Source organism: Macaca nemestrina, chromosome 10 (assembly GCF_043159975.1).
Source record: "Macaca nemestrina isolate mMacNem1 chromosome 10, mMacNem.hap1, whole genome shotgun sequence".
Lineage (NCBI taxonomy): Eukaryota > Metazoa > Chordata > Mammalia > Primates > Cercopithecidae > Macaca > Macaca nemestrina.
In genome coordinates this window covers 79589171-79731868 of record NC_092134.1, presented here as the reverse complement: position 1 = coordinate 79731868, position 142698 = coordinate 79589171, and the positions used below count along the sequence as shown (strand labels likewise).

The following is a 142698-nucleotide window of genomic DNA, read 5'->3' as shown; positions in this document are numbered from 1 at the left end:
TAAGTATCTGCCTCTCTGTGGTCCCGTAGCATGCTGTGCATACCTCTAATGTAGCATTTATCTTGTTTCCTTGTATCTGGTAATTTATGTCAACTACAAGCTCTCTGAGGGTGGGGTTTTTGACTATTCTATCTCCATTCCCTGGCACCTGACCCACACAGAGCACTGTGTAAGTATCCTGAATTAATAGAAACATCTCTATCCCCAGCCTGACCAATATGGTGAAACCCTGTCTCTACTAAAAATACAAAAATTAGCCGGGGATGGTGGCACGTGCCTGTAATCCCAGCTACTCAGGAGGCTGAGGCAGCAGCATCACTCGAACCTGGGAGGCGGAGGTTGCAGTGGGCTGAGATCGTGCCACTGCACTCCAGGCTTGGCGACAGAGCAAGACTGTTTAAAAAAAAGAAGAAACACCTCTATCCCAACTGACATCACATTTTGTTCTTTCAAGCAACATATGGCACTTCATTTAATGGTATTGGTAATGTTTATTTGAAGCTGGTTGGTGAGCTCAATGATGTTCATTTTATTATTCATTACATGTATTATTTTGTATGTATAAAACATTTCATTAAAATAATTTAAAGATTATTTTTGGAGGACTGGTCCTATGTTCCAGTCTCTATACTAGATTTTAGGAACACAGTGATGGATAAGCACAGAATCTGCCCTCAAGCTGCTTACAGTTTAGGGAGAAGAAAAAGTTGTAAACACACGTAGCATCTTTTTATAAAGTGCTCTATGTGGTATGTCCAAGGATAACTGTAAGGCTTCATGCAGGTGGTATCCTTTGAGCTAGGAAGAAAGTAGTGCATGTTTTTGTGGAATGGTTCTGTTATACTGGAGTACAGGGTTCCTTAGGGTAGATGGGAAATGGAAGGGCAAGTTGGGACCAGATAGTGAAGACCCTGACTGGCACACTAAGCAATCTACATTGCTCGTTCCTGTAGGTAACAGGCGGTCATTGAGGTTCAGTAAGTGGGGAGTGGTATGTTTGGATTCATTCTTTCACCACCAAATACTGACACGAGTTCCTATTTGCTACTTGGCTGACATCTCCTTTCACATTAGAGTCTCAAGCCCATTCAGGTCTATCAGCTTCTGCATGGATGCTGGGGAGCAGGGAGGAAAGGGATGATCCATTATAGAAGAGATAAGAAGAAAGGCTTGAGTTGCCAAATACCACTCAGTGAATAGGAGAGAGAACTAGAATTGGAATCCGGCTGCCCCTGGGTTTCCTCTGGCCCATGCAGTCAATTACCCTTCCTTGAGCTCCCTCTGTGTCGGGGGCCATGCTTTGGATACTGGAATAGGCAAATCATGCGTAAGGAAGAGAAATGGTGCCACAAAAGTGTGAAATTGCAGTCTGAAATTGGAGATTGCACCCCAGAAAGACACACAAAGGGTAGAGAAAGAAGCAGCTAGAAACTCTAGATATCCATGTTGAGGAGCCTGGTGGGGGACTGGGGGGCTTCATGGAGGAGGGGAGTATGAAGCAGATTCGGGACAGTGAAGCAGAACAGGGCTGGAGAGAAAGGAAGGTGAGAAGGACCCATGTGAAGTTTTGGAGGTGGGAAAGAACAAAACCTATACCACAGTCCTCTTAAGTGCTTTGTCTGACAGCGTCTGTTATCAGTGGCCTTGTGCAGCTAGCCATGTGGCTCCTGTGGGTATATGTGTGGCTTGGCAAGGGCTGTGGCATGGGAGCAGAGGCCTGGGTCCCTGTTTGTCTACTTTTCTCCTTTTTGGCACAAGGCAGCCATCCTTTGGAAGCCAGGAGGTGCGGGTCCCAGATTCTTCTCGCCCCAACCTCCCCCAGAAAATAAATCACACATGATTTCATTAAATGCACCTCCTGCTGGGGATGTTGGCTCATAATTCCTCTCTGATTAACCCCCACTACCCCGGCAAGTTTATAGGCCAAGAGAGGGAGGGGGACAGGGGGAAGGTAAAAGGAGGGATGGGGGGAATCCCACGCGGGTGATGGATGCCTCTGTCAGCCCAGCTCGTATTTATTAATAGTCTTAATACGGGAAGCAATAAAGGAAGAGAGGGATTCTATTAATTAAATCATTGTTATAATTAACTTTCATTAAAGGAGGATCAATAAAGAGGGGTTGAGATGGAGAGAGGAGAGATCCATTATCTCTAATTTCCTTGGAAGGGATTCAGGGAACGAAATGGGGTTGCTAGGAGACAGAGACGTGAGGGAAGAAGGAAGGATGTAAGATGTCATCCAGGTGGGGCTGGAAAGGGGGTGGACAGGAGCATTTCAGGTGAATGGAGACAGGGAATGGTGGGGGTGGTCCACACAGGGCCCCTGAAGGGAGTGGAGGGCAGCTGAGAAGGGAGCTATTGGGTTGGAGGATAAGGGGGTTGTAGGCATGTGCTTGTGCAGGGCATTGCTGAGAGCCGTGGTGAATGTGCAGGTCCTTAACAAATGCTTTACGATGCTGTGTATGTGTCTGTCTAGCCTGTGAAGCTGGTTAAGTGGATGAATGTGTTTTTGTGACTGTTGAGTCAGAGTGTGCACACAGGTATGAGGGGATGGCAACAGAGAAAGCAACAGAAACAGAAACAGGAGGAATATAAAATCGCCTTTAGAGGTATAAGGCTTAGGGCATTTTTTACTAAGTACTCAAAGGTGTATACTCTTGACAGGAATAAAGCCTGTCCTTTGGCATAAGGTACAGTGATGGCTGCTATGAAAGGTGAAGGTCTGGGCAGTGGAAAACTTGTCCCACTTTTCCACAGCACCCACCCACCCTGGGGCTAAACCCTAAGCAGAACTGACATGGACCCATCAGTTTGCTCCCTCCCCAACTGCCGTATTATCCAAGCCAGACTCCCACTTGAGACAACCCACTGGTGGCCGGCATGACAGGAGAGTAACTGCCCAGCATCCCCTGCCATGAGTAGGGATGCGTCCCCTCTTTCCCTCTTCCCTCCACCAGGGTCCAAGAGCCGGAGGTTTGGGCTCTGTGCTCCAGTCACACCTCATGGTAAGAACACATTTTGTGACAACAGTCATACATATCATATAAATATATTTGTTCAAACTACAAAGGGATGGATATCAGGGGGAAGCTTTTATTGCTATGGGGGGACCTGGAGAGGGAGAGGGGGCTGGGAAATGGGGATACCTGGGACCACTTGTTCCCCCCATCCCTCACAGAAGGCACAAATACATTATTTCTTTCCATGTGAGGAGATGCGAGGACAGGATACAGAATACAGGAATCCTCAAAAATACAAAAAACCCTCCAAACTGAATACCTACGGTTATGGAAAAGGCCAGGGTGGGGCGCAGAAGGCAATGGGGGAACAGAAAGAGGAACCAACGAAGCTGAGAACCAAAAGGGACCTGAGAAGCCGTGATGTCCATGCTGCTGCCTCTATGCAGGCCCCAGAGAAAACTCAGGTAAACAAACAGAAACCCCAAATTAGAGAGGGTAGGGTGCCCCAGGAATTGGCTTTGGGGCATCAGACAAGGGAGTGTGAGTGTGAGTATGTGTGTGCAGTGGCTGTGTGAGTATCAGAAGCAACCAGGGCTAGGAGTGGACGATTCTATTCCCACAGGGGAAGGCCTCCTCCATCCCGGTTCCTCCAAAACCACTTTCAGGGGGTAAATTCAGCCACTGCTTCCGAACAGGACCCCTCCCTGGGACAAAAGAGCCAGGTAGGAGAGGATGAACTGAGAAATCTTGGGATGAAAATAGGGCACACAGAAGTGGTTCTTAGGGAACAGAATATCATGGAGCCCAGTGTGATAGAAAATGGGCATGAGGCCTAAGTGTATGCATGTGTGTGAGTGTGTGTGTGCATGAGTGTGTATTTGTGCATGTACGAGGGAGTAAGATCACTCAAAGGTGAAGGGGTCCTGGGTGCTGAAAAAGAAGTGTCCATCCATGTGGTCCTCCAGGGCATCCTTGTCACTCTCAGCAGGAAAGCGCTCCTTACAGATAGGACACTCCTTCCATGTGGGGGTGGCAGGGCCCCCAGTGCTGGTTTCTGACAGGGGACCCACTGTAAAGCCACTAAGAGAGACAGAGGGGAAAGGGAGAGGGTCGGCGTGCTCTGTTCCCTTCTTGACTTGCAGACTTCAGGGAGCAGGACCCATGTGCCTGGGTTCCCAGGTTATCCTGTGCCAAATGCAGCATCCTGGCCTCTCCCACAGGGTCTTTCTCCCCACAACCCTGGAAGCCTTATTTTTCCAGTTCCCCATGTCCTCTCTTCTTTAGTCTCTGCTGGTCTCTGCAGTGCAGAGCCCATCCCCCAACCTCCTGCTCTCCTCCCTCCATCTCCGTCTGCTGCCTAATGAGGCTGAAAATGAGTCTGACATCGTCCTTCATCTTCCTGCTCCAGCCGGGAAGGATGACAGCATCACCCCCTCCCTGCCCTGAGCCCATCTCACATCCAGGCAAAACTGGGACTAGATGATCAAATCTCTCTTCCCTGTGCCTGCCCCTTGACCCTGGGAATAAAAGGGAAGGCAGAAGGGGACAATCTGATACCGAAACCCCTACCCCTGTAGGTTCCCTTCCCTAAGGGTCACCCAGGGAAGTGAGGGAAGAGGGAAAGCATTTCAGGTGTAGCCAGATGGATGCTGGATCCCAGTCTTCTCTCTGCTCCCATCCCTGGGGGCCGTGGTCACCTCCCTTCCTCCCCGGAGGATCCTAGGTACCTACCTGGTGGTTGGGGAAGGGGTAGAGGCAGGAGAGAGGGGAAGCAGGGCAATTTGGGCTCTGCAGAAGATGGTGCTAGAACAACATAGAAGCCAGTTAAAGGCAGGACCTCTGAGTGCATTGATAAGATAGGGGGAGGGATTACTTGAAGGCATCTGGGATTTGGAGCAGTGAGTCATTTTTGTTGTTAACCATACCTGTATCTCCTTTTCTTGGCTGAGGCCAAGAAGGGAAGGGGTTGGCAGCAGGGCCTGGTGACTGTCCACACGGATGCCCTTTCCCTCTGACCTCCTACCACCTCCCTCCTGGCCTTGCTGGTTGAACTCACCTGGCCATGTCATAGAAGGCACTGCCCAGTTCAGGAAGCAGCAAGTTGGCCTCCTCACCCCCACTCTGCACAGCTGCCATCAGGACTGACTTCTCATCTTCAGCCTCCTGGATGCCGAAGAGATAGGGTTGGGCTTTGGAGTGGTGTCCCAAGATGGGGGAGCAGCACATTGGGGCAGTATGGGAAGAGCAGCCAAGGCTAGGATAGTGACCTGAGGGGCTTAGGAAGGGTGCAGCAGGAGAGGCGTTTCGAGGGGCTGGTGGGTAATAAAAGAATGAGTGCGGAGGAGAAGCAGTGAGGCTATTGGGCTGGTCTGGGTTTTGGGATGATATCTGTTGGTGTGGCCTTGAAGAGAGGCTGGGCCTGCCTCTTCTCTCCTGGGAAAAAGAGCCCTGTATGGCTAAGGTTCTTGCTCTAACTAACTGGGGGTGCGTGCCTGTGGTCCCAGCTACTCTTGAGAGACTGAGGTGGGAGGATTGCTTCAGCCCAGGAGGCAGAGGCTGCAGTGAGCCAAGATCATGCTGCACTCCAGGCTGGGACACTTGGGTTTGGCCCTACCCCTCCTTACTGCTTCTGTACAGGCTCCTCCACTGCTCACCGAGTCAGAGCTACTGTCCTCAGCTGGCCCAGAGAGGTGAGGAGAAATGGGAGCCGGCTGGCTGATGACAACGAGGGGAGAAGCCTCTCGGGGCCCAGCAGGAGAGGAGCCTGGGTCTCTATGCTCACAAAGGCCATAGGGCGGGAGCCTCATGTCTTCTGGAGACTCATCCTCCGAGTCTGTCAGAGCTGCCGGGCAGCCTGTAGGAGATGAAGCAGGCAGAGAAGAAGGATGTGTTGTGAGAAGGTTGGACCAGCTGTCTCCTCTGGATGAGGGGTATCATTAGACTAAACAGGGACCAGGGTCTGGGAAAGAAAAGGCAAAACACATAGAAGGCAGAGGCAGCTCCCAGCAAGGTTACATGGAGCCTTCCTCAACAGCGGAGGGTAGAGAGGGGAAGAGGTGTTGTAAGACTGGGGTTATACAGACTCAGTCCCGCAGTGGCCTCCTCATCCTCTGTGGCAGCATCCTCATTCCACTTCTCATCTGCCACCTTCTCCAGGCGGGCCTCCAGTTTTCTCATGTACTCTAGCAATTCCTGGAATTGGGAAGGAAAAAGGCAGGTGCTAGAGAACGTGAAGGTACCAACCTTGCTAGCCTGCAGAGCCATTCTCTGCACCCAAGAACTCTTAGCTCCTCAGGATTAGATGCCTTCAGCAAAGATTGCGGCGACTTCAGGCAGACACTCCCCGCAGCACCCCTGCCTCACCACTTACATCCCTCCCTTCTCCCAGAGATCATCCCCTGTCCTGCCAAGTCCGCTAATAAGAGAAGCCAGGGTATGGGCCCTCTTGGAGAGAACAGTTTCTAAGCCAAGAGATGACGGGAATTTACAAAGTTTCTAGCCCTCAATTCCTCACCTGTGGCATCCACAGGGCCTGGGTGCTCACCTGCTTCTCCTCTTGTAACTGCTCCTTTTCCTTCTGGAGCACACGCAGGGCTGACCGCAGCTCTGTCAGCTCCCGCTTACTTTCTGACAACTGTACCTGAGGGAAGAGGGCCCGATGGAATCTGGAGCCTAGAATGTACCCCCAAGAACCTGGGCTCTGGGACCAGGACCAACAATCTAGAATCAGGTCTCCCCATGTCTCTGCTTCCTTCCTGCTCTGACGCACACGGGGATTCCCAACACTCTTCTTCCATGAGTCCTGTGTCTTGGGCCCCAGAGACTCAGTTTTCTAAGTCTTAGTCTCTGCCTCTCGAGTGGGTCCTGGATGACTGCCTGTAGACTGGGGTGCAGAGGCCTTGGTCATACCAAGGAGCCACTCTATAATTCTCCTAAGTCACCTCTACTGGGCCCAGATGTGTGCCCTGAGAGCAGAAAAAAATGCATATATATATATTTTTTTTGAGACGGAGTCTCGCTCTGTCACCCAGGCTGGACTGCAGTGGCCGAATCTCAGCTCACTGCAAGCTCCGCCTCCCGGGTTTACGCCATTCTCCTGCCTCAGCCTCCCGAGTAGCTGGGACTACAGGCGCCCGCCACCTCGCCCGGCTAGTTTTTTGTATGTTTTAGTAGAGACGGGGTTTCACCATGTTAGCCAGGATGGTCTTGATCTCCTGACCTTGTGATCCGCCCGTCTCGGCCTCCCAAAGTGCTGGGGTTACAGGCTTCAGCCACCACGCCCGGCAAAAAATGCGCAAGTGAAATGCCACCCAACATGTAAGTGGACACCTAGTACTTTTGAGCCCATACCCAAGACAGAGAGAAGGGGTATGGACGCCTCAGGAGGCCACAGGACAGGACCCTTGGTGGCTGGGTGCCTTACCAGGCTAGAATCCTTTTCCCGGGCCAGCTCAGTCTTGAACACCTGGTTTTGGGTCCTCTCCTCCTGAACTGCCTTCTCCAGTCGAAGTATCTCTGCACTCAGCTTCAGGATCTTGTCCTTCTCTGCCTGGGAGATAGCCAAGAAGGAAAATGGGAGGGTAAGAGGGGAAGAAAAAGGAACGCCACTGTCATTAGCACTATCCCTTACTGTGTCCTTTCCTTTATTTAAAGCATCATTTTTAGAGCACTTTCCCCCTTTTGCCTTCATTTCCTATACCCTCTGAATGAAGGACAGGACATGAAGGCAGGTGCTGCTGGATCAGGAATGGGCATTGTGGCAGGGTCTGGGGCCTAGGACAGAAAATGTTTGTGTTCCAAGGAAGGTACTCTGGTGATCAGGATTGGGATACCCCGGTTAGGGATGGGTCATGCCTAGAAAGTAAAGTGTACCTCCCTCAAAGCCCCTCTCCACCCCTGAGTCCTCTAAGGTTCTCAACCCCTCTTCTCTCCTCCCAAAGGGTCTGACCACATGTAGGAGTCTCCACAGAGGTGGGGGCAGTGGCCATCAGATTGCCAGGTGCCCCCCCATCCCTCTACCTCCACACTCTGCAGCAGCCCTGCCCGCTCCTTGCTCCATTGGCATTTTTCTTCCTTCAAGTGCAAACCGAGCTCAGCCAGCCTGCCGTTAACTTCAGCCACTTCCAGGCGGCTGCGGTGTAGTTCGGCTATGGTGCGGTCCCTGGCTGTTGCTGCGCTGGCCAACTCCTCCCCAAGAAGGGTGGCTTTCTGCTGGCTTGAGGCTGCAAGCTCCTGGGCCCCTCGAAGCTGCTCCTTCAGGGGCTCCAGCTCAGCCTCAGGAGAAAGGAGGAGATGGAGATCAGAGTTCCCAGTGAACCGTTTGTCAGCCGGGGAGGTAACCACGCTCCCTCCACTCCACTGCATTAGGACTCGGGGTTGTGTTGTTTCGTCTTTAGCCATGTCTTTCCCCTTCTCTTTAGACACTTAGGCTTTTCTATAACTTGCCCTTGGAACTTTCCCTGTTTCCTGTTGCCAAGGGGCCTCACTCACCACCCGCTGCTGGGCCTGGCCTAGGGTGTCCTTCATCTGGGCCACCTTGTCTTTCAGTCTCTGGGCCTGAGCACTCTGCTCCTCTTGCCAGCTCTTGGCCTCCTGCAGGTCCAAATTTAAGCGACGGTTCTCCTGTTGTGCCACTTGGAGCTCAGCCTGATGGAAGCGGAAAGCAGGTAAGGAAAGGGGTATGTGTGTTGGGGTGGCTCGGGAGGTGAACCATTGTGATGAGAGTGGTCAAGGTTCCACTTCTCAGATTTAACACACACTCAAGCCTTCAACTATTGCCAGCCCTTCTTGGGTTCTCAGCTCAAAGGACTCAATCCTGCATATCCAGTCTCCAGCTCCCAAATTGAGGTATCCAGCATTATAGCCTCGGGTCTTCCATGTAGGCATTCCATGTACCATTTCTGCTACTCCATTCTTTCTCTTAAATCAAAACTCAGTCTTCATGCCCTACAGGCCCCTCAAACTCAACGGTCTACCTCCTACCCCATCCCAGTCTTTCCTACTCTTATTTCCGTCCATGGTAACAACTAGCTCCCACATTACTCAGGATGGAGTAACCTGGTGTCCTTTGTGCCATGCTTGGCTCTGTCCTCTCCCTAGCAGCCCACAGAAAAGCCTATTGCTTCTCCATCCTGGTCACAGCCATTTCCCCTCCTCTGTTACCACCACAACCACGTTATCTGACTCTGGTTATTCCTTGCTTGGACTACTGAATAACTTTATAACTAGCTCATTCTCCACAAGGCAATCAGATTATTCTTTTTTAGGTACAGTTCTGATTTTTTAAGTACAGTTATGTTCTTTTTTAGAGATAGGATCTGACTCTGTCGCCAAGACTGAAGTAGCATGGTCACAGCTCACTGCAGCCTCCAACTCCTGGGCTCAAGCAATTGTCTCAACTCAGCCTCCCAAGTAGCTGGGATTATAGGTGTGTGCCACCATGCCTGCCTAGTTTTTGTGATTTTTTTTTTTTTTTTTAGACGAGACAGGGTCTCACTATGTTGCCCAGGCTTGTCTTGAACTCCTGACTCGAGGGATCCGCCTGCCTTCGCCTCCAAAAATGTTGGGATTACAGGTGTGGGCCACTACACCTGGCCATAAGTACAGTTCATGTCACCCCTGCTTGAAAAATCATCAAAGCCTTTCACTGCTTGTGGAATAAAAATGAAGCTCAAGATCCTCCACAGTCTAACCGAGGCCTTATCTCAAACACTTCACCCACACATTCAACTGCCCTGAGTGTTCTGTCCTTTAAGCCTTTGCTCACGTCTTTCTCTGTTCCTAGAATATCCTCACTCTCATCTCTGTCTACTCAAATTCTACCTATTCTCACTGCTGAGCAAAGGGTTTTTAACGATCTTCCACACCAAACCCAGGGTACTGAAGAAGGGATTTAGGAGTTCTGCAGATATTTGATTTGAACGTCCTCTAAATTATTAACAATTATGTTAAAAAAAACAACACAAGGCCGGGCGCAGTGGCTCACGCCTGTAATCTCAGTGTGATTTGGGAGGCCAAGGCAGGCAGATCACCTGAGGTCAGAAGTTTGAGACCAGCCTGGCCAACATGGTGAAACCCCATCTCTACTAAAAATACAAAAAATTAGCCAGGCGTGGTGGCAGATGCCTGTAATCCCACTACTCAGGGGGCTGAGACAGAAGAATCGCTTGAACCTGGAAGGCAGAGGTTGCAGTGAGCCGAGATCGTGCCACTGCACTCCAGCCTTGGCAACAAGATGAAACTCTGTCTCAAAACAAAGAAACAAACAAACACGCATAAAATCACAAGTTAACACACTGGAGATCACCAATTGGCATGTGTTTCCAGGTTAATTCATTTTTGTGCAAAGCTCAGAATAGTTTCTATTGTATTTTCTATTGAATTGAAGAGTAAACTGAGTTGCAAGGTGGACAGTTTAAAAATTGTTATCATTTGCACCTACTTGTGACTCAAGGTGTTCTCAATACTGCACAACCAAAATAAAATACAGAAATATATTAGTTGCTGAGGCTGACAGAACAGTCATCCATAGCCTCTCATTTCAAAGTTTGGTATGCCTCAAAATTACCTAATTGCTTTCATTACCTTTTAAGTAAATGTTATACATTCAGATTTATGAAAATAAATTCATAGTAATAAAATATTGTTTTTGTTTATTCAGTGAGAGTCCACCCAAGATGAAAAACTTTATTGGTGGGAGGAGAGGAAAGGGTTCTGCTAAAAAGGTTTGAAAGTACTAGGCTACTACATGCCCTACACCCCATCCCTTTTTTTTTTTCTGAGACAGAATCTTGCTCTGTCACCCAGGCTGGAGTGCAGGGGTGCGATCACAGCTCACTGCAGGCTTGACCTCCCGGGCTCAAGCAATCCTTCCACTTCAGCTTCCTGAGTAGCTGGGACTACAGGTGCATGCCACCATGCCTGGCTAATTTTTAAAATTTTTTGTAGAGATAGGGTCTCACTATGTTGCCCAGGCTGGTTTTGAACTTCTGGGCTTGAACAATCTTCCCACCTCAGCCTCCCAAAGTGTTATGATCACAGGTGTGAGCCACCATGCCCAGCCATGGCCCTCCCCTGCTTTTTTTTTTTGAGACAGAGTCTCACTCTGTCACCCAGGCTGGAGTGCCATAGTGTGATCTAGGCTCACTGCAACTTCTGCCTCCCGGGTTCAAGTGATTCTCCTGCCTCAGCCTCCTGAGTAGCTGGGATTACAGGCACCTGACACACCTGGCTAATTTTTGTATTTTTAGTAGAGATGGGGTTTCACCATGTTGGCCAGGCTGGTCTTGAACTCCTGACCTCAGGTGATCCGCCTGCCTTGGCCTTCCAAAGTGCTGGAATTACAGGCGTGAGCCACTGTGCCTGGCCTCCACACCCCTTTTAAAAAGACTTTTCTTATGTCTCTAACAAGATGTGCACTCATACACCTCCCCGGAGCTCTACAATACTTTATTAGATTTCTCTTGAGGCCAGGTGCAGTGGCTCACACCTGTAATCCCAGCAATTTGGGAGGCTGAGGTGGGCGGAACACTTGAGGTCAAGAGTTCGAGACCAGTCTGCCTAACATGGTGAAACTCTGTCTCTACTAAAAATACAAAAGTTAGCTGGGCATGGTGGCATGCGCCAGTAATCCCAGCTGCTCAGGTAACTGAGACATGAGAGTTGCTTGAACCCAGGAGGCAGAGGTTGCACTGAGCTGAGATTGTACTCTTATATTCCACTTTTCCACTCTGACTAATCCTGATTTGGGTATATGTCTTATATTCCCTAGTGGAGTGCACACAATGTCAATGTCTTCTTTACATTTGTATTCCCTTTGGTGTCTGGCTCTCGAAAGGGAATCAAACACTGACTGGACAATGGAGAAAGCAAATCATCTCTGAGCCTCTTACCTCACTTTGCTCCTTGTCTGCTTGTACTTCTTTCAGTTGCCCAAGAAGCTTCTCCTGTTCCCGAGTCAGGGCCTTCACTGTGTCTCTAAGCCTGTGATTGGTGGGATGACATGTCAGACAATCTGCTCCACCCAGAGAAGGAATGGACTCAGGCCTCTGTCTTGTGCTCTGCTGCTGCTGCTCTAGGCCCAGAGCTCCATTTCACTCTGGGATGCATAAATCCCTAAGCCAGCTCCAGTTCTAAGCCCCAGGAAACCAAGATTCCAGGTTCTAGAGAAGAATTTAGAAACAAATAGTTTTTCTTATCTTTTTATGTAATATTTTAAGGAATGTTTTGCTGATGGCTCCCATTGTTTTCACTCAATCAAGAGACTAGAATCTAGTCTTTTTGAGATGAGGGCAGTCATTATTGATTGTAAACTTTTGATCTAGACCAGAAGTTGGCAGACTTTTTCTGTAAAGGGCCTGATAGTAAAGATTTTATGCTTTGCAGCCCATGTGGTCTCTGTGGCATCTACTCAACTCTGCCATTGTAGTGCAGGACCGTCCATTGACAATATGTAAATGAATGAGCATGATGTTTCAATAAAACTTGAACACAGATTTGAAGTTCATACAACTTTCACATGTTACAAAATATTCTTCTTTTAATTAGTTCTTAACCATTAAAAGATGTAAAAACCATTCTTACCTGTGCGTTATACAACAGGTGGCAGGCTAGATTTGGCTTGTGGGCCATAGTTGTTGACCCCTGGTCTAGACAGCCTCTAATCTTTTCCGGATGCTCAATCTGACCACTGCTTTCCTAACCTGTGACTTAGAATGCTGACATCTAATATTTCCCTAGGGTGAGACTAACATATCCTGAAGAAGCCTCTCAGATGAACTCACTTATTACTTTGGGCCTTGGATAGAATGCCTCTTTCTTTTAAACAGTTTTTTTTTTTTTTTTTTTTTTGGAGACGGAGTCTCGCTCTGTCGCCCAGGCTGGAGTGCAGTGGCTGGATCTCAGCTCACTGCAAGCTCCGCCTCCCGGGATTACGCCATTCTCCTGCCTCAGCCTCCCGAGTAGCTGGGACTACAGGCGCCCGCCACCTCGCCTGGCTAGTTTTTTTTTTTTTTTTTTTTTGTATTTTTTAGTAGAGGCGGGGTTTCACCGTGTTAGCCAGGATGGTCTCGATCTCCTGACCTCGTGATCCACCCATCTCAGCCTCCCAAAGTGCTGGGATTACAGGCTTGAGCCACCGCGCCCGGCCTTAAACAGTTTTTTAAAATATCCCATCTACCAGTACTAAATGGAATATAATTATGTCATTTAATGAAATAAGGAACTAGAGTATTTAAACCGGTGAAAATTTGAAGGGAGACATGGGAGGTGGTGGTCAATATTTATGCTACTTGGTAGAGGAAACAACTTTCTGGAAGCAGAAAGAAATTTATTTTATGTGGCTCCAGAGGTCTCGGGACCCCCTGCTAAGTTATAGGAGAGTAGAGTTTGGCTCAATACAAGAGATACAAAAATGACAGCTGTCAAATGTTAAAGAGGCTGCCTCCTGAGGGTGACCTCTTACATACCCTCATACATATCTTACATTCCCAATGCTAAGAGTCTATGATTTGTATCTTTTTTTCCAGAGGAGAGATTCCATAACATTCCTGGATCACCAGTTCTAATGTTTCTTAATAGTGAGAACACAGTCCAATCTTATCTTTCCTGCTGCCAAATCTGAAATCCATCCTCTCTTATCTTGCACTGACTTTCATCCATTCTCTTCTTCCAAATCCTCCACTCCTAGCTCTTGCTCAGCTTTTGCTGCACGATAAGTGGTAACTATGATTATTTCCAAAGCAAAGGAATACAGAATAGCGTGCGGAAAGATGGTAGAGAGCTCGGCAGAAAAGGGTATCCCCAGTAATTGGACTAGCATGAGTGAGGGTAGGAGGGAAAGAGAAAGCATGTGAGGCAGACAGCAGGTCTGCCCGCCTGAGAGAGGGGGCTGGAGCGTGGGGGTCATGGAAAGGAGAGGAAGTGACGGGGTCAGTGGACTCCCCTCACCTGTCGAGCTCCACTTCCTTCGTCAGCACTTTCTCACTGATGGTCTGAATGTCATCCTCCAGCTCCAGGATGCGTGCCACATGGTCTCCCTGTTGCCGGCTCAGGATGTCCCTCTCTTCTGTGATCTCCCCATGGGACCGGGAAATCCCCTGAAATTAAGTTTCCCCCAGAAGAAAAGGGAGGTTGGGATTCATCTCTCAAGTAGTGGAACAAAGGCTTAGGAAGAGCACACCAGGGTCTGACTGCTCCCACCTGGCTATCACATTGCCTTCCTTGAAAAAGAAACTGCTGGAACATTCCTTTACCTATCAACGTGGCCACCTCCACCTTACCTCAGCATTCCTATGTTCAAAGAACTGAGTCTCATTACAAGTTTGGAACACGTCTCTTGTCATATCAAGTTTAATCCCAACCATTACCCCTTAAACCTATTTTCTTGATGTCAGAACCATCATAAAAGCCCACTAACATCTCTCCTTCACTCTCTTCAGTGGGTTTAGATTTTGCACGCTGGATGAGCAGCCAGACCCTACCCCCTACCTGGCCCAGCTCCCACCTTATACTGTTCCATCAGCTCCGCGTGTTCCTGCCTGGCAGTTGCCAGAGCCCTCTCGAGCTCCTGCACTCGGCTCCTCAGCTCTGTCACCTGTCCCTCCAGCTGCAGCTTCAGCTGCATCAGGTCATTCCGTTCTTGCTGGCTCTCATCGAGCTGGTTCTACAGGCGGCAGAAGGAGAAGGGGAGTGTGCTGGTGGAGTACCCCTTCTAAGGTTCCATCCTTACCACACTCCAGGTGCATTCTGGGGTTGGGAAGTTATATAGCTTTGGGCTATAAAGAGGTGAGGAAGGGGATGCTAGGTGTGCTACCGAATCCTGTCCACCACCCAGTCAGATGCACCAGCTCACGGCACTCTGAATTGCCCATCCCTGTTACCTTTCCCCACCCTAGGCCTGGCCCTTTCCTCACCCAGCAATTGCAGGAATCCCTTGTGTGGCATGTCAATGAACACAAACACAAGGGATGGCTCCCTTAATTTTACCCTATCTGCTCTGGAGTTGGACAGACTTGGGTTCAAATCTTCAATGCAATTTTTACTAGCTATGTGATTTTTTTAAAGACAGGGTCTCACTATGTTGCCCAGGCTGGAGTGCAGTGGCTAGCCATAGGTGCAACCACAGCATACAGTACCTCAAACTCCTGGCCTCAAGCAATCCTTCCACCACAGTGTCTCCCCAGTAGCTGGGACTATAGGCACATGCCACTACACCCAGCTGGCTATGTGATTTTGAACAAGTTTCTTAACTTCTCTAAGTTAAGAAACATGTCCTCATCTGTAACATGATCCCTTAGTCTGAATTGTTGTAGGGTTCAAATGAGAATCATAATGGTGAAAACACAATAGAGAGTAGGAGCTCATCACACATCTTTCACTTATGTGAGATATAAACATCTTCCTAGGTGACAGAGCAAGGCTGTCTCAAAAAAAAAAAAAAAGAAAAGAAAAACAAACAAACAAACAAACAAACCCCAAACAGTATCATTTCAACGTGTAGTCAAAATAAAAATTATTGAAGTCTTTTACATTCTCTTTAAAAAATACTAAGTCTTCAAAATCTGGAGTATATTTTACTCTTATAGTACATCTCAGATTGGATTAATTGCATCTGAAGTGCTCAAGAGCCATATATAGTTAAGAGCCTTTAGTATCGGACAGTACAGATCTGGGGCCTTGCCTATCTGCTCTCACTCCCCACTCGTCCTGGAAGCAGGTCTTGTGCTCCCTTTTCTCTGAATGTTCCCTCGAGTAGCCTCCCTCCACCCTTTAGATCTTCCTCTAGGGCATAAGGCAGTATGTAGCGCATAGAGAAGGAAGGCTGCAAAAGTTCTTATGAAATCCTGAGTTACACTGGCCTGTGGGTGGTCTCCTTTCCTGCCTTACATGTTCATGTATGTCTATGTTAGACTGAGATTTTCCTGAAGGCAGGACCTTGTCTAACTTTCAGTGAGGTCTTTAGTTGAGGCCACAGATGAGGGGAGGGTAAGGTGGGAAGGGCCCTCTTGCAATGCTGTCTCCCACTCCCTTGCCTGAGAATAACTCTGTTGCTCTTTTCTCACCTGTAACACAGTTGCCTTGGGGACAACCAGCAGGATGTCAGAGCCCCCATCAGCCTCCTCCAGGGTCACCAGTTCATCCATGGGCCTTGGCTCTCGGAACTGGAAAGGGGGGCTCTGCCCACACACCCGGCCCTGGCGGTTCACATATCGGAACTGGTAGAGCTGAGCTCCTGGTTTGGGCAGGTAGCTGGCTGTGAGAAGAAGAATGGACCCAGGACCCCAAATGATCCACTGTCCTTGGCTCCAGCCCCTTGCTCAGTATTCCATATACTGTTTCTTCTCTTCTCCACCTCCCACAGGCCATTTCTTTTCCTAGGGTACTCTTCTCTCTCCTTTCTGCCTATCCCTCTCCTTCCTTTCTCACCACATAATGCTACCTTTCCATCTTCCTTACTCCCTGGTTTTTCCTTCTTTGGGTAGGACATGGGACTAGACGTCCTCTGATGTTCCTTCTGTTTCTAAGTCACTGATTCTGCAATAATCCCATGATTTTCTATCTGCTGAGCCCTGTTGGATATATTCTCATTATATTTATTTTCATTTATTTTTCCTTGTCCTTTGTGCCTAACTTTTAATGTTTCTGAGCCCACTACCTTCTTTCAAACTTCTACTCCCTTGGCTCCTCTCTCCCAATTTTCCGTCTTCCCTTGTACCTTGGAACTGGACACTGGTGTGAATGGGGGAACCATCAGTTGTACTTTCAGGCACGGAAGACCACACAAATGTGTGGTAATCTCGAACACAGGCAGCTTCTACCTGTGAAAGCCCAAGGTTGGAGAAAGGTATGGTCATGGAAATACCTTCTATGGATGGAAGAAAGGGCAGAGGGGTTGAATGAGAGGGGCAGGATGGAGCTACAGTGGCAACAATGACAAGAGAAAGGGAAAGTGGAGGGACACTAATGTGTCAGTAAAGAATAAGGTTAAGATGGAGAAAAGATGAGCTTTGATTACACAGGTGGCCTCTGTCATCTGTGACATGTTTCTTTCTTCTTCTCTATCAACCTGAGGTTGAGAATCCAAGAGCCCAATCATTCCCCTTATTCCAACCAACCCACAGCCCATAAACCTAAGCCAAAAGGGGTTCCAGAGATACCTTGAAGATGCCAATCCAGTCACTGGCACTGGGCATGGTGCCTGGGGGAAGGGTGTAGTGACATTCCACCTTGGTATTGGGGATGTAGGTCCGGGCTACATTCAGAAAGTTGACTCCACCACGGGATGGTGCTCGGCTTAGTGGTGATTCTTCCATCCTGGCCTTGAGATATCTGTCCTCCTATGAAAGAAAGGGTTGATATCCTAAAGTCTCTCCAGTCCACCTCCTTCCCCACACAGCTCCAGCAACACACACTCACAGCCCCTGCCACTACACCTGGAGATAAGCCATACCTGGTTTCCAGTCCTTGAGGGTTATGAACATTTTTGAGGTATCACTCTTAGTCTCTAGGATGTAGGTCTGGCCTTCCAAGTCAGTCCCCATCCTGTCTCACACTATACCCTCTCTGGCTTATAGACCCTTCTGAGGGTCCAGACTTCTCTAATTTTGCTCCCAAAAGGACACTGAGGGGAGACAGAGCGTGGGACACTGAGACTTGGTCGACAGCCTCCATTTCTCCATCCCATCTCCCACACATCCTGGCTCTTGAATTCAAAATCCAGCTGAGGTGTGGGGCCCTCTCATTGAGAGGTGTCCTTACCTACTCCTAAGCTTATTGACCCAGCTGTATCCAGGAATGAGTTATGACATCAGAAAGCAGCAACTAATCTCTGAAAGGAATGGTTGAGTTTTCAGAGCTAGAATACGGCTTGGGGTCGGGGGGAACTGACAGCCCAAATCCTTAGGCTCCTGAGCTCTCTTTTCATCTCTCTGAGCTGTCTACCCCCATGAATTCCAGGGAAGCAGAAAGCTTCTGCTGGCATCCAAGAGACAAAGGGAAGGGGAGGATATAAGGAAAGACAGGTTCTGTCCCTCGACTTATTATTCCAGGAAGTCAAGAATTCTGGAGGCGGCAACTTCAAGGGTGGAGTGAGGCGCTTAGCAGGAACGTGGTGGGGGTGGTGAGATGGAATGTGGGGGCCTGGAGCCAGGAAAGCCCCACCCCGGGGCAGGGAACAGACTAGAAAGTGGGAAGTAAGGGCCCCCAAGAAGTGGAAATGTATATTTAACGTTGAGGAAAGGGGAGATGAGTTAAAAAAGAACCCAACATTCTTCTCTCCAGACTGTGCCTGCAGCAGGACTAGAAACCTACTAGTTTCACTTTAGTATTTCTCTCCTCATTTTCTCTCTGCTCCCCTCAGCCTCGATCCTTCCATCTGTTTGTATTGGTATCTGGAGACACACTATAGGATGGGGTTGAGAGGAAGGGGTGTTCCAAGTTAGCTGGGGAGAGTTAATTGGAAAATATGAGGGTGGGGTGAGGACAGATAACAATAATAATGATCAAGAGAACTCCTCAGTCCAGGGCTGTGAGATGGCCCTCTTACTCATCACTCCTTTCCAGCCCACTAATCTGCTTCCTGTGTCACTCACAGCCGACATGTCCAACCAGCCATTGCCACTAGTCATACGCACGCCCCCAAACATCACAAACCCACACCAGGCTGAAGTCTAGGGGACAGAAGCTTTAAAAGAAAACAGAAACTCAGTGGATAAAGGTGAGCCAGCAACACAAAAAGGAGCAACTTCTGCCCCCAAAATAGGTAGAACAAAAGGTTTTTTTTTTTTTTTTTTTAATGTTCATCTCTCTGAAAAATTCCTGGTTGAAACTAGTCCATGTTTTCTCCAAATGTAATTCTTCCAGCTTTCTAAGGGTGGGGGTAAGTTGTCCCCAAAGATCTATACCTGGAGAATACTAAAATACACTCCAAAAAGAAAATCCGTAACAGCTGTAAATGTTCTTCATGTCCGAAAGAAAGTTCTGGGCACCTAAGATGTAGGTGTGTAGCCTGATTCAGATGTTCACATGGCGGGCGGAGAGCGGGTGTCCCGCCCCCTCCTCTGTTGGCTCTAGAGTTCCTTGACATTCTACTACTTGGAAGGTCCCCCTTCCTCCAGGGATTCAGCGTCGTAAAGGCCTTTGGATTTGCGTAGGGGAGAGAGGGAAGACGTGTGGGGGACACGTCTTGCCTGGGAGAGAATAAGCAGATTTCAGCTCCCCTAAAGGGATCAGCTTTATAGAGACGTACTGAGAAGAAGAAGAGGACGACGAGGGGGCGCCCCCTCTAATCAGGGTCCCCTTGAAACTAAGAACTCCCCAAACAGCGGGGGTGGCTTCTCCAGTAAGGAAAGTGTTAAAACCCAAACGCTCCTGCATCCCCCTTCGACAGTTCCCTTACGTTATCCTTCCCCAAACTGGAAAGTGGGGAAACTCTGCCCTCCCATAAAATCGCCCCCAATTAGGCCAAGTTTCTTACCCAACAGATGGATCAGCTGTTCCCCTCACCTTTCACCAACAACAAAAACAGCACTCCGACTTCTCGAGGGGAGGGAGAAGAGTGGGCGCGAGGACTTCTGGGTTTTGTGGTTCTTCCGCGCCCTTTCGCCGCCGCGCGCTCGGATCTAGGACTACATATCCTAGAAGGCTGCGCGCAAGGAGGGCGGGGAAGAGGGCGTCCGTGGCGGCGGCCTCACCGCGGCGTCCTGGGAGGCGTAGTTCTCACTCCTATGACAGAGAACGAGGGTGTGGCCATCAAAGGACTTCACGGCCCATGATCCCTTAGGAGGGGGCCGGCTGCATGAGGGGTGGCTGCTGGTTTGTAACGTGCGTTGTTGGGGGCTGGGGAGGATTTACGGCTCTAACGCCTTCTGTATAACGCTTTAACGGTGGGCAGAGCGGTTTCTGTTGCGTCCCCCTCATGTACTTTTCACACCCCCCTGTGAGATAGGCGTTAGCGTTATGCACACTTTATAGATGAAGAAACTCAAGTACTGTTAAGGAGCCAGTGTGAAGTGTCAAAGCTATGAAATGTAGAACTGCACTAGCCTTGGCTGACTCCACGTCATATGTTCTTGCCACTACACCACAGCTACCCACCATTTTGGGGATGGGAAACTGATAGCTGGGGTATAGCAGTTTCTTCTTTACTTCAACCTCAGGGACAGACCTTGTAAGAATGTTGTGTTCTGCACAGTTGACCATTTTCTTCCAACTTAAGGATTTCAGTGCTAAGGGGCCTGACAATACGCATCTGGACTGGGCTCCCCTAGAGTGGCTTCTGGGTCTAGGAAGAGGATAAAATTGCCTGAGGTGGTGGTAGGAGCAGTGGAATGAGAAGAATGAAATTGAAAAGGGAGCTTGGCATAATTCAGGACCTGTCGCAATTCACAAGCCACTTATAGGGGCCTGTTTGCCCAAGCCTTTTAAGTGGCTTAAATTAATTAGGATAACAATATATGTTGACGTTCCGGTTTTTATTTAGGAGAGGTGAAAGATTGACACATCTCCCACACCCCAAGTCACGTTACAGACTTGAGCATCCTACCCCCGTCTCGCCATTCTCCATCCCTCTAGTCGGAGGCATTCAGAATTACCTCTTTCTCTGGCTCTGCATTAAAGGATTACAGTCTTAAGGATTGATTTCCTCTTCCTAGGTGCCTGCTTTAATTCTCTACTGCACTAAGTTATGGAGCTTCTGCCTTTTCTAAGTTTTTTGGTAGTGTTTTGCTTTTACGACTGAATGCGGTGTCTGCCCTGAGTGTCTTTCATCTGAAGATCTCCAGGCACTTAACAATTAGTTACTGAGCTGCACAAACATTAAGGTGATGTGTCTGTGTCATTAGTCAGGATTTATGAGTTAGGGAACCAGTTTCTGGATGAGGAGGTAGCTCAAGGTCTGGAGTGGGTTAAGAGTGAGGTCTGTTCAAGGACCCAAGTCTCAAGTGTTCTAGGCTCTTGTCTTCCACCCAAAATAAGGGTCTGTAAGAAAACAGTCTCGGAGCTAAAAATGAGTGCTTATGATCTGTTCAAACTATGCTAAGAATTTTCCTATTTAATACAACAGGCTTATGTAATATGCCTTGTTTTTATCCCCATTTTACACATGATGAGATTGAGGCACAATTAATGACTTGCCTGGAGTCATCCAGCTAGTAAGTGGCAGAATCAGGATTTAAGCACAAGCAGTCACCATACTCCCAGTCCAGAAACTCTGGCATGTGATACTAACTCCCATTGTTCTAAGGAACAGTGCTGGTTCATTAACAGGAGACACATGTTCACTGAGCATTTATATGCTCAGTGCAAGGCACAAGGTAATGTGAAACAGATTAATTCAGATATGTGTGTCAGGTACTATGCTAGGTATTCAGTTAATTTTATTGAAATAATGAATAGAAAATATTCATTATTTTAAAATAATGAATGTAATTCATTATTTTAATTATAGTCATTACTTTCAAATATTCAAATATTTGAAGAATAGATTAAATTTGGATAGTTTGGCAAGATGGGGACTGGGGAGGGTAAGCTTCTTCTAGGCCAAAGCAAAGATTTGGAGGTGGGAATGGATAATGAGCCTAGAGTCACACAATAGCACATCAATTTCAACCTTTAGTTATTTATTTAGGCAAACTCAGATTATTGGTAATGTCTGCCTGAAATGTTGTATTGAGGATTCTGAGGAAAGAGTGCTGGGTAGCAATGTCTGCCATGTACTCCAGATGGAAAATGGCAGTTGTAGTGGATGGACTAATTGTTTGAAATTATTTCCTCTCTCATTCCTGCCCACTGCTATGTGACTTGCAGTATCTCCTGTAGAAGGAATAGATGTCTCATGTCATTGACTTTGGGCTTTGTCATGTTTCATGATTTGGCTGACGGGATGTGAACAGATGTGACTCATGCCATGTTTGAACACATGAGTTTCCACTTTCTTGTTCTTCTCTGCCACTAGAATGGGAATAATCCACAGGAGAGTTGCTCCTTCTGCCTGGGTCCGGGAATGAGAAGACCTGTGGAGCTGAGCTGCTGCTTGCCCACAACCTGCATATACATAAATCAGAAGCCAACATTGGTTGTTTTAAGTCCCTTAGATTTTGGGGTTGGTTGTGATTGCAGTAAAGCCGAATAAAAGCTACAGTTGGAGGCCAGGAATGGTGGCTCGCTCCTGTAATCCTAGCACATGAGGAGGCCAAGGCGGGCGGATCACTTGAGGTCAGGAGTTCAAGACCAGTCTGGCCAACTGGTGAACCCCCGTCTCTACTAAAAATACAAAAATTAGCCAGGTGTGGTGGCATGTGGCTATAATCCCAGCTACTTGGGAGGCTGAGGCACGCTTGAACCCAGGAGGCAGAGGTTGCAGTGAGCCGGGATGGTGCCACTGCACTCCCAACCTGGGGAACAGAGTGACACTCTGTCTCAAACAACAAAACAAAACAAAAACCAACAACAACAACAACAACAACAAAAGAAGCTACAGTTGGATAATTGGATAATGGAAGATAAAATTGGAAAGACAGACTTAAGCCAGAGTATAGAGAGTTTTGAATGTCAGGTGAGCCAGAGCCTGCTATGTGTTTATCAGAACCTATTTCTTTCTTTTTATTGGATACACAGCTGGACCACATTTTTAAGCTTCTCCTTTAATTAATGTGTTCCATTTTCAAGTCTGGCCCATAAAGCCCTCCAAAAAAGATCCTTCATTTTTTTTTTCCTGTCTAGCTTGATGAAGATGACCTTAGGCACAGCGACCCTGAAGGCCACATGTTAAAGATAGTGGAGCCACAGGATGGAAGGAAGCTGGTTCCCTGAATCATCACTTGGCAGAGAGCTGACCACTAATCAGGATCATGTGTTTTAGATTTCACTTGACCAATAAATCAATTTCTATTTTGTTATACTGCTAAAATGTGGGGTTTATTTTTATAGTAGCTACTGTTTTCCTAATCAATACATCATGTGCAGAGGTTTGGGCTTCACTCCCATCAGGAATGTGAAGTTAGTCACTGAAGATTTTTTGAAAAAGGGGAATAATACTGTGAAGACAGGTGGAAGTTACAGTTGTTGGGATCAAAGAGTATTTCTGAATGAGAGTGGGAGATTTGGGGACTGTATTTTTTTTTTTCCAGAATATAGTCTTAACTCTTGTCTGGGGAAGGGAGATGACTGCCATGATTGTCGAAGGGCTCCATAGAGCTGGGGGAGGAGTTGCTGAAAAATGAATCCATTTCCCTGAAATGTTAAGTCTTTCTCTTTTGTAAAAGTCCTAATTCTGGTATTGCCTCATCTAGCTCGGTGACCACCACATAATAAATGTTTAATGGAAGCTGGCCCTGGACTCTGGGAATGTTTTGAAGAGCTATCACTAGTTGAGTGCCTTCTATGTGAGAGGTGCTCTTTCATTCATCGAATCATCACAATAACTGTGCAAGGTGCTATCCAGATTTTACAGATGAAGAGACTGAGACTTTAAGAGTAATTTACTGCTGGGTGCGGTGGACCACGTCTGTAATCTCAGCATTTTGGGAGGCCAATGCCAGCAGATTGCTTGAGCCCAGGGGTTAGAGACCAGCCTGGGCAACATGGAAAAACCCTGTTTCTACGAAAAATACAAAAATTAGCCAGGTGTGGTGGTGCACACCTGTAGTCCCAGCTACTCGGGAGGCTGTGGTGGGAGAATCACCTGAGCCTGGGAAATCAAAGTTGCAGTGAGCCATTGAATGCACCAACTGTACTCTAGCCTGGGCAATGAGAATGTGATCGGTCTTAAAAAAAAAAAAAAAAGAAAAGCCTCTAAGAACAATCTTATTCTGAAACCTATACCTTTTCCAATATAACAAAATGCTTTCTGAGAAAATAATAATGGCCAGTGTTATTAATAGTACTGAGTGTCTGCCATGTACCAGGCACTCTGCTGGGTGCTTTACAAACACACAGAAGCAGCTCTATCAGACATTGTAGGCTGTTCCGAATGTTTCCAAACTGTGGACTCTATGGGAAGTAGGAAAAACATTGATGTAATTTTAGCGCAAAGTTTGATTCTTTGGGGCTTTTCTTTAAGGTCTCCGGCCCATTTTCTTTTGTCCTCTTAGTTCCTTGGTTGACCTAGGGCTGGGTGGAAGATTGGTTTAGAGTTCTTAACAATACTCAGGTCTGCAGCTCCTTCACTCTGCAGACCTATCGAGCCACTCTACTATCAAAGTGTTCAGATCATATTATTATTATGTAATTTTTATCAATGAAACAACCAAAGTTCAGAAAGATTGAATAACTTGACCAAAGCCACATAGCTAGTATGAGATTTATCTATTTATTTTTGAGACAGAGTCTTACTCTGTCACCCAGGCTGGAGTGCAGTGGCATGATTTTGGCTCACTGCAACCTCTGCCTCCAGGGTTCAAGCAATTCTTCTGCCTCAGCCTCCTGAGTAGCTGGGATTACAGATGCCTGCTACCACATCCAGCTAACTTTTGTATTTTTAGTGGTGACGGAGTTTCACTGTGTTGGCCAGGCTGGTCTCGAACTCCTGACTTCAGGTGATCCGCCTGCGTTGGCCTCCCAAAAAGCTGGGATTACAGGCATGAACCACCATGCCCGGCCCCTAGTATGATATTTAAATCAAGAATTCCAGGCCGGGCGCGGTGGCTCAAGCCTGTAATCCCAGCACTTTGGGAGGCCGAGACAGGCGGATCACGAGGTCAGGAGTTCGAGACCATCCTGGCTAACACGGTGAAACCCCGTCTCTACTAAAAAATACAAAAAACTAGCCGGGCGAGGTGGCGGGCGCCTGTAGTCCCGGCTACTCGGGAGGCTGAGGCAGGAGAATGGCGTAAAAACCCGGGAGGCGGAGCTTGCAGTGAGCTGAGATCCGGCCACTGCACTCCAGCCTGGGCGACACAGCGAGACTCCGTCTCAAAAAAAAAAAAAAAAAAAAAAAAGAATTCCTGACTCCAGAGTGCTCTCCTGTGCCCTCTGCATCCATCACAGTCCAAATTCGACAGTGTTACAAGTCTGGTTTGTTGCCATTTTGGCCTCATTACCTTGATTCGTGTATTAGAGTAGATATAACAGCTGCAACAGACAACCCCCAGATCTCAGTGTCTTAACATGATAAGAATTTATGTATCACATAAGTCCAATGTGGATATTTGTGGTCAGGTGACTCAAGAATCCAGATCTGTTCATGCTGTGAATCTGCCTTCCGAAATATGTGGTTTCAGGTTGCCCAGGTGTCACCGCCAGCAGATGGGGAAGAGCGAGCATGTGGAGAAGGCACACACTCTAAACTTTCACAGCTTGGAAGTAACACATTACTGCCACTTCTATCTTATTGGTGAGAACCAGTCATATGGCCTCATATAATAGGGGTTGGAGACAGAATCTAGTCATGTGCCCATTGCATGCTTTATCAACATGGGTTGAATCAACATTCTAGAATCATTAGAGTTGTTCTGGGAGAAGAGATACCTCTGACAAGAAGACTTTTGATTCTGATCTGACCACATGCTCATACCTCTATTCGTCTCACATTTATTCCACTGAAATTTATAGAGCACCAACTTTGTGAACCACACATAAGCAAAGATCCGCTGCTGAAGAAAGACTGGAATTCAGCCAACCAAAATGTTGGCGGGGCATCAGGCCACAGGCTGATTGGTCATGAATGTGGCCGATTTCCGTCAAGATAGTGTTATTCATATGGTTATAGGGTTTCTTTATTTTTATTATTCTATTGATAAAATGTTTGAAAATTTTTACCCTGTCACAAAATGAATAGCTGTGTGTTGTAGTCACAATTTAAGTAGCTGATTTCATGTACTTTGCAATTCTATCAGCTTTCTGACAGTTTCAAAATAGTTCTCTCTGGGAAACTGTGTGGCTTGGCCTGTTCCCTATGCTTCTCTGGCCTCCCCAGTGCTATGGGAATCGGGGGAAGTGGGGAGGTTAACCGTGGAGCCTGAGAACGCAACAAGGAGGCAGCTCAGTTATCTTGCTAAGACCTGTATCTCATCTGCCAGAGAGAATGCAGCAATAAACACAGAGATATTTAGGAAGTAGCATGCAGGATGTGGGCAATGAAGGAAACAGGACATTTTGACTTTTGAAGTAATGATTTTGATGTCTGTAGACATGTGATGCTAAAAAAGTTAAACTTTTAGCTTAAAAAAATCACTTAAGGGGGTCAGGTGTGGTGGCTCATGCCTGTAACTCCAGGACTTTGGGAGGCTGAAGCGGGAGGATTGCTTGAGCTCAGGAGTTCAAGACCAGCCTGGACAACATGGCAAAACCTCGTCTCTACAAAAAATACAAAAATTAGCTGAGCATGGTGGCGTATGCCTGTGGTCCCAGCTACTTGGGGGCTGAGGTGGGAGGATGACTTGAGTCCGGGAGGTCGAGGCTGCAGTGATCTGTGTTTGCATCACTGTACTCCAGCCTGGGTAACAAAGTGAGACCCTATCTCAAAAAAGAAAAAAAAGTCCCTAAGTCATTTAATACATGCAACAGGCTCCCATGTCTCATTCTAACTTGAAGGAAGGGTCATGGCTGATCCCAGACTACTGGCTTGGGCATCTGAGTGGATGTAGTCCTTCCCTGAGAGGGGGTGTTGGCAGAAGGAGTAGGTTTGTTTGTTTATTTATTTATTTATTTATGAGATAAAATCTCACTCTGTCACAAGCCTGGAGTGCAGTGATCTCAGCTCACTGTAACCTCACTGTAACAATTGCTCAGGTTCAAGCAATTCTCCTGCCTCCGTCTCCCTCAGTAGCTGGTATTACAAGTGTTCGCCACCACGCACAGCTAGTTTTTTTTTTGTTGTTGTTATTTTTAGTAGAGACAGGGTTTCACCATGTTGACCAGTCTGGTTTCAAACTTCTGACCTCAAATGATCCACCTGCCTCAGCCTCCCAAAGTGCTGGCATTACAGGTGTAAGCCACTGCACCCCGCCAGGAGCAGGTTTGGGGTGGGCGTGGGTAAGGTTGGCATGGGGGAGGTTGTTCTCCTTCTGGACAAAGAGGATTTGAGGTACATCTGAGTCTGCAGAAAGCCATTCCTTATATTGTGGAGCTCAACCTTCCTGGCCATCTTTGTGTAGTTCCAAACTTGCTCTTAAGGGATAAGATGGAAGATAGTTTAGAAACCTAAGTGCTGGGAAAAACGGTCCAGCTAATCATATAGACTGTGTGTGTGCGTGTGTGTGTGTGTGTGTGTATGTATTAGTACCACGTACCAAGAGGAGAAGGTTCGGGATTGCAAAGGCAATAGATATTCATCTGCATTGTACATAACATTTGTATATTAATTAGCTGACATAAAAATGCATGGAGACCTCCCAAGTCTCAGCCCCTCTCCTAATAGAGGAATCATTCTTATCATTGTTTCTGATTGTACCTCCAGAATCTCTAGTTTTCCTGTTGGTGAGGTTGGGCTAGTTATTCTTGAAAATAACTGGTTGTCCTCTCTCTTGTTTGTGGTGACTTCCTTTGTGCCTGGGTCAGAGTTGTAGGGGTGGGAGCAGCTGTTGAGGGGCCAGAGATTGACTTAGTCTGGTCTCAGGGAATGTCCTCATCTGAATCTATCTGAGTCCCTCTTTCTGTCTCTCTCCACTCACAGATTGTGTGGCATTTTGGAAGGTGGAGTGCCTGGGCACCTAGCCCACCACTTCCCGCCCCAATCTGGCCTTGGGCACAAGCCACATGGTGCTGGCCATCAGCCTGGCCTCTTGCCCATCTATTACAGCTTCAGCTGCCAGGCTGGCACAGGTGCCACAAGAACTAGGCCCTGCCCTTCCCCAGTGCTGTGCCTGCAGCCTAAGCAGGAGAGTCAGATGGGGAGAGCACACTCTGGAGTGGGAGGCCAAATCCAACATCCCTTGATGGTGGAAGGGAGGTGTCTGTGCCTTAAGGAGTACTGCTGAGGTACTATAGTCGTGGAAGAAGACCAGCAGCTTAACATGTGTATGGGCAGGGGACAGTGTTGGGAGGAGACAGGAGCGGTTGCTGTGGTGTGAAGGAAGACTCCCCACTAGGTCCTAGGAGATGTTTCCTCTCCTCCTTCCATGTCTATGACTATACAAAGCTTGAGAGACTTGTGTATGCTTCATACTTGTGGGCTTATTCCCAGGTGGGAGTGTGGACAGGGATTCCAGTACTGTGGGGAGGGACCTGTAGCTATGCCCAGGTAGCACTGAGGTGGGTCTGGAGTGAATACTGTATCTCAGGACAGATGACTCTGTCCCACGTGACAGTGTCATCCGTGAGACTGCCGATGGGGCACAATATAGACGTACATGCACTGGCTAAGGCATGGGACCTTTCACCCCTTGATATGGGACATATGAATCTGCTATATGGGGCACCATATACTTGGACCCACCCTGGTTGTAGAAGACATGAACCCTCATTTCTGCTGACAGTGGCCAGCTCTGGGAGTAGAGTGGATCTATGTATGGGCAGTGAGGGATGGGGTGAATGCTGTCAATGCTGTCTTTGTGAATGGTGTGTCCGTGGGGAGTGCTGGTCATGCCTTGCCTTTACACCCATGTGAATGGCATGTTCAAATATGTGAATACCGCGGAGAGATGTTGGGTGGTGAGGGGGTGGGAAGCCTGAAAAAGATGGAGAATTTATGAGCTGCTTTTGTCGGGAGACAGTCGTAATGAAGAAAATTCAATTTTCTGCAGCTCGGAGAGTCAATATGTGAAATGTCGGAGAAGCTGTGGAGTGACAGCAGAATGGCAAAGTCAATGGGACGTGTGTGGGAGGGAAGCCGTCTATCTGTGTCTGCAGTGAGGCCGCCTCCTCTCTGTACCCTTGAACTGCGGCTGAGGGACAGGATGGCACCAGATACCTAAGTTCCTGGAACTTCCCCTCTCTCCCTTCCTCTTCCACCTAACAGACCATTTTCCCTTGGCTGTTTCTTGTAGGAAGAAAGGCTGTCCTTTGTTAGGTCCAATTCTACCCTAGCAATGGCCTCATCAGGAAGTCCTTCTTGTAGTCTAACCAGCACACCCTCTTGTTGCAGTTACTAATTCCATAGTGGCTGTTTACAGCCTAAAGTAATTTGTAGGGGAATTCTAACTTTTCACGCCCACTCTCCCCTCAGCTACTCCATGGCTGGCCTCCTGTTTCCCAGCATTTCAACTTTTCCCCACTCAGTCTTCACATCCTCCCTTCCAGCCTCCTGTTCCCAGAGGCAGGAGTGTAGGGGGAGGTGGGAGGAGGGAAGTGGGGATTCCTCTGTAAGCCACAGTGTCACCAGGAGCCGTGATTAGCCGAGCTGCTAGCTGTGTAATTGGCGTGTGCCCGCGTCCCGGGGGTCTGGTATGTTAACAGCGGGTCCCTGTGGTGAGTAACGAGATGGTGCCTATGGCTGGTTGCACACGCTAATTAATTAGTGCTCCTCTGGTGTTGAGGAATGAGGAGGAGCTGGGAGAGTGTGGTGAGGGTGTCTCAAAGCCTGAGAGGCCAGCTCTGCAGAGCCCAGAGGTCACCTGAAGTCCTGTTGGAATGGCAGCATTCAAGCTGCAGTCTAGGATTAGGGGTGAGAGTGAAGGTCAGAGATCTAGGGGCTCTGGCCGAAGACAGGGTGTGTGTGGGGTACAGCCTCTGGCTTATGGGTGTCCTGTGTCCTGGGCTGGGCTGGTTGGAGGGGAGGACACCCCCGACTCCCATGCAGCTTTGGGAGGTCTCCAGGCCCAGGGCCTGTCTCACAGCATCCTTTCCCCAGGTGGCCCATAGAGGAAGGGAGTGGAAGGGGAAGGAGGCATGTCAGATGTCTCCAGCCTCATTTCCGTCCCCTCTGCCTGCCCTCTCCTCACTAAGGCCAGCTTCTCAGTCAGCCATTGCATACTCATCACATGCTCACTGCCTGGACAGAGCTCCAAAGGGCTTTGGGGCCCCTCTCACCTTAGTAATCACTGCTTTCCCCTTGCTGCCCATGCAGGCACCCAGGCTCCTTAGCCGCTGGGTTAACTTTGGGGTCCAGAAGCCTATTCTGAAACCGGGGGTCTGGAACCCAAATATTTGGGGAAAATACCGTGGAAAGCCTGAAGAAGTGGCGGTAGGGAAGAAGGTTGGGAGAGAACCCCACAGCCTCCCAGTACAGTACGGTCACTTACAGCAGCAAGAAGGCTGAAGGTGAGAGGGGAAGGAAGAACTCCCAGTGAGCAAACAGGCTCTACCTCGTGTTTTCTGAGGCAGAAAACCTACGCCTGATGTCGAGAGGGGTCAGGATGAAAAGGGACCCCATGCAGGAGATCCCCTCCGTCTGAGTTTTGGGATTCAGCGAGGTGCGGCGGGGGAAGGGGAGACAAAATAGAGAAAACAGGCAGCAAATGAGATGAGACTGCGGCGGGGAATCTTTGGCTTCCATGTGGAGGCGCGAGTCCCGTTCCCGCACACGGTAATTGCTAAATTACCCGCCATCTGCTCGGCTCTCAGACATAAATTACCTGCGAGGAGGAAAGACGCAGAGGCGGCGCTCTTTCCTTCCTCTCCCCCAGACCCGCGCAAGGCGCTGAGGGGGTCCTCCCTCCGGCGAAGAGGGAGGGACGGCCTGAAGGAACAGTGTGCACTTGCCTCAGTCCTCCCCTGAGGGACAGTGGCCTAGGGTGACCGAGAAACCTGGCACTCCCAAGGTCCCCGGGCTGCCGGGGAGGACCCTTAGGCTTTGGGGCTGGGCCGAGCCGCGCGCCGGGCGGGGCCTCCCCGGCAGCTCAGGGGAGGCGGGGCTCTTCGTGGTGGGCGGGGCTTTCCTCAGGTGGGACCCATCGCCTGGGCAGGTTTCCCCGGCCACCCTCTTCCTTCTCCCCCACTTCCTGGCTCCCACCACTCTGCTTGTGGGGAGGTGTCTCCAGCTCTGGTTCACTCTGTCTGGGATCTTTCAGTATCCCAGAAAGAAGAGAGGAGGGCAGGCAGAGGGCAGGAGGAGAGAGAAAAGGGGCACACCTCCTTCCTTTCATTCTGCTCTGAACTTTGTCCCTCCCCCGCTAGATTCTGAAGGGTGGGCGAGGTGTGAAAGCGGATGTAGGAGAGATGACCTGAAATGGGGCAAAGTGTAGGGTGCGGCCGATTGGAGCGAGGGAGGGAATGGGAAAGCTATGCCCACTGCCAGGCAGGGTTGTCTGGGGAGACGAGCAGGCAGCCTGCGTAGGGTGGAAAGTGGTCAGGCTGGGGAAGTGAGCAGAGTGGGAGGTGGGCAGGAAGAGAGGGTCGAAGGGATGGAGGCGGGGCAGGATGGGGAGGTGGGAGAACCAGGATGGAGACTCAGAAACCGGCAGGTACTGAGTCGTCTGGGTGATGAGCTAGAGGAGGATCAGAGTCGGAGAGAGGGGAAACAGCAAGACGTTGAGCAGCAGTTCAGGCCCTGGAAGGAATGCAGGAAGCAAAGGCTGTGGCAGGGAAGGCAAGGGTGTTGGTGGGACCCTGCAGCGTCCCAGGAAGGTGAGGGTGAGAGCCCCAAGCCACTTCTTGCTCTGAGGCCGAGGCCTGACTCCGGAGGGGAGCCGAGGAGGCCACCTGTGCAGCAGGGATGGGCGCCAGCCCTCCTCCCCCAACCCCAGGCACCTGCAGGGGTGTGCCCAAGAGGGTGGGAGACCGGCTAAGCCGAGTCCCAGCTCTGAGCGCAGGAACTAGTGGGGGTTCTTGGGAGCGATTGTTTAGTATTCATGGGGCGACGCAATCTCTCCCACATCTGCTTAGCACAGCAAGTCCTGTCATATAACTGTCTCCCGCACTGTCTGTCCATAAAGAATGTCTCGGAATTGGTGTAATTCAGAGAAATTAATGACGACTTTCCGCGGGACGGCTCCCTGGGGGATGATTAACACTTCATCGTCCATCTGATGCGCGGGGCCCAGCGCTCCATCGCGAACATTTGGGCCGTGGCCAGCCGCATTAAAGGTTATTACGGAAAACGCGACCTGCAAACGGGCGAGAGGCATGATGGACCAGGGGGGGGGGGGGGCCGAGGGCGAGGGCGGGGGCGGGGGAGTCAGATCCGAGCTGCCCAAGTCCGAGATTAAGTTTCCCGAAGTGTGCGCACCTGTGGGGTCCAAGGCTGAAGGAGACTGGGTTTCTGCTTCAGTGATGGCAGGATAGGGAGGGTGTTGGGGAGCCGCTCTCCCCTGACCTCCACCTCAGGGGCTAGGGAAGGGAATGGGGACCCTTTTCATGGCTGGGCACATTGCTGTTGGAGGTTTTCCCTGCCTTTATTATAATCCTCACAGCATTACTGGGTGAGTTTTATTCACCTCACCTTACAGGTGATGAAACTGAGGCTCAGAGAGGTTTTGTAATGTTCCCACAGTAACACAGCTTGTTGAGACAGGGCAGGATTTGAACTCAGATCCTTGTCTCATGAGCTCTTGCTCTTTCCACTACACTAGAAGGTCTCATGCTTTTATGTGTCTACCTCAGCTTCCTGCACATAGGTGGCAGGTATTTAAAAACATTTGTAGCATGAACGAATGAGTTATCTTTGCAGGCTCCATTTCCATGATCTGGACCAGAGGTCCAGAGATCTGGAGGCAGGGAAGAGGATATGGTAAAGAAGTTCCAGTTTGGGCTAAGAAACTCAAAATAGGTTTCCTGTGGGTTTACATGCATTCTGCTGGACATTCTAAATCTCTGGAATCTAGAAGCCTGGGCTTTTGATCCTTAGTCAGCAGAAAGGAATAGAGGAGGATGCACGCATGAGTGTGGACAAGTGTTTGATGAGTATGTGTAAGTTTGCATGTGATGTGTGTCTGCATATGTGGGTGAGTTTATGAATGTATGTTGCATGTATGTGAGAGTGTATGGGATGTGGGTGTGTGTGCATATATCTGTATTTTGAGGGTATGTGTGTGCATGTATGATGCATGTATGAGCATGCACCTGTGTGTCTGCATGTGTGCAGGCGAATGTGTGCATATGTGTATATGTGCATGTGGTGTGCCTTGGGGAGCTGGAAGACTCAAGTGAAGATGTCTTTGATTTATGCAAATCTCTAGCAGGTTCCAGGATGTGGTATGTGGTGATGCTGAGGTGGGAGGCCAGCAGAAGGCCGTTTCTATTTGGTTGGGGAGCCTGAGCAGTGGGTGCTTTTGCCCTTCCAGGCACAGGGGGATAGCATCAGGGCTGGGGTCTGAGATGGAGACTAGGATCTGAGGCCTTCACTCAGGGTTTGAATTGGAAGTGCTCAGAGGCTCTGGTCTCACCTGGGAGGGTGATGAAGAGGTGGGGCCAGGATGGGAGGGTGCCTAGACTGTAGAGAATTCAGGCCTACTCGCTTCTCTCCCCTGCCACCCACTCCACAGGTTTTGGCCATTAGCTTCTAACCAGCCTGCAATTCCTAACTCTAGATTCACCCCACTCCACTTCAGGGTGGTAGAATTATCAGAAGTCTTTTTTTTTTTTTTTTTTTTTTTAAGACAGAGTCTTGCTCTGTTGCCCAGGCTGGAGTGCAGCAGTGCTATCTCTGCTCACTGCAAGCTCCGCCTCCCGGGTTCAAGTAATTCTTCTGCCTCAGCCTCCCAAATAGCTGGGACTACAGGCGCCTGCCACCATGCCCGGCTAATTTTTTGTATTTTTAGCAGAGGTGGGGTTTCACTGTGTTAGCCAGGATGTTCCCGATCTCCTGACCTCATGATCCACCTGCCTTGGCCTCCCAAAGTGCTGGGATTACAGGCGTGAGCCACCGTGGCTGACCCCCAGAAGTCTTTATGTGCAACCTTCTAACTAGGAGGACTATAACCACAGTCAAAACTTCTCTCTGTGTCATTGGCACTATTCAGAGGTCCAAAACAGTTTCCCGGTCTCTTGGAGGCCACTGGTATGTATTCTTTCTTTCTTTCTCTCTGTCTGTCTGTCTCTCTCTTTTTTTGACACAGAGTCTTGCTCTGTTGCCCAGGCTGGAGTGCAGTGGCACCATCTTGGCTTACTGCAACCTCCACCTCCCGGGTTCAAGCGATTCTCCTGCCTCAGCCTCCTGAGTAGCTAGGATTACAGGCACATGCCACTATGCCTGGCTAATTTTTGTATTTCTAGTAGAGATGGGGTTTCACCATGTTGTTCAGGCTAGTCGGTCTCAAACTCCTGATCTCATAATCCGCCTGCCTCGGCATCCCAAAGTGCTGGGATTACAGGTGTGAGCCACCGTGCCTGGCCAGCCACTAGTATATATTCTTACTGCATTTCACACAAGCTGAGGTTTTCAGGCCACTTGTGCTAGGAAGTTCTTCCTTGAGTCTAACTTCAGATCCTCTTGTCATGTTTGATGCCCAATAGGCCAGGGTAATTTCATGAAAATAGGGTGTTGCACCTCCATTCCCCCACCACAGCAATGGAGTAATTTCTTCTGGATGGAGGAGTGTGTCTGGAGTATACGGACACCGAGAGAAGGAGGACTAAAGCCTGGCAGTTCACAGATGAGTCAGACCATTATTTGGGAGGAGGGCAGTCATCAACAGGACAGTCTCAGAAAAGGGAGGTCAGAGAGCATCAGTATCAGCCTGTACAGACAGCAGCCAGAGTCCTCAGAGATGGGAAGACTTACCCAGTGTCCCCTGCTATGCAGTGGTTGCTTCTGAAAAACCCAGGCCCCTGATTCCTGGTCTAGGAGTCCTTCTTGTGCCCTATTTGGAGGATCCTACATTTTGTTCCTATTCTCCTGGCTATATGGGGGTGGGGGAGAGGGAGGAATATTCAGCTGGGCCCGGGTGCTGCCCAGCCATGCCAGCTGGGTCTTGAGGCCTCATTGCCTCACATGCACCATGTCTGTTCCTTCAACTCCCCATTCTCCCACTGCAGGGTGGCGTGGTCTCTAAGCTCCACCTGAGCAGCCATCCAGAGATTTAGTTGTCCCCTGACCCCAAACAATTTCATACATATAGTCTGTCTTCAGCCTGAACTATCTTCTGTCTCCTTTTTCCAGACCAGCCTCTCAGCATTTTACAAGATTGCCCCATACTGTCCTCCTCTAGGAAGCCCTCCTTGACTGATCCTCCTGGTTCGGGATCCCAGACGTTTCCTTTAGAAACCACTGCCAAGGTGCTTGCAGGCCTCTTCCTATTCTCTTTCCTGGTCCCCACATACTGGCACCTCCCTGTGAGCAGGGCTGTTTTTTCTTCTCTCTAGGGATCTGCCTTCTTTCTTCTTTCCTGTCTCCCAGGACCCTCTTCCCGCACCAGGAGAATCAGTACTGCAGGGGAGACTGACTGAACCCTTCCCTGTTTAACGTTTTCTGGGAATAGCAGGGATAACGGAGTCCCACCGGGTCTCATGGTCTCATACTGATGAGGAAGAGGTGGTGCCGACCCTTTCCCTGACTGGATCTTGGTGGCTTACTCTGGTGTAGGCTCCCTGCATCCCAGCTCCTGGTACTCCTTCTGCTCTGGTTGCCTCTGGGCAAGTTAACAGCTCTGGGCTGCTGTGCTGGAGCCCCTGGGGTGCTGGGTGTGGTGCGGGCAGTGGCAGGCAGCCACTGTGATTCTCAGCTTGGGCTTCTCACCACACCTGACTGCCTGCTCCCCCACTGAAGCCCTCCAGGTTTGTGTTTCTCTGGTTTCCCTTGCACCTTCCCTTTCCTTCTCCCACCCAGTCCTCACCCAGCCCATTTATCCGAAGAGCTGGAGTTCTTCCAGAAAGTTTCTCCTTTCCTGGGTCCCTCGGGGTTGGCAGATCCCAGGTGGGGAAGGGGTGAATGGAGACTGGGTGGAGGCCAGGGTCCTGGCTCTAGTGAGGCACCAGGTCTAGCTCTGGATCAATCGATGCTTTGGCCGCCACCTTGTGGCAGATACGGAGAACTGCAGGGTTGGGGTCCCAGCGCTGAGAGTGAGACCTTCCGGAAAGGGAGATGATGGCAGGGGTGTACATTATGAGGGTAGCAAACTTCAGATTTCCAAATTGACATTGGGGTCTCCTAATTCCTGACTGACATGGAAGTAGAAACCTGCCAAGTATCAAGGACACTTAGGGATGGAGACAGAGAATTAAAACTCTGTCCTTCAGTCTCAAACCTATTGTTTTAATCCTCCTTCCCTAAAACAAAAACAAAAACCCTAACAGGGCAACAGGATGAAACTCCTAACAGTTTCATCCTGAAACTGAAGCAGGAGGATCTGAGGTCTGATCTGCAGAAGTTCCAGTAAGTCCCAAAGTGTATTTGGATGCTACTGCCTGTGACTGTTGCACGGCTTTTTCACAGCTGCTCTCCACCCCCAGTCAGTGAGTCTCCCACCTTCTCCAGCCTCATTAATCCCATCATGCTCAGTTCATTGGTCCTATTCAGAAAATCCCAGGTTCCTTAGCCTTTCTACCCTATCCTGGGTTGTGCCTATGACCAAGATGCTGATCTGGGAAGTCCCTTCTCTGGTCTAACTTCAATCCTTCCTATAGCACTGGAAATGGAGAGAACCACCATACAGCTATCTGAGCTGCAGATGGGAAGCTGGGACCCTAAAAAGGTGGGGAAGATGAGGAAGGTTCTGAGGGAGGGCAGCTCTGCCTCAGTTTCTCCTGCCATTTTCCTCTCCCCTGCCCCCTTGCATCCTTGGAGATGAAGGGGATGCGACAGAGTGGCCCACCTCACTGGAGAATTCTCTCCACTTGGACTCCAGGATTCACAGGTACTGGGGGAAAGGAGAACTTCTGAGTTCCAACCATGAACCTTGTTATTCTCCTCTGTAGAGTGGGTACTGTGGAGAGTGAAGGGGGTATTTGTCTCTATCAGGCATTCTGGTCTCACTTACAGTCCCTCTGAAGCCTTATTCTTTCTTTCCACTTAAATCCCAGGCTCTCAGAAGCTCTTATAATGATTCTTGGAGTTCCTATATCACTCCCCCTCAGTCCAGCTCCCTTCTCTGGTGAGCCAAGGGTCACCGAATCCTCCCTGCCATTCTCTCTCAGCTTCCCCTGGCACTTCTTGGAGATCTTGGCCAGGAGCCCCGGTTCTGCAGGCCCTGGTGCCCTCCCTCTGAGGTGCCATTCCTCCCCTGCCTCATTTGCTGCTGCTGACCTTACTGAGTTAAATTAAAAAGCAATGTTCTGTGTGCGGCTCCAGCCCCGTGGAGCTTGACTCTGGGAAGACGAAGACAATTACTGGCCCCTCCATCTCCCTCTCGTCTGGCTGCCTTATAATTTTTCCCCCCGCTGCCTGGTATGCAACATTTATGTTTTTAATAACACCAGAATGGTTTTGACCTTGGGAATTCATAGCAGAATGGGCACTGTGAGAGGCCCCAACGTGATTGGCGTTTGTCTCAGTCCTTTGCAGGGAGGAGGCTCTAGTGCCTCCTGGATTCTGGGGAAGGTATGTAGGGGCTGCACCCCACGGAGTTTAAGAAGAAATCTCAAAAACCAGAGTGGACAAGGACATGGGGAGGGGAAACAGAGGGGGAGGCTGTTGTCTTTTTAGGTTTCCCTTGGAGGATCAAAGTTAGAATAAAATGTTTGAGAGGTTGGGATGTTTTTCTCCTCTTGTTTTATAGGAGGAATCCTAGATTGGGGATGGCATGGAATACGTGTGTGTGGGGGCGACAATGGGGAAGGGGTGGTGTGTGATGCAAGTGTATACACACACTCAGGCTGTCTACAAGCTTGCACATATACCCGACACAACTGGATCCATTTCTCCTCATTTACTCTCAGCTTCTGTAGCTCTTTAGCTTTAAGGAGAGTAGATAGTGAGGACTAGCCAGAGGACTGATGTCAGACTCTAAGTAGAACTTACCAGCTGAGAGTAAAGGGGGCAGGGACAGAGTCCTCTTCTGACTTGTAGACAGATTTTCTTCCCAATCCCTCCTACCTTTCTTCTTTTCTCTTTTCTGTGCCCACCTCCCTGGGTGGCTCAGCTTTTGAGATGAAAGGAGAACCAGTGGCAGCAAGAAGAATCTGGGGGAGGCATAGGTTGGTCAGCAGAGGGACAGGAGAGGCAAGAAGCAGTGACAGGACCAGGTGAGGGATACCCGGGAAGAGAGAGCTGAAGATCATGTGCAGGTCCTCTTCTCCAGGTGTAAAGGGCTGTGGTAGGATGGACCAAGGTTAGAACTGGGAAAGGACTTCTGTGTCTACAGCTTCGAGGAGTTTCTGAAACTACAGTGAAAAGCCCAAATTATAAATGAAGAGAAGCTTCTTTTGCAGTTCAGAAAGTAGGAAGAGAAGGGACAGAGGGTCATGTACCTGAGGATGAAGGGTGTACAGCCAGGTAGCGACAGCACACATGTGTGTTCTGGGTTAACAGTCTTGTATGCACCAGTTCCATATGTAAACATACAGAACACAGTAGCTTTGACATTGATTGTTTAAGCCAGGGGTTTGAGATGCTGTCTGGTTGTGGCCTGTAGGGTATGGTGTTTTTCAGGAGCTGCAGCTGACACAACGGGATGACCCCTGCGCTGAGAACCAAGAAGTCATGGGTTCTAGTTCTGGCCCCAGTTATCATCTGGGACCCCAGGGAATGTCACAGAGGACCGTGGGTGTTATCTGCTATACCATGAAGGAAAAGCCACAGGGTCCTTCTGTGCCAGCAGCCCCAGTGCTAGAACGAGAAATGGAAGGGAGGCGAAGGAGGGCGATGGCATTTCAGGGACTAGAGAGCTTGAGATGGGATGCAAGGATTCCTGAATTCAGAAATTCATAGGTTCTTGCTCGAGCTAAAGACGTCCCCAGCCTAGGGCAGCCCAGCCTGGCCTTGCCTGGATTCCAGACAGCATCCAGGGCCGATGTCTGGATCTGTAGGGAGCACTGTTCTCTGCCGCCCTCCTGTGGCCGCTGAGCCCTTCGCAGGTCGCTGCTGAGAAGATTCCGCTCCTCCGCACAGCCGCGTTCCTCGCCCCCTGGTGGAAATTGCGTATATTACAAGAAGCGATTTCGGGTTTCTAGCCACAGCTTTCCCTCAACCGTTTCCTTAGTTTTGGAGGCATTCACAACCTCTTCAAAGCTGGGAAGGTCTTCCAGAGATTTAACATTCTATACCTTTGCCTGAAGTTTGTTTTAAGTTCTGGTTTTGGAAAGTGGATAGTGGAGACAAGGGGCTGAGATTGAACAGAGGGCAATTTCTCTTCTTCCTCTTTGGGTTTCATCCTACAACCCTGTAGTCCTAGGGTCTCTCAGAGTTTTAAAATCAGTGTCTGGTGACATTCCTGGAGAAAATGGATCTGGAGCAGACCAGGCATCGTGCGTCTGGGCTTCTTGGCAGTTGCACCTGAGCGCAGTCGGTCAGTGTCGGCAGGGAGATGGATTGGCAGGAGCCAGGAGGCAGGAGGCAGGAGGCAGGGATGATGGAGGGAGATGGCATATTTGACAGATGCTGACAGGGCTCGTTATTTGCTAGCCCTGGAATCCCCTCCCACCCACCAGGCTGCCCTTGGCCCTCCCCTCCCTGAACTCAATGCTCATTAGTGATTGCCTGTCTTTGGGGGAGAAACCCAGTGGGCCAAGCTGCATGGGGGTGAAGGGAGGGAGAGGAAGAGCAAGGGGCAGGGACACAAGGCAGATGCTGGAGGAGTCGTGGTTGGAATGACTGGGATTTGGAGCTGAGATCTGATGATCACTGGGGTGCTTGGAAGGTGTGGCTGGGGATATTGTCCAGGGGCCAGATACTGAACCGCTGGGGGTGGTGGGTCAGGAGGCATATTAAAAGGAATTGAGTTCCACTGATTTACACACTGATTTTGGAAGAACTGATAAAATTGGAGCTGACCATTCTACTGGGGACTTACTATGTACAGGGTAGGTCTACAGGTGCTATGAGGGGATGAAAGAGTCACGCCACCTATTTCCTGCTCCCCTTCCTGTGTTTTGAGACCTGCCACATCTCCTCCCTGCACTTGTTGCTCCCTGTGTGTCTGAGGGGTGCGAGGTGCTGCTGGGCTGGGGATGTGGAGACAACTCCCCTAAGCAGTTTGTGACCTTCCCACACCCCCTTCCAGTAAAGCTCCTCCAGTCGGCTTCTCACCTCTCCTCATTCCTTTTCTCTTAGAATGTACAAGACATGTAGATATCTGGGTGGGACAGGGGGCCCTTGGGTACCCTCCCAGAATTTCCAGTGGCTCCCAGTGGAGGAACTGGGTTGGGGGCAGGGGTAAGCCATACTATCCCAAGAGGCCAGGGGAGCAGGCAGGGAGGGGATCTCTATTTGGAGTGTGGAGAATGTTCGATGAGGAGGAGAATGCTGCAGTCGGAGCCCGCGCTGCATCCTAATCAGTGCTGCGGAGGCTGCGCCGCTGGCCGTCAATCTTTCCACACAAAGGGCCGCCCGCCCCCTTCCCTCTCCAAGCCCTCTGAGCCAGCCACCCCCTCTCCACCCCCATCACTGCAGGGCAGGAAAAGAGGCAGAGAAGGGGGGAGACGGACACACAGACAGGGACAGAACGATCCAGTAAATTCAAACCAAGATGGACAGAGTGGGACCCATGGGGCAGAGTGGGTCCCAGCACTCTGGAGATGAAGAGAGACAGACAGAGGGAACAGAGACACTGCCGAGTGGAAAGGGAAAGACAGAGGAGAGACAGACCTGGAGACAGGACAGAGCCAAGACAGAGCAGACAGAAAGATCGAAGACTCACACAGGGACAGAGCCACCCAGAAACTAGCCATAGCAGAGTCAGTCACACACACAGAGGCATGAGAAGGTCCCAGACCCAGGGAGAAACTGAAGGCCATGTACCCTGAGCCAAAGGCACACTGACCCAGGGCCAGGGCCAGGGCCAGGGCGGAGAATATACCAGAAGTGTATCAGTAGACTGAGAGAAGCAGAGAAGGGGAGGGAGAAGATGGGTTTCCAAGGAGAAAGGAAAGGAGAGTGGTGGTGGGGAGACATTAAGAAGGGTCAGGTAGAGGTTACAGGGGGTGAGATGGGGATTCTGGGTTGAGGGCTCTGCTGGCCTTCCAGGGCCTGGGACTCAGGTGGGAGGGGAGGCCCATACGTGTGTGCATGTGTGTGTGTGTGTGAGAGCAGGAACACAGCAATTCCAAGCTCTTCAAAATGCCAGAGTTGTCTGGTGCTGAACCAGACAGCCACACACCCTCCCTCTGCATGGACCGCTTGAAGCAGTTATGGTGAGGTGTGGAGGAGAGAACAGAAGACAGATGGAAGTTAGAGAAAGACTGAGAAAGAAAAAGAATGGCAGAGCCCCAGCAGAGATCAGAGGGAGAGAAAATGATGTTGAAAAAGGGAGTAGAGAAATTGGCAGAGGACAGTCAGAGAAAGACAGAGGTAGAGAAAGAAATATGAGGAGGCAAGAAGTGAGTGTGTGTGTGTGTCTGCGTATAAAAGACAGGGAGCAGAGGGTGCCTCTAACTGCAGGAGGGTGAGAGGGGCATGGAGAGAGAGGGGGCTGTTGAGAGAAAGGCAGACTAAGGGGAAATGGTGAGGGAAAGCAGGCAGGGCACCTATCTACCTGGAGATGCCGGGCTGGAATCAACCCAGCATCATGTTTACCTGATGAAACAACCCTGCAGTGAGCTGGGGAGGCAGTCAATGAGTTTTTCTTTCCATTTTTTCCTTTTCTTTTTTTCTTTTTTTTTTTTTAAGGTGACCTTGTCATTTTCTTTAAGTACAAAGAACCTTTTCCAATGCATGCTATCTCCTTTAACATAGCAGGTTTCAGCAGCTGCTGCAGGTGCCTGGGTCATTCCTGGCAATTTCTCTTTGGGGATTACCTTTACAGCCTGCAGTATAGCTCTGAGCATCTGCACCAGAGGCAAATTTGTGTCCTTTAGGGGTAGATCTAATTTTTGAAAACAGTCTAAGTGTTAGGAATCAAGGCTGGAGAATCAGGTGAGGACCCAGCTGGGGAGCCGTATTTCCAGTTAAAAAGAAGGTGAAAATGGGAAGACACAGAAGAGGGTGTGCCCTCATCCAAAGTGGCTCTGAAAGGCCATCCTGAAGGGGAACCTTGCAGCATATGACAAGGAGATCTTCTAGTGGCTCTTGAGGGCCAATTTCATTTTTCTGTCTGTTAAAACCGGGCAGTAATGCTCCCAGGAGTATTCGCAGCCTGGCACTGGAGGGATGAGGCCTGGCATCTGATGGAAATACTTGGGCACAGTGGTCCTGGCCTTGGGGATCTTACAGTCCTCCTCCCTGCCAACATTATGTTTATAGGTGCAAAGTTATCCCATTGACATTCACCACAGCAAAGATCAACAAGTGCAAATGATTAGAGCAAATTCGGAATCCAAGCCAGCTAGTTCATCAGGGAAGGCTGCTAGGAGTGGGGGAGTTAGAGGGGTATGCAAAGAGAAACCCAACAGGGCATGGAACAGATTAGGAGAAGAGCAGGAGTACCTCTGGCTGATGTTGCTGAGGCAGGTGAGCAAACCATAAATGAGGCTGGGGACAGCTTTGCTGGCCTGGAGCGAGGAGCTGGATTCAGGAACCAGCATGAAGGGGAATGGAAGGGGGCAGGTTTCGAAGCCAGGCTGGGTGATCTGAATTTGCTGAGAGAAACTGGGGCTGACTGGGGATGCACTAACGTGTCACGTAGAGTGTGTGTGTGTGTGTGTGTGTGTACTCACACTTGTCTGGATAGGTGCGTACTCAAGTTTGCATGTTTTTTTCTGTGTTGTGTGTGTACGGGTATGTAAATCCAGGTGGCTTTGTGCCATGTGGTTTTGTACCCCAGGCTCTCGTCTATCCATCTGTGTGACTGGCATGTAGCTATGCCTGAATGCGTTTGTTCATTTGTGTGTTTCCATGTGGTCATGTGCGAATGGTAACTCAGTTGCTTTTTGTGTATTTTATTTGGCTACGCGTGGCGAAGGGCAGCGTGTGTGTTTTGCGTGTGTGTGTGTGCGTGTGTATGCTCGTGTCTGCAGGAGGAGTGGGGCCGGCAGGGAGCCCTGGCTACCCAAGCATTGCCGTCTGTCTCTCTCCCTCCACTGCCTCCATCTGCCCTCGCTGAGGTCGTGACAAGGAGGCAAACAGCAAAACGGCAAACAGCTACGGCGGGAGAAACAAGAATATTGTAAGCCCCGCGCAGACTCCCCCTGCGGGGGAGAAAGGGACATGAACAGCCAAAGGGACGGACACACACACACACACTCACTCCTACACCCACAAACTCACTCACTCCTGCGCACACAGGCTGCTCCGCAGACACGCTTCACGGAGCACGTGCCCCCACGCGCAATACCCTCCTGGCTCACAGGCCTTCGCACACACAGGCCCCACCCCCCCCCCACACACACACTCGCTCCCGGCCTCCCTCCCGCCGCCCCTCCTCTGAGCCCTGCGGCCCGTCCTTCCACACCTCCCAACGCCTGCAGGCTCTGGGGGAGCTGGGGCTTGGGGCGCTCACTCGGACCCGGAGCCAATCGCCAGATACCTAATGGCTCCTTTGGCTGTGGAACGGGGTGTGCGTGGGTGTCCTCTCCTTCACTCCTTCCCCAGCCCCGTCGCCTCCCACCCCCTTCCGGCCCGCGGCAGTTTCCGAAATCGCCCGGCGGCCGAGAATTCATTAGCGGGGGGCGGATGTAAACGCAGCGCGGTGGAACGTTTTAATTAGGCCTGAACAATAAACAAGCTAAACGAGGCGCGCAAGGCTCCCTGGCGGGCCCTCAGCCTCCTCCGCGCGGCGCGGACTCATTACGGCTGCAGCCAATTTCATGCCAGCGCCGAGCACTGGCTGGGCCGGGAGTGGGGCTGGGGGTGGGGGTGCGCTTTGGGCCTTCAGCGTGCGGAGCGGGGGCGTCCCGGGGCGGGGGCGAGGGCAGCGGGCCGGTGCCCGCCCGCCCGGGGCTGCGGCGGCCGCATTTCTGCACCATCCACCTGCCTTTTTCAGTGTCCTTGAGATGACGCTCCCTCCCCACACCAGAGCGGCCCGCTGGAGCATCTAGCTTGCTTTTTAGGGTCTCTCTCCCGCCTCTTTTCCTCCCCCGCTCCCTCTCTTCTTGCGGCTGACTCCAGCTCCCCCTCGGTGCCCGTAACCCTCCTTTCCTTTTTTTGCCGCAGTTTTCGTCTCTGCCACAGGGTCTCTCCCTCCCCCGCTCCCCGTGGTTGTCAGACTTTCTCCTGGACTTTCTCCGCCCCGCGCCGCCCGCCCCGGATGCAGAGCGTGGTAGACTCTGCAGCCCAGCTCCTCGCTGCTTGCCGGCGCTGCCTACACCCCCCTCTTGGGTTCCCCTCCAAGGTCCCTTCTGCTCGCCCCGCTCTGCCCGCTGCCGCCGCTGCCTTCCAGGCCCCTCCCCGCCCTCTGTCTCTTTCTGCCTGGGTTCTTCCTTTGGGCCTTCTACCCTCGGGTTTCAGGTACGGCCCTGGGCATTGCTCCCGCACCCTACTAATTGGGGCTCTTCTGGACCGATCCAACCAGCGAAGTCGAGTTTGGCTCGTTTCCTTCTCTCCCTTTTTGCGAAGCTGCAGACACTGCTTGCTGGCCCTCAGGCTCTGTTAGGACTTACTGGTTCTAGGTGGCGGTGGGTCTGTGGCTAAGTTTGAATCCCAGACCTGGGCCTCACCATGTGAGTCTTAACCTGGGCTTGCTCAGTTGTAAAATGTGGGAAATAATTTTAGGTGCTTCATGTTGTGGGAATTAGCGCTGTGATAACGAATGTAACATGCTTGGCACATGGGACTTTGTCTATTGGCACTTCACTTCTGCCTTTCCTCAATCTGCTCCTCTCCCTAGCCTGGAGTTTTCTTAAAGTGTTTTGAGGAGAGAAAACCAAAATTACAGACTATAGGCCCCCACAAATTGAATATCAGAAATTGCAAATGGTTCAACCTAACAAATGCATTAGGCTCTGATTGCAAGAAGTGCTGTTGAGTGTGTACAAGAAGGGAGGGCCGGGACTGGACTGACCTGCAGAACAAAGGAAACCATGTGGACTGGCACACTGGACTGAGCAAATTAAAACCTACGGGACATGTCAACCTGCATTAGTCCTGCCTCGGCAGTATGGCTGCCCTCTTAGGGCTGCAGAGTCATGGGCCTGTGTCCTCTTGGGGGCTGCAGTGGATCTGAGAGTTCAGCTCCCCCAAGACTCCTGCACCAAGGCAGGAACTAGACTCCTAGAACCTCATGCCGTCATACTCCTCTCCCATCTATACATCACACACACACACACACACACACACACACACACACACACACACACACGTCCTTTGAGATTTTTAAAGGAAAATTGCGAAGTGTGGGCCTGGCATTCTGTCCCTGCTTTAGTTTCTTTCCCTAGTTCCCTCCTGACTCCTAAGAAGCAGAATCGGTGAGTCACACACCTTCCCCTGTTTGTGCTGCCCATTGTGTTGGGCACTGAGGGGAGATCCAGAGGGAGGAGCACAGATCCTGCCCTGCGGGAGCTCCTAGACTCATGGTAAGATGAGGCTGGTCGTCAAGACCAACCAAGAGGCATGGAGCTCTGGGCACACCCTCAACAAAGCCTTATGAGTTGAGTTGGTCAGGAGCAACTGGAACAAGCCCTGTGACCCTGGCATTGGGGAGACTGGGAATGACCAAATAAGAAAGGATGGAGGAAGATCTTAAAGAAGTCTAGGAGGGTCCCTAGAGGATAGGGAGAATGGTATTCATTTAGTTAGCAGGGAGCAGCAAAACTGAAAGGAGAGAACTAGCAAGTTAGAGCTCTCAGTGAAGTGCATTATCTTGGGGTAAGGAATGGCCAATGTGAACCTTGGAGGCAGATGGGGAAGGAATGCATGGGGGTGTGTGTGTATGTGTGTGTGTATGTGTATGTGTGTGTGTATGTGTGTGTGTGTGTGTTGGGGAATGTGTACTGAGGAGGCCCAGGGGTGGAGGATGCAGGGCTTGGGAGGGCAGGTTTGCTGGCCTGCAGCAGAGAGCCTGGGCTGATATCCTTGAAGACACCTGGGATAGGGTAGCAGTGGTGGTAGAGGTATAGGACAGCAACGTAAAATGTCCTACTGTTGTACCTCTACCGTGATCCTGGGCTGGGTAGGCGAGATGCTAGGAAGCCAGGCTGACTTCCTGGGCCCTGATACGTCCTCGTGGGGCGTGAAGATGAATGAGTCTGGATTTCATGGGCTAGTGAACCATGGCTAGGTGGAGACAGCTGCTCAGGCTATGAAATGTGGGGAAGAGGCCTCCAGAGGTCCCCAAACAGAAAGAGGGAGGAGATAGAGGTGGGAATGGGGATGGGTAATGGGAAGATGGAAGGCTTGAGACCTCTTTCCTAGCTATCTCCTTTACTCACTCCTTTCATGGATTGAATTATTCATTTTAAAGCTTAAAAAACCTTCAATAAATTATCTAGTCTAGACTTTCACCTTCAAAGCGTTCGATATTACTTCCCCATTTCGCAGATGAGGCCTACACAAGTTAACCAACTTGATCGAGATCTCCCGGGCAGAACAGGCTGAAAAGGGCAAGGTCTTTTGCCCTGGGTAGGGGAAGTGGGGGTTAATCTCTCCCTATGCAATCAGGCTCTACAATTGGCTGCTTCACAGGACAGAACCAGCAGGAGCTGGCATCAGAATGCAGCAACTTGATTCCTGGCTACTTAGCAGTTCTGTGACCTGAGGCAAGTTACTTAACCTCTCTGTGTCTTCATTTTATTATCTATAAAATGACAACACTAATACTTGCTCCTGTGGCTTGTTACTAAGAATAAAATGAGATTTTTGCAAAAAGAACTTTGTACAGTTGAATCTCAGTTTATTAGGCTTTAAAAATCATCCTTCTCTTTGATATCATCCCAGCTTATTCTCTTCATACCTGCTAGGGACATCAGCCTTCCTCCTCCCAACCCCTTTGCACTCTCTCCAGCCTCTCAACCTGGCATTTACTTCCCTCTGATCCTGCTCACATCCCAGAGAGCAGGACCCTGTCCTCTCCTGCCTTTGCACTCCTTCCCTCTCTCCAGGACTGGGTTCATAGGGTGTATCCAAACAATGGACACGAGGTGCAGAGAGGTTAATATAAAACAGGAGAGGGAGGGCTTGGGGAGAAGCCACCAAGCTGCATGCAGGGCTCTTACCCACATGCCATGCGATCCTTGAGCAGGGCTTTTGCCAAGATCTGGGGAGGGAAACAATCATCTTCCTCCTGGAGTGAAGGGTGGGATGCGAATTATTTTCCTAATGTTTAGAGAGACTGTTTTGCCCCATGATGTGGGACACATCACCTGGAGGCCAATACCCCTGAAAAAGAACAGCAGTCGAGAGAGGGCTTTCCTTTTCCTGTTTGGGGTGTGTGTGTGTGTGTGTGTGTATGTGTGGTAGGAAATGTGTTGTTGGAGATTCTATATCATTTCATTTGCCCTAGCATTTACCAACCCTAACTCAAAGGAAATCCTTTCTAAAGTCTATTCTACATTTCTTTTGCTGACAGTAAGCCCACCTCTTTAGTGGAGGTATTATCTAAAGTCCAGGATCTGGTTCAATGTCTTTTGTAAAAGATGTGCATATGTCGGGGAGGGGAAAGTAAAAGATGAAACTTGAAGAAAGCTCCTGGCTTTAATTACACGTAAGCCCTGAACATTCTGAACTTTATTAACCTCTTAAGTGTCCACAGGGGTGGGATGGATCTGGTGGGTTTTGCTCCCTGGTCCTCTCTGCAGGGCGTCTCTGCAGGGTCCCCTCTTTACGCTTTTTGCCCATCCCAGCCTTTGGCTGCACACCATTTCTCCTGGCTTCAGGTGCGCTATAAATCACCTCTCCCAGAAAGGAGGCTACCACCTACCTATCCAGTCCATGTCTCACCGGCTGTCTTTATCTTGCCCAAGATCTTCTGGTTCTTCCTTCTCTGCAAACCCCTTATGCTTTCCCCAGCACCACTTTTTTGGATAACCTGATTAGCTGTTTTGGAGACAGGGGCTCTTTTAGCAGGGACCCCTTCTCCTCCTAAGTGTCTTACTAATTACAAACAGAGAAAGCCTGGTCTGTGAAGTTAGACTGCCCCCAGCTCCCTGGCTTGGTGGAGGGAGTCAGGAGCTAGGGGATTTAAAGTGCAATTTCCTGTACCCTTTTCATTTCCTGCTGGGGGTTGTGGAGAGCAATAAGCAAGGTGGGTGGCGAGGGCCAGAAGGACTGCCAGGTGGGGGATGGGCTGGGGAAGCCTTCCCTCCATGTACTCTTCTATCATCCCCTTTTCTGGCTCTCGAGGTGAGTTCTTTGGGGATGAAGCACCTGATAAATGAGGACCTGGCACTCCTTACAATCTCCCTCTTACCTTCCCAAAGTAAGGGAACAGAGTAGAGAGGAGTGGGAAATGATCCAGGTCTGATTATTGTAATAATAGATGATACCACAGGAAGGAACCTTGGAAATCAGTTGGATCTCTTGAGGTTTTATTTTATTTTAAATAGAGATGGGGGTCTTGCTATGTTGCCCAGGCTAGGTCTTGAACTCCTGGGCTCAAGGGATCCTCCTGCCTCGGCCTCCCAAAGTGCTGGGATCACAGATGTGAGCCACTGCACCTGGCCTCCTTCAAGTTTCAGATGAGGAAATGGAGGCCTTGGAGAGGGGAGATAATCTGCCCAAGGTTACATATGTAAGTGGTGGGCTGGTGTGGCTGGGATTTAGCTAACTCTCATGATTCACTGTTTAGTGCTCTTGCCTCAGTCAGAGTGGGCTGTGGGTCAGTGATGTGTGTGTGTGTGTGTGTATACTGGGGACGGAGGATTAGATGGGAGGAAGTGGGGTAGGGAGCAGGGGATCTGGGGAGGTACCTGGATAGCAGGGGACTCCGGGTCCTGAAATGTTCACTCTTTGGTAGGTCCTGTGGAAGAGCGCAGGCAAGTCCTGACTTAGGGAAGCTTTTGTGAGCTGGCTCAGGAAACAGATGTGTGGAAAAAAAGGAGGGGAGAGCAAAGAACTGTGGCCCTTGGAAACTATTAGCCCCACATCTCTTCTTCCCCTCTCCACAGTCAGAGGTGGATGAGGTGGGGGAGGGGGCATGACAGAGGACAAAGGAGCCAATTATTGAGTGAGTGGATTAATTGATTAATTGTCCAGAAGCTTCCAGTGCTCCCCCAACAATGACATCCCCTCCCCCGACCCCAGTCAGGCATGGCCTCGGTTGGCCTGGATTATTAATTAGGGCTTGAAGTCATTTAACGATGATTTCATTATCGACGTGCTGTCTGTCTCGGGCTCAGCCCGGTTGCCAGGGCGACTCTGATCGATTGCCTTCCGGTCTTCTTGGCTTGTCCGGCTCCTTCCTTTCTGGAGCCTGGCTGTTGGCGAGCACTCCCTAGCGGCCCCCTCTGGTATTGCAGAGCTTCCCGTTTGCCGGCTTGAGAGACTCAGGCGAAAAACAGAGATCTACAGCTGCCTTGGGGGTCTTTCAGCTACTGACTGACCTAGCTGTTGCCTGGGAACCGGCTTTTCTCCTTTTCTCCTGGGTTGTGAAGTCCTTCTGATTCTGTCCCCTGTCCTTCTACCCATACTCCCTTGGGATGGGTGTAGGATTAGGTAGGGACCTCAGTTGTTTCCTCGCAGCCTTTCAATTTACCTCTGGGAGGCCCAAATAAGCTGTGATAAAGTTCTTCCTGCTGCTAAGCCGACTCCTTAGGCTCTGGCTATCCTGGGACATCTGGCCTCTTGGACCTTGCATGAGGCTGGCAGGGAAGGAGTGGGGATAATTTCACTTTAGATTGCCTGAGGTAATGTTCTTAGGGTCTTCCCCGGCCCTAAGAGGAGCTGGGGGAGCTGGTCTTTGTAGAGCTCAACTACTTCCTCAGCCTCAAGAAAGCCTGGGGGAAAAAAGGCAGGGTCCAGGTTGTCATGCTAAGTCTTAGTTAATGCATGACTTTCTTCAGAAACTTGGCTGGTTGCTCTATCTCTGGTCCCTGAAAACCTAGATTCACCCACATTCACTGGTCTCAGGATCTCTACTCTATGTGTCAGTTTCTCCTTTCATGGGTTTTATGTATATATTTGTGGGGTCTGTTACTAGAGAGTTGCTTGAAGGCATCGGTCATGGCTTCTCAGTAGGTGTCTAAATTGTTGACCCCAAAGTAATGGACAGTCACTGGTGTCTTATCTCCCTTATCCTTTGCATGCTGCTGATTTCGTTCTCAAATGCAGATCTCTCCTCAGTCCTTATGTCTCTTTGCTCCTCTGCCCTTGACCCCTGACCAAAGACTGTCCCCAGCACCCTCCCCAGAACATGCCTCCCTTGCGTGCCCGCCTCTATTTCTCCTCCTCCTCTGCCCCACTTCCCCTTCTACTGGTTGTGCCAGGCTGCATTAGCTCTGAAAAATTTAGAGCTGGGCTTCAGGCCTCTCTGGACTGCAGCACTTTGGGGACAGGAAGGCAGGTTGGGTTGTCATGTCCATGTAGGGAGGGGTCTCTGCGAGCCCCCCAGGTTGGCTCTGGGAGAGAGCCTGGGGGCTCTGGCAGCAGCCTCACCCTATCAGCTTTCTGGGCACATCCGCCACCGCGCAGCACCTGAGAGGGGAAGCGGCTCAGCAGCGAGCTGAGTGAGATTGAAGAGGATCATAAAGAAAATATATATCCCCTCCCTGGCCTCACTCCCTCCTCCTGCTCTGCACTTGCCTCCTTCTCTCTCTTTGTCTCGCTCCCTCCCCCCTCTTCACTGCAACCCTGTTTTCTTTGTTCCTTCTTTTCGTCTGTCACCCTCATCTCTGTCAGGCAGGTCTGTCTGTCTGTCTGTCGGCCATTCTGTCTATCTCCTTGACTCCAGATATTTTTTGGTCTGAGTTTTTCTAGGACTGTGTCCGCCATCAGCCCTTCTCGCTCCCTCCCCGCTTCCCTCCCTCAGTCTCCAAGGGTCTCTCATACCATCACATCTTTATGAGTTTCACTGTGTGTGCCTTTTAGTCTCTCCATCCACCTCCCCTCCCATCTGTCTCATTTGGCTGCCTCCCCATCGCTCTTCCCATCTCTCTTCCCATCTCGTGCCCTCCCTTCCATCTCTCCTTTTTGCTTCTCCCTGTCTCTTTCAGCGTCTTCTCCTCTCTCTGGCTCACACCCCTGCCTGCCTCTCATCTTCCCCCCTCCCACCCCTCAAGGTTCAGATACTTCATGTGAAATCACCTGGATGGGCTCCAACTGTCAGGGCCCCCCATTCCGTACCCCCTTCTCCCAGGAAGATTTACAGCCCCAACTCGGCATCTTCTGCATTCCCCCCAAGCCCTGGGCCAGTTCTTTTCGTTACCTGATGATTATCTGGGGGCCCTGGCATTTCCCCCAGCCTCCCACCCTCTACCCAGCAGGCAGTGAACAGCACAGGGAGAAAGGAGAAGGGATTGCTCTTGGGACCAGATGCAAGGACACGGAGACCCTCCCCCTGTGCCGCCCTTCTTTCCCTCAAGCAGATGCACATCTGGGAAAATCCCAGCTTGAGGCAGGGGAAGACAGCTTAGGACTGTTGGAGCAGACATAAATCAAACACCCAGATGCCCCTCCCCTACTGTTCTGTCATTACAGCCATCCTTCCAATTCCTGCCTGTCTCCTTTGCCTCTAGGCATCTTGGCTCTGTAGTCTTGACTGGGGCCACTCATCCACTACCCAGCGTAGTGCCAGGCACAAAGGAGGTGCTCAGTTAATGCCCTTGGTCCATGTCTAATAGAGAAGCACTATGGCAAAGTCAATGTGGTGTTTAGGTGTTTCTCAGGTGGCAATTCTTTCTGAGATCTGGAGCAATTCTCTCTGCTCTAATTTCAATATTATGTCTTAGTATATAATTAGTATAGACTCTACTTCCTAGGGTCTTGCCTCTACCCTTCTCCTCCCCTCTCTCGCCTCCACCCCAGTCTTTCTTTCATCTCGTTTAGGTTGTAGAGGATTAGCAGCCCTATTGAGTAAAGGCAGCCATGCCCCTTTCCCTTGAGACCAGTGGCTTCTTGAGCTGATCACTGGTCCATTCGGCCCTCAATCTCTATGCCGACCCCACCTGTTCTGTCCCTGGGAGCCCAGTCTTTTCTGTTTGAAGATTGACGTCAGGAAAGGAGGAGATACCTTCCTTTGGTCACCTGTTTCAGGGTCTTGGAATCCCTACTGTTTGAATATCTCCATTCCAGAGAGCAGGAAACTCAGTAGGCAGGGACTATATCTTTTTCATCTTTATTTCCTCCATCACAATAATCAATGAGTATTCAGTTAACATATGCTGTGAATGCTGAAATGACTCTCTTAGGAGATCTCCCACAGTGAAGCCTAAACCACCTCCCTTTTAATTTTATCTCTGGGGTGAGGGAAAATGTGGGTGGGGGGGTGAGAATTGGGGGATGGTGGTAGAGGAACCCAGTAGGGGTGTTTTGAGAGACATTGGGGGCCTGGTGCGTCTATCCTTGTTGAAAGGGCTCCTGACTGGAGATTCTTTATCTGGACTTGGGACTGACCTTCATATTTTATTTTATTTTTTATCTTTTTTATTTATTTTTTGAGACAGAATCTCCCTCTGTCACCCAGGCTGGAGTGCAGTGGTGCAATCTCGGCTCACTGCAACCTCCACCTTCCAGGTTCAAGTGATTCTCATGCCTTAGCCTCCCCAGTAGCTGGGATTACAGGCATAATCCACACCTGGATAATTTTTGTATTTTTAGTAGAGACAAGGTTTTGCCATGTTGGCCAGGCTGGTCTCGAACTCCTGGCTTCAAGTGATCTGCCCACCTCAGCCTCCCAAAGTGCTGGGATTACAGGTGTGAACCACCATACCTGGCCCCGACTCCCGTATTTTCACAGGCAAGGCACCAACCCCTTCCCAGACTCTCCTTCAACCAATCAGGACCTCTTCCATATCCCCTTGACACACATACTTACTTCAAAATCCATTTCCTGGCCAGGAGCAGTAACTGCAATCCCAGCACTTTGGGAGGCTGAGGCGGGTGGATCACCTGAGGTTAGGAGTTTGAGACCAGCCTGGCCAACATGAAGAAACCTCATCTCTACTAAAGATACAAAAATTAGTTGGGTGTGATGGCTCACACCCGTAGTCCCAGCTACTTGGTAGGCAGAGGCAGGAGATTCACCTGAACCCAGGAGGCAGAGGTCGCAGTAAGCCAAGATTGTGCCACTGCACTCCAGCCTGGGTGACAGAGTGAGACTTTGTCTTAAAAAAAAAAATCAGTTTTATGTTGCCCAGTCTCCAACTCAAGCTCCGTTTAAGCCTCCACTCCACGGTCTCCGAACTGGGTGCCACTGCTTCTCCCATTGCCTGCCTCCAGCTTTCTTCCTGGATTCTGGGCTATGCTACCTCCTTCACACTGTTCCTCCCCTTTCCGAAACCCCCCATCGAAAGTTCTACTACTTCCAGCCTCCTTGGGGTCCCACTTCCTGCCCTCTCCCCACACCAGAAAAAGACCATGGATAAGGGATTCCTCATGGTTATGGAGTTGGCAAGGTAACTGAGACAGCCAGAGAGGAAGAAGGCTGAGCAGACTGGGCCTGGAGTGGTGCCAGTGTAGAACCCTTGAGGGCTTTGAGCAGAGAGCATTCCATGGTGCCAGGGCAGAGCTCTGAATTGAGGAGTGCAGACTAGAGGCCTTATGGGCCTGAGGAGGGTGGGTTAGTTTGCTGGGGGTGGAGTGATTTGTGGGCCTACATTCCATTCTACTCCAAGCCAGAAGACTTCAGTAGAGCTGGTCCTAGGAACATATAAGCTAGGGGAGGTTATTTCCTAGCCTTCCTCCTCCAGCATGCTTCCCTCCTTTTTGCATGCTCCTATTCCTGGCCTTTCTCTTCTGGCCTGGTTTATTTATTTAGGGCTTGCTTTGTTTATCTTTGTCTTTCCCACAGGGCCCAGCACATGGTATGTGCACAGACATGTTGTTTGAATGAATGAAAATTTTCCCACCTGGGTCTGCTGCCTCCTTCGTGTTTTACCACCTGGTGTCACTTCAGATTCTGAAACGATCTGTGGCTCATCTACTTAGGGAGGACACTGATGTGGACATTGCAGAATATCAGCTCCAGTTTGATAAGGTGGTGCACAATGATGACAGACAGGACTTTGAGGGTTTTCTTCCTAGGTGTTCAAGTAGCTAAATAAATAATAATAATAATAATAAAATACGATAAAAAACAAGCAGTGGTGGAAATTACAGGTTAGCTATAGGAGGAAAGATTACCAAATTCCTTTGGGGTGTGGCTGCTAGTGGTCTTTAAGACACTGAAGGAAGGCTTGTCTCAGGTCTCAAGTATATTGCAAATGAACCAGCACTAAATAAACCTTGAAACCTGATGGCTCTGTTCCGTCTCTTGGAATCTATCAATTTTATATACATGATAGGCATATTTATTGATTGATAAAGGCTTAGTGGAGAAGCCTGAAATAGGATTGGCTTCCTTGGTCTCCAAGAGGCAGTTTCCTTCTATCACAAAACATGTTTAAAGCTCTTTAATTTTGAAGGTCCTTGGAGTCTTAAAATTGTTCCCCACCTCCCACACACATACACTTTCGGCAATACCCCAATACCAGAAACCTGGACAACACCTATCCGTGTATGACAACTGAGTTACTGACTGTATGTGGCAATTTTTAAATTCTAGGTTCACTTTCTCTTGCTGTCCAGTGCTTTTGGAAAACATCTCTATTATCAGTTAACACGTGAGTCTCCAAAAGGCAGACTCATTCCAATCTTAGTTTAAGCAAAATCATGTAGGAAACCCAATTTCCTTTAAAAAGTATATTCCAAGTTAATAAAAATAATTTTTGATTATATTCTTTTGGTTTATCTTTGTCACTTTTTTTTTTGAGACAGGATCTCACTCTGTTGTTTGTGCTGGAGTGCAGCGGTGTGATCATGGCTCCCTGCTGCCTCTAACTCCTGGGCTTAAGCGATTTCTCTGCCTTAGCCTCCTGAATAGCTGGGACCGCAGATGCATGCCACCATGCCTGGCTAATTTTTTGGAGGGGTATTTTTGTAGCAAGGGGGTCTTGCTATGTTGCCCAGGCTGGTCTTAAACTCCTGGCCTTAAGCAGTCCTCCTGCCTTGACCTCTCAAAGTGCTAGGATTACAGGTGTGAGCCACTGTGTCTGGTCTTTCTTCTTTTATAATCACAGAAATCACAAGGCAGATGAGGGAATAGAAAGAACCAGGGAACGAGGATAAGGAATGTACCCTAAAAAGCATGTTGTCAGAGGCTCTTTGTGGTAGGTTATGACATAATGAGCAAGAGTGAGGCAGGTGGGTCCCAGTTGGAGCAGTCATATTGATCTATATGGATAAGAACTCAGGACTTTGAGATATGATACAGCCTTCATTTAACTCAGATGATCTGATGTCTTTCCTACAACAAAATAAATTAACTGTCTAAGGGCGATGGTGGGGCTATGGAGCATCTGCCTAAGGCTATGAGAGGAATTCAGCAGAGCCTTGTAAGAGAGGATAGAGAGACAGCCAACCATTCACAGAGGAGGACAGAATGATACATTTGAAGGCATGAAGGAAGATAACCAGAGAGACAGCTGGCATTTCCTATGCTACCTGGTGTGTAGGGCATTATGGTGGGTGTTGGGAGGAGATACATGGAAGAAGGAGCCATTCACAATGACCATTTACAATGGCTAGTCTAAGAGTAGAGACAGGATATAGTGATAGATAGGACCACTGGGTGGACTTCTACAGTCCATGCTTACAAGAAAATGAAGGATTTTGGGAAAGACACAGAACCAAGTTTGGTAGCAAGGCTTCCTGGAAAAAATGAGTGTGGTTCAGGGTTCATCATTGTAGACAAAGGCCATCCTATGTTTCAGTTGCAGATTGGAAAGTAAGGTGGACAGGCAGATGGATTTCCTTCTACTGTTTTCTTGTGAGGACTCTTCTGAGGAGTGCTGCGTTGATACGATGCTGGGTTGAGAAAAGGGGAGTAGAGAATCAAAGAGGAAGAAGGGAGAGAAGAAATTGATTTTTGCTGTTCAATGTATCACATAATTTTTTTTTTTTTTTTGAGAGGGAGTGGAATGGAGCGATCTTGGCTCGCTGCAACCTAGGCCTCACTTTTTAAATCTCTAAATCTTTTTTTTTTTTTTTGAGACGGAGTCTTGCTCTGTCACCCAGGCTGGAGTGCCATGGCTTGATCTCAGTTCACTGCAACCTCCGCCTCCTGGGTTCAAGTGATTCTCCTGCCTCAGCCTCCCAAGTAGCTGGGACTACAGGTGAGTGCCACCACGCCCGGCTAATTTTTTGTATTTTCAGTAAAGACGGGGTTTCACTGGGTTAGCCAGGATGGTCTCGATCTCCTGACCGCGTGATCCGACCACCTTGACCTCCCAAAGTTCTGGGATTACATAGGCGTGAGCCACTGTGCCCAGCCTAAATCTCTAATCTTTTACACCCTCCTTGGCTTTTCCCAGTTCTCACTGTGATTCTGTTTGGAGAATCTAAATCTGATTCATCCTGGTAGCCCATCTAGTTTCTGAAGAGCTCTAGAAGCAGAAGCCCAGGCTTTTCTGATTTGTCAAGTTGATATCTTTTTCTGGTGTGATAGAATTGTTAAGAATTTCCGAAATTGGATTCTAACTAAAACTAAACCTGTGAATGTGTCAAATCTTGAATGAAGAGACTTGGATTTGACTCTGCCATCTCTGAAGTTGTTCCAGAGAGACTCAGAAAAGCCACCTTATTCACAACCATTCCGAAATGACACTGGATAATAGGAAGATTACATAGCCTCTAGAGAAGCTTTGGCTGTCTGATTATTTACCCAAATCATAGCACAATGGTACTAGTGTAGTCTCTGCATGTAACTGGGACTGCATAATATGGAGGGAAGAAAGCAAAACTATTTTGGTCTGTATCTAGATGAATTTTGTCTACATCTGGATAGATTTTGTCTACATGATTTTGGTGTACATTTGGCCTGCAGCGGTTTGGTCTACATTGGAATGGGTTTCTTGGAATTCGGCCTCTGCCCAGCTAGAATGAGATTTAAGAGTTGCAGTGCTGGGGTGGTAGGGTAGGCAGGTGAATTGGAGGAGGCAGCTGTGTTTCCCCTTGGTCTCCTGAGCAGTTTGGGGGCTGTCATAATTTTCAAGTTCAAGACTTGGTTGAGCTAGTAATATTTATTGCAGAATTTTAATTTCTAGCTTAGTGTGTGAACATAAAACAGTTTCTACCCTAAGGAGTTTTAATTTTAGATAGGGAGACAAAATATTCTCTCAAGTATCATTCAGACAGAATGCAGGATGCAGAAAGTTCACGGGTGTGGGAAGATGCCTGGTAAGGAGTCAGTTTGCTCAGGTCATTCTCAGAAGACTCCTGGGAGATAAGCTTGGACATTTATTTTCTTTAGTATGAGCTAGATTTGGTTGCTTCAGCTTTCTTTCCAACCTTTTAGGGAAGCCATCTCAACTTTACTTCTCTTTCCTTACGGAGAGGTAACACACTTATTACTACTGATATTGTTTCTATTTTCCTTTTCAGCACAGACCAAGACTGAGAATTATTATTATTATATTTTGGTATTTAGATCTGTATTAGAATCTGTAGTAAACATTTAACTGGATCTATATAGTTGAGCAAACTGGATTTACTGGTTCAAAGCATACGTAGAGTTTATTTGTCTTTATTCTTTTGTTTTTGATGGGAGGCATGGAAGGAAGGCCTAAGTGAGATTTGCTTTATTGGCTCATAGCCCAAGCTTCTTACCATCATGAAGATGTAGGTTGAACTGATGTTTCCCAGGGAAACCAAATCCCCATATGGAGCAATTGCCCCCTCCTCCGTGGGGGTTTCTCAGACTGGCCTGAGGTGCAGGGAAGATACTCCCTAATCTTGCCAACACCGAAAAATGAAGCCCTTCCTGCTCACATCTTCTGTCAACTATGATGTCATCTGGGATCTTGGAATGCCCTTGCCTCTGATATAAACACTTTACTGTGTATTTCTGATTGAGGATTATGCTTTCCAGTCCATGGCTTATATATATTTTACTTATTTTGAGGAGTGGGGAAGTAGCAGAAAATCTCTTAAATGTAAGCTCCCAAAGAGGGGAATTCTTTATTTGCTACCATTTGTCTTGCATTGTGTGTGAGTGTGTGGTGATGTGGTGGTTGTGGTGGTGGTAATAATTTAGGGGAAAAAAGACATTGCTTTTGCTTGAATTCCTTTGCAAAAGGAATCATTTTGGTGCTGGAATTTTCTAATTTGGAATTTGTCTTTGTATTCACTTACACTTAGTTTAAATCTGATTTTCAGTAGTTTGAATCCAGCCTTTGTTACTTAGAAACTTTTAGTGGTATCCACCTGAGGGAAACACCAAACCACATAGAGGTCATCCAATTTCTCACTATAGACCCAACCCAAACTAGACAGAATCTATCTGTGAATTTATTTATAGACAGTACAGGAAAAATGGTAGTAAACAGAGAAAATTCTCTTTTCTGAGAGCTTACAATATAAGAGTACTTCATGGACACTTCCACATCCTCCCCAAACAAATGAAAACCCTATTCTAAACAATATTCGACCATTTGATTATTGGAGCACCCCCCCTTCCTGCAGTCTAAGCTGAGATTTCTTTATTGCAGTTTGAGTATCACACCAGGTTGCCTAATGCCAAAGTATTAGGTGACTTATTTTCACAATTAAGTAAAGCAATGAAAGTAATAAAACTGTATTGTTTGTCAGTTTGGTCATTGGACATCAAGGGGAATGACACGGGAGCCAATAGTAAGTGTCGCAGATAACATCTTTTGTCCCAGCCAGTTTGGGTTACTACCTTTACATTTTCACTTTGTGGTATGGAAGAGACTTGGACCTGCATTGTTGTTTCATTATCTCTGATGTCCCCACATTGGGCTGTAGATCATGGGGTGCTTCCTTGACTGTGGCCAGTTAACTTTGTACCTCAGGCTTCAGCTGGGGAAGGACAGGCAAGCTGAAAGCATCATCAGGCAGGAGCTGTGCTACTTTGCCGCACCTAACCATCTACCATTGCTACCCTTTTCCCTAACCAAGGAAATGCCAAACCAAGGCGTTTTCCCAGTGCAAAGTTCTAGGCCAGTGAGTTATGCCATTCTGTCCTAAAACCTGTGCAAGAGACTCATATTCACTGCCGACTAATCCAAAGGAAGGGGGAGGAGAGGATGTCAGTCTGATGGAGGAGGCTGGACACATAATCAAGGCACAGACACTGGCAGTGCAGCAAGGAAAGAATTTAGGAGCAAATGGACAGAATTCTGGACAGTAATGAGGGGATGAGAGCAGGCAAAGAGGGCATAGCGGAAAGGTCAGATATCCGTAGGTGTGGTTAGAGATGCTTCCTAAAGAAGGGGCATGTTTAACAGTTTGGAAAAAGGGTGTTCGAGGCAGAGAGGGACTGTCCATGTGATGGTTGAGGCAATGATAGCAAGATGTTCATATATGGGGAAAGATTTGTTCTGTTCCAGCAGAGCCACAGGAAAGGTTAATAATAAGAGTAAGGTTTAGAGGAACAATGAAAAGAAAGATCTGGAAATACTATCTTAAAAGTTTGGATTTAACAGAGAGCAGAAAACTGCAGGTCTGGTAGGAAGAAGGTACAGGGTGTGTGTGTGTGTGTGTGTGTGTGTGTGTGTGTGTGTGTGTGTGTGTGTTGCTTTCAATCCTTGAAGAAAGTGTCATTTTCCAGAAGGAGGGTAGAGGGCACTCACACTTCAGTTATCTGCTGCAATGCAGCAATCGCGGTGAATGTGATTTAGGGCTGTAGCCTGCTTCAGAGAAGAGCAGCACTCTCTGATGGTTGCTGGGGTGAATCTGAGTGAAATCTGTGAGGATCTCATTGTTTAGAGTTACCAATGTTAAAGGCCAGGAGGGTGGATCAGGGAGTATAGCAGGAGGTTGGGATGCAGTCTTTGCAAACTGTAGGAATCTACTGGATAGAGTTCTGGTGGGAAAAATGGCATGTTGGCTAGGTTGAATTCAGGCCTAGGATAATGATCCACATATATCTGAAACCAGTGATTTCAGCTGGGATTCCTTAGGTTTAATCCAAATTTTCATGCAACGCCTCTGAATAAAGTCAGGATCCTTTGAGGCTGCTTTGTCAATCCCCTTGTCTTTGGCCATATCTGGGGCATTCTCCCCCTGGAAACTGAAATGGAAAAGTAATTTATCTTCTTCGTGGGTTTTCCTATACTGATAGCATGTTGAGAAAACCCATTATTTCTTATCTCAAGTTCATATCCTTTAATAACCTTAAAAAAGAACGAGGCAATCTAAAAGCAGAAAGGCTAAGAGATCAGTGTTGATGCCGCATATCCATTGGTCTTTATGCTTTTTCCATGAATGATTAATAAATATTAGAAATGCTCTAGTTGTCATGAGCTCAGAGCTAGACATGGACATGGGGCATGTCCTAATACCTGTTTTTGATATTCTGCTAAGTAAGGCCTCTGGCTGTCAAGAACAACCAAACCAGACCGAGCAACCTCACGTAGCTCAAGTCCTTCTCCCCAGTATCACCATGAATTGTTAGCTCTGGAATGGGATTAATCATGTTTTAGAATGACTGACAAGTTGACATTTTTCTGGTACTGGGTTCTCCTTAGTTAAGGATCAGGGATTGCCATTCTCTGGCAAACATCCCCCCACAGTCTACTCCTGATTGGCAGCCAAGTCTGGGGAGCAAATGGCCAAGTGAATTAGAAAGCTTAAAAGCTGTTTTGTTAAACCATCCTCATTAAACTGGCACCGTCTGCCTTCCTACTCTCCTTTGTCCCAGTTGGGGCTGTTCTTTGTGACAGATGTTTCCTAACGGTGTGTGCCGGTAGCATCTGGAAGCCTTAGGTGACTGCTGAGGTTTGGGAAGGCCAAATCTGGAGGTATGTAGATTGTCAGGGAAATTGCAACCATTTTCCTGCCATTGGGCTACCATTAAAAAGAAATACCCGCTTCCCTTCCCAACACCCCATTTTCCTTTGGCCAGTGAAAATCAAGCTTTCATTTCCTTCTCTAGCACTTCCTAACCTGCACTGAAGATGGTTTTTTTCTTCTCAAGAATGAGGTAGTGAGTAGGCAAGATTTGAAATATGATGAAAGAACAGTGTGATGGAAGAAGTCTCAGAGGGGTTACTTATATTTGGCATCTAGAGATCTTTTATCCTGTATTTTTCACTAAAAACCAAGCAAAAGGCAATGGATTAAAGTTGTGGGAGTAGGAATTATAATTAGATGTAAAATTGTGTCTATGAACTATTGGAATAGTTACGGGGATGCTTTGGAATCTCCTTTCTTGGCATCTAAAAAGATTGTCTGGAGACATTTTGGCACCTGATTGGATTAGAATTTTAGCAGGAAATGGTTTAGATGGAACTTCCAGATTTAATGATTTCTCTCTTCCAGCTCTGGTCCATCAGTGTCTATATGCGAGGAAAGAGAAGGCATTGGCAAGGGATGACCTGGGCATAAGGGTAAGTAAGAACTGGTTCAAATCCTCTTTTAATAGCCATGCCCTTAGACTCCTTGTTCTTTATGGAGACTGGGTGCCACAGTAGGAAGAACATGGGCTTTGAATTCATGAAGAGCCATGTTCAAATTCTAACTCTTCTGTTTACTGGCTATATGATCTTGAAAAAGTTATTTAACCTCTGTTAATCTTCAAGATCGAATAATAATACTTCTCTCATTGGGTATATAGGGGTTAAATGAAACAGCATAGGAACCTTGCTTGCAACTCAACACATTCTGGTTCCTTTCACCCCTCTTCCCACGTAACCCTAATTTTGGCACATAATTCTATCCCTGGTATGCCATTTGCCAGATATTTTGCTCTGTCTCCAGCCTCTGCACGTCTTCCCTAATGCTTCTTAGCGTTCAAGCCTAGAGCTCTGATTTATTAATTTGTGTTAGTCCCACAAAATGGCAATAACAGTATGTACTTTTTATAACCATACTAACATGAGTCAAGGCTGTGGTTTCTTTCCAGGCATTTTTACTTGCTGACAATTTTGGTTGTAAATCAAAGACAAAGGAGTTCAATCTTCCCACCCACCTCTCTGATCTAAAGTTCTTGATTCAGGGCTAGATCATTCTGGATAGGATTTCCTTCCAATCAAAAAATGATGGCAAGTTTGTTTATAAAGATCATTGAGAGAAGAAAAATCCATAACCTTTACTGTTGGAACATTCTTGTTTTCCTCCTAACCTTTTAATTTGAAAAATATTAACCTACAGAAAAGTTGTAAAATAGTATAATTAATACCCATTCATTTTTCACCAAGATTGGCCAGTTACTAATATTTTGCCACATTTGTGTGCTCTACCCTTCTGTCTCATATATACATATATGTATATATACACACATATATAAAACAGTGCCTATTCAAATTTTGCTAATTGTCTAATAATTTTTTTTTGAGACAGGGTCTCACTCTATTGCCCACGCCGGAGTGCAGTGGCATGATCACAGCTCACTGCAGCCTCTACCTCCTGGGCTCTGATGAACCTCCTGCCTCAGCCTCCCAAGTAACTGGGACTGTGGGCACATGCCACCATGTCAGACTAAATTTTTTATTTTTGTAGAGGCAGGGTTTCACCATCTTGCCTAGGCTGGTCTCAGACTCCTGGGCTCAAGTGATTAGCCCTCCTCGGCCTCACAAACTGCTAAGACTACAGGTGTGAGCCACTGCGCTGGCCGAATAATTTTTTTTCTAATAAAATGTTTCTTCCTAGCCTGATCCAATTCAAGTTTATGCACTGTATTTTGTTATCATGCCTCTTTATTCTCCTTTAATCTGGCATCATTCCTTAGCCTGTTGTTCATAGCTTTCACAGTTTTGAAGAGTACCAGTCAGTTGTTTTGTAGAAAGTCACTGGGTCTGAATTTGACGGATTGTTTTCATCATTAATTCAGATTAGGCGTTTCTGGCACTTTTGGATTAGGTAAGAACACTTTTAAAGACAGTGCCATGTAGACAGGGAACATGTCTTTCCCCTCCCTGTTGTGTTCTTAGCATCAAGCACAGCGATTGGCATATAGTAGGTGCTTAATACTTACTGAATGAATGACCTAAAACTTTCACTGCCATGTAGGTCCCTTATTTTTCTACCTGAAGAGAGGGAGAAGAGCAGCCTTCTCCTAAATCCTAGTTTCATTTTTATTATAAATCTTTGGGCTGAAAAGGGTAACCCAAGATTTCTTTAATGAGACCACGGAGAAGGAGTATGAGGGAGGGACTACGGCTTGAGGGAAGCCATGGAGTTTCTGTTTACCCGGGGCGGGCGGTGGTGGTGTTCATACTGCGTAGGGACAGGAGGATGAACGAGGTGGTCCTCAGATGGAAAGAAAAATAGCACACAGAATCATAGAGTACCTGGCCTGTTTCCTTACTGAGAAAAATTAGTCATTTAGGTTTCCAGATTTGACCATACTTCCCTCTCCTAGCCCCCATTTGAATCCTAAGAATGCCATAGTGAAAATTGATTTCTGGCCCTCCTCCTCTCCCAGAGGGGACAACTCCATAATTCTCTCTTTCTCCACTCTCCATCCCCCTGCCCTCACCACACACAAGTGTGTATTTTCTAGCATTTATAAACGGTGGTTGGGCGGCCATTCTCTCCAGATTATTTATTGTTGAGAAAATCTATAATTCCTTGGACTTCTCATTTTGATGTAGAAGCTTTCATCCCTGTCGCCTGGGGGAAGTGAGGTTATGAGAGGTACTCTCTGCCTCTCAAAAATGTGTTTTCAGGCTTCCCTCTGGGGCCCTTTCTCTCCCTAGCTCTGATCATCTCAGACATTTCTGACAATCCTTGCTGAGGCATCCAGGCCTTGGGACTGAATTCGTCTATTTAATTTTGCAAGGCTGGTGAGTGCATGATTCACATTGTTCCTGCCCCTTTTCTGAGAATCTACCTGCCTTTGTCTTTGCAGTCCTTAATTTCATCAGTTTCTGGGAAAAAGTACCCTTCATCTCCATATCAGCTCTTGGTTACCCAGAAAAATGGAGGAGATAATCCAAAATACTGAATGAGACAAAGATTATTGGTTTTTTAAGTGATTGAATCCTGGTTAAAGATAATCCATAAAGTGAACATCCTGGATGAAAGTAATCCATCATGTTAATCTCCCATGGGTTGGTGTATAGCATCTGGAGAGGGAGGCCGGTGTGAGAGGGCCTCAGCTTGTTTAGCTCTCACTTTGTTGTCAGAACCATGAGATGTCTGTGGAGAACTCTGCAGAACCCATTTCTGTGCTGTATTTTCAAACTCTGGAGGAGGCCTGTTCCATAGTTTGAGAACCAAATACTTAGTTCAAAGAACATGACAATCAGTAGCCAATATGCAAAACTGCCACTTCATCTAGGGTTTCCATGATTCCCAGTGTGAAAGTCAAAGTCCTCACAGTGACTCTATGGCCCTCCATGAATGATCCGGCCTCCTGAATCTTCTCTGACCTCATCCCCTCCTACTTCTTCCTATCTCACTCTGTGCCAACCCAAGATGGTCAGGTGCCGTCCCACACCCATCAGGATGGCTATTATTAAAAAAACAGAAAATAGCAAGTGTTGGCGAGAATGTGGAGAAATTGGAACCTTTGTGTACTGCTGGTTGGCAGGTAAAATGGTGCAGCCACCGTGGAAAACAGTAAACTGGCAATTCCTAAAAAAAAAAAAAAAAAAAAAAAAACTTAGAATTACTATATGACCCAGAAATTCCACTTCTGGGAGTATATCCAAAAGAAATGAAAGCAGGGACTCAAATTGATATATGTACACCCACGTTCATAGTAACATTATTCACAGTAGCCAAAAGGTGGCGGCAACCCAAGTGTCTATTGATAGATAGACAAACGGATAAACAAAATGTAGTATATACATAGAGAGAAATATTAGTCACTCTAAAAAAGAAAGAAAATTCTAGTACATGCTACAACATGGATACTCTTGAAGACTTTATGCTAAATAAAATAAGCTAGACACAAGCAGACAAATATTGTATGATTCTACTTATATGAGGTACCCAGAAGAGTCAAATTCATAGAGACAGAAAATAAAGTGGTAGTTTCTGAGGAATGGGAGCAAGAGGGAATGGGAATTTAATGTTTAATGGGCACAGAGTTTTAGTTGGGGAAGATGACAAAGGTCTGGAGGTGGATGGTGATGATGATTGACCCTCATGTGAATGTATTTAATGCTGTATTTATTTATTTATTTATTTATTTATTTATTTATTTATTTATGAGACGGAGTCTCACTCTGTTGCCCAGGCTGGAGTGCAGTGGCATGATCTCGGCTCACTGCAAACTTCGCCTCCTGGGTTCAAGCAATTCTTCGGCCTCAGCCTCCCAAGTAGCTGGGACTACAGGTGCCCACCACCACGCCCAGCTAATTTTTGTTATTTTTAGTAGAGACAGGGTTTCACTGTGTTAGCCAGGATGGTCTCGATCTCCTGACCTCGTGATCCACCCGCCTTGGCCTCCCAAGGTGCTGGGATTATAAGCGTGAGTCACCGTGCCCGGCCTTTTATATTTTTATTTTTTTAGAGACAAGGTCTTGCTCTATCACCAGGCTGGAGTGCAGTGGCATGATCACAGTTCACTGCAGCCTTGACCTCCCAAGGCTCAGGTTATTCTCCCACTTCAGACTGCTGCATAGCTGGGATTACAGGTGCTTGCCACCACATCTGGCTAATTTTTCTATTTTTGTAGAGACGGAGTTTTGCCATGTTTGCCCAGGCTGGTCTCGAACTCCTGGTCTCAGAAGATCTGCCCGCCTTGGCCTCCCAAAGTGCTGGGATTACAGGTGTGAGCCACCATGCCCGCCCTAAGGCCACATTTACAGTCAAAATGGTAAATGTTATGTTATGTACATTTTACCACAATAAACAATGGCCAGAGTCTTTATATTTGCACTTCTCGGAGATCTGCACCATTGCTTTTTCCTGCACCTGCTCCTGGCTGCTGGTGAAGTGTCATCTCAGCAAGACCTTCTTGGACCACTTGTTTTAAAATCTCAACTCCCATCCTGAGCACATCCTAACCTTTACTTGCTTTACTTTTCTCTACAGCACAAACCACAATCTAACACAATATATATTCTTTTTTTTTTTTTTTTGAGACGGAGTCTCACTGTGTCGCCCAGGCTGGAGTGCAGTGGCGCGATCTTGGCTCACTGCAAGCTCTGCCTCCTGGGTTCATGCCACTCTCCTGCCTCAGCCTCCTGAGTAGCTGGGACTACAGGCGCCCACCACCACACCTGGCTAATTTTTTTGTATTTTTAGTAGAGACGGGGTTTCACTGTGTTAGCCAGGATGGTCTCGATCTCCTGACCTCGTGATCCACCCGCCTTGGCCTCCCAAAGTGCTGGGATTACAGGCGTGAGCCACCGTGCCCGGCCTAACACAATATGTATTCTTACTACTTGTTTATCATTTGCCTCTTCTTGCTGGAATGTAAGTGACTTAAGTGGAGGGATTTTTTTTGTGTGTGTTTTAATTGCTGTATCCCCAGTGCTGAATAGTTGAGGACCAGTAAATATTTGTTGAATGAATGAGGAACTGTGACTAGACATGGACTTCTAGAGAAGGCATACACAGAAAGATAATATGAGAAGATTCTGTTTTTTGTTTGGCCTTAACTGATTTCTTCTAGACCTTGGATATATAACTCAGACCCCGTGTTCATGATGGCTTTTATACAGTTTACCTTTTCTTATGTGTTTTGAACTGTTTCCAATTTAGAACTGTTAGTGCACTGCATATGCCGTGGTTATTATTATTTAAAGTGGTCGCCTTGAACACAAAGCCTCTACTCTTGTATTTCTGATTGCCTCCAACCATGATTGCAGAGGTGCTTGAGTCAGGGCTTTGGAAACTCTGGGAAAGCTTAGATATCCAGAAACCTTTACTTTTTTTTTTTTTTTTGAGACATTGGTTTGATTGGTTCCAGAGTTTTCATTCTCTGGAAATTTTAAGGAGGAGCAAACTTATATAATTTGGGATCAAGAAAGGAGTTGTATTTACATGCAAAGACATTGATATCATCTCTAGGAGATGTTGCATTTTAAAGTCCACTTCTTGGAAACTTTGAGACCTGAAGTAATTATGTAGCAGCTCCATAGCTTTCCTCTCATGAATGTTTATCAAGTTTCTAGAAGAGCACTCTGCGTCCACATTCTATTTGAAGTTGTTCAGCAGGAGCCATGAGGCCAAACTTCCGGATTGGCAGGGTTGTTAGCACCCAAGCACGGGAACCAGTGGAACTTACTTCCTTGGAAAAATGTTTTGAAAAGGAAAGGTCCTGAGTGAGGGCAGTGCCCTTCTTAGAGACAAAGGAATGAACACAATGACCTCCAGGATGAAGGAGAGTGGGTGGGGTTGGCTGGGAAAACAAGACAGCCTTCAATTTAGTGGGTGGATTGTTGGATTCGACATGAGTTCTTCTTGGCTACTTGGGATGGAACTTTTGTTCTGGAGTTTGGAAAGAGCTCAGAGAATGAGAGAAACACAGGGAGGAGGAAGGGAAGGAGAGAGCCAGGGGCATGATGGAATTCATACAAGCTGGCTTCGTGTTCTCTGGCCTTTCTCTGTATTTCTTTAAGCACCTCCCCTGGGCCAAGCACCTCCTTCGGGAGAGACCGTTTCCTAATTAAACTGAGATCCACAGACCCAGGGCCCTTATTAGGAAATATCCTTAGGAAACACTCTTTAAATAGAAGATTGTGTGTGTTCCAGTCTCCTGTTCCCACCTCTATCTGGTCCTTTCTCTCTTTCAAAAAAAAAAAAAAAAAATCCTACTTCTAGGCATCCTAAGACATAGTTGTTAATCAATACAGTTACATGTTTATTTTCTCTGTCCTAAGTATCTCTTTTGGTTGCTTGGTACAATTGAGTAGATCCTTGTCCTGGGTAACAAGGGTTGGTGGTGGGAGCATGGAATTCGGAAGGAACAGGTACACAGATCATGGCCCTGCCCTCTGGAGGCTTTTAGACTATAAAGGAATTTAAGGGACATACCCAGGACACCATCAGACAGAAAGGGAAAACTAATTTCGGCTGAGCATCAGGGTTAGCTGTCAGTGCTGATGAAATGGGAAGGAAGGTTGGAGATGGGGAAACCAGTCAGGATGGCACAGGGAAGGCTTCTAGAAGTGGGGGAAAGATTGTAGAATAGGATTGAGAAGAGCTAGAGAGTCAAGACCAGATAGAAAGGAGTGAGGAGGGCACCCCTCGGCCAGGCCAGTAACTGGTGCAGGCCAAAGTCTTGCTGCATGCAGGGTAAGTCACAATGTGAGGAGCTGAGTTAGGAGTGAGGTGATAGGCTTGAGGGTAGAGGTGGGCATGATTAGGAAGGGGCTCTGACAGCTGGTTTGAAGAACCCAGACTGAATATAAACCGTTAGAATAATTGCAGATTATTGCACAGGGAAAGATATTCCTGAGAATTGCATTCAAGGAAGATGTTTCTCTTTATTGTTAGACGCTGGGCTGCAGTTAGGCTTTCTCAGGATTCCCTATCATGTGCTTGCTTTTTCTTCTGTCAGTTTGGTTGTTTATTTGTTTGTTCTGCATGCTTCTGTTGAGTCATGGGTTATGACTATTTAATTCCCATATGTTTTGTTCTTTAAGCTGCTTCCCTTGTATCTTCATTCTTTGTATGTCCAGTTTTATCTTCAGCAAAAGTGGGAAGGGCCCAGGGACCATCCTGTGTGATAAAGTTGAGGGAATCAGAAGTGTCCTTTCACAACATTATCTCATGCAATTCCTTTGTGGAAGCTCAAGTGCACAGAACTGAGTTACTCACCAAGCCCTGTTCACAGCACGCCGGCATCATCAGGTCATGTGAGGCCCCTTTTTGCTTCCTTCTATCTTTCCCTTTCACCCTTCACCTCTATTTCTCATTTCCTTTTCTTGTGGGAGCTATCTGTTTCATATATTTAGTTAGTGCTCTTCCAATCCGTACTCGATATGTTTATTTAGAGACATTCAGCCATTCCCCAAATATAAAGTGCCTGCTGTGTGTTGAACAGAGTTGCAGGTGCTGAGAAGTTGTAGGTGCACAGTTGTAGGTGTTCACAGCAGTGAACAAAACAATCAAAACCTGCATTTGTGTTGCTTACGTTCTAGTGGGGTGACGTTCTAGTGGGATGAGATGATTGTGAACAAATAAATCAGTGGATATGTTAAACAGTGATAAGTGCTATGGAAACAAAAAATCAGGGCAGGGGATATGTTGTGTTGTGGGTGGTCAGGAGCAGATTGCCACTTTCTACAGGGTGATGTAAGAAAGCCTCATTGAAAAGATGTGGTGCACCAAATGCACATTAAGGACCAGCCATGTGGACATCTAGGGTAGGAGCGGTTCAGATGTGGGCGGACAGCAAGTACAAAGGCCCTAAGGCAGGTCTTGCCTGGTATGTTAGGAGGCCAGAAGGGTCAGTTTAGGCCAATGGCCAGAGCAAAATGAGTGAGAAAAGAGAGAGAAACAGCAGGCTGGGAGGTAGCTGGGTCAGTGGCAAAACGTGTAAGACTTTGTGGACCACTGTAAGCACAGATCTTGGCTTGTACTCTGAATAAGGAGGGAAACCAGGGGAAGGTTTTGAACAGAGGAATTACATGATCTGATTTACATTTTAAAATAGATCTATCTGTATCCCTAAAAAATATAGTGTCATTTTGATCGCTTTTTAATGTACATAAATGACATTGTGCTATGTGGTTTATCCTGCTTTTACTTTTTCCACTAAACATTGTTTCTGAGCCTTATCTATGTTGCTGTATGGAAATCGACTTCATTATTTCTGACCGCTATGCTCATACAGTAGATTTTATTACATATTCACCTAGTAATAGATACTTGGGTTGCCTCCAACTTTTTACTACCACAAATGGTGCTGTGATAAATATCCTTATCTGGGCCTCTTTATGAACCCAGAGAGTTTTCCTGCGGTGTATACCTAGGAGTGGGATTGCTGGTTAGAGAGCGTGTGCACGTTTAATTCCATGAAGACTGTATCAGGATGGAGGCCCTCACCAGCAGTGTGTGATAGTTTGTATCTTCTCATTTATTTCTCATATTGATCCTGTAAGGCAATTATTATCATTTCCATTTTATGGATAAGAAAACTGAGGCTTACAGAGATTAAGCAAGTTATCAAAATTTATATAGTTAAGTAGAAGAGCTATGGCTCCCCTCCAGAAAATTACTCAATATTCTTTACTCTTACTACTATACTACCCAGTACTGCCTCTTCCAGAAATAATATGAAGCAAATGTATGATTATTATTACTGTTCATGCTGTGTTCCTCTTTTTATCATTTCTTCCTTTTAGGGCTGGCTGGGCAGAAGACAGAATTCTTGAGGTCCAAGGAGCCACTAAAGGGAAACTGTGACCTCCCTCTCAATTGCTGTCCATTTTAGGAATTGGGGTGTTGAAGGAAACTTGTGTACAATCCCAACAAAGCAGTAGGGAAGGAGGGCAGCATGGCATAGGAGTTCACTTGAGTTTTGGCATCAGACAGTCTTTGTTCAAATCCTGGCACAACCGTTTGTTCTCTGTGTGACTTTGTACGAGTTCTTGGCTTATCTAAACCTCAGTTTTCTAATAAACACAATGAAGACAACAATGGGACTTGTCTCTTAGAATTGTTGTGAGGAAGCACAGGTAAAATACTCAATGTAGTGCCCATAATAAATGTTCAATAAATGTCAGTTATTATTTTTACTATAATATTTGAGCCTTATCCTTTTCTTTCTTTCTTTTTTTTTTTTTTTTTTTTGAGACGGAGTCTCGCTCTGTCGCCCAGGCTGGAGTGCAGTGGCGCGATCTCGGCTCACTGCAAGCTCCGCCTCCTGGGTTTACGCCATTCTCCTGCCTCAGCCTCCTGAGTAGCTGGGACTACAGGCGCCCGCAACCGCGCCCGGCTAATTTTTTGTATTTTTAGTAGAGACGGGGTTTCACCGTGGTCTCGATCTCCTGACCTTGTGATCCGCCCGCCTCGGCCTCCCAAAGTGCTGGGATTACAGGCGTGAGCCACCGCGCCCGGCCCCTTTTCTTTCTTTTTTTGGGGCGGGGGATGGAGTCTCACTGTTACCCAGGCTGGAGTGCAATGGCATGATCTTGGCTCACTGCAACCTCCACCTCCCAGGTTCAAATGATTCTCCTGCCTTAGCCTCCTGAGCAGCAGGGATTACAGGTGCCTGCCACCATGTCCGGCCAATTTTTTGTATTTTTTAGTAGAGATTGGGTTTCGCCATGTTGCCCAGACTGGTCTCAAACTCCTGACCTTAGGTGATCCATCTGCCTTGGCCTTGCAAAGTGCTGGAATTACAGGCATGAGTCACTGTGCCTGGCTGAGCCTTGGCCTTTTCAATGCCTGCTCTAACTCAATAAGGCTAGGACCCTCCAAAGTGTTTACCAGTAGCAGGCCTGAGGGTATCTGACTAGAGTTCTCAGAGATTCAAGGAAATTATATAGAATAAAACAGTTTTTATTTTCTCAGAGGGCCAACCAACAGGCTCAAATTTCAGTGGGTGATTTTGAGGCTAGGTATTTACAAAGATGAATTCATTTTCAAAGTTGGAGGACTTTAGATCAAATTTTAATATTAAGTATTAGGTAGATTGTATTAAGTACATATTGTTTTGCTAAGTACTGAGCTAAGTACTTTTCAAGCATTACTGCATTTGATCTTCAGCAACCCTATGAAGTTTATTTACTCCCATTTTTCAGTTGTGGAAACTAAAGCGCATAGAGGGTAAAGAATTTGTCCAGAGACAAAATTAGCCGGGCGTGGTGGTGGGCACCTTTAATCCTAGCTACTCGGGAGGCTGAGGCAGGAGAATCGCTTGAACCCTGGAGGCGGAGGTTGCAGTGAGCTGAGATCGCGCCACTGCACTCCAGCCTGGGCGACGGAGCGAGACTCCGTCTCAAAAAAAAAAAAAAAAAAAAAAAAAAAAAAAAAAATTAAATAAATAACTAACTAAAATAAAATAAAAATAAAAAATAAGGATAAGAATCTGTCCAAATTCATGTAACTATGAAATGGTTGAGCTGAGCTTTGACCCCAGCAGTCTATCTACAGAGCTCTTACTCTTAACTACTAAACTACGCTGCCTTCCTGTGAAGGAAAGTTTTAGAGTCTTGTCCCTTTTAAATCTAGGACAGGTTCTTGTCATTTGGGATGGTTTAGAGTGGTCACAAGAAGTAAGGGGCTAGTTGTAAAAGAATCTCCAGAGGGTAAGGACATGAAGTGTGAAAATGTTCCCCAGGTATCTTAATTATGGCCCCTTGAGTGACAACCTCTGGCTTAGGGGATGTCCTACGGAGAGCTGGGCATGATGCCTTCAGATAAGTAGGGACCCGCTAACTGAGGGTTAGATGGTTCCCTGCAATCCAAGGCAGGCTGATATTTCTAAAACAAGCATCCATAACGGCAAACAATTCTTTATCACCTACGTGTGGCTTATACATGCCATGAATTATCTGCGGTCAAGGTTTTATCACAGTTGGTTTTCCCTTCACACTTTTCATTTTGATTGCCTTCTACAAGGAATGTAATACCATTTATATATTTACCTGACTCAGATTTATAAAGGTTGCTTGGCTACAAAGTATGTATCTCAAAGTCAAACAGATAGGAATTTTGGATTATCTGCTCTTTCAGGTTTTCTCTTCTCTGTTTGTACATTTGTTCAACAAATATTTATTAGCTCCTAACTCACAGTCTAGTGGAGGAGACAGGCAGCTGAACTGGAATCTTGATAATTTACGCCAAATGGGTTAAGTATAGACGTTATGAGAGGATATAGGAAGGACACCTAATCCAGAGAAAAAGCCAGGAGAGGCTTCCTGGGGAAGCGATTTCTAAACTGGGAATTGAAAAATAAGTAGGAATCAGCTGAGTGAAGGGGCCGAGGGGGGATTAGAGGCAGGGGAGCAGGGTGAGTGGAACTGCATGGCAGGAGCATGACCTGGGAAGAGGATGGTGCTAGAGGAATAAGCAGAATGAAATTATGAAGAAATTGGGAAGGGCTAGGCTAAGGACTTTAGTCTTTATCCTGACGGCAGAAGGGAACCATGGAAGGGTTTTTTTTTGTTGTTTTTTTTTGTTTTTTTTTTTTTTTGAGATGGAGTCTCACTCTGTAGCCCAGGCTGGAGTGCAGTGGCCGGATCTCAGCTCACTGCAAGCTCCGCCTCCCGGGTTCACGCCATTCTCCTGCCTCAGCCTCCCAGGTAGCTGGGACTACAGGCACCCGCCACCTCGCCCGGCTAGTTTTTTTTTTTTTTTGTATTTCTTAGTAGAGACGGGGTTTCACCGTGTTAGCCAGGATGGTCTCGATCTCCTGACCTCGTGATCCACCCGTCTCGGCCTCCCAAAGTGCTGGGATTACAGGCTTGAGCCACCGCGCCCGGCCCATGGAAGGGTTTTAAGTGGGGGAACAACTCAATCAGATTTATAGTTTAGAAAAAGTCCATGAGTTAAAAATTGACAGTGTATCTATCCCACTTACTTGCAAGGAAATCATAGTATTGGGAGTGGTAATATTATGGCAAATAAAGGAGTCTGGATGGGTTTGTAGAGGGATGATTTGATCCGATAACCCAAGGGTCCCTTTGGATAATTTGTAGAGAAGAGTTTTCAATTTTGACTTGATCTTTCTGTTTTTAAAAACCTGGAAACGTCTCCTGAAATTCCTGAAGTTCTCTCAAAACCAAAGCCTGAGTAGGGAGGAAAGTGTGGGCCTTGTGTCTTGGTTTTCTCTGTTCCTCACTACTCATTTCCGGGGCATTGCTGTGAATAGTTCATCCAAGCCCTGTGCCCCGTGAGGAAGGGACCATTTGAATAGCAGCAGGAGAGGAGGGGAAGGAGGAACCACACGCCGGGCTCGTTCATTAAGAAAATATATTTGGCATCTTCAGACAATGGTTTGAGCGAGTTAAAAATAACTCCTCGTGAAAAATTAATAGGGAGTTATAAGTGAGTGTTTTAATACAAGCTCCCAGAGCAGGGCAGATTCTCCAGGCGGCTGGCGACTGACATCACAGATGGTGCAGGGTGTTTATAGAGCACGGTGTGGCCAGTGAGCAGAGTCATCTGCAGAAGTGAGCTCACCTTCTCTCCCAGAACCCTGGGGAGAGAGGAGACAGAAGGAATTGTTTTTAGTTGTGAGTTACTGAGCCAGGTGACTTATTTCTTCTCTCCCTACCCATAACACTCTCCTAACTATGGACATAAACATTGCAGTGAATTTTGCCTGGTTGTTTTGGGTAAAGTTTATTGAATGTAAGAATTCATAAAAGTCTTTTCTGGCCCTTCTCCTTTCTTAGTAATAGACCCTTAGTTGGCTACAGGATCCATTTCTCCAGTGTTTCCTTACCCAAGGACCAGCTCCTCTCTCTCTGTTGCAGATAGTTATAAAGTCTCTGCCCCATTCTCCCTCTTCCTCTCTTTTCACAGTGCCCCTCTGATTCTAGGGGAGTAAAATGAAGGATTGGACTGTACATTCTTTGCCATCAGAACAGCTAAGTGGGTAATGCAGAATGAGGAGAACGGAGGCTAGCTGTATTTTGGGGCTAAGGGTTTTAAGACTGGGGAGACCAATATTTGTATTTTAAACCCAGATGATATTTAAAAAATGGTTCTGTAATTGCAATGAGGCCCTCTAGGCCGTGAATTAATGTGTCATAACTCACGCCCAAGCACTGCGCAAACATCCCGCGTGTGAATTATTGCACAATAAATTCATGCCCTGTTGTGTCTTACAGCTTAATTAGTACATGAAGCTACATGAGTTAGACGAACCCAAATGGGATTATGTCATGTGGTGTGTAAAAAAGCAAAATGTTGGGAGGTATTTGGAGCTTTTTCTGGGGGAAGAGCAGGGTTGATTTTTCTATGATGTCCTTCAGTGTCAGTTTCTGTAATGTTTAGGCTGCAACAGGTGACATGTTCCCTGACAAATGACTTCTGAACTTTGGTTGGTTGGTTAAATAATGGATTTAGTAAATATTTATTGTATACCATGTTCTAGGCATTATGAAAGGATAGCACATGTAATGAAGTATGGCCCCTGCCCTTAAGGAGCTTATATTCTAATACAAAAAGTAAGGTTTAGCCGCAACACAAAGTAGAAAGTGATAAGTGCCATAAGTAACATATGAATAAATAAAAGGTCTTGGAAATTCAGAGTGGAGGATGATCATTTTGGGTTGGCACAGTGGTGAAGTTTGATTGATGAAATCAGAGACAGGGCCGGGCGCGGTGGCTCACGCCTGTAATCCCAGCACTTTGGGAGGCCGAGGCGGGCGGATCACAAGGTCAGGAGATCGAGACCACGGTGAAACCCCGTCTCTACTAAAAAAAAAAATACAAAAAAAAAATTAGCCGGGCGCGGTTGTGGGCGCCTGTAGTCCCAGCTACTCGGGAGGCTGAGGCAGGAGAATGGCGTGAACCCGGGAGGCGGAGCTTGCAGTGAGCCGAGATCGCGCCACTGCACTCCAGCCTGGGCGACAGAGCGAGACTCCGTCTCAAAAAAAAAAGAAAAAAAAAGAAAAAAAAAAAGAAATCAGAGACATTTTTGTGGAGGAATGGCATTTGAGTTGGCTCTCTTAAAGGACAGATAGGATTTCACCACCTGGGCAGGGTTGGTGGGGGGTGCTGGGCTGGGCAGTGGATTCTAGGCAGAGGGAGTAACGCTAGGGAAAGCACAGGAAAGTGAAGCAGTGTTCTGAGCACACCGAGCAGGCTCTGTTGCTTGAGGCTTGGCTGTGTGAAGGGGTAACATGGACAGGCAGATTAAAGCCAGAGCTTTCCTGTGAGTACAAAGCACTTGGGCTTGAAGCCCACTAACCCCTGGGGTTGGTTCTTCTACTTGGTGATATCTGTATTCTTGCACTTGAATGTTTCTCTACTATTGTCTTCTTTGGTCCACCTGCTCAGAGAGTACACAGCTGACAGCCAGGTGTCCTGGGTTCTAGTCTTGTCTCTGCTGCTAAACAGTAACGTGACCTTCAACAAGCCACCCAAATCCTTCAGTGCTTTGCTTCTTTATCTTACATGAGAAGTAAGAATGGATAACTTCTAAGGTTCCATGTAGTTAAAATGTTCTAGGATTTCCTCTGGCTTTTCTGCTCTCTTACCCCCTCAACTAGGTCTCTCCGCTACAAGTAGTCTGAACCTGCACCCTGCCAGCTCTTCACTTAAACCCACTTTTGGAGTTGGTGAGAGCCAACAGGCCGGCTTTGAAAACAAAATCAACAATGAAAACTCAATTTCCCCCCTCCTATGTTCGGTACCAATTGATAATCAAGACCTAGGAGACATACGGACATTTAAACCATTAGCTTTAAGTCTGCAGCTGTGTTGGCTTGCTAATACCACACCACCAAATTAGACAGACTTACTGTGCTGAACGTCCACCTGCCTCCTACTATAGGACTAGAGGCTGCTTTTGTTAGATTTTTGCTGTGTATGAACAGGTTGGAATGCATGTGTACTGTGGACAGGCTGGCTCTGAAAACAAAAGCAACAGCAACAAGAACAAAAACAAAACATCAAACTGGGCGTGGTGGCTTACACCTGTAATCCCAACACTTTGGGAGAATGAGGCAGGTGGATCACTTGAGGTCAGGGAGTTTGAGAAGAGCCTGGCCAGCATGGTGAAACCCCATCTTTACTAAAAATGCAAAAATTGGCCGGGCCTGGTGGCTCATGCCTGTAATCCCAGCACTTTAGGAGGCCGAGGCGGGCGGATCGCGAGGTCAGGAGATCAAGACCATCTTGGCTAACATGATGAAAACCCGTCTCTACTAAAAATACACAAAAAATTAGCCGGGTGTAGTGGCAGTTGCCTGTAGTCCCAGCTTCTCGGGAGGCTGAGGCAGGAGAATGGCCTGAATCCGGGAAGCGGAGCTTGCAGTGAGCCGAGATCATGCCACAGCACTCCAGCCTGGGCGACAGAGCAAGACTGTCTCAAAAAAAAAAAGAAAAAAAAATTAACTGGGCATAGTGGTGGGCGCCTGTAATCCCAGAAACTTGGGAGGCTGAGGCGGGAGAATTGCTTGAACCCTGGACGCAGAGATTGCAGTGAGCCGAGATTGCACCACTGCACTCCAACCTGGGAGACAGAGACAGACCCCATCTCAAAAAAAAAAAAAAAAAAAAAAAAAAAAAAAAATTGGAAGGGGATTGGGCTGGGTACACTCAGTGCCGTCTCTTCAACTCAATCAAAGAAGTCACAGAAAGTAAGACAGTGGAAACAGGCTAGGGATATCACTCTGTTCATTGGTTCTCAAACTTTAGCATGTATCAACATTACCTGGAGGGCTAGTTAAAACACAGATAGCTGAGCTCCACCACCAGTGTTTCAAATTCAGTAGGCCTGGGTGGTGGTGGCGGGGGGAGGGATGCGTCCAGAATTTGCATTTCTTTCTTCTTCTCCTTCTCCTTCTTCTTCTTTCTTCATTTTTTGAGATGGAGTTTTGCTCTTTTTGCCCAGACTGGAGTGCAATGGCGTGATCTTGGCTCACTGCAACCTCTGCCTCCTGGGTTCAAGCTATTCTCCTGCCTCAGCCTCCTGAGTTGCTGAGATTAAATGTACCTGCCACCATGTCAAGCTAATTTTTGTTATTTTTAGTAGAGATGGGATTTCGCCATGTTGGCCAGGCTGGTCTTGAACTCCTGACCTCAGGTGATCCACCTGCCTCGGCCTCCCAAAGTGCTGGGATTACAGACTTGAAACACTGTGCCTGGCCTAGAATTTGCATTTCTAACAAGTTCCCAAGTGATGCTAATGCTGTTGGTCCAGGGACCACACTTTGAAAACCAAAGCTCCAGCTGAAGCCTCTCCATATATAAAGATGAAGTGAGGGAAACGAAGGCTCCCTTCTAACAGTCGCCTTCATTTAATAGTACACCTAGATTAAAATAGCACAGTTTTCTGTGTGTCTTTATTTTCTTTCTTTCTCCCCTAGATTGTAGGTAAGGAGCATCTCTTGTTCACTCCTGCACAGCACCCACTAGATGCCAGGCATGTAATGTGCATTTAATAGATAACTGTTTAATTGAACTGAGCCTTATACATTTCCTTGCTACAAAAGATTCTCCTTCTTTTCAGACTAGCACTATCTCCTTTAAAACTATCTTCTAGGAGACTTCTTTGTCAAACAGCCTTTCTCCCCATTCTTCTAGTATCTAGAACTGTACCCAGCTCCTGCTTCTAATTTTGCCTTTGTTTGGCTCTGCCCGAGTCCTGGTCACTATCCTGTCTATTCCATCGTACTGGAATCTTATTCACGGCAAGCACTAGGTTCTCTGCTTCCTTTAGACCTCCTCCCCCAACAGTAAGAGCAGTGTTGTTCATTCAAAGAGCAACAAGGGATCACACAAACCTGGGGCAGGAGAATGCCTGTAACAACCTCCCTTGGTCCCTCTCCATCTATTCCCATGGAATTCAGGGAGGAGCAGGAAGTGGTGAAATTGATAGAAGGCCCAGCCCACTCTACCTGGAATTCCATGGAATCCCTGAAGACTAGACTGGCTCCAGCGTGGGCACAACAGGCATCTTTCCTGAAGCAGTCAGAGATTTATGCTTTGGCATGGAAGAAGGCTCAATGTTTTCCTTCTGTATTTATACACAGGGCCTGTTCTGGGAAGGAGGACTGGAAAGCTACTCTCTTACTTGTAGGATTTCTGAAATAGTCCTTACAGAGAGTGGGTGACACCAGGGAAATCTTCTAGAGGCAGGGTTCCCCATATACTTGCCAACTCATTTAGGTGCTTTCTTTTTTTCTTTTCTTTTTTTTTTTTTTTTAGCTGGGTGCAAAACCTTTGTGAGAGCGTCTAAGATTCTTTGCGGTAGGAATTCACACCCAAAATGGTGAGAAAAGCTGGGGCTAAAATAAGAGAATAGTAAGGAGACAGGGATTGAAACTTCATTACTTTGGAAAGGGAAGGTATGAGTAGAAACTGAGAAAGAGATATTTGTGAAGAGATGCTTCCTGAAAGAGGATGTCTATGGAGCAATTTTGGAAATAAAAGAGGGATAGGCAGATTTGAAAAGAAATGTGACAGTAATCCTAGGCTACATGGATCTTTGGAGTCATGAATGAGACTCTTGTGAAGATTGTATTTTTTTTTCACATTTGAATTGAAATTTATAAACCAGGTTTGTATTGTGTATTGTGCCATGGAGGGAGATTTCTGAATCAGAAAGGCCTGAGATATGGTTCTCATTATTATCTGGAGGATAAGTAGACAGATGGAATTGGATAGATGGACGCTTCCTGGGAGACACTTGTAGAAATTGCTATAGTCATTGAGATCTCTGCTTTTTGAAGTACGGTCCATGGCCAAGTACCATGGGCATCACTTGGGAGCTTGTTAGAAATACAGAATCGTAAGCCCTAACCCAGACCTAATGAATTGGAATCTGCATTTTTTAACACACTCCCCCAGTGATCTGCATGCTCTTGAAAGTTTGAGAAGCACAGGTCTAGATGATTGGTGAGAAGCATCTGGCCTAGGGTGGGCACTATGGAAGGGAATAGATGGGGGCTGAGAAACTTTGGAATTGGGAGCATTAGCGGAGAGGCTCAGGCTGGAGAGACTGAATCTGGGGAGGAGGGAAGAGTGTGGGCCCTGGCTCACCTCCCTGTCTCCAGGCCTCCCACACCAGTTACCATGCCAGGCTTTGGCACTCGGCCCACTCTGGGAAAATGCCTGCTGTGCCCACGCTGGAGTCTGCCTGGTGCTCAGGGGCTCCCCTTGGGCAAGTGTTGTGTGGGTTAGGACTGCTGCCAATTTTGCTTCCCCTACTTCATATGGATGGACGGACTGAAAGGGACTGGGAGGTCAGATCAGTCATGCCCCTGCCTCAGGGTTGTACTGTCCCTTAATCAAATGAGTGACAATTTGATGATACTAATGATACTAATTGAGGAGACTATGGGGGTGGAGGGATTGAAGTAGCAGTTCTTAACTACCTGTAATGGAAATTAGGATATTTGGTTTTCTTCCAAAGGCTTAAAGGAGAGACCAGATGAATGGGTAAGGGGTTATACCCTTGGAGGGGCCAAATTAATGCTTTTTAAAGGATCTTGTGATGATATTTAATGGGCTAATGACAAAATATACAAGACATAGAGTTCCAGAGACCTGAAGTCATAGTCAATGCAAAAAAGTTATCAAGTGGCATCTCAGAACTTTTCTTAAGCTTTTGAAGAGTTTGTGTACTTTACCTCCAATAAGAATAAATAACAAGGAAAGATCAATATTGAAGGGCTATGGATTGAAACTGAACATAAAGAATTTTCTGGAGTTAAAGGGAGGATTGAAGGGGATGGCCAGATTTTTCTGGCCATGCATGTGGGTGCCTCAGTTTGGTTTGGAATGCCTAGGAGGGCTCCTGCTCTGAAACAGGGAAATGCACAAAATAAACTCTCAAAATCTTTTCTATCTCAAGGATTCTCCATTCGATTCCTTAAACGAAAGGCTACATGGATGTGTGGTGAATTTAAGGTGATGGGCATGGGGATGATGAATGATAGAAGAAAACAATAATTTCATCAGAGCTTTAAAACCCTTGCTAAAAATTTCAAAATAGGGCTAAGATTTAGGAAAATAAGTTGCATTTTAGGGCTCAAATAACAGTTTTAAGTTTCCATGTCCTTCGTCTCTCCATGTAGCTATCTTGTCTTACCAATGAGATTTCTTAAACTCTCAAGGAAAAAGAACATTTCTTTTACTTACATATGTTCTTTTTTTTTTTTTTTTTGACAGGATCTTGCTTTGTCACTCAGGCTGGAGTGCAGTGGTGCAATCATGGCTCACTGCAGCCTCCATTTCCTGGGTGCAAGTGATCCTCCTGCCTCAGCCTCCCAAGTAGCTGGGACTACAGGTATGTGCCATCACCTGGCCAATTAACTTTTTTGTTTTTTTTTTTTTTAGAGACAGGGTTTTGCCATATTGCCTAGGCTGGTCTCAAACTCAAGGTGGGCTCAAGGTGGGCTGGTCTCAGACTTGAGGTGGGCTCAAGGAATCCGTCTGCTGGGCCCCCCAAAGTGTTGGGATTACAGGCATGAGTCACCATACCCAGCTTACTCATATATATATATATATTCTTTTCTTTTTTTTTTTTGAGATGGAGACTCGCTCTGTTGCCCAGGCTGGAGTGTAGTGGCACGACCTCGGCTCACTGCAACCTCCGCCTCCCAAGTTCCAGTGATTCTCCTGCCTCAGCTTCCTGAGTAGCTGGGATTACAGGCTCCTGCCACCCATGCCCAGCTATTTTTTTTTTTTTTTTTTTTTTTACTACAGATGGGGTTTCGCCATGTTGGTCTTGAACTCTTGACCTCAAGCAATCCACCCACCTCAGCCTCCCAAAGTGCTGGGATTACAGGCGTGAGCCACTGTGCCGGGCACTATGTATATTCTTTATATATCTTCAATGTTTAATACAATGATGGTGATAATAGCTACTATTTGTTGAGTATTGTGCCCTATACATTGTTCTAAGTGCTTTGCATAATTATCTAATGTAATACAACAGTTCTATGAAGTAAGTATTGTTATCCCCATTTTATAGAAGTTGAAACTAAGGCTCGGAGAGGTTAAGTCATTTGTGCAAGGTAAGTAGTGAAGCTAGCATTTGCATCAAGTTTGAGCAAAACTTGTGCTGCTAACCCCTGAGCTATATTCTGCACAGAGTAGTGGCTCAGTGAGGGATAGATGATCACTGAAACTTAATGGTGTATTTAGAGGTAATCAAAAACAGTAGATAATCCAAACAGTGAATAACAAAGGAACAATTTCTATTTGCTTTTTGGAATATAGTCAGAGACACACTTAGTGACACATGCAAGCTTATATTCAGACATTCCCTCATTCACCTTCACTGTGCCCCACCCTGCAGTCAGTAGCTTGGAAAGGGGGAGAGGCTGGGTATAAAACAACTCATTTGAAGTCATGTGTGTATACATGCTATGTGGACACATGTTTGCATTGGGCTGGAAATAGGCATTAAAGAGTAAGGTACGCTTATCTCCGTAGGTCCATAAACATGAGTCTATGTGTTAGACTTTTTGTGTATGTTGTGTGTATGTATGTACAAATCCTGAATGAGTTAAACCAGCTATAGGGAACTGGCTGTCTTCCACCCGTGGTCTTGGCTGATGTGTTTGTACCAAACCCTGATATTTATTTTTCATCACCTCTCAAGGGAACCTCAATGAGTTTTCTTTCTGGGAAGTTTATGGCTAAGATGCTGGGCTGCTTTGGGGCCCCTATAAATCTGCTATAATCAGAGGAGGTTTGCAGAGAAAGAGAAACAGCAGCCACAAGGCAATCCTCTCCTGTCCTTTACTTTCTAGCCTAACACACAGTCACCCTTGTATGAGTACCACCCACATTTACTGTCCCTTTTCTAGAACCCCTTGATATAAGGTGCTCAGAGAACTCTTTATTTCTTTGCTTCTAAGTGGGACTCTATACTTTTGTCAGAGAGAGGATAATTAAAAAATATACTAATACATCTATAGTTGAGATTGTGAGAAACTGGTTATTTAAACAGTGGTTCTGTTTTATTAAAAAAAAAAAAGAATGAGAATAAACTTTTGCAGAAGCAAGGGTGGTAAGAGGAGTTGAATGCCTCTGCCTGCTTTTGTAGAAAACTTTAAGAAAAGATTGTCTGTGATGCTCCTGAAAGCAAGAAGCTGGATGACCTGAACATTATTAGGAGGCAAACACAACATAGGAATTCCCCTCCTCCATCTTTCAATGTTGGTAGTTGGGAGATTTTTTTATGAGGGATTTTTATGACAAACTTTACTTTACATTTGACATTTAACAGCATCTCCTGTCTAGGGCATGAGGAAATATAGATATTTATTGACATATGGTGTCAGAAGATCAAGGAAAATTGACTCTGGAGAAGGAAGGGGGAGGGGTTTCTCCCTTTCCCTAGGTATGCAAATTACCCAACTTAATTTGTGTAGCATATGCTTTTCTGTGCTTTGTGCTTTTCTCAGTAATGAGATTAAGAAATCATTTCATTGTTAATAAAGAACTCAGTGGGGGAAGAGGGAAGATGAGAGACATATAGAAGGAAGCACAATGGGCACCCTGTCCTGTGTGAACCTTGTATGCATCCCTTAAATAACACTGGATACAATAGAAGTGGGCACAAATGGAACCTGAACTGGGACCCAGGTCCTGGTTCTTGTCATCCTTTTTTAAAACCTCAAGCTTCTGCAGTTTTATCTTGAATTTCACCGTTCTTTGCATTGCTAATAATAAAGAGCAGTTCCATATCAAATGATCCCCAAAGTCAAGAATTCCTTCCCGTTAGCTATGTCTTTTCCCTGGAATTCCTTCCTCCCAATTTCTGACTACTGAAATCCTACACAATCATGGCTTAACGTAGATGTTACCCCCTGTCCAAACCTTCCTGGATAGCCCTACTTGAAAGCAATTTCTTTACTTTCAACTCCTATCCTCCTTTGACTGATCGTCAGCTATAGTTGTGCATCTTCTGTTTCTCCCTTACTCAACTATAAGCTTTTGGAGCAGAGGGACTGTGTCCTGTATATTTTTATATTCTCTACACAATGCTTAACATAGAGCAAACAATTGTTAAATAAATTTAATGATTCAGTTGTAAGGAAGAAGCCATGGGTAGACATGTGGAAGTAAGGGCATTATGGATATTTAAAAAATATTATTGTTGGCCAGGCATGATGGCTCACGCCTGTAATGCCAGCACTTTGGGAGGCCGAAGCGGGAGGATCACGAGGTCAGGAGATCGAGACCATCCTGGCCAACATGGTGAAACCCCGTCTCTAATAAAAATACAAAAATTAGCTGGGCGTGGTGGCACGTGCCTGTAATCCCAGCTACTTGGGAAGCTGAGGTAGGAGAATTGCTTGAACCAGAGAGTCGGAGGTTGCAGTGAGCCGAGATTGTGCCACTGCACTCCAGCCTGGAGGCAGAGCGAGACTGTCTCAAAAATAAATAAGTAAATAAATAAAATATTATTGTGAATACCTGATGATCTCACTCCAACTTGAACTCTAATATGTTGTCATAAAAAGGCTATTTATGTGAGTTTATAATAGCATAAAATGTATATGATGGTGTTTTTCTTTTTAAGTGTATATTATTTTTATTTTTAAGTGTATATTATTTAAGCAACGTAAAAAATTGTTCATGGAAAAATCTGGAAATAAACATCAAAATGCTAAGAAAAAAGATACTATTGTTTATAAGATCTGGATGTGATATACATCGTATTATAGGGAAGTTTTTATCCCTCTGGTAGGTTTATTCCCTTATAACTTATTTATTCATCATTAATTCTTTTTTTCATTCAAATATAGAGCTTTTTATAGTGGGGAACAGTCAATAAGCAAGAAAACAAGCAATTAAATGATTACAGATGATGATAAATACCTGAAGGATGTAAACAAGTTCTTGCTATAGAGACTAACAGGGAATCTTCCTTCTTTAGATAAGGAGATTATGAAAGGCCTTTCTTGTCACTGTAACATATTTACCCTACTATAATTATGAGTTAATTCGATGTATAACTTGAGTAACAGTAATAATAAAATCAATAATTGACTAAGAATGATGGCCTTCCCACCAGGGGGCGTTGTTCCAACTCAGCCTTGGGTTTGGCTGCTACCTTGGGGCAGCCGCGCACCCTCCCCTCTGCCTTGGGAAGAGGCGAAGTCAGGGCCCTCCCCTTGCCTCAGGATGGACCCTGCCCCCTCTTCTCTAGCCTAGGAGCCAGCAAGCAAAACAGGTGTTAAGAGCTTTGATCTTGCAGGAGACTTGGAGACAGATCAAGGTAGAGGCCTCTGAAATAATGCCTGGGGATGTGAGAAGCTGGGGGAAGAGATGGAGATCAGAGGTAGACAAAAGGAGACACAAATTGCTGTCACAGAGACTCCCTTTTAGCCTCCCATCTCAGTCTCAGTAGGTTCTGGGCTCTGTACTTCTTGGGGGAGTGGGTCAGGGCCTTTAGGGTTTTGGGGAGGGGAAGGATGTCCCCTGTGTGACTTTAGAGACCCTCTTGGTCATTTCTGGATCCTGATACAAGGCTGAAGGCAGCCAGGGCTCTGTGAATCATGTGGTCTGCCATTTCCCCAGCAGCCTCAGTTAGTCCTTTCATTGTCAGGGCCTTGCTTTGACCACATTCCTGCCCTTCTCCTGGTACAAGTTGGTGGCGTGAGTCCATGTCTCTTGTAGGGTACTGATCACATTCCCAACTCCTGCTTCCTCTTGGGATACACATTTTGGTTGTTAGTTCGGGAATAATCGTTCCCCTTCTCACAAAGGACTTGACCTCCTTGGTCATGCTGAGGAACACCTCAGACTGCTGAGAAGGTCTTATTTTAGTTAATGAAAGCTTCTGTAATTAAAACTGTAGCCTTCACTTCTCTTCAGCCTTCTCCCACCCCACTGGGACCAGCCTCTCTGCAAGCAACATCCTGAACAAGGATAGAGATTGTACTTTTGCTTCAACATAAACCCTACCTCTTTGCTCCACACATGCACTTAGAGGACTCATATTGCTGGCTTTGAAGAGGTACTTAGAAGAGAAAGAACTGCAATTCCTACTAGCTGCTAAGGTTGTGCATAAGAGACTTCTGATCATCAGAGATGGACAGGGACTTTAGAATAGTGGTACCTCCATAGCCTTTGAAGTCAAACAGCCAAATTCTTGTCTTAGCTGGACCACTTACATCACCTAAAGTAGGAGGCATGCAAGAGTAGTTGCACAGCTTCTTCCATCTGCACTTGGAACAGAACCTGAGATTATACACTGAAGTTGGCTTTAGGTCTGGTCAGGAACTTTATGCTGTGGGTGCAAGGTAAATGAGGTGGAAGAGAAAGTAACATTGCTTGAAAGAGGAAAGGAAGAGTGAAACAAGAACATATATGGAGGCAGTGGAATAGTTAGGCTGACTCCTGAACCCAGGGATCCTAGATTTAGATAGGGCACAGAGTTAATAATCTCTTAGCTTATTATTGTCTTACTTAGTTCTCAGCTGGAAGTCCTGTGGAGTCTATCCCTCAGTGGGTGGCACTGTTATTGGTTCCCTTCTTAGGCAGATGGAACAGGGCTCAGTGCAGGCCAGTGTGGATTCTGGTGCCAGGGTGACATTAGTGCAGACAAATATGACAGATTTTCCCAAGGAACTATGTTCAAAAGACAGTAGGAGAGGAGAAAAGATGGGAGTTAGAGGAAGAAAGAGGGTTCAATTATCCTCTCTGGGTTCCTTGAATGAGGGGATGAAATAGAGGATGAGACTTTAGTTAAAATCATGGTCTCTATCAACTACTTTGCTCTCACGCTTTGTCCTTTTTCAGCCACTTTCCAAAAAACCAAATTGCTAATAATTTCCCTGATCCTTTGCTCCATATCATGTGAGTTTATCTTGTCAAGTTACCCCTGGGCAGACACTCCTATGGCCCACGTCAGTCAGGGGAACATCTTGAAGTCCTAAGTTTCTTCCACAACAGGCTCTGCAACACCAAGGCAGCATCTGTATTGGGAATTTCTCTGTTAGACCTAAACTCATTTCCCTTTCCTGTGAAAAGCTGTCTGCCTATCTCCCCATTAGTCTCTCCTCTTCTTTATTCCCCCTTCTCACCAGGCCTATTTCTTTCTATAACCACTGAGCAGAGTCAGGGAGACTGTTCTGTACATTTCATTCACTCTCCTCCCTTCTTCCCCTGCAACCCTGCTCATCCCTGTCTCCAATCCTCTTAACTCCTTCCATCCACCACCTGACCAGTCCTTCTTGCTTACTTTCTTTCTCATTTTTATTCCCTTTCTTCTCTCCCAATTTTCTTCATCTATGATTCTAACCTTGAGGAGGTGGGAAGATAAGTTATAGGGGCAGCATACACGAGGGAGTGGGCTTTGAGCACAGCAGAAGTCACTGTGGTTAGGCATCAGGAAGGACTAGCAGCAAGAACCTGTTAGACATTGACATGGGTGGCCTAAGGGGCAGTTGCATCCCCTCCCATCTTTCCTGATAGATGGAGCGGGGTGAAGGTGATAGGGACTTAAATAAAATGTGGTTAGAATAAAGGGTCAGAGAAAGGGAACTCCTTAGTCCTATATAGCAGCATTTTCTTACCCATTCTTTCTTCTCAATTTCTTAATTCAGAATTTGCTTCATGGGCTTATCATGTAAATGGTGATCCTTAAGGAGGTGGTGGGGTCATGATTATATCCTGGACTTTTGCTCTATCCCAGCCTCAGTGTAGGTTACCTTCTCTGGCCACGTTATTGCTTAGACATAACTTCAGCCTTTGCCTTCATTTAGTCGATAATAGCTCAATTTTGGAAGTTGGGTGGCTACAGAAACATGGTGACTACAGGTTTTTTGGTGAATGAGAGTCCTATTTTTATTTGTTTGTTTACCCTATTATGAGTAAGCCAGAGGTAATAATGATGTTGATAATAACAGCAGCAACTATTTATCGAGCACTTATAATACATTAATACTGGGTACATACTCCATCTTGTTTAATTCTACAAGGAGTCTGTGAAATAGGCAGCATTATTCCTGTTTTACAGTTGAAGGTCTGATGTTCCTTGCTCATGAAATTATGCCCATTTGACTCTAAAATCTTGCTCCTCACTACCACTGTGCTATATTGTACAGCTACCTTTTGGAGATCTTTAGGTAAAAAGAATTCTTCTTATGTTTAGTGCCCCTGTTTGTTTGAAGCAGCATCTGGAACATCTAAGAGGTATTGACTGTCAGCCATGGAAAACTGGTAGATTTTGAAGGAGATGGTGGAACCATTTTTCTCAGTAATGGTAGGAAGATGGCTGTGAGACCCTTTGGACCACAGACAGAAATACCTAGAAAAATGTGTGGCATATGATAGGAACTGTGGGTTTAGTGAAGAGAATGCCCTTAGTCAATTTGGAAATAGGGAACCTTGTAAGAATCCAGAGTAATCTGTGATCATTACCTAATCTCTATACTCGCCTCAGAGGGATGGTGATTCCAGCGTTATCTGGGGTTGTTGGCAGAAGAATGATCATCTGTTTTCTGGATTATTTGTGGCAGAGTTTGAATCCTAGACTAGTTTAACTCAATGACAGTCTCCTCACCCAAACCAGTTCTCCCTGCTCTGTGCTAGCCCTACCATAGAACTGCTAATATTTATTTGAGTTAAATGGAACTAATAAGGCAAGTTTTAAATAAAATATGTAGCACTTTCTGGAGTCTCTGCATCAGTTGAGGGGACAGTATGGATAAACCTGATTAATAATCACATTTTTAAGTAATCAAAATGCCATTTTAGTTTAGAATTGATCCTGAAACAGAACATATATTGTGTTCTTAGAATTCACAAAATTTCAGATGGAATGGTGGGGCTTCCCTGAGGAGGTTCAAATTGTCTCAGGGAGACAGACACTTGCCCCCTGTGTCCACCCTCTGAACAGGCTACCACAAGTAAACTGCCTATGCAGATAGGACCTTCCTTTTTGTTAATCAAATTAAATATTGTCATCATTTATTTTTGATGGTGCCATCTGAAAGACAGAAGGGTGCCCATGATGACCAACTCAGGTCTAGGAATGTGAGATTCTCAGGCACTGGATTCTGCAGCCCTGCATCTCAAGGGCTGAGGAAAAAGCTTTGCAGCTGGTGAAGGTGACAGAATCAAGCTGCTTTATAAGACCTGAGAGAACTTAAGTGAGGGAGAATGTGGAAGGGAGGTAGGTTGGAATAAGGAGGCAGCTTGGGATGCTCCTTGGTACTGGCTCCTTGGCAACGGTTACTTAGCAACCCTCATTCACCTCTCTTGGCTGCCTTCTCCCGCCACCGCTCCCCCGCCCCCATCTCCCTCCCTTAGCTGCTGCAAGGAGCTAGAGAGCTTGGAGTGAATGACAATTTGGAGAAACAGCCGCAGCCTGAAGATCTAAGAGGCTCTAAAGAAGATGGATAAGAAAATCGATGCATAATAAAAACTGCAGGCAAAGCCACCTTGACGGAGGGTGGGTGGCTCTCTCCTCCCACCCTCGTTAGTCTCTCCAGGCTCAAGGCCTCTACCTTATCACCATGTCCTCTCTTTCTTTGCATCTACCTTTTTGTGATTTAGGGAGGGCTATTTGCCTTTGGCGTGGAAAGGGAGGCAAGGAACATAGGGCAGAAGAAAACAGCATATATGTGGGATGTATGTAGGGGTGCTGGGGTAAGGCAGGAAAGCTTGCTAAGGCAGGGATTATAAGAGAGATGCTTTGAATGGAAAGGGGTTTAAACTGCACCATAAAGTAATGCCTTTATTCAAAAGGAAAGCCTTAGTAATGGAGGTGGGAAGGCACATGTGAAATGTGTGAAGTTACCCTCTTGCTTACCCTCTGTAAGATATTAAAGAAAAAGGTATAAGCAACCTTTCCGGAAGGGCTGGGCTGGAGTATGGCCTGGATAAATGAGTTACTGTATGTGTAAGTACCTATGACAGGCACCTGGTAGAGATATTATAAGTATCACTTTCTTTTCTTTCTCAGAAGCTAAGGAAAGGACATTTTGGAGGTACCAACATGTTGGCCTGGGAAGTTGTGGACCAATTCTGTGACTGTCACTGGTTCTGGCTCTTCATAGATTTCCATTCACAAAGTCAGGAAGTCCTTTATGATGTTAAATTTCATCCCATTTTGTAGAAGTTAGACGTTTGATCTATTCATCAACCCTTTGTTCCTTGGCGTTTCATGAGCACCAGCTAGCTACCAGACACTGTGAAACAGGTGCTAGGAGCCCCGTGTCTATTTGTGATACAGAGTTTCAGTACTATGCATGGCGAGTGGAATAGAGCTTCAGTAGGGAGTGGGAGCCTCACATGAGATTGTACATATGAGTGTGCTTTGAGAATTGTAAAGGATGATATCGTTGTAAGTGGTATTGATGAGGGGATTTATTTCAGGGTTTGAAGTTCTGCCCTCTAGCAAGCAGTAGAAGGGATTTGGGGCTGGGGGTGGGGTAAAACTCATTCCAACCAGTCCAGTCCTGTTGGGAACATGCTTTGTTCCAGGGAACGCTAGGGCCTAGGATCACAATGCTGAGTGGTGAAGGACTGGGACTGAAGCAAAATCCTGCTGCTGCCTGGCTCAGGCATATCTGCCATGCTCTCCTTCTGCTTGTTCACTTTCCACTTTCTTTCAAAGAGGGTGAGGCTCTTAGTAAGTCATCTATTTCCTGTCATTCAAGGCATTCAGAAAGTTCCTTCTTTTCAAGGATGCTTTCCTGGACTAGAGGAGAGCTGGTGACTTCCTTGGTCTCACTGTGCCTGGACCTGGAACATCCCCCAATTCCCTACCCTTCTCCCACCCCAGTTTTAAAACTCTGTCCTCTTCTCTCATTTTGTACACATCTTGGTCCTTATTCTCAATTACCTTGACTTCTGTGGAGTATTATAATTTCATATTTCAGCCTATTATCTTTTGATTTTTTATTTTTTTGGGTTTATTTGTCCTTTATTATCTCATTGTGACTATTTTATGAGGCCTTAAAGTGCAAAAGACTATCTATGTAATTTCTGTGTATAACATCCAGCCCAGAAGTATGTGCAGATGAACAAGGAAGAAAAATTTAATGATGGTACCCTTGTGTCCTGGTGCCTCCTATATCAAATATACCTCCCACATTCCCACCTTTGTGATCTTCTGCCCATCACTGCCCACCTTGTCCCTCCCCAGGTTTCCCACTCCGTTTTTTATAACTCTGTAACTTGGACTCTTTTTACGCTTGATTCTGAACATAAAACACTTAAAATATTATTGAGGGGGAGGAGGAGCTCTTAGTTTAAGAAGGAGTCAGGCTATACAAGTCAGAGCCAGAGAAATGCAGACAAATAAAATTGTACATTGGATACCAGATACTAAGAGTATATAGTATAAAAGTGGGGTTGGAATTAGAAATTTGGATTACACAGGGAAGGCTTCCTGGAGGAGAATACTTTGAAAGAAAGTATTTCAAAGCAGGCTTTGAAAGAAAGAAAGAGATAGACCTTTTGAAAGAAAGGAATGGATAGATAAAAAGACAAAAGAATGTGTCAGAGGTCTATGTCTTTGGAGGCATAAAGAAGAGAAGCAGATTTTCTTTGCTGAAAGCAAAGAGTGAGCATCGTGGAATCATAGCATAAAGTTAAGCTCTGAAACTTAAGCTGAGGAATAGCGATATGAAATTAGGGATAATTGTGAGCCATTGCTGGCCTCCCACAAGGGGATAAGTCAGGATGATGGTGAAAGTTAAGGTTGTTGAGTAGAGAATGGATAGATGGAAACCAGAAGCTCTTAGGAGGCTGCTTCTATTGTCTTAATTCTGACCAAAGACTTGGTCAATGATCTGACTGGAGTGTGGGGAGAACAGAGAGGTGAAGGCCTGATGGGTGGGGAGGGGGTGAAGAAACAAGGAACACATTGTTTCCCTAGAGCTTGCATCACAGACTTCTCTTTGAACAAAACCCTCTGTTTTCAGCCTGTGCTGACTCACCCCTCGCCTTTCCCCCTTCTCTACCAGAGGAGCTCTTGCAGCCCTAGTAGACACCTGTTGCCACTGCTGGTGGTCACAGTGATGGGACAGGATGACTCCACTGGTCAGAACTCCTGGATTTTAACCCTTTGTGTTTCTGTTTTGTCTGATTTTTTAGATCTTTACCTGGGTCCAAATAAAAATGGAAAGAAACTTTAACACTCACTCTCCTTCTGGGTTGGGTGACCCTTGAGTTACTTCAGACTTCATGTGGAGGTGCTAGACTTTCCTGGGCTTTCATTGGCCACTGTGTTGCTCAGGTCACTGTCCCCAAGCTTTTTCACAATATCTGTGAGGGGCTGGGAGAGGTGGTGGTTAAGGTTGAGGAAGAGAATGGGATCCTTGCTAGGGTGTTGAGATCCTTAGACCTAATACCCTAGAAAGTTTATTCAGAAAAGGTAAATAAGATGATGTCAGGCCTAGGAATGGAGGATGGAGAAAATAATTTCTCCAGACTTGGAGTTTAGGACTACTGGGAGAAACTAGAGTGGGAAGCTTCCTAGAGAAGGGGAGTTGTGATATAACAAAAGTGATAAAGTAGGCTAAATGCTGAGGGTTTCAAGAATAAAGATGGAGAGAAAGTCAGTAGTGATTGAGTAGGTTAGTGTTTCTCTCTCAGTTGTGTTCCTGTGGGCCTACACAAGCTGAAGTAGGAAGGCCCCTGTGTTAGTCCATTTATGTTGTTATAAAGGAACTTTAGAAAGAAAAGGAGTTTATTTGGCTCATGCCCTGCAGGCTGTATAAGTAGCTTGATGTCAACATCTGCTCCTGGTGAGGGCTTCAGCCTGCTACCACTCATGGTAGAAAGTGAAGTGGAGCCAGTTTGTGCAGAGATCACATGGCAAGAAAGGAAGCAAGAGAGAAGGGAGGGAAGTGCCAGGCTCTTTTTAACAACCAGCTCTTGTCAGAGCTAATAAGAATGAGAACTCACTTATCACCCCTACTCAGAAGGACATGAATCCATTCCTGAGGGATCCACCCCTATGACCCAAATACCTCCCATTAGGTGCCACCTCCAACTTTGGGGATCAAATTTCAACGTGAGGTTTGGGGGGAATAAACATTCAAACTGTAGCAGGTTATCCTACCCAACCTGCCTTACTAGAACCAAACTGAAAGGAAGGAGGTGAGTATTTATAGAGCAGTTACTAGGTTCTAGGCACTAGTCTACTCTTTCCACGTGTTTTCTCATTAAGTTAAATTCTCATAAAAAAACCCATACACGGCCAGGCATGGTGTTTCACACCTGTAATCCCAGCACTTTGGGAGGCTGAGGCAGGTGGATCACTTGAGGTCAGGAGTTCAAGACCAGCCTGGCCAACATGGTGAAACCCATCTCCACTAAAAATACAAAAATAGCTGGGCATAGTGGTGGGCACCTATAGTCCCAGCTACTTGGGAGGTTGAGGCAGGAGAATCGCTTGAACCCGGGAGGCAGAGGTTGCAGTGAGCTGAGATCATGCCACTGTACTCCAGCCTGGGTGACAGAGAGAGACTCCGTCCCAAAACAAACAAACAAACAAACAAAAATAAAAAAACAAAACAAAAAAAACCCCTATACACTAGGCACAGAATTTAAGGTCTCAGCTAACAACTGGTGGAGCAGGAAGGCAAACTCACTTTTTCTGACTTCCGAATCATTGCTTTTTCCATGACACTATACTGCATTTCTATTTCAGAAATTCCCTTCTTCAGTTGGCCACTATGGTGTCTTCAATCACATTACATGCATAATCATATATGTAAGGCACTACATTAAATGCCATGAGTAACAGAGAAAGGCAGTCCCTACTCTCCAGATGCTTGAAATCATTTGGGTGCACACACACACACACACACACACACACACACACACACACACACACACAGAGTATATTTAAGTATGGCATTGGAAAACTGTAAGTCAGGCAGTAAGACAATGCCCTATGAGTGGTAACCACAATTAAGTGCTATTGGAATTCTGGGAAGGGAGGGAGAATTGTGATGGACTGGCTAGAGAAAGCTTCATAGAAGTGATAGGATTTTAAGGAAAATTTTGAGAATAGACAGAACATTCTACATTAACGAAATGGAAGCAAGAGAGCAAAAGGTATTCTACACACACTAAACAGAGCTTTCTCTAAACTTTTTGAGGTCCAGGATGATATATTTTCACATTTGATTTCTTAGCATACCAAATATATAGTAGCTAGATGTTCAATGTGTATTTGTTCAATGAATGAAACAATGAATGACCCATTTATCTGGCACAGAGGGTTCATGTAAAGTTATTTTGAAAGAGACGAATAGAACTGCAGGCTCTAGAAGAGGGGATGAAAAGACATGTAAAAACTGCTTAAATGAGATCTTTCTTGAGTTAGTGGGCAGATAACTTAGAAAAGAGATGAAAGGCAGGGAGAACTATTAGGATGCTTATGTAGAAGCTTAGATAATGAATGCTAAAAGACTAAACTAGGACCATGGCATGCAAATAGAAATGCATGGATGGAAGTACCGACATTGTGAAAACGTGATGAACAAAACTTGGTTACTAATGGACTTTGGTGGAGTAGTGGTGGGGAGGGTGGGTAAGATGGGAGAAAAGGGAAAATAAAGAGGAGTCAAAGATGAGGGTAGAGGTTCTCAGCTTTGATTATTAGTAGAATAGTGGTACTGCTAACAGAAAAAGAGGATGCTAGAAGGAGAGCCTGGTTTCAAAGGGAGTGTAAATTACATTTTAAATTAAGTTGGTTTAAGGTGCTGTGGAGCCCCCATTCATCATACACTGGAAGTGGGAGACTATAGGGAATGTGCCCAGCTCTGGAAGAACAGATTCAGAACTCACCCACATAGAAGTAAAAATTGAAGCCATGAAATGGATGAGATAATTGAGAGAAAACAGTGTCGAGAGGGAAAACTGGAAGTTGAAGATAACTTTGGGAAGGAGATAGTATACAATAGGGCCACTTTAACATCTTCTGGTGTTGTTACCAGCTCTTTATTGTCTTGTTCTTGAGAGACAAGGTTAAATAACCCTCTAGAAACATAACAGATCTTACTCTTAGTCCTCTGTAAGTCTTCCTTTCTCTACGGAAGTCCAGATCTTGACCAGAACAGTAATAGGCTGGACTTACACGAACACATTTTAGATCATCTGGCTGAAATAGATGGAGGCTATCTTACGCGCATGTTTGTCTTCTCAATTTTCAGCTCCCTACAGAAGAAGCAAAGGCTTGGGCAGTTCTGTACAGGCTAGCTTAAAGTGCTCATGCTTCAGTGCAAATCTGTTTTACACACTTACGAAAGACTAAGAACCTCAGTCTGGGAAGTGGGTGGGTGGGGTGGACAGTGATTTGCTTCTGAGCCCCAGACGCTTCACCTGATTTTTTCACAACTCCCCACCCTTTTTACTTTTCATCCACAGATCTCAAAGCTGTAAACAAACCTTGATCCTCCCTGACCCCCTGAGTCATCCTCTATTTCCATTTTCCCAGATAGGGGAGGTGGGGCAGTGGAATACCATGTTTTGGGATGGGTGCTTGTTGGGTGGGTAGGGGAGATTGAAGGGGCAACCATAGGGATCCAGGGGCCCCTTTTCAATCACGGGGTGGGGTGAGGGGCAGGCAGCAAGGTGGTTCTAGGTAGTTAGGTTTCAGTTTGTCCTTTTGAGGTTGTTTTATGACTGAAGAGACTTGGATAAAGAGTCCGAGCTGGAGAAATTGAAGAACAAACAAAGCCGTAAAAGACGCCGATAAAATTTCTCCCAGCACAGAATAGTCTTTGGAGCCTCCCTCAAGAAACTTAGAGTAATCTGGAAAGGCTAATTAAGTCTCACAGCCCCCACTGGGCACTGGAGCAGGACGAGGGAAAGGAGAAGAGAGCACTGAGAGAGATTTCCCTTCTCCCTCTCTTCTCTCAAGGGGGCACAGGTGTTCAAACATTCAATATGCAGATTGAATAAAGACTTGGTGGGGGGATGGGTGAGAATGGGGAATGAATGATGGGAAGTATCAATATTTTTAAAGACTCCTTTTAATAAGGAAGTGCTTGAGGATATGCAGAATGATAGGGGATGAGGACCCTGAATTGGAGAACATTAAGAATGGAGAGTACCTGGGTGGGAATGAGAGGCTCTGAGACTGTGAACATGGTAGGTCTGCATGCAAGTGGCATGAAGAATGGGTTTAGATGGGGATGAAGGCAGCTGGATTCAGAGCATGGCAGTCTGAGGCTGCGGGAGTTCTGAACTGAAGCCTTTTGAAGCTAAAGGACCCACATTTGGGGACCAATAGGACAAGAGTTCTGTCTGGGGGAACTATATGAGCATAGGAAGAAGGCACCAGAGGGATGATGAGATGGGGATGGGGCTCTGTGTGAGAGAAGAAGAGGACATGATGATCTGGGAGGGAACCTCAGCTCTAGGGGAGTGGTTAGAAAGCCAGGGGTCAGGCTGTTTTCTCCAAACTAGCTATTTTTCTGTTCTTTGTTCCAAATGAATTGGTGGGTTGGCCACAAAGAGAAATCTTATGAGCTTATGTGATGTAGAGGTGGGAGGGAAAGAGTTGATGGGGAGTGTGCATGAGGGGAAGCCATAGAGACTGCCAGTTTCCATGGTGATAGCTGAAATCTTTATTTCTATTTTCCTGATTTCTGCAGCATGTCAGAAGATGCTGTAAGGGAGAAATGCTACCTTTTCATCTCCTCTAATCCCAGCAGTTTGGGAAGCTGAGGTAGGTAGATCACCTGAGGTCAGGAGTTAGAGACCAGACTGGCTAACATGATGAAACCCCATCTCTACTAAAAAAACAAAAATTAGCTAGGCGTAGAGGCAGGCACCTGTAATCCCAGTTACTTGGGAGGGGAGGTAGGAGAATTGCTTGAACCCAGGAGGTGGAGGTTGTAGCGAGATTGTACCATTGCACTGCAGCCTGGGAACAAGAGCGAAACTCCGTCTCAAAAAAAAAAAAAACAAAAAAACAAAAACAACAACAACAACAAAAAAAAACAAGATCTGAGGTGGGATGAGGAGGTTGGTGAGGGTATGGGTCTTTAGCAGGGCAGTGTCTCTAGCTTCCAAGATTAATTGAGCGACCTCCTCTGGTATCTCTAGGTACATGCAAGAAGTTTGTGGATACAGAGCAGCAGCAGGAACCAGACACTTCTTATCAGTGGGGTGGGTTGGAACTTCGGGAAGCACCTTCACAGCAGTGCCATCCTAATTAGAGTATAGACGGATGGGCCTTTCTGAAACCAGAGACTAAGTTTGGGTCTCTATGGTCCAGTAACCTTCCTTGAAATCCCCCCTGGAACACTAGGAACCTATTTCCTACATGCTAAATCTCTCCAACTCTTCAAGGAACCTCAACATAGTGTGCTTGCTATTGGGCACTGGGGACTGAATCAGGAAGAAGAGGTTGATGATGGTGGGTGGGTAGGAAAGGCCAGTGAAAAACATGTTGTCAAACGTGCAGGTGTCAAACCTGTAAGACTTGGATATTGTAAAAATCTTAGCTGTCCAACTCTATCCACTTTCCCTGTGAGGGCCAGAAAGTTTGAGTGACTCACCAAAAAATACATAGCACATCCAGGATTCAAACTTGCTTCCTGTCCAAGAGTACCCTGACTTTTGCCCCAGTCATACCCGTTTTGGAATTGGCTCTTAGTTGAGGTGGGTACCCAGATGCCCAGCATAGTGAGATCATGTCTTAGGCACAGTAGCTCCTATGTGCTCCCTGAATTCCTTCCACCTGCCCAACTTGTCTAGTGACTTCAGAGTAAAGCAGCTGCCAAAGCTGGCTCCTCCATCCTTGGAGAATAGGCTCCAAGATGTTTGCTGAGTAAATACCCGTCTCCTGCTTGTTTGTCCTGTGCATAGTTCTTCTCGGCCATCATGTCCTTAGCTCCTGACATAGCCCCTGGCTTACAGGATCCTGGAGAAGGAACTACCACCAATAGGAGGCACCAACTGCTGGGGCCATAAGGGAATGTTTCTTGCCCAGACATTCCCCTACACCCTTCTTTTTTCTCTGTGACCTCCTTCCATTCTGTTTTCACTGGTGTCCTGGCAGTCCCTAATTCTCTTGCTCCTGTGTCCCCCCAGTGCCTGCCTTTTTTATCCCTCATGTTTACTGTAGCTTCTGTGCCATTCCTGGGCCCCTTAGCTCTCTTCTTCCTTTAGTTTCTTCTCAGCCTCTGCTCACACCCTCTTCAGCCTTTCCTGCCTTCCTTTTTTCCTTTCCCCCTTCCCCCTTCCTTCATCACATATTTATTGAGTAATTGTTTAACATCAGGCCCTCTAGTTAGCTCTGAGGCGGTAACAGTGAACTGCCACAGACTCTGAGCTCTCTGCGAAAGCTTAGGGTCTAGCAGGGGAGACACACAAGTACTAGAGCAATTTTGATATGATGTGACAAGTGAAGCCCCATGGCCTTGTTTTTCCAAAGCCCTCTTTCAGCTATGACGAGTTGGATTGACTCACATTCCCTGAGTAGTGAATTCCAGTGTTTCACAATTCCTGCAGAGGGCAAGTTCTTCTCGATGCCTAGCCTTAGTTACTCCTGAAGTTAAGATTATTCCCTGGGCTTTAATTTACTCCCCTATACTTTTTATTTTTAAAATGAGTATCATAATAATGCCCACTTTCCTCATATCCCAGGATGTTTGTGAAGATGGGTTGAAATGACAGGTGTCAAAGTCCTCTGAAAGCTTTGTGAATCTTAGACAGGATTCTCTCTAAACTTCTTGTTAGGAGTAGAGGAGAGCTTTTTTTCTCCTACAACTAGAACAGCTCAAAAGATAATTTTAAATAACTCTGAATTGCCTCAACCTTTAGTCTCTTTTCTATTTACTTATTATTTATAGAAAACAATTCTTTGATCTTTATAGCCAACGAGATCCATGTCCCTTTTAAACAATTTTCTTGAAGAAAACAAATGCCTCTTATTGCAGTAATTGAGATTGAGGGAGGACTTCAGAAAGGAGGCCGTAAGCACGTAGGTATGAAAACATAAGTCAGAGGACAAATCCCCCCATCACAATGCGGCTCCTTTGCATTATTATTGGAGTCAAGGGATTTGGCATGATGATCCGGGAGGAGCCTGAGGATTACATGGGAGAGCGATAGTGATGCTTGATCCTAGATGATGGATTTCCAAGAGGGATGAAGAGTCTGACTAGGTTGCCTGAGTCAGAAAATATCATCAAGCTCTGCTCCTGTTAATGACTTAAGAGCAGCTGACTCGATTCACTCCATTACCTTCTGAGGGAGGAGGCAGAAAGCAGGAACAGAAGCTGCTCAGGGGCAGAGAACTCTCTGGATCCCAGGATAGGAAGTTCAGTCTCTTCCCAGTCTCTGGAGTCCTTGTTCTGGGCTAACTTTGATGGATGGGTGGCAATGGGGTATCAGTCTGTTCCTTCTCCATTCGGTGGATCCACATAACAGGTTTCCAGACAACAGCCTGGTTTTCCAGGGTTTCCTTTCTCTTCTACCTGCCTCCAGACTGACCCAAGCAAATGTGTTTGGTTTCCTGATCTCCCTTCTCAGCGCCCCGTAATACTGTCAGGGATTTCTTCTAGTTGTCTAGCTTGAGATTCCCTCCTTTACTTTAGGGCAATCCCGTGTCTTCACAGCCTGGGCCTGGTAGAAACTTTTATATATTGTGCTGGTATCCTATTGTTTTTAGCTCCTTCTCTTTAAAGAGAAAGCATACACTTTCTCTTTTTTTCCTGCTCTTTCTTTTTTCCTTCTTTTTCTGTGTCTCCCATGCCTGCCTCTTTAGGCAGAGCTGTTGCGTTGCTGCCTTGGCCTCTAGGGCAGCCACTCTTTTCTTCTTGGGAATGTTTCCAACTTTGATGGCTGGTAGGTTGTTTTTACAGTTTGTTGTCGTTTTCTACCAGTTCAGCTCATCCCTCTTCTCCCTAATGTCCTTGTGGAGCCAGAAAACAGCAACATGTTCCCAAGGACTCTGAGCCTGGGCCTTTTAAGAGCCTACCTTCCCCCATCATTTCAGTTCTTTCATCTACAGGCTGCAGAGTGAGCAGACGCATGTATGGCACCGGCAGAGCGGCTCTTAATGACTCAAGATGAACAGGTCGAGCTCAAAGGCACAACAGAAACCCATTTGTAATGGGGTTGTTTTTCTTTCAAACCCTTAAGAACATAAGCAACCTATCTTATGATAGAAGAGTTAAGGGGGAAGGGAGGGATTGAGTCAGAGTTTGTTTTCATTTCAGGAGGCCCGTCTTTTGGCATGTTCTCAGCCTAGGGTGGGCTTGGATTTTAGTCACGTTTAGATAGCAGTGCTTATGCCTTCACCACGATTTTAAATTGTAAAATATACATAACATAAGATATACCATTTTAACTATTTTTAGGTATGCAGTTTGGTGACATTAAATATGTTCACACTGTTATGCAACCATCAACACCATCCATCTCCAGAGTTTTCTTTTCTTCCCAAACAGAAACTCCATAGCCATTAAACATGAGCTTCCCATACCCGCTTCCTCCTAGCCCATGACATCCTTCCACCATGATTTGACTTGGCTTCTTAAGCACCATTCTGACCACAGAACCTCTATTTCTTCTTCTTTTAAATCTCAGCTCCTCTGACTGAATTTCAAGATCTTCTCCATTGGCACCTGCAGACTCACTCCAGTGAGCTTCTGTCACTTCCTGGCTCAGAGTCCCTCTCTGAGAGGCAATTCTGGGTCCTAGCCCTCATGCAAGTGACCTCTTCCCCTCCTGATCCTGCATGGATCGCCCCTCCCCATTCTTCCCTTCAGCCCAGTTTGGCCCTTACTTTAGACTCCTGCTTTAGGACATCCTGATGTTCTAATATGCCCCATCCTCTGTTATATGACCCACCCACTTCCCAACCTCTATCTAGTATTCTGCCTGGTTGCTCTTATCCTGTTCTTGCTTCTTTATCTGTGTCTTACTTCCCTCTCAGACTGGAGGCAACCTCAGTTCATGAGCTTCTCGCTGAAATCTATGCTAGGATTAGTGTACTCAATTCTACGTCCTCGCTACTCAGAATGCGGTCTGGGGTCTAGTGGCATTGGTGTCACTCAGGAACTTGTTAGAAATGCATCTCAGGCTCCACCCCTGACCTACTGAATAGGAATCTGCATTATAACAAGATCTCTAGATTATTGGCATGCACATTAAAGTTTGAGAAGCACTGCTGAAGGATGGGTGATAAATAATTTATATTGCAGGTGTGCATAACTAAAAATTATCTAAGTAACAACTCTAGAATACATTCAAACTGTATGGATATTTTTGAGGAGGGGAAGAAAGATATTTTGTGTCCTTCAAACTTATGAGTCTCTAACAGAATTGCCTAGAAAGCTGGGAACTGATGCTCTGAAGCTGAGAGGGTACTGGAGTCAGTGTTCTCAATGGGGAGGCATGAGGCTTAGCTTACATAATGAGAAACTCCCTGGCTGGCTGTCTCATAGTTAGGCAGACAGGGGCAAAGTTCCCTGAAGTTCACTTTGAGGTTGGCTGATAGTGTTTCCCCAGAATTAAACACTTGTCACCAAGCAGACATTTGTCACCTAAGTCCTAGGGGGAAGCAGGGCACCAGGTCTCAAAATAACCTTCTGGTTTCTGTCCCCATGGCTGGAGCTGATTCATATTTTGTAGGAGGTTTGACTGTAGCTGGGAATGGCTGAGGAGCTGGTGTAATTCTCTCCTCCTTCCTCATCCCAATAAGAGGCAGTGAGGAGGGGCATGAAGAGCAGAGACAGGGTGTGGGAGTCAAACCTGTTCTTCACATAGCAATCATCTCATCTCACTCTTTGCTCTCACTCTGAGAAGTTGAGTCCACAGCTGGGAAAACTTGGAGCCAGTCTCTGAGTCTGCTTGGCTCATATCCAGCCTCCCTCTTTTTTTGTTCCTTTTCCCCTTGGGAACATCTTTCCCTATTATCCCACTTTCAGGTACAAGAGAGCCGTGATGTACTGGAGCAAAGGCTGTGAGGTGGGAGGGGCTTGGAATTCTTTAGGTTAGAGCCTCCTTCTTCCTGGTCATCTCCAGAAGAACGTGCCAGGCTCCACTGCTTCATTACTTTTTAGGGCTTGAAGGGATTAGAAAGCAACTGGAGGGCAAAATAGTTTGGGGTAAGCTAGGGAGGAGGTGGCCCGTCGAGTGGAAAAATAATGTAAATAAGAGATGTTTCCCAGAATCATGGGAAAAAAGTACTTTGAGTCTTTCTCACATTTTTCTGAGCCCCTGGGTTCTGGGTTTTGCTCTGTTGGTGGAGTGATGTGTTTCTTGTTCTTCTTGTAGTGTTGGTTTCTAGAGCAGAGGCCTTCAGATATTACAGCTTGAGCAGAAGACCTCGTGTGTGTCTTTTGTCATCTCCAAAAGTGTTTACCTTTCGAAGCCATACCCTTTGAATTTTACCACATGCTATTATCTAATCTTTGAGTGTCATTGCATGACCAGAAGTGGCAGGGTGAGGCACTGTGGCCTGGTAGTGAGGACGAGGAGAGGGGGCGCAGCCCAGGCCTTTCAGAATGCAGTGTCCAGCATGTCAGTCGTTCTGAGTAAACACTAATACCCTTCACTGCTCTTTTTTCTTGGGGTGTCATTTGAACACTTCATCTATCACCATGTTATTTCACTCTTCTATTTTGTACCAGCTCTGAGACTTGACTCTTAGAACCATTGCTGTAGCATTTGGCTCGGTATTTCCATGTTCTAAACAGTCCATTTTCCCCATGAGGCTGAGGGCTCCCTGAGGGCAAGGACAGCACTCCCTTTCTCCATATCTCACTTCGTACTGATGTCAGTACAGACTGGCTGATGAGGAGAGAATGTAAGGAAATCCCACCTTTCTGGTTCAAAAAGTATCTAAGATATAGACTCATTTGCACATAGTTCCTCTATGAGGGAAGGAATTGGCATTTTAAAAACCTGCTCAATTTCTAGGTCAGTTTGTGTTGGTTCAGCTGAGCAAAACTTCTGACAAGGCTGTAGCTTTGATCTGTAGTCTCTCTCGGGATTCTTCTAAGGAAGACTCAATGTTTTGGTCACTTGGAGGTAGAAGGATATTGGTAATGACTGGGATATGGAGAAAACATGAAATCTTAGCCAGGAGAAGCTATCTCAGGAATCTGTAATGAGTGAGTGTTATTTCTTTTCCAACAGGCTGCATAATTTTTATGACCAATTATTCCATTTGTAATGACACTGAGATAACAGAGATCTCATCTCATGCTCCATGGCACATGCCAGGCACTCATGGGAACTAGATGAAACCATTCCTTATACAAGAATTGGATAGGCAGAGTGTTTCCAAAAAGATTTAGTTCTAGCAGGAGAGATAGACATAAGTACTAAGAAAAAACTTTGTGAACAGCAAAGGTTATAAGGAACTGGAAGAGGGGAATGGAGAGGACTGAAGCTTTAAAATGAAGGAGGGATTTATTGGGGTTACATAAAAGACTTGTCCTCTAGCCTTAGAATTTTGTGGTCCAGTGTTGCTTTTGATGATGTTATTTACATGTAACAAATGAATAGTGTCTTTGGCTGTGAGATAGTATCATCCCAAGCCACAAGGAACCAGCCTTTTCCCACAAAGATTTTAAGAGCTCAGTTGGAAAGGGTTGGCTTTGGGAGGTTAGGAAAAGACTGGGTCCAGATTGTGGGGCACGATCCTCTTCCTGGGGCTAGTGGTCCTCTTTTCCCTTATACCCAACTTTTGAGTCAAGAGGGTGCTGATGATCTCCTAAACAGATCTGGTAGTTAGTTAGTTCATCAAGTCTGAATAGAAGCAACCTAAGGGTTCACATCTAGTTGCTCCCACTGATTGGTTTCAAACATTTACCTGCTCCTGCCTCTGCAGTTTTCTCCAGGATCTTCCCCATCTATTGCCCTTTTACCATTTTTCTCTCTGGTATTTCTTATCCATTAATTGATAAGGGTGGGGTATTTGAAGCCAGGCAGGCCTGGGTTTGAATCCTAGTTCTGTCACTACTGTGTCACTTAGGCTCTTTGATCTTGGGTTCCCATCTGTAAAATGGGAATAAGACCCACTGCTCAGATTAGTTGTAAAGGTTAAATAAGAGAGTGTTTAAGTCAGGGCTTAGGACTTAGCATGTGCTTATAATAAAAGGTAGTTGACCATTTTCTTCAGAATTCCCTCTCTCTGCTGCTTGGCTAATTTTCATTAGAGACAATTAGGGGAGAGAAAGAGTGATGCCCAAATAGATGGACATAATAGAGTGATTGTAAGCAAAATGGAAGGATAACAAGAGGGATGGATATTATGGAGACAGATACACAAACATAGTTATAGTTAGAGGAACAGGTAGTGAAAACCAGGCAGAAGCAAGGTTAAGTGAGATACAAAGATGGACAAAGGAGAGAGGAGCAGTGAAAGGTAAGTGAAAGAATGAAGAGGTAGAAAGTCAGATGGAAAGGCAGAGACATGAGTTGAGAGCCAAACAAAGACTGCCAGAGGACAGACGTGGAGAGTTAATTTGTGGAAGTTGGTGTAAAACCCTTGGAATAAGAGCTCTCCTGGCTTCTTGCCCCTTGTTATTGTGTGACTTGAATTCTAAGTCTCTGGTCCCCTCAACCCTGTTCCTCCCTGTTTATCACACTCCCAACCCACTTATACAGATCTGCCTCTACCCTGAAACTTGAGCCCCCTGCCCCCTTCTCTTCTACACTCTTCATTCCATACTATCTTAGTTACCTAAGTCCATAGGGATTTTTCATTTCACAAAAACTGTTTGGAGTACAAAAGCATCATGGTGTCAGCCAGTCAGTGCAATAACCAGGTGTAGTTTTACAGTCGCTCCCCCCGACTGTAACTGCAATTTCATATATCTCTGGCTGCGACAGGCAATTTTCTTTCAAAGATTGTTTTTTCTGGAGCCTGTGATTTCTACTCTCGCCTCCAACCTCTGGGATATTAAAACGGGGTCAGTGGCTCTTGGCAGGCTGACCGATTTGTGGTCACTCCCCGGCTCCTCTGTTCAACCTCCCTGTTGCCATCTCCAATCTTGTCATCCCTCTGCCTCTGCACCCCATCTAGTCACACTGGAGGAAAATGGCTCTGGTGGTTAAAGCTCTCCAGAGAGATACCTCAGCTTTCTGGGAGGTTACTGTCCTTCACACTGAGACGTTTTGTCATGTGTCTAACCTTAAGAGTTGAGGTTAAGTGGGGTGGGGAAGGGGATCCAGGAGCAGATTGACCTTCTAAACCTTTCCCCTATCCTTCTCCTCAACCCTGCCCTGCCCCATTGTGTTCTGGTATGGAGCTGTCAGCTCCTTTCCATGAGAATATTGTAGCTTTTCTTTCTTTTCTTTCTTTTCCTCTTTCTTTCTTTCTTTCTTGCTTGCTTGCTTGCTTGCTTGCTTGCTTGCTTGCTTGCTTTGTTCAGAGTCTGGCTGTGTCACCCAGCCTGGAGTGCATGGCAGGATCACAGCTCAGTGCAGCCTCAAACTCCTGGGCTCATGCCATCCTCCTGCCTCAACCTCCCAAGTAGCTGGGACTGCAAGCAGGTACCATTGTGCTGGGCTTATTATTATTATTATTGTTATTATTATTATTGTTGTTATTGTTTTTAGGGATGGGGTCTTGCTATGTTGCTGCAGCTGGTCTTGAATTCGTAGCCTCCAGCAATCCTCCTGCCTCAGAGTCCCAAAGTGTTGGGATTACAGGCATGAGACACTGAACCTGCCTCAGTAGCTTATTTTCTAAGGGGAACATTTTGAAGAACTGGGGGAATAGAATTAGGGTTTAACATTAGGGAGCTTTTCTTTGCTAGAAACTGAGAATTGGGTAAGGTGGGAAAGCTAGTACAATCTCTTTTTCGGGAAATTTGGAGAATAGGAGGAATTCCCTTATAGGTGAAGGGCTGGGTTAGTGGACATCTAGCACATGGGGAAGGGGTACGGCAATGTTTGGATCCCCACCTCCCTGACGAGACATTGATTCTGCTCTTGCTGATAAAAGCAATCTCTTCCTACCAAAAGCAGTCTCTTCCATTGTTTGCTGGTATGGTATTTGCTGGCCAGCAAAATGCCTTCTTTCTTTCACCCAGATAAGGTTTTTTTTTTTTTTTTTTTTTTTTTTTTTCTTGGAAGAAAGACCTGTATCTGCCTTTGGGGTTGTTCATTTGGGGATTTTTCTATTTCCTTCCTTGGCCCATGGCCTGATGCAAAATACTTCCTGTGGTCTAACCCTTGTTCCTCTTGCTTTACTAACAGATTGAATCCTCTTGAAAAACAACATGATACAGCACACTCCCCCTCCTCACTCATATCATCCCTTGTTTTTATTAAATAAAAGTAAGTGGAGCTATAAGATGTGACTGGCCTGGATCCCAGCTTCATAAAACAAAACTAACACCCTCTTTATCAAGGGGCTGAGGCATCCAGAGAAGATTTCTTAGGCCATTCTGCTGTCACGTAAATGGGAATCAATATTCAATAAGCCCTTGATGCACTACGCTAGCAGTTCACTTAATACCGGCTTCCAGTACAGTAAGTGGCGTTGATATAGGGAGGGCTTGTTTGTAAAATAACACTGCAGCCCTTGCCTCCTGGATATTGGATCTGGCTTCTCCTAAGCAAGAAGATTCAAAACTCTGAGGAAGCAGGAGAGTCATTTTGCCAACCCCATTGCCTCAGGACAGACTCACCTAAAATCTAGCTTGCGAAAGAGAACAGATTCTGTGCTTGTATTAAAACCAATCAGTCTAAGAGATCCTGGAGGTTAATAGGCCCCATTCCTATCAGGAAGATTCCACTGTGCCTGCCCTGATTGCCTCCTTCTTCAATAAATTAGTCAAATTGAAAACAGATTTAAGGATAGAATTGATTCTATTGCTACTAATGTTATGAGGATAGACCCTCCTATGTCCTGAAAGCCTGCAGTGCTGGAAATAATACCTCATTTCTCCCAGCCCCTATGTTTGCTATCGGGAAGGACTGCTGGCTGCCTGGCCCCCTGGTGGATGGTGGCAGGTCCAGGTTTCTCCGTGCATAGTCACTGTGAGAATCTGGTAGAAAATGGGCTGTTTGAACATAGGTCAATTATTTCTTTTCCATTCTGTGACATCTTTGCTGGGGATTTGTAACCTTAGGCTTGCTTCTCCTCCACAGCTCTAAGCAAGCATATGTTAAGGAAAAGCAATCTGATGTCTGCCTAAATATAACAGGTGAATATTTTACCAAAGCTTCATATAATAAGTGTCAGAACCAAGTAGATTTTAGTCATTCTTTTTCAGTGCCAGTGTTCACAGGGTTTAGGAATTAACAATTTGGGGTGGAAGTGGGAACATATAGAGAGATTTATCCTGCATTATGGTTGTGATGATTTCTTATCCCATTTTAGGGGGTTCGACGGTTGGGAGGAAGCTGAGGACTTTTCAGCACTACTGTTTGGGGATATGCTGGAGGAGGTCAGTCCCGCTCTTTCTAGAGACCCTGTAACTGTCCCTCCAGGAGAAGTGTCCTTACTTAAGTCTCCTAGAGCCATTTTATTTTTATTTTATTTAATGAATTAATTAATTTTTGAGACGGAGTCTTGCTCTGTCACCCAGGCTGGAGTGCAGTGGCATGATCTTGGCTCACTGCAACCTCCACTTCCAGGGTTCAAGTGATCCTCCTGCCTCAGCCTCATGAGTAGGTGGGATTACAGGTGCATGCCACCACGGCTGGCTAAGTTTTTATATTTTTAGTAGAGTTGGGGTTTCACCATGTTGGCCAGACTGGTCTTAAACTCCTGACCTCCGGCCATCCACCTGCTTTGGCCTCCCAAAGTGCTGGGATTACAGGTGTGAGCCACCACGCCTGGCCTCCAAGAGCCACTTTAGATCAAAGCTTTCAGTCCATCCCATCGCAGATAGGTTTAGTGAACCTGAAGCAAGAGGCTGGTATTTGGCCTCTCTGCTTGGGCATGGATTACAGGGAGATCAGCCTGCAGTATTTGCCCATGTTAAGTTGTTTTTGTAGGATGAACTTTCCAAAGATATTGAGTAATGGGTACATGTTTTTTGTTCTGTTTTGTTAGAGATAGGATCTTGCTCTGTTGCCCAGGCTTGGGTTCAGTGGCATGATCTCTGCTCACTGTAGCCTCTGCTTCCTGGGCTCAAGTGACCATCCCACTTCAGCCTCCTGAATAGCTGGGGACTACAGGCATGCGCAACCATGCCCAACTAATTTTTGTATGTTTTGTAGAGAGTGTTTCACCATGTTGGCCAGGCTTGCTAATTTTTTTGTATTTTTAGTAGAGATGGGGGTTTTGTCATGTTGCTGAAGCTGGTCTCAAACTCCTGGCCTCGAGCAAGCCTCCTGCTTAGCCTTCTGAAGTGCTGGGATTACAGGCGTGAGCCATCACACCCAGCCTTAAGACGTTTCTTGCCTTCAAAATTCCTCATGTGGCCCAGCCTGGTAGCTTTGAGAAGAGTGCAGCAAGGATACTGGAGAGGGCTGAGTTCAGAGGGGGCTGAGGGGCTTGATAAGCTAGCTTAGAATTCCTGGGTTCCCAAATGAAGGAGAATATTAGTTGCTAGTTTCATCTTCCAAATAAGAGAAAAAGAGATAAGTTAAAGCTGGAGGTACTGAAGTTAAGCTTAGCAAAGGACTTTTTCTTCTTCTATTTATTTATTTATTTGAGACAGGGTCTTGCTCTGTCACCCAGGCTGGGGTGCAGTGGTATGATCATGGCTTACTGCAGCCTCTACCTCCCAGGCTCAAGCAGTTCTCCTACCTTAGCCTCTCAAGTAGCTGGGACTACAGGTGCATGCCACCACACTTGGCTAAATTTTTAATTTTTTTGTAGAGACAGGGTCTCACTATATTGCCCAGGCTGGTCTCAAACTCCTGGGCTCAAGCAATCCTCCTGCCTTGGCCTCCCAAAGTGCTTGGATTACAGATATGAGTCATTGCGCATGCCTAGCAAAGGACTTCTTGACAGTTGGCACACAACTGACTCATTTAGTTTGGAGTCTACTCTGTCTTCCTCCTGGGCTTTGTTTTCTGCTGTTCCATGTTGGATCGAGGTCTAAGTGTGGTTCTGATATCTCTTACTTCATCCATTTCCAGGTTGACCTGACTGACTAGATGGGAGTCCCTACCTCCCTCTCCCTTTCATGTATGTCCTTCTTGAAGCTATGTATTAAAAAAAACAAAACAAACAACAACAACAACAACAACAACAACAAAAACGAGAAGCACTTTTCTTTGGTTAGATACAAGGATCTGTCCTTCTTGCTAAACTGTCAAACAAGCTCCCTGTGTTAGTGAGGCCTGCACATAGGTTGAGGCCAGACCAAGAAGTTGGATGACAGAGCAGATTCCAGGGGCTAGAACTCCTAGGGTATAGTGAGCCCTCAAATTACTTTCCTAGGGAAAGAGGTCATGAGTGAGACTTAAAGTTCTCACCACTCTCTCAGATGGTTGGGCTTCTCCCATACATGGCCAAATGTTGTCTTGAAGAGTCCCGCCATGCCGTACTCTAACCTTTTTCTTTTGTAGTCTGCTTTACACTGGGAATGAACCAGTTATAATGGAGCAGTAGCATCTCAACATAGGGTATTACTGATGACCAAGCCCCTCTCCCCCTCTGGCTAAACTCCCATTCAATCATTCGCTACCTCTGGCAGTTCATTTCTTGCCACAGCTTGCGTTCTGGCATCATTGTTCCCCCCACGCAACAGCTGATGACATCTCTTGGCCTCCCCCATCCATTCAGCAATACCTCTCCCCCCAACCCGCCTCCTCTGCCTGCTGTCCCAGCCTGTAACCCTGATCTCATTTCCTCCTACCTCTCACACCATTTTGAGACCTCTTGCCTCAGCCTGTGCCTGGGCTCCTTTCTTTGGTGCTCTTCTCATTCCTTTGCAGAGACCACTATGCTCTGATCTAGGATTGCACCTGTACATTTGTACCTTCCCCAAGACTCCAGGAACCAGAGGATTCCCCAGAGAAAAGGGTGGCTCCTATCCCCAGGTTGCCCCCAGCTCCTCAGTGGGATTGATTTCATGCCTGGGTTGTGTGTTGTTTGTCTGTCTCAGACTTTGCAGCCCCTGAGGCAATGGCTCTGTCTTTGCAGGCTCAGAAAAGCCTTGGCAGCCAACAAATAATAAATAACACCCTGGTAACACCACCTGCAACTTGCTAATGAGTGTCTTTTCTCCTGCCTTCCCCACCTCTTGGAGGTTGGAGGTGGGGACCCCCAATTTCTTGGCAAATGGATGCCTTCCTCTTGTTCATGTCTAGAAGAGTTGATGTTGGAGGTTGGTGGGTGAAGAGAGGCAGAGGGATACAGAGGTGAGTTTTAGGAGTACACTAGTCATTCTTCCGGTTTTAGAGTTTTGGAGAGACAGTAATCTTCAAGAGTAGGGTTGTCCTGCTGGGGGGTCTTTGGATTTCTTGAGGGCTCCTGGGCTTTGGTTTCCAAAGGCAAGCCAGGGAGCTATCACCCAATCCCATCTCTTCCCACAAAGAATGTTTCCCTACATTGTTGGTTGGTTTTCTAAATTTGACACTCAGGGTATCATCTTCTTCTAAATCCACAGGTTAGGTCATTAAGGGACTCTACTGTCTTCTTCTTGGTTTGAGGTATTAGTTAAAGTTAGTGTCTAAGATTAAGAAGAGAGATGGGTGCTTGGTGCAGTTTTCCTGAAGGTACCTGTGCTTGAAATTCCCGCAATTGCCAACAGGTGAATCTGTGTCTTGTCTTTGGATCATCCAAAGAGAGCAGAAGAAGTATGCAATCTTGTTCACTTATACATTTTCATATTGTTACCAAAATGCCATTATTTTAAAGTATATCTTCTGATGTAGGCTTGACTCTATTCTAAAACACATATGCCGTCTGGCAAAAGCCTTTTAGACCTTCATTTCATTGTAGCAGCAAAAGGGAGTGAGTGGAGTATATGCTTGTCTGAGACAGTCTCTCTAGTGCCCCACCTGAATGGTCCACGGAGTTAGCCTGTGGTCCATTTTTTCAGAGGCAGGAAAATGAAGCCCAACTCCTCCATGCCTTGCCAAGAAGCGTCACTCTTAAGGATTGAATTTCCCAGAATCATCATTCTCCGATCCCCCTCTTGATTCAGGAAGTGTTTCCTCAGCTACTGTCCATCTCCTTTAAGAGGAGATGCTTCCCTAATTTCTGCTTCTGTCTTCCAAAATTACCCCCCTAAAATTGCCCATTCCCTCACACTTCATGCCAGTTCTTGGGGTGTAAACAGTCCTGTCTGGTATTTGGGGTAAATGAGCTCTGTGTTTGATTAATTCTACATGATCCTGCTTGTAGACGCTGGGGGAGGAGCTAGCCTCCTTTCCATCCCGCTGGAGTTGGAACCCAGACATGGGCCAAGGAAGTTCATTTTCCCACGTGTAGGAAGCTGATGGGCCCCCATTCCCTGCAACATTTGGCTCCTTAAGTTCTCTGAGTCACCCCCTGACCCTAATCGTCTGCAGCAAGGGCTCAGATCCGTCGGGCCAACCTTACCCAAGAGGGCTTAATGAGCACCTGGCAGCTAAGTGCTTTGAGATCTTTCAGATGAAAAGGGCTGTCAGTTGTTCTGGGGTTATTATTGCCAGGGTAGTGGCGGCAGCAATTACTCTGGATGATCAGGACATCCAGCTTCCTTTGTCCTTGAAGTGAGTGCCTGATTCTTGGGGGAATGGCTGACTGCCTTGCTTTTTCTGCCTTGGATGCTGATGGGATGCTAGCAAAGTTCTTTTTACTATTTGCCATCCTCCCATCGCAGTTGGACAGGCAGCACTGCAGAAGCTCAGTAAATTCTGAAATACTCTCTAGGGGGTGAAGTGGCTCTGAAAAGTGTAGAATGACAGAAGCGATAAGCCAGGGCTAGAGGATAGCCACCTCATTTATGTCTTCTGTGTCTAGAATTGAAAGGAGAGAGGAGTGCTTGGTGCAGGCGACGTTGAGAAAACCAATTTTATAGGTAGACATGAGAAGAAAAGGAAAGGAGTTCTAACCACAGCAGCTCAGAAACAATATTAACTTTGTAGAAGAGATAGGAAGCATGACAAACCAAGGAAGTGGTAGAGGCACCTTCACTGCAGAGTTTTAAATGAAGAGAGAGGAGAAGCGTTGTAGGGGCAAAAGAATCACCCAGGATAACCTTAAGGACTATGAGGTCCGAGTGAACAAATCCACAGCGCACAACCACATTCTACTTTTCTACCTGAAAGGGGTGAGGTTTATGTTCTGGGCTTTAGTTCCTAATAACTGTGGATGGTAGCAGTGTATTTTGAGGGATAACAATGGACTTACTGCTCCATTGCTCCTGCAAGCACTGGGGTGGGGCTGGTGGGCAGGAGGATCACAGGCAGAAAGAATGGGGCCTCGAGTGCCTATTCCCCATCTTGTCCTTGTCCTAAGCACTTTTACTCTGGAAACAAACACCATTTCTTTACTATCTCCACAAATACAATCATCTTCCTTGGGAAGGAAAAAAAGTCACAGATTTTTGTTGAAGAGTCATTTTGTCTTGTTCTCCTGGGAAGTTATGTTTACTTCCTGAAAAATCTTCTAACCCAGACTGGAGAGATGCTCTTTTGTGTTTAAAAGCCTGAAATGAAGATGTTACATACTCTAGCATTAACATTCTTACCTTAAACACAGAGATTGTCCTCTTTTCCCTTGCTTTTAAAACCACAAATTTGGACAGTGCCATCTTCACTCACATGTGTACTGAATCAGTTATTACTGTCCCAGTCTACAGGTCCCTGGGGTTTGGTCTATATCTCTGCATTGTTTGCTGCCAAAAGTGCCTGTTATGGCACAACCCTGTCTTTACTAAAATACAAAAAATTAGCCGGGCATGGTGGCATGTACCTGTAGTCCCAGCTACTCAGGAGGCTGAGGCAGGGGAATCACATGAACCAGGGAGGTGGAGGTTGCAGTGAGCCGAGATGGCGCCATTGCACTCCAGCCTGTCAACAGAGCAAGACTCCATCTCAAAAAAAAAAAAGAAAGAAAGAAAAAAAAAAGTGCCTGTTGTGTAGATAATATATTTTACACACTCTGAATTCTGTGCTATTTACTACAATTACTAGAGGTCTAGAAAAGTGTTTTTTAAAAGTCACATGGCTTTGAAAAAAGGGTATCAGTAAGAAAGTTGTGATTTATATGGAGAAGAGAGAGAAAGGTCAGGAATGGAGGAGGGAGAGAGAGGAAACAGGGAGAAAAGATACTGCTGATCAATGAATTGAAAGTATTGCAAGCTCAAGAACAGAATAGTGACCTTTCCTGAGGTCAGAACAGAAACAACTGGGATTGTAAACATGAAGGGTTAGAATTAGACTAAAGGAAGCAATGCCTTACTGGGGAGTCAAATGAGGCTACTCTTGAGAAAGATTGGAATCTACTGTTCTTGAAAATTCTATGCAAAGGAACCATGAAAGTGTAGGGGGAGCCAGGGTAGAGAGGACTGACTGCAATAATCCCTTGCCACTCTCCTCCCTGGCTGTTTCCTGCCCTCCCTTATCTGGCAAGACTGTCCAATCCTGCTCTCTGAATCAGATTTGATGACTCAACACTGACCAATTAGGCGTTAACACATCTATCTCTTGGGCTATCTAGCCATCTTTATGGAGAACAGGATCTTAAATCTCTGCTCATCGGGACAGCCAGAGGCTTTGCCTAAATGGTGGAAAGAGCTGTAGACATTTTTCATAATTATAATGACTTTTTACAGGGAGAGCCATAACTCCTGCTCCGTAACTCCAGGGTGAGAGAAGAGCCCATTGCAGATTCTGTGATGCGGAGAATGGAGCCATCTGATGGCTGTCTTCTCCAGGCAGTCTGTGCTTTCCTAATATGAACGACTTCTGGGAGCAAAATTCACAAAGTGGGATAAGACAGTTTCTATTCTAGGAGCCCTTCCACTGAGATGAGACAGGCTGTAGTCTCCAGAGGCATACAGTGAGTGACAAAAGGTCAAGAAATCAGTAAGTAGTACATACCTGGCTAAGCTCTAAATATCTGTGTGTGGGAAGGGCATTTTAGTTATGGAAGGTTTCCTGGAGGAGGCAAATAAGGAGCTGAAAAGGAGAAAGTCATTCTTAGATAGAGGAAATGACTTTTTTTTTTTTTTTTTTTTTTTTTTTTCCTTTTTAGAGACAGGGTCTCACTCTGCCACTCAGGCTGAAATGCAGTGACGTGATCATAGCTTACTGCAGCCTCGAGCTCCTGGGCTCAAGCAATGGAAATGGCCTTTGGGTAGAGGTAGGTGATTTTGAGATGTTGACCACCTTAGGAGCATAGATCTCATTATGGGTCATCTAGAGTCTTGCCATTTTAGTTTTCCAGTTGATTAATTAGCTCATATTCCTGTCACTCTCTCCTAATGATCCCCTACAGTACACCTCCAGCTTTATAAGAACTTTATGACACCCTACAAATCAGGCCTGAGATCTCCTATTTTACTACTACTCTGCTTGGTCCACCATTGGACCACCATTGTTCAATAACTTTTTGGTCTATTTCCTCTTCCCCTATAATGCTGAACATTGTTCCAAATTGCACTTCAGGCCATGATTTCAATTACTAGATCCTCAAATTACTAGATCCTCAAACTACTAGATTGTCTTTTTCTCATCCTTCCAGCAATGTGCTGTTTCTTTATTATACCTAAGCAACTCTCATGGGCCAATAAGTGTATCAAAATGTGAATGATCAGCAAACTCTGTTCTTTCCCAAGCCAAGTACCTCTGAGCCTTACCTTGTCTGATGCCTTTCTTTGGCTAATGGTATAGCATTAATGGTCTTCAACTTTCTTATGTTAATCTTACTGATGTGTGTTTCAGTCCAGGAGTTCCTGGCAGCAGGGCCTGTGTTTGCACTTTTTCCTTCCTTCCACACCTGTCATAGCACACTTTAGATCCTGAATTCATATTTTCCAAGGTGCTAGAGATTAACAATTAGCTAATTTGACCTGTGTAGATAACTTTTGTTTTTCTGAAGCATGTTTGAAGAGTTAAAATATACATATTATTGCTTCTATAACCTCCTCCTTCTCCTCCTTCTTCTTCTTCTTCCTCCTCCTCCTCCTCCTCTTCTTCTCTTCTTCTCTTTCTCCTTCTCCTCCTTGTCCTTTTTTTGAGACAGATCTCATTCTGTCACCCAGACTGGAGCACAGTGGTGTGATCATAGCTCACTGCAGCCTCGACTCCTGGGTTCAAGTGATCCTCCTACCTCAGCCTCCCAAGTAGCTGGGACTATAGGTGCACACCAAAATGCCTGGATAAGTCTTTTTTTTTTTTTTTTTTTTTTTGGTACTGAGCCTCACTCTGTTGCCCAGGCTGGAGTGCAATGGCGGGATCTCAGCTCACTGCAACCTCCGCCTCCCAGGTTCAAGCGATTCTCTTGCCTTAGCCTCCCAAGTAGCTGGGATTACAGGTGCACACCACCATGCCCGGCTAATTTTTGTATTTTTAGTGGAGATGGGGTTTTGCTGTGTTGGCCAGGCTGGTCTCGAACTCCTGACCTCAGGTGAGCCGCCTGAGGATGGGATGACATATGCGAGCCACCGTACCTAGCCTCCTGGCTAATTTAAAAAAAAATTATTTTAGTAGAGACAAGGTCTTACTGTATTACCCAGGCTGGTCTCAAACTCCTTGGCTCAAGTGATCTTCCAGCTTTGGCCTCCCAAAGTTTTGGGATTATAGGCATGAGCCACCGCACCCAGCCTGTAATCCTCTGTGGCTAAGTAAACACAATGTTATGAGGATAGGTATATCATAGAAATTGACCTTTGATATTCTTCTAAAAGTCTTTCTTTGTTCAAAACACAGAAAGGATGACTTATTGTGCTTCATTGATTTATTCAACAAGTTGCCTTATTTTTCATTGCTACGATTCTGGACAAAGGATGCAAAAATGAAGAAGATAAGGTCTTTACCTTTTAGGTGCTTTCAGGTTGGTGGGAAGATAAACAAGTAAACTAGAATTTACAATAGAGCATGAGAAGAGCTATGACAGAGGAGTGCCTAGGATACTGGGATGAGGCAGTTGACACCTAACTCTGGTGCAGGGAGATGTCATTTATGGGCCCAGCCAGCAGCAGGGGAGAGTGGTTGTAAAAGCATCAGACTAAGGCTAGCCACTGGGAAGAACTTCTCAATTAGATTATGATTTCTCAGTCTATGCATTCATGCACAGAACCGTCACACGCTACGTACCAACTATGTACCAGTCACTATGCTCGCTCCTATTTAGAGTGGTTTACAGAAAAATAAACATTAAAATACAATATGCTAAAGGCTGGGGTAGAAGTTGACACTATCTCAATTAAAGCCAGTTGAAATGTTATGCTGCTCAGAATGTGGAAGAGGAAAAAGCAGGGTAGTTTCAATGACTTACCCTCTTACTCCTTTCAAGTCTGTGAATAGGTTGGTTCAAATTCCGTTGCACAGTTTATTTATCATCTGGAATCCCAGTAGTGGAAGGATCCGGAATATATCAAACTTCCTAGGTCTCTGTCTGGACACCCTTCCTAGTTCAGGAAGCAATTAGTCTGAGAGAGACAGAAGTGAGAGTGTAGGAGCAGAATATATATCCTTTTAAAATAATTTAGTAACAACCCTAGGTAAGTGACCAATAATTTATAGAGTCTATTCTTTTTATAGAGATATTTCCTTGCTGCTCAACCAGCGAGCTTGCCGGGTTTAGAGGATTAATCTTTGACGTAGTAAATATGCTCAAGTTGTAATTCAGTCGCAGGGATAAAGGGAACTTAGACTTGTCTTGTATAAGGGAAAAAATATTAAATGGATTTGTTGAGGACCTGCCGTGGTAGTCCTTATTGTCTCTTGTACCTCAACATTGCAGCTTTGGAACTGCAAGGGACCTTATTAATCTTCTCATACAATGTCCTTATTTTACAGATGAGGAGACTGAGATTTATGGTACATGAGGTGGTGGCAGATCCAGGGCTGGAACCCGCGTCTCTTGACTCACACTTTTGAGACTGCACTGTGCTGCTGCGCATCACAAACTCTAGCCTCACTTGCAAGGCTCCCCTTAACCGCCATCCCCTCGGTTCTTTTCTGTCCCTTCCTGTTGTCTATTTTTGGCAAACTGAGCTCTTCCCTGCCCTTCTGTCCATGCCACACGTCCTCTGCCTCTGAAACCTCCTGTAAGCACTCCCCCTCCTCAGGCTGGTTTGCCTTTACTTTTCTCTCCCTTCTGCTCCTTGCTTCCTCTCCAACCCAGTTCCACACTCCCTCTTGCAGGAAGCCTTCCCAAAATAACCCCTTCTTACTTGGAATATTGCTTGACTGTGCATCTTTTCAGCCCCATTGTTGGTTTATACTTGCTGCTTTATTGCTCAATAAGCATTCTGAAGTCATTTTTTTTTTTTTTTTTGAGGACAGAGTTTCGCTCTTGTTGCCCAGGCTGGAGTGCAATGGCGCGATCTCGGCTCACCACAACCTCTGCCTCCCAGGTTCAGGCAGTTCTCCTGCCTCAGCCTCCTGAGTAGCCAGGATTACAGGCTCATGCACCACCATGCCCAGCTAATTTTGTATTTTTAGTAGAGACGGGGTTTCTCCGTGTTGGTCAGGTTGTTCTAGAATTCCCGACCTCAGGTGATCTGCCTGTCTTGGCCTCCCAAAGTGCTGGGATTACAGGCATGAGCCACTGCACCCGGCCTCTGAAGTCATTTTTCAGATATTTGTGTTCTTTCAATTTACTTAATGAGGAGCTTCTTAAGGGGAAGGCCCCTCAGAACACACACGGGGAGCTTATACTGCTGCCTGACTAGAGCTAGACCTGGGATAGTCTGAGAAAGTTCAAATGACCTCTGTATTTGGGGAAAGAAAAGAAGACCGTCGTCGACTTAGGGGTAGTGGGAATGCTGATCCCATTTAGAGGAAGTTAGCACCTATTTGAAATTCCTTCTTATGGTTATTTCTAGTCTGGGATTCTGTAACCCTATGAACCAACTTGGATATGCCCTTGCCTTATCTTGATGCTATTACCAATTTTGTGACCTGTATTAAATAATAAGACATCCCATAACTAGTAGGTGGCAGATTGGTGTGTCCACTGCAGGTTATAAAATAAAAAACGAGCTTGGTGGAGGGACCTTCCTATGTGTAATGCATTGTTAGGTGGAGCACCTGGCTGCCCAATGGATAACCTCAGTTGCTGCCTGGAGGCCTCTACCTCGGGGAAGGGAGGCCTTGAGAGCCATTTTGACCCAAGTTCAAATTCTCTAGAACAAACAAGCCGATCTCTTGCTCCAAGCTCCAGTCAAGAGGCTCCAGTGTGTTTATTGACTCTTGCATGACCCTGCCCTGGAGAACAAATAAGCAACTCAACCTGACTCATTCCCTCCACCAACTATACTGTGGTCCATTGCTGGTGTTTGCCAGAAAAATCCCTCAGGCCCTGTGGAAAATTAGAGAGCCAAAGGTTAGGGCTCTCTGGTCATATATTCCTACTCTTTCTTCCCATAGAACGTTAATCCTCCCTGGAGGTGCAGAAGACTAGCAGTGACTTCCAATTCATTTGGCTTGGGCCCTCTCCATTGCTTGAGGCAAATCAGCTTGCTTCACTGATTCATTCATTTGACAAATATTTATTGAACACCTGCTATATGTGAGGCTTTCCTCTCTTAGGATGGGAGCTTACTGATTTTTGCTATGGAGAATGCTGATGCTTCCTTTTTTTTTTTTTTTTTTTTTTTTGAGACAGAACCTTGCTCTGTCAACCAGTCTGGAGTGCAGTGGCGCGATCTCGGCTCACTGTAACCTCCACCTCCTGGGTTCAAGTGATTCTCCTGCCTCAGCTTCCCAAATAGGTGGGACTACAGGTGTGCACCACCATGCCTGGTTAATTTTTGTGTTTTTAGTGGAGACGGGGTTTTGCCATGTTGGCCAAGCTGGTCTTGAACTCCTGACCTTAGGTGATTGCCCCCCTTGGCCTCCCAAAGTGCTGGGAATACAGGTGTGAGCCCCTGCACCTGGCCCAGTGCTTCCATCTTTTAACGAAAAGGTTTGAAGTGCCCTTTTCCTGACATCTTGTAAGAATAACAATACCTTTTCTCTCCCTTCCCACCACTGGAAGAACTTAGTTCTGAACCCAAACCATCTCCTTTCATTAAGTCTTTGGTGGATCATTTTTACCTCTTGGGATTTCATCATGCCCTGCTCCCCATTTTCCTCCACAGAAGAGGAGGCAGCCTCGTGCTCGTCTATATGTGCTCAGCTTATTCCTTCTCACTGTTTTTAAAAAGAAGGAACCCAACTCAGCCCCTCCTCCTTGTGTTTAAGGGAGTGCTATTTCCCAAACTGTGTAATCCTCAAAGCACTGAGGTTTCACCTGATGTTAATAAGGATTTCTTGAAAAAGCTTGAATCAGGTCATTTTAGGAGACAATGGATGAGACAAAATTAAAATCTTAAGCAGCAGGGCTTCTCAGAACCTTTAACATATTAATATTCATTTCAAATCTCAAGAGGGAGACATAATTTGCAATATTTTCTAAATTATTAGACACGGAAGCCCCTTTTAAAGAAAAACCTCTTATTCGTTCTTGGGACATTAGCGTTCCATTAAATTCAATTTGAGAAATGCTGATGTAGTAGCAGGAATATTAAGAGACAGGAACCTGAACTTGCATCCCTCTTCGACACTCAGTTTTGTGACTCTGGAAAAATCACTTCTTCTCTATGGACCTCCATTTCTTTACCTGGAAAATGAGGAGGCTGAATTAAATTATCCTTCAGTCCTCTTCTAGTTCTGTACAAAGGCATCCACAGGAAGGCCCAATCTCCTAAGAACCAGAAACAAAATCTTAGGTGGATATCTTGACATACCAATAAAGGATATACAAATAATACAATAAAACATTAAACCAATCTGTGACTAAAGAGAGTTGGAGTAAATGCATTTTACAAGAAAGGAAAGATATCTGTGGGAAGAAAACATGGTTGTTTCACATGCAGCTGAATGTCTTAAGGGACAGATCTGAGAAGGCTGCTTGGAAGAAGAGCATTGGTATCAAGAGAAGAAAGAGAGGATACTCTCTGCTGAGAGGAGTGGGTGTGGAGAGGTGGGGTGTCCCTGGTTTATGGGGCAAACTACTTGGTTGATAATTCAAAGAGAGTTGAAGAAAGTTCATGTGGGAATTATGATGGAATGACCCAGATCCTGGGAGTCAATAAAGGTAAAGGAGCTTGACCTGGAGCACCTGGGAAGGTGGGTCAGTGCATATTTCATTCCCAGTCATTTGTGGTGAGGTCAAGGCTCCAGGGTGCTTGGACAAGACATGTGCATGTGTGGATGGCATTGGAGACAGACAGGTTCCCTAGTGGATGGCCCAAACCTCTTGCCTCTTCTTGCATTGGGTGTGATGGGCTAGAGCTCTAGATTAAATCCATGCCTGTGAGCACTGTCACTAAGAGAAGATAAGAACTATGAGCAGAGACGCTTATCTTCATAGCTGTTCTGGTTTGATTTATATTATGTGTGTGTGTGTGTGTGTGTGTGTGTTGGGTCTAGATACACCTATGTTTATGAATGTGTTTTTATGTAAGTGTGCTCTTGGACATGTATGTGGAAATGTGACCATGTTTTATATGTATATATGGGTCTGCAAAGTGCTTATATGTCTACCTATGCTGTGCCTATTGTAAAAAAAAGTGAGGTTTAATTTTATGTATGTATGTAAAATGGTGTGTACACTACATATGCCTATGGATAGTGGTCTAGTTTATATACGTGAGGCATGTATTAATATTATATTCACATTCGTATTTATGTGTAAATGTTTATATGTATTTATATGTCTATATCTTAGGTTGTATCTTTTTGAACTACTTATTTTTATATTTCTTTGTATTTAGGGGTGGGATTATTTCCTGAATTAAAAAAGTGTTTATTGAGAGCCTACTATGTGCAGGGCATATTCCTATGTATGTATATAGGGTGTACCTAAGTCTATAAACATGCTTGGAAGGTACACATGCCCTTATCTATATGCCATCAAGTTCATGAAATGCTTAAGTGTATACTGATATCCTCACCTATCTAATTTTTTTTTTTTTTTTTGAGATGGAGCCTTGTACTGTCGCCTGGGCTGGAGTGCAATGGCACAATCTTGGCTCACTGGAACCTCCGCCTCCCGGGTTCAAGAGATTCTCCTCTCTCAGCCTCCCGAGTAGCTGGGATTACAGGCGCCCGCCACCACACCCGGCTCAGTTTTTGTATTTTCAGTAGAGACGGGGCTTCACTATGTTGGCCAGGCTGGTCTCAAACTCCTGACCTCGTGATCCGCCCGCTTTGGCCTCCCAAAGTGCTGGGATTATAGGCGTGAGCAACCGCGCCTGGCCACCTATCTAATTTTTAAATCCTCCATTAAATGTCATCACTGTAATCTCTTCCTAATTATTTTTTGGAAGAAGCAGGAGATAACTAAAAAGATTGAGTATGAGCACGTGTGTGCATCTAATGCAGGTATGTCTGTGTGATGTAAGATTGTGCCCTCTTTATTTTTTCATTTATTTTTCATTTTCGATCTCCTCCTAGATCTTTGTGCCATCTCACTCTAAGCACTTCTTGCTCCCATACAGCTTGGAAAAATACCTAAGACACTCCTTCACCACTATCAATGAATACCTTGTTTTCTCTTCCTGGTCTGTCCAACCCAGGAAGAAAGGATGAGAGACAGTTAACAACTGATATTAAGCTCTAACTGTCTAAGAAAATGTTTCTTTTTGCCTCTCTCTGGCCCTATCTTGTCTATCCTTCAACTAGTTCTCCTAATCCCTCGAAAGAGAGACACAGGTTTTCTTTTCCTCAGAGAAACCAGAGGGAGAGGAAGAGAGATTTTACTCTAAGGGAATCTGCTCCCATTTTATGGGGTTTGTCAATAATGTTCCTTCATCAAGATAGCATCTCAGAATGAAAGAGGCCTCTGCTCTTCATGAAAAGAGTTGTTTTTTCTTAAGGGGGGAGTGTAGGGGGCATTAAATAAACCTGTTTGTTAAAAAAGTACCTTCGCAGCAAGGAAATGTGTTATTATTGTAATTGTCTAATGCTAATTATACTTATTACTATAATAACCATTTTGTTGTAACAAATGATGTAATCCTCTTCATTTCTGTCACCGCCAGAGGCAGAGGTGAGTGGAGTGTCTATAGCAAGAGGGGGGACTGGAGGTTGTTCTTGGCGGGGAGGTGCAGTCAGGCCTAGTGAAGGTGGGGAGCTTGTGCTGGTGGCTGGCTTTGCTGCTGAGGAGGTGAGCGGTGCAGGGCAGAAGATACCTGGACTGTTTCACTCCCCAGCCCTGCTTCTCTCTGGAACTCTATTCTAGGGCCTTTCCTGAAAGCATTTAATCATTCAGTCAGACCTCCATTTATTAACTCAACAAACACTCATTTGGTACCTGCTGTGTTCCATATGTTAGAGTCAGCCCTGGTGATATAGAGTAAATCAGATAGGATGTTTACTGCTGAGATGTTCACAGTGTAGTGGTGGAAAGCATTTGTAAGCATGCAAACATGATTTTCAGTGCACTAGAAGAGGGGTGGTGTAGAGTATTTAGAGTGCTGTGACTATATGCATAGAAGAGGCAACTTATTCTGGGTACAGAAGCCTGAAAAGCTGGACCTTTTGGAGGAACACTAGGAGTTTGCAGCACAGAGAAGGGAGTTAGCATGTCCAGGAAGAAGGAACTATATTACTAAGGGTATGGAGGCATGATAAAGACTGTTTGTTTTTGTTAATATTAATCATAATTTAAAAATAATAAACATAGCTCATATTCATATCATACACTGTTCTAGGAACTTGCATGTGTTGATTCGCTTAATCTTCACGACAATGCTATGTAGTCGCTCTGTAGTGAAAATTAAGTGATCAATAGATGCAAAGTGCTTAGAACAGTGCCTAATATGAATAAGCTATTTTTATTATTGGTTTGTTATTACCATTTAACATATGTAAAAACAGAGACTTAGGTTGAGTAACTTGCCCTGTTTCACATATACAGTAAGCAACAAGCTTGGGTTTGAATCCCAGTTCTGAATAGAGCTGCAGTTTTCAGCCACTCTTGTAGTTAGGGTATGGAGTGCATGCTAGGGAGGGGTCGTAATTTGTAATAAGACTGCCAAATAGTTTGGGGCTAGAGTGTAAAAGACCTTGTATACCATTAGAAGTTTTTAAATAGAGGAGTAACAAGATAAGACCTACATTTTAGAAAGGCAGTTCCCAAAAACTAGGACTATGTGGACAACTGGCCTACTGGATCTTCCCATCTCAAAGTGAAGCTGAAGTTTCAGCTTCTAAGAGAGACAGCTCTTAGTCATACCGCATTCAGCTCCACAGTTGATCCAGCAGCCTGCAGAGCTGCTCTAGCTGGCTGCCTATGAGATGTGGAAGGAAAGAGAATTGGAGCAACTGTCGGGTTAATAAACTCTGTGGAGAGGGCCAAACCACGTTTCCAAGGCCCCATGATCAGTGTGTCTAAATGAAGCACAACAACATCTTGCTGGTAGGCTGACTTCCTTTAGTGTTAATGGACATCACAGATCTTCTCTAATTTCTGGGCTGCGGCCTTGTCTGTCTTGTTTTTTTTTTTTTTGCCACATTTTCTTTTTCTTTTTTTTTTTTTAAATTTATTTATTATTATTATACTTTAAGTTGTAGGGTACATGTGCATAACGTGCAGGTTTGTTACGTATGTATACTTGTGCCATGTTGGTGTGCTGCACCCATCAACTTGTCAATTACATCAGGTATAACTCCCAATGCAATCCCTCCCCCCTCCCCTCTCCCCCCTTCCCATGATAGGCCCCGGTGTGTGATGGTCCCCTTCCTGAGTCCAAGTGATCTCATTGTTCAGTTCCCACCTATGAGTGAGAACATGCGGTGTTTGGTTTTCTGTTCTTGTGATAGTTTGCTAAGAATGATGGTTTCCAGCTGCATCCATGTCCCTACAAAGGACACAAACTCATCCTTTTTGATGGCTGCATAGTATTCCATGGTGTATATGTGCCACATTTTCTTAATCCAATCTGTCACTGATGGACATTTGGGTTGATTCCAAGTCTTTGCTATTGTGAATAGTGCTGCAATAAACATACGTGTGCATGTGTCTTTATAGCAGCCTAATTTATAATCCTTTGGGTATATACCCAGTAATGGGATGGCTGGGTCATATGGTACATCTAGTTCTAGATCCTTGAGGAATCGCCATACTGTTTTCCATAATGGTTGAACTAGTTTACAATCCCACCAACAGTGTAAAAGTGTTCCTATTTCTCCACATCCTCTCCAGCACCTGTTGTTTCCTGACTTTTTAATGATCGCCATTCTAACTGGTGTGAGATGGTATCTCATTGTGGTTTTGATTTGCATTTCTCTGATGGCCAGTGATGATGAGCATTTTTTCATGTGTCTGTTGGCTGTATGAATGTCTTCTTTTGAGAAATGTCTGTTCATATCCTTTGCCCACTTTTTGATGGGGTTGTTTGTTTTTTTCTTGTAAATTTGTTTGAGTTCTTTGTAGGTTCTGGATATTAGCCCTTTGTCAGATGAGTAGACTGCAAAAATTTTCTCCCATTCTGTAGGTTGCCTGTTCACTCTGATGGTAGTTTCTTTTGCTGTGCAGAAGCTCTTTAGTTTAATGAGATCCCATTTGTCAATTTTGGCTTTTGTTGCCGTTGCTTTTGGTGTTTTAGACATGAAGTCTTTGCCCATGCCTATGTCCTGAATGGTACTACCTAGGTTTTCCTCTAGGATTTTTATGGTATTAGGTCTAACATTTAAGTCTCTAATCCATCTTGAATTAATTTTCGTATAAGGAGTAAGGAAAGGATCCAGTTTCAGCTTTCTACTTATGGCTAGCCAATTTTCCCAGCACCATTTATTAAATAGGGAATCCTTTCCCCATTTCTTGTTTCTCTCAGGTTTGTCAAAGATCAGATGGCTGTAGATGTGTGGTATTATTTCTGAGGACTCTGTTCTGTTCCATTTGTCTGTCTTGTTTACCACAATATCTCTAGTACCAGCAGAGGGCCTGCCAATGGCACATGTTAATAAATCTATGATATGAACGACCAGTCATTTGTCCTGGAGCTCTGGGTACCCCAAGCTTGGCTGAATGCTGCCACAATTAAGTCTTTCATTATTAATTAAACAAGTAGGCCAGGCACGGTGGCCCACACCTGTAATCCCAGCACTTTGGGAGGCTGAGGTGGGTGGATCACGAGGTCAAGAGATTGAGACCATCCTGGCCAACATGGTGAAATCTCATCTCTACTGAAAATACAAAAATTAGTTGGGTGTGGTGACATGTGCCTGTAGTCCCAGCAACTTGGGAGACTGAGGCAGGAGAATCGCTTGAACCTGGGAGGCAGAAGTTGCAGTGAGCTGAGATCACACCACTGCACTCCAGCTTGGTGATAGAGCAAGACTCTGTCTCAAAAAAAAAAAAAAAAAAAAATTCCTCCTGTTATTAGTGCTCTTCTCTCCACTCCACCACACACACAAACATATATTCCCCTACTTCTCCCCACTTATCACTTTGAGGTCTGTCTTTTCACCATAGAGGAGGGCATCAAAGATAATAGTAATAATGGCTAGTAGTCACTGAATGCCTACCAGTGCAAGGCATTGTTCTAAGCCTTTCATGTGTTAACTAAGGTGTTACAACAATTGGATGAGGAGATACTATTATCGTTCCCACTTTATCGATCAGGAAACTGAGCTATGAAGAAGTCAAATAACTTGCTCAAGGTCACATAGCTGTTAAGTAGTAAACCCTTATCTTCTTCATTAGTGCATTGAAACATTAATAAACATGCAAATCAGCTGAAGCTTTGTTAAAGTGCACATTCTGATTCAGTGACTTTATGGTGGGGTCTGAAATTCTGCATGTTTGGTAAGCTTCCAAGTGATGCCAGTGCTGTCCATCCATGAGTACATCTTGTGCAGTGAGGCTCCGTAGTGTGTTTGCAACCTCTCTATACCAACCATTTTCTGACTCCCGATGTCATGAGCTATCAGAGTTATTTCCTGACTTGTTTAAAAGAAGAAACTGGCACCTATTATGACATTTGTTTAAAAGAAGAAACTGACACCTATGGTCAGTTTCTTCCTGGGAGACAAAAGGGAGTTCCAACTGGCCAGTTATTTTGAATGTCTTTGGTGAAAAGAACTGATCCTAAGCAAAGGGAGGATGGCTCTAGACTTAATGGCTTTGAGCCCAGCTCATACTGCAGGCCCTGATCATGTCTACTGGTTGATGGCCACTGGAGGAGTCTCCTCTACTTTTATTCCATTGAGACCACTAATTGAATTAGCCCTAGGTATTTAGGGTGAAGGTGTCCCCGCTTCAAGGCTTCCACAGTAGACCATTGATTAGCTGTGCCTCTGGAATTCCCAAGCTCAATGTCTGGAATTCTTTGCTCCTTCCAAATGCAGAGTTAGTAAGAGAAGGTAGGAAGACATATGAGGGCAAAGTTCCATGAAAAGAGTAGATTGATACATTTACTAACAAGTACATTTGAGGCCCTGATATTAAAATGAAATTATTTTATCTTAACCCCCAGGTCTCAGGTGAGCTGCAGGAATAATGGAGTCAACTCTCATTCAATGTCTTTTCCTAATCAAGACTGCCTTCTCCTGTGTTCCCCAGCAAGATGTACTTATGAGACATAATTTCTAAGACAATTCTGAAGGCAGACACACATTTTTGGAACATTAAAAAAAAGGTTACATTAAAAAGTCCCAAATAAATAATTTTTCACTTTTTTAAAACTGACTTGGCAAGAACTGTGTCACAGCCCTCCCACGTTAGCCCAGAAAACTGGGAGTTGACCACAGCCATTCTGATGGGAAGCTGCATCTCTAAGGTCCTTTCTCACTTTAAGATTCTCTGATTCCATTCCATTCAGGTCTAGGGCTGTGGTACTCAAGTGAAGCTGCTAAGACCCCTGGGGGCAGTCGTAGCTCCCAGACAGCTTGGGTTTTCTCTTGGAAAAACTTTAGGCAGTTCAACTCTTAGAGAGAAGGAACTCTGTGGGGGAAGCACAGAGCTTGGTGTTGTGGGGTTTCTCTCCTCCTTTCCATTTCTTCTTGTCCCACGGCTATCCTTAGAGTCAAAAGCAGCGTCGTTACCTGCCCAGCTAGCACTAGCCACCTGAGTGAGTGTTTCATCTTCAGACTCTTCCTCATTTCTCCTGTTGAAGTTAAAAGCAAAACAAAACAACTAGGTTTTTAATTTTAAAGTACCTATTATGAATAACACATTGTGCTAGTTGCTGTGGAATATACAAAAATAAATAAGATGTAACATTTTTTAAGACAGGGAAAATGGCATGTGAAGATGAAGGGAAGGGCCCAGGTAATGTGTCTACAAGCCAAGGAACACCAAAGATCGCCAGCAGAGCACCAGAAGCTAGGGCAGAAGTGTGGGGCGGGTTTTCCCTCACAGCCCTCAGAAGGAATCAACCCTCCTGACACTGTGATCTTGGACTTCCAGCCTCCAGAATGGAGAGACAATAAATTTCTGTCGCTTAAGCTACTTAATTTGTGATACTTTGTTACAGCAGTTCTAGCAGATTAGTAAAGATGCTAACTGTATAAAGGCAAAAAGAAAAAAAAAGAATAGCCTAGTAGAGTAAAAGGTTATGAACTGGAATATTTTCTATGAGATAGGTACAGATAAAGTCCTATGGGGATTCAAAGAAGCAAGAACAAGTAAAATAATGTATATGAAAGAAAATTTTTAAAGCTGTAAATACTCTATGAATATAAATTTTTGACTTCCTCAAGCAAGGAAAAGAGAACAAGATTGGGAATCAGGAGGCCTGACCCTAGACCAGGGGTTGGCAAACTAAAGCCCAAGCTTGTTTTCATACAACCCTCAAGCTAAGAATGGTTGTAACATTTTTAAAAGTACTGTATTAAACAATAACAGCAACAAGAAAGAGAACTGTGCAACAGAGACTGAATGTTGCTTGCAAAGCCTAAAATACTTACTGTCTGGTCCTTTATAGAGAAAGTTTGCCAACCTCCTGATCTAGACAAGATTTTGCCATAACTGTGTGACTATTGACAAATCTGGCTAAGGAATTGGGCCTTATCCAGTAAGTAATGGTGTTCATCAAGTGGATAAGATGGCTAGGTCTGTTGGTAGTAGAAGGATGAATTGGAATGGGAATCATGCATAGAAATGTCTAGGAGGCAATTTAAAATTCTAATCTAGAAAGCCAGGAGAGATGTCAATTTGGGAATCATTAGCACATATTCAGGGCTTGAAAAGAGAATGGATGAAAGCACTCAAGGACAAGACCAAAGATGGGAACTTGGGCATGCCCACTTTAAGGGAAGGAGAATAGAGCAAGAGAAGAGTGAAAGAGACTGAGAAAAAGTGATCCGGGAAGTAGAAGAACAAGAGATGAACAGCATCACAGACAGAGTAGGCTGTCAACAATGTTAAATGCCAAAGAGAGGGAAAGTGGAATGAAGAATGAAAAGAAGCCTTGGATATGTCACTGGTGACATTGTGACAACAGTTTCAGGAGAGTGGTAGAGTTGGGAGTAGGGGCAGGATAGTGCCTTTCAGGATGTTGGTAGTCAAGGGAAGGATGGAGACCAGCTCATAGGCTGAGTGGAAGCAGAGTCAACCGAGGCAGAAAGTATCCATTTTGCCTACCATGCAAGGTACTTGAGTCTCCAATTAAATAATGCATGTGAAAGTGCTTTGCAAACTATAAAGTACTATACTAATAAAAGGCATGATGTTGTTGTAAACTAAAGTAATTCTAAATTCTACGGTCATATGAAACCATGATTGTTCTCTTCCCTAAGTTTACAACTTAGAATCAAAGCATTTCTATTGCCCATCAGGTCTAAACTGTCCATTCTGGAAGACCTTTCTAGCAGCTGACTATGGCCAACCTCATCTTCCTATGCTTTTTTTTTTTTTTTTTTTTTTTTTTTTTTTTTTTTTTTTTGAGACAGAATCTCTCTCTGTTGCTCAGGTTGGAGTGCAGAGATGCAATCTCACTGCACCTCCGCCTCCCGAGTTTAAGTGATTCTCCTGCCTCAGCCTCCTGAGTAACTGGGATTACAGGCATGTGCCACTGTGCCCAGCCCCTCTTCCTATTTTTTTACTTCCCACTCTGGAACTGTCTGCACCAACCAGGTAAACATACTTTTCATCCTCCCCACAAGCCTTGTTTTCCTATTCTTTTGAGCTTTTACCCAGGCCATTTGCCTTGCTTTTATTTTTATTTATTTATTTATTTATTTATTTATTTTGCAGAAATAAATTTTATTTTTAATTTTCAGAAGTAAAAAAAGTAGTTATAATACTTTAACTGTTAACAAGGCTTAGTTGATATCTGGTTAACCTAATACAGCATTAATGTTTTTATTCTTCTCTTGAAAATACTCAAATACACCTGCATTGTTCTCTTTTAAAAACATACCAAGGATACTTGCATTTAACAAGTTTTTTGAGGAAGAAAATTGTACAACATTCATGTTTTTCATGACACTGAAAATACTGAATTATATGTCAACTTATCTCTAAGAAAAAGTAGCATAATTAAAATCACTGGTTCTCTAATCTTTAATTCTCTCTCCACAAATAAAACCTATCACTTTTCACAATAAAAAAGCAAAAAATAATATACAATTAAAAGGAGGTAAACTGAAACTCTTTATCCCCTTTGTCAAAAGATAAATTAATTGTGGGAGATCAACACAACAATCATCACTGATTTTTTTTTCTTTTACCATTTAACTCTGGTTCAAAAGATAAATAATAATCTATAATCCGGCAGTGTATACAAACTTCTTATCACATTTTCCCTTATTTTATAAAAAAGGAAAATAGGTTTAATGTTTAAAAGAAGCATTAGTGTGATATTATTACTGAAAGGCAATTTTGCTATTATCACAACTCAAAAAGTACCCACAGGAATCTTTTAGGAAACAGGTTACTGTCCATTTCACAAAACATAAAAGTAGGTGGTCATAAATACACAAGAAAAACAAAACATTTTTTGTCCTTAGTTATATTGCTCCCTCCCGGCCCGAAATTCAGATGAAAAAGATTAAACAACTTCTGCAGATCACATCTATCTATTTTAACAACTTAATGTAAATGAAAAGCAGTCTTCATTTTAAAATAAATATCGTAACACCATTTTTGAAACTGCAAATGAAACTCTCATTATATAAGAGAATGTCAGTATCAAAATCTTGTATCTTGACAATTAGGTACCATAATCAATGAATATAATTTGAAGCTCTCAAATTATTTATTTTCAATTCAAGTGAAGACAATTAGGCCACTGCAGTCATTTCCTCATCTGAATCACTTGATTCATCGTTTAGTTCCAATTCCCCTAAATCTTGGTCTACAGTTATAATAGTTTTCCTCTTGCACTTCTTGGGAATTGCATCATTAGCGCCAATTTTTCTCATTTTAATGTTCGGTAATTTCTTCAGATCAAAGTCCCATTCCCTGAACATTTTCAGATTACTTGCATTTAGGATGTCAGGAATCTCAAGGCCATATCCTTCATACTGCTGTCGCTCCCGCTCCATGGTCTGCTTGATGACGGTCTCCCGGGAACAGTGCCGCCTCCCCTGCCTGTTCCTGATACTGTTATGTAACTCAATCTGCTCCAGCTCACTGCTGAATCGATTCAAGTACCTTTCAATTAGTTGACAAGCATCTTTCTTTGAATATCTGTTCTTTTGGGGATCAAGATGGTTTTGAAACCATTGCAGTTTTTCACCAATAAGGTTGAGACGCAAGGCCTTTTCATTCTTCAATTTTTCCTTTTTTTCTTGTTTGTGGGCCTCTCTAGTAATTTGAGCTGCTTTTCTACTATATGGATGGATGACTTTTTTTTTCCCATCCTGCACTTTTTCCCTTTGGTGCTTTAGGCATGGTGACGTCCTCGTGGCCACGGAGCAGCTCCGTACTCTAGACCCGGGTAATCTCACCGACCGCAGGAGCAGCAGCTCACAAGAGCACCCGGGTCGAATCCCCTGCCTTGCTTTTAAAGCTTAAGAGTTGCTTGCTTTAAATGCTGACAGATTTAGGAAATAAGAATACAGGGTGCCAGTTAAATTTGAATTTCAGATAAACAAGTAATTTTTAGTGTATGTCCCATGAAATATTTGGGCATGGGTATCCTGTATTTTATTTGGCAAACCACACTTCCCCTCCTCTCTTAGTTTATCCATGTGTGTCTCTTTCTTTAGAACTCAGCTTAAAGCTCATCTCTGCTCCTTGACATGATAATTTAATAAAATAATATAGCTTTTTATCAACAAAAAGACCTAGAGTCAAACCCTGGCCCTCTACTTGCATGTGTGCGGTCTTCATTCAATCTTTTTGTTTCTCTGAATCTGTAAATTACCTTTCAAGGCTCCTATTAGGATTGAATTAAACAACAGTTGGTTTATTTGCTTAAGACTTACATTGTTTTTGGTTTTGGTTTTGTTTTTGAGATAGGGTCTGGCTCTGTTGCCCAGGCTGGAGTGCAGTGGTGTGATCTCCACTCACTGCAGCCTTGACCTGAGGATCAAGCGATCCTCTCACCTCAGCCTCCTGAGGAGCTGAGAACACACGTGTGTGCCACCACATCCAGCTAATTCGGAAACTTTTTGTAGAGACAGGGTCTTTCTATGTTGCCTAGGCTGGTCTCAAATTCCTACGCTCAAGTGATCCCAAAGTTCTGGGATTCCAGGCATGAGCCTCCAAACCCAGCCCAAGGCTTACATATTTATCTAAGTCTACAGATAATGTATTTGCTCTGTGTGCCCTCTCTGCTTAGACACTCAGTTTGTACTTCTTCATTTGTATTGCTGCTTAGAGTCCTGAGGAGTGGGTTTTGCCTTTCCCATCAACCAGAATGCCATCTATTTGGGTCATTCCTTCTAGCATCTAAGGCTGGCATCTACCCACAGGGAGCCTCAGGATAGGGATGGACTGATGGGCTCCCGTTCCCTTCTATCACAATCACTGGAGAGTTATATTCTGTAGGGACCTCAAAAGCAGGTCTTCCATCCCACTTGCTCTCAACACTGCTGTGCTAGCTTTGCATGGGTATTCTGAGTGGGTTGACGGTGAAAAAAGGTGTGGTAAGCCCTTTGGGGTGAGGGATGGGGAATGGAGAGAAGCTGGAGTAATCATCATTACTAATGTTCTTCTCTGTGACTCAGATTAATTATAAATATTGAAATTCATAAGAGAGAATTATAGTGATGGAATACAGGTAGGAAGGTGAAGGCCTCTAGTGTATTTTCTTTTGAACTCCCGAACGCCCAGCCAGAGGACATAACTTTATTTGCCCAGTTGGGCTTCTGTGTCTGCCCCAGATACTCCTAAGTGGCAGGAGCGGGATAGAATCTGATGCCCCTGTTTCCTCTTGCCTGAAGCTGACTTGGAACCATCCTTAGTATAATACCAATTCGCCTCCTCTCCCCTAGCTGCTGGGGATATGGGTAAGCAGCCAGGTTATCTACATCTCCCAGCTCTGATTTTTATCTCAAGCCCAGGAAAAAAAAAAAAACAACAACCCTACACCTGACCAAACTCAGTAATAGAAAGTGGTTTTCTTTTTCCCCTTTCCCTTCCCTGGTCCCCTGGAGCTTATTTCACTGGAAGGGAACGCAGGTTGATGTATTTTTAAATGGCTTTGATTTTATCACCTTGCTTAATGATTTGGCACATTATTTATTAGATGGGGAGCTTCCCAGAGGGGCCTGGCCCATTAACGTATAAATAATGTGGCAAATAGTTCAATAGAGCCATAAAAAAAGTGATTTAGAAATAAATTGACCTCTGTTTGTTACATGTAAACGAAGGCCCAGGGTCATAATGTATTTCATGCCCTTAAGCTGGGATGGTGGGATTGGGGTGGAGAGGGATGAGCGGGGGCTAGTGCAGACACTGGGGGGATTTTTCTTCACTCTCCTTTTTTCTCTATCGTGGTTGAGGGTGTGGCAGGTGTGATTTGGGCTGCATGGGGTGTGTGTGCAGCTGGGTGAATAGTACTTATGGTCTGGGGCGGCCATGTGGTTGGTAAAAATGGAGCAGGGTTTGAGTTGGGAGTTTTCTCCTGGATGCAAATCCTGGTTTGTGATTTTGTCATTTTTGAGAAGTTAACATTTAACCCAGGTATATGGAAAGAGATGTGGATAGTTTGGATGGCTCCTCGTGTCTGAGGAGAAGCAGGAGCTGTCTTGGTACATTCAGGTCACTGTAATGAGCTCCTTTGATGGGAATGCTGTCCAGTTCATCTCCTTCTAGCACAGTGTGTAGCACAGAGTGGGGCATCAATAAATGTCTGTTAGAAATAAGAAACACACGTCCACATGCATACCATGATTGGCGGAGGGAGGAAATGGTGCAGATACTTTCCGAACTAGTGGTGGATGAATGATGGATATAATAGATAACATTTACTGAGATCTTAGTATGTAGTAGGCATTTCGTTATGCACTTTACATAGATAACTTAATTAAATGCTTTATGTGTTTAGATTGTGAAATATGACACATATTCATAAGAGTGCATAAAGAATATATATGCATTTTAATGAATAATGTGGCAAATAGAAACAATCATGTAATCGCCACTCAGATTAAATTGTTTTTTTTTTTTTTTTTTTTTGGCCAGCACCTTAGAAGCTCCCTGTATGTCTCTTTCTGATCACAGTCCTTTCCCTTTCCCAGAAGTAACTATTCTGTATTTTGTGATAGTAATTCTCTGGCTTTTCATCATGGTTTTATTACCTCGAACAATGTAGTTTGGCTATTTTTGAATTTTATATGAATGAACTCACACTGTATATATTCTTTTGTGCCTTGCACTTCTTACTCCACATTTTATTTGTGATGTTCATCCATGTTGTTGCATGTAGTTGCGATTTATTTTCATTGCTGTATGTATTTTATTCTATGAATATATCATAAGGTATCCTTTCTACTGGTGATGGACATCTGCATCCTTTCCAGTTTTTATCAGTTGAAAACAACACTGCTCTGAACATTGTTGAATATATATCTTAGTGCACATGTGCCCACATTTTGTAGGGTATATACCTGTTAGTGGGATTTCCAGGTTATGGGGTATGTGAACATTCACGTTTACTCGGTAAGACCAAATTGTTTTCCAAAGTAGTTGTACTGCTTCTCACTCTGACCACAGTATCTGAACATTTCTGTTGTTCTACCATTTTTGCCAACTCTTGGTAGTATCAGAGTTTTTCAATTTAATTTTTACAGTATCATATGATGTTTGAATTATTATTACTCCTATTTTTTAGATGATTAAACCGAGGCCCAGGGTGTTTAAATTTAAGCAACTTACTGGAAGTTATATAACTGGTAAATGGCAGAGCCAGTATTTGAACTTCAGCTTGACTTCATAAGCCCAGTTTTAATCTTGATATTTACACTTTGCCTTGATAATGAATACTTGATAGATTTTAGATAAATTGTATAACAAAATTTAAAGTGCATTTAACTTTGTTAAATAATTTTTTAAAAATTATGTTAAATATTTGATAGACTGTCCTTCTTTATGCTTCCTACCAGTTCGTGCATGGGGGAGGTGGCTTGATTCATGCTGGCAGTTGGGGGAAACCGTTTCAGGAAGAAATATTTGTGGGAAGGTATCTAAGATGCAGTTGATTGTAAGATTTCCAAAAAGAGCTTCTGAGATGATCCAGAGCCCCCTCTCCATAGGCAGGTGAAAGGTCTGTAAACAACTCCATAGGAAGAGACTACACTCAGGAGCTAGAAAGCCCTTTTTTCAGGCTACCTTAATTCCTGCTGCTGTTTTAACTCATTCCCTCCAGTTCATTCTTCCAAAGACAACCCTTAATGTATGATCAAAGGCCTCCTTTCTGGTTTCGGGGTATCTTGTTGGCTGGGCAAAATTTCCAATAGAGTCAGGGCTTTAGAGTGTCTTTCATCCCAAGAGCTCAAAGCCTCCCACGGACATTAACCCATTAATCACCAAGCTGCTCTTGAAGTTGAGAACCAATCAGTGGGAGCCTCCCCCGCTTCCCAGGTAGAGAAACTGAGTCTATGACTTGTCCAGAACTGCCCAAGGAGTCAGGGTGGAGCCAGGCAAGGAACCTAGGTGTCCAGGGAGATTACCTCCTCTGTTGCCAATGATTCAGGGCTCCAATTTTCTGCACATTCAGCAGAAAAAAGAACTCACTGGAGAATGGTGAAAGTTGAGGCTGGTGGTAAAGGAGATCAGGTTTCTTCTAGGATTGCTGGGGAAAATGGCCTTGCCCAAGGAGATCTGTGTTCCTCAAGACCAGGGCTGGGGTCATTCATTTTCGTATCTTTGGTTCCTAGATCTGTGTTTGGTACATAGAAGGCCCTTAAGAACTGTTTGCTGAATTAATGTGTGAATGAATGAATGAATCCATGAGCAAATGGCAGGCTGGCTAAATTTGCCTTATGGATCTGGGACTCTTCCGTAGTCCCAACTTTTCCTTCTAACACTAACATCTTTGGGAAGGGGAATGGGCATGAGAGATTGAACTGTCGGTTGAACTTCTCTGGATGGGATGTGAGCCTGAGTGGAGGAGTGAGAAGAGATGCCATGGGTGGATGGGCTGGGGATGGAAGAGGGTGAAGTCTTAGGACTTCCTGAGACTCACCCTCAGTTTGCCTGTGAAAATCTGCAAATAAAACTAAAATGTAAGCTTGTCTCAGGAATTCTGTGAATTCCTATTCCTCACTTGCTGGAGTATTCATCTGGGACAGGCAACTTCACCAGTTGTAGCCTTCATCCATTCCACTGCAAGCAGCAGAACTCTGGGTCATGTGGCCAGATAAGAATAGGAACTTTATTTTCTCCGTGTCCATCATCTTGGTGACATTCTCAATGTGCCCCTGTTTTGGGGGAGCACTTACCATATATCACTTTAAAATGCTCTCAGTGTGTGCAGAGATCACAAAACCAGAGTTGTTTTTAGAGCTACAGGAAATCCCTAAGGTCATGGTTTACAAATTCCTGTGTTTGAGTAGAAGACACCTAACTCAGTTATGAGATGAGTTGGAGGAGAATTACCTTGTTTAGAATGTTTGTGTATAGGAGACTGAGGTGTGTATATCTCCACATAGGACTATAAATGCACATCGGTTTAAAGAATCTATGAGGGAATGAACCAGGATTCACTTCTATGGGGAGTGGCTGTGGGGAGGTCCACATTTGTGAGGGTCCCCTTGCTTCCTTTGGGCCTGGTGGAGCTTTTGTCCATCTTCAGACCCTCCTTCCCCCCACTCCTCACTTGTTGCTGGGACCAGCCTGGCCAGTAAGGTGAAACCCTGTCTCTACTGCTGGGGAAACTCCTAAGGAATCTTGAGGCCGAGGATACTCACTCCCACCTTTTCTCCTGGCATGTCTTCATTTCTGCCACCCATCTGATCCCATCCCCATCCCTAGGCGGGCTCCCTGCCGCCTGCGTTTATCTCCCTGTTTTATGATGTCATTTAATTAGCTCACACATGGTGGTTTTATGGGACAAACATGGCCTTGTTTGCCTTATAACTGGATTTCATGGCTCTGTGGGGACAGGTCAGGAAATCTCAGCCTAGCAGTGTTTGAAGTTTGGGAATGCTGGATCTTTAGGAACCTAGGCACTTTGGGGATGGCGTTAAAGCTCTGTCTTCCACAAACTGGAAACGAGTCACCTCTCACTTCTCTAGCTCCCCATCCCACAGCATGTGAATAACCCCTCTGGGAAAGTGGGGAAGTTTTGCCAAACATTAGGGGCCAGGGATACCTGTCTTGAATCTCTTTTGCTCATGTGACTCTCATACATACTACTTTTAGCCCCTAGGTAGAGTGGCTGTTATTATAGGATGGTTATAAGCTTCCTAAACATCAACTCTAGGAGAATAAAATACTGATATTGTAGGGCATACATTAAAATAGGGCTTGTGAGAAAAACAGAGAGAATTTCATTCTGTTCACAGAGGGATTTGTGGGTCAAGAGAGACAATGGGGGTGTTGAACCAAACAGGATTCAGCTAGATGCTAACTAGGGAAATGGGCGTTACTATGTATTATTTAGGACTACTTGGTTTATATTAGGAATGCAATGTATTTTGGAGTTTTGTTTGTTTGTTTGTTTGTTTTTTGGTTTTGTTTGTTGTTGTTTCATTAGTTGGTTAGGTCAGGAAATTCTGGGAGAATGTAAGAATGAATTATTGGGTGAGGCATGGTGGCTCATGCTCATAATCCCAGCACTTTGGGAGGTCAAGGCAGAAGAATTGCTTGAGGCTAGGAGTTTGAGACTAGCTGGGCAACATAGCAAGACCTCATCTCTACCAAAAAAATAAAAAATTAGCCAAGTGTGATGGTACATGCCTGTGGTCCCAGCTACGTGGGAGGCTGAGGCAGGAGGATCGCTTGCACTCAGGAGTTTGAGGTTACAGTTGAACTATGATCACACCACTGTGCTCCAGCCGGAGCAATAGAGCGAGACCTTGTCTCAATAATAATAATAATAATAATAATAATAATAATAAATTATCCAGAAGCATCCTGGACAGATGAGTTCCATCTGGTTTTCTAACATCTCTAGTGAATGAGACTCTGCCCCAGCTGCCATGTGTGGCAACCTTTTGCCATGGCAGCTTTCCTTCTCCCCTTGCCCCCAAGGTAACTAGTATACCTACACAGGCACACATTAGAAATGTCTGCAAGCAGTTCCTTGATAAATACATGATTATTTTCTCAGCTTTAGACAACACATTTCTTTGGCTTCGTACTGTGAGTAACCAAGCCTGTGAAATCAGCACTGAGCCAACAGATGGGCTAAAGGAGCCATGAGAAATCTCTGCTTCTTCTGCTCTCCCCCAACCCTCCTTCAGAGTTGAGATCCTAAACCTTAGGCCCTGGCTCCTGTCTTCTATCCGTTCTTCTCCCCCTCCTCACTCTTACTTCCCATCCTTCACATCTCCTTCCTTGGGCTGTCCCTCTGTTCCACATATTTTTTGGGGTTCTGAAACTCATCACTCTGATTTCTCTAAAACCTTAGTAGAAAGATATGGATGCAAAGTGGCCTGGAAAGGGGTGAGCAGTAGTTCTAGGAAAAGGGACATTGTTGAGGCAAATTAAGTCTGGGATTGGGAAAAATGTTAGAGATAGTAGAAATCAGGGGAGGAGCACCCTAAATTATAACTAGAACTAATAAAAACATAGTAACCCAAATCTCAGACACAGGGTCTTATTTCAATAAATTAATATATTAAACATTAAAAATGGGACCTTTAGGCTGGGTGCAGGGGCTCACGCCTGTAATCCCAGCACTTTGGGAGGCTGAGGCGGGTAGATCACCTGAGGTTAGGAGTTCGAGATCAGCCTGGCTAACATGGTGAAACCCTGTCTCTACCAAAAATACAAAAAAAACTAGCCAGGTGTGGGTGGCACACACCTATAATTCCAGCTACTGGGGAAGCTGAGGCAGGAGAATCATTTGAATCCGGGAGGTGGAGGTTGCAGTGAGCCAAGATCACGCCACTGCACTCCAGCCTGGGCGACAGAGTGAGACTCTGTCTGAAGAGGAAAAAAAAAAGGATCTTTAAAACATCATTCTTCCCACCTTCTGGAATAGTCTAGATCTAGTTCTATCTGGGGACACAAGGTTAGACTGAACCTCTCAAAGAAGAGGACTCAATCTCTCTGGGGCCCCTGTCTCTAGAACCTACCTGGTCAGGATGTCCTTGGAAAATTTAGCCTAAATCCCTCCTGCTGCTCTTTGCAACATCTTTCAAGACCGGTGATGCATACAATTCATCTTGAATGTCCCCTCCTCCCTGGGAGCTTGTGACAGCACATCTCACCTGAAAAACCATTAGACTCCGAAAGTGTTGGGACTGGCCCTGGCACGCCTTTGCCCTTCCATGCTGTCCTCTCTCCGGATGACTTCAGAGGAGGTGAGGGTGGTGTTCGATGGATGCTGCAGCCTCCCCCTCCTCTTTCACTGAATTGCCAATATATTTTCTCTGACAGTTTGCACAGATAGTTAAGATACCGTGTAATTACTGTTGCGTTTGAAAGCCAAACATGATTTATTTCTGACAAGCTCAGTCATCTTTGGGATGACTTGGTGTGTGTGTGTGTGTGTCTGTGTACACGTGTGTGTACATTGGTTATGTCTTTTTGTAGAAGGAAAGTAGGTATTAACCCCTATGTCTTTCTCTCACTCAGTTACCTTCCTTTACTGAATCAAGAATCAGTGGAGTATACAGAGTGCTGGAGGGGGAGTCCCTACCCTCAGGAGACTCCTGGTGTGATGGGGATGATGTGACACGCAGCAGACGCAGACATGAAGACAAAGGCAGAGATCCGGGCAGTGATAGGGAATGGAGAGGGACTACTGAACGGAATGCGGTGGCTTGTCCACAGAAGCCATCCTTCAGGAGGTTTGTCAGGGAGTGTTTGTTAGAGAAGGTTTAGGGCCAAGGAGGGTGTCTTTGATGAGAGAGAATAGTGAGCTTTAAGGTAGAAAGAGGGAAATTTGCATGGAAGGAAGCCATTTTTCCTAGCTGAGGCAGAATGTCTGAATGATGGAGTCAAAGGAAAGTGGAAGCATGGGAAGAGGAGTGTCCCAGTGGGAAGAGGGGTCAAAGGGTTTGTTGGTGGTGTTTTGTCAAACAGCTGCTGCGAGGCATTTAGGTAGTGCCTTTGAAATGCCAGGTCCACAGAGAGAAGGCTCCCACCTGTTGCAAGGGATGGGGCGTGATAAGGGCAAGGAAGAGATGAGGGCAGCTAGGAGGGAAGAGGATACAAAGACTGGAGAAGGCACTGCAGGGCCTTTCTGACTTCTGCTTCTGAGCTTGTGAAGAGGAAAGAGCAGTTGGTTCTTTTCCAGTTCCCTTCTAATTCCAGTAGGAGAGTTTAGGGTTGGATGAAAGAAAGGATTATAGAATTGCCCAAAGCAAATGCACCATTACGTTGTCTTCTGTGCCTTAAAATACGTGTGGCCTGTGAGGAGGGCATCTGCTCTCAGGCAGAAAGGTGCACAGGGATGGAGCTCATCTTCAGCCCCTGCGGTGGATGGGAAGCGGGGGGAGTTGGTGCTCTTAAGTGTTGCTCTCGGCGTCTCTGGCTCAGGCTTCTGTCAGTACAGACCTGCATCCGAACCCCGCCCCAACTGTTGATTATACCCCTTGGGATGCATCATTGCTAAGAAAGCAGATGTGCCAGATGTGACGTGTTTAAAAAAAAAACAACCCTCATTTCTGAGTCTTGAGGGGGGCAGCTCATCACTATCTTGCTGCCACTTATGGGGAGGGCAGCTGAGGTTGGGCTTATGCCAGCTTTGTACCCTCCTAGTCCCTCCACAGAAGGGTCTCCAAGCACTAAAGGAGCCAGATGTGGGGAAGGAGAGTGGGGAAGGAGAGTGAGGAAAGAAGGAAGAGACACTGAGGCCCCATTTCAAATGGAAGAGATTTGGGTGGCCCAGTAGTGGGTGGGCTGCCAGCTAGTTCACCTTACTAGGTTGGGCTCCTCATGTAAGGAGATGTTGATATGTGTGCATGTGCGTGTGCATATGCATGTGCATGTACGTGTGTGTGTGTGTGTGTGTGTGTGTGAACAGTCTCTAAGTATGAGTTTCTAGGAATTCAACCCCATAGTACCACTCTGGTTTATCTTCCACCTTCTCCTGAATGCCTCCCATGACTTCCTGGGAAGCCTCCTGCTCTGTACCTCCCCGCCGCCCTTGCAGTTTTCCTAGTTTTATTTTCTTCCTGCCCTCAGAAATTGAGCTCAGAACTTGCTATGTGGCTTGTCCTTTGCCTGAGGGAGAACCTCTTGAGCCGTGCTGACAGATGTCTCAGTCTGGGAAGCCCCAGCATGCTTTGCTGAGTACCTCTCCGCCAAGGTGGCGCCCAAGGTACCCAAATATCAGGGCCTTGGTTCTTCAGTTACTCCCCCAGTCATTTCTCAATGCTGATGGGATAAAGGAACAATTCATTCAATAAGACAAGGAAAGGACTAGGGAAAAAAATCCAAGAAAGACTCTTGAGTATACTAGAAAGTTCTAAGATTGAGGTCAAGGTAAAGTCACAAAATACTGCACAATGCCTGGGGAATGGATTTAATGGTTCTATAGTATCAACAACCCTTAGAAATGTCATTGATTCCAGAAAGCCTCTGCTTAGATTCCTAGAGGTGATTCTTGATTACATCTTTAAGTGTTGATATTTCCTATTTTCTAAATTAGATTCTAACCCTTCTAATCTGAGCCCAAGAAAAGTGGACCTGTCACCCAGACATCTTGGAGGCTAACCCTAGGACTTGAATACTTGTAAGTTAGTAGAGTTCTACTGTTTCTACCAGCTAAAAGTCCCCTGACTAAACCAAATCCTACAAAGTAGCTCTATCCCTAACCTTATCTTTCATCCTGATCCTGAAATTAACCCTAACCCAAATCCCAATTCTAACCCTGCTTACCTCTCCCCTCCCCGATGCCTACTACCTAGAATGATTTGAGGGTGGGAGGGGCGGGGGAGGAGAGGGCAAGATGAGGAATGCCTCTGGGGAAACGGAGGAGGAGATCCAGCCAGAGCGACCTGGAGGAGCCAGTGTGGTATCTGGGAGCCTGGGGCATAATCCTGGTACTTGCCAAGCCATGAGTCACAACATCATTCTCCATGGCATTTTGTTGGAGGGTGTCTGGGCTGGCAGCTGGTAAACAGTCTTGCTTAGAATAAGGTGTGCCCCCTCCACCCCTCTCCATAATTTGGGGGAGAAGGGAGAAAGTCTTCTGTCCTGAGGGTCCTTCTTTCCTCTATTCTTTTAGATTTCACAAGACTCAATCAAAGCAAGAGGAAATACTTGGTCCTTAGAAATTCTTTGTCGCCAGTTGCAAGGAAATTATGGAGAGACGAAATCATTGAGAATGCAGAGTCTTTAAGCTTCCAAATGTGAGAGGTGCCCTAGTCCAGCCCCCTAAGCATCATCCCCCCAAGTGTCATCCCCCTGAGGGACGCTGGGTTGCCCCGTTCTGCCCTGTGCCCTCTCATGGCAATGCCCATGCTACTCCACCTCCCTCCCACGGCAGTCGCTGCCAAAATTCAGATAGGCATCCGCTGCGGCTGGATAGAGATCTTTATGGGGGTAAACCTGTGCTTGTGGATAAAATAGCTACTGGAAACACCTGGACCTTTTTCCTGACCTTAGTACCTATCCCATCTAACATCAGTCATGATGCATCAGTTTTCTATCTACAAAATGGGACCAACTCTGAGCCTTACTCTTGGGGAAGGTTTAGAAGGAGCAGGACACTAATGACTATTTTCTGACATTGAGGGATGATGATTAGGGTTATTATTGTTTATTCCTTGAGGATGCAAGACAGCCATCATCCTGACTGTAAACATATGTAGTTCATTGCAATTGCTGTCTTTGGGGCTCAGAGAAGCTCTGCTCCTTGTTTCCCTATCCTTAGCCCATATCTGCCAATCCTATTACTGTTTATACTATAAACAGGACTTTGGGGAAGGAGGGTGCCTGGTTGCTTGATGTCTTCCCTCTAGGCCTCATTTTCACACCCTGGAGCAGAATTTATACACCGCTCCCATTACAGATTTAGCTCCTGTCCCAGCATCCTTTGCTGGGTTTGGAGGTTAGAAGTTCTTTAAAGCCAGCTAGGAACTGACAGTTGCAGGACCTAACCTGCAGTATGTTATAAGAGACGTCCCCAATGCTTCATCCTTTGAATGCCACACGGTAGTCCCTTAAACGAAGTCTTCTCAACTCCCAGGTGCTACCCACTTGGCAAACACCAGTGTTTCAGTTTGTTGAGGATTTCAAACATACTGTTCGATTTAGAAAAAAAGCCAAATGTATAAATCAAACTATGTAAATCAAAAGAGGTTTGGTGTCAGAATTCCTGCCAACTGCCTCCTTTTCTCTCTCTCTCCATAACACTGAAACATGGGAGTAACAATAATAACTAACATTTAAAGAGCATTTTACAGTTCCAAAGTGTTTTCGTTTATCATCATTCGATAATAACCCTGTGTGCTTGGAATTCTTGCCCACATTTTACAGATGAGAAAACTGAGGAACAGAGTGTTTAGTGAGTTCCTCAAGGTTACAAAACTAGTAAGTGACCCAGTTGGCACTTGATCAAAATGTAGTAACTGTTGCAAGGAGGCTGAAGATCTTTTTATTGTGCAGCTATGGAAGAAGGAGTTAGGGAGCCCTTTCTGAAGAACGTTTCAGGATGGGGATACAGAGTTTCTAATTCACAGAAATGTTCCTAACTCATAGAATCAGGATAAGATGACCTCAGCCTGGGGCCCAAAAGATATTAGGTGTAAAATATAAAGTAAATCTAACTGTAAGGTCAGGTAAATATTAAGAAAACTGAGGAAAAAATGCCG

General features: G+C 45.7%; 1 protein-coding gene, 2 long non-coding RNA genes and 1 pseudogene across 9 annotated transcripts; all 4 read right to left on the bottom strand.

The window, feature by feature from the left end:
- Positions 1-3073: 3073 nt before the first annotated feature.
- LOC105474260 (calcium binding and coiled-coil domain 1) lies at positions 3074-19572 on the bottom strand. Of its 4 annotated transcripts, XM_011728752.2 has the most exons (17): positions 19435-19554; positions 18270-18360; positions 17117-17296; positions 16675-16777; positions 16022-16212; positions 14464-14622; positions 13908-14056; positions 11852-11942; positions 8451-8606; positions 7980-8234; positions 7384-7509; positions 6505-6600; positions 6044-6152; positions 5615-5814; positions 5017-5123; positions 4692-4763; positions 3074-4040 (listed from the first exon to the last, which is right to left on the bottom strand). In XM_011728752.2, the coding sequence occupies exons 3-17, from the start codon at positions 17270-17272 to the stop codon at positions 3863-3865; spliced, it is 2148 nt and encodes a 715-aa protein (XP_011727054.2). In that variant the 5' UTR covers positions 17273-17296; positions 18270-18360; positions 19435-19554; the 3' UTR covers positions 3074-3862. The 4 variants fall into 4 exon arrangements, with proteins under 4 accessions (XP_011727054.2, XP_011727053.2, XP_011727056.2 ...); XM_011728751.2 differs by lacking the exon at positions 18270-18360 and having other exon boundaries at positions 19435-19572; XM_011728754.2 differs by lacking the exon at positions 18270-18360 and having other exon boundaries at positions 17117-17293; positions 19435-19572.
- A 27001-nt stretch (positions 19573-46573) lies between these two features.
- On the bottom strand, positions 46574-48871 carry LOC112425275 (uncharacterized). Its single transcript, XR_011609137.1, has 3 exons — positions 48582-48871; positions 47594-47709; positions 46574-46957 (listed from the first exon to the last, which is right to left on the bottom strand). It is a non-coding gene; the product is annotated as an uncharacterized lncRNA (long non-coding RNA).
- A 24786-nt stretch (positions 48872-73657) lies between these two features.
- On the bottom strand, positions 73658-135731 carry LOC105474255 (uncharacterized). 4 transcript variants are annotated; one of them, XR_011609134.1, is made up of 6 exons: positions 135682-135731; positions 126418-126479; positions 118985-119068; positions 115652-115805; positions 85783-85944; positions 73658-73873 (listed from the first exon to the last, which is right to left on the bottom strand). It is a non-coding gene; the product is annotated as an uncharacterized lncRNA (long non-coding RNA). The 4 variants fall into 4 exon arrangements; XR_011609136.1 differs by lacking the exon at positions 85783-85944; XR_011609135.1 differs by lacking the exon at positions 126418-126479 and having other exon boundaries at positions 135682-135709.
- LOC105474256 (translation machinery-associated protein 16 pseudogene) lies at positions 128564-130324 on the bottom strand (annotated as a pseudogene).
- Positions 135732-142698: the final 6967 nt, after the last annotated feature.

What these genes read in the sequence shown, in the direction of transcription:
- LOC105474260 (XM_011728751.2), bottom strand. Translation starts at nt 17,272, where the DNA reads ATGGAAGAATCACCACTAAGCCGAGCACCATCCCGTGGTGGAGTCAAC. An exon ending in GGGAAAAGGATTCTAGCCTG is followed by an intron (nt 6,601 to 7,383) that starts GTAAGGCACCCA and finishes CTCTTCCCTCAG; the next exon opens with GTACAGTTGTCAGAAAGTAA. An exon ending in ACCCCTTCCCCAACCACCAG is followed by an intron (nt 4,041 to 4,691) that starts GTAGGTACCTAG and finishes TGTCTCTCTTAG; the next exon opens with TGGCTTTACAGTGGGTCCCC.